Source organism: Rattus norvegicus, chromosome 16 (genome assembly GCF_036323735.1).
Source record: "Rattus norvegicus strain BN/NHsdMcwi chromosome 16, GRCr8, whole genome shotgun sequence".
NCBI lineage: Eukaryota > Metazoa > Chordata > Mammalia > Rodentia > Muridae > Rattus > Rattus norvegicus.
Window position 1 is genome coordinate 74,382,230 of NC_086034.1, and position 144,179 is coordinate 74,526,408.

Sequence of the window (144,179 nt, forward strand, 5' to 3'; positions counted from 1 at the left end):
ACATATACACACATACACACATGCACATATATGCTCATACACATATACACACACATGCACATATTTACACACACATGCACATATGCACATGCACATATACACACATATATGCACATATGTACATGAAAATATACACACCCATACATACACACTTGCACCTATACAAATGCACACATACACATGCACACACATGTACACACATGCAAATATACACATGCAAATATGCACACACATAAACACTCTTGCATACACATACACACATGCACATATACACATATACACACACAAACATACACAAACATACACACATGTACATATACACACATATATACACAGACACACATGCGCATATATATACATATACACACATACATACACATGTACACATACACACATATGCACACATATAAACATATACATACATACACACACATACACAGATACACACGCACACACACATATGCACATATAAATACATACACACAGACACAGAGACACACACACACACACACATACACATACACACAAGACAACAAAAGAGCAGGTATTCACCCATCATCCCCAAACATTCTGTTTTAGACCAAAACAGTTTGCAGTCCCCTCTGTGGGCAGAAGAGCTGATGTGCTGAAGCATGAGATTGTTATTCGGAGGGCACAGCTTTACAATTCATCTCTGAAACATCCCCACACGGCACTCCGTCCCTCAGCCACTCCTCCTGCTTCAGCAGCAGCAATCCTCTCAGAGGTATTACACCGCAGCACTCACGCCAGACCTGAAGCAATGTGTCACGAACGTAATACACTAGAATAGCTTTCCTACTGAAGAACAGCTAGGTAGAAGGCTTCCTGCTTTTACCGTGAGCATAATAAGTAAACGAAACAGATGACGAGTTAAAATTATGGAATTGGCATATTGATGAGAAGGATATATGAGCAAGTTTGGGGTGGGTGCAGTTTCCATGTGGAGAAACCCACCCTGAGATCACGTGAGAGTTTGATCCAGGCAGAAGTTCAAACCCAAGATAAAGTCTGGAGTGAACGGTAACCAAAGGAGAGCACACGCACAAAGTTTCCTTACAACCGGTAGGTGTAGGAACCTCTACATATTCACCCACATATACATGTGTGTATATGTGTATATGTGTATATATGTGTGTATACGTGCATGTGTATATATGTGTATACGAGCCTGTGTGTATGTTTGTCTGTATGTGTGTATATGTATGTGTGTATATGTGCATGTGTATATGTATAGGTGTAGCCTGTAGCAGGCACCTACCTAAGTGATTTGCATTGGGAAGCAGGATGCTGAGATGCTAACTGCAAATGAACAGGAATCATCAGCTGAGAGATACTGAATGGATCTCATTGGTGCCAGATTGGTAACCATGGAAGATGCACCTCCCCAACCTTATCTATATAAATGATCAAAACGAGTAGAAGATCATGATTGGGTGAATTCATGGGCTCTGCCAAGGAAATTGAGATGCTAAGAGTTGCTATAAAATATTAGTAATTTCCTAGTTCGTATGAAATTAATTTGAGCGTTGGATTGGCCACTACTGAGACACGAGGAAAAGAAGAAAAGAGCTGCGAGATTCCTATCTTGAGATGACAAGAGACAAAGTGGGGTGCAGCTTGAGTTGGGGCTGTTGCCAGGGAACCAGGACACAGCCATTAGGCGAGAAAATCAAATTAGCGAGTGCCACTAAAATGTTTAGTTACGCAACACAATCTAGGTAGAAGTGAAGAAAATGGACTGAAGGACTCAAGAGGTTTGAACAGATCAGCAACCTGGGCTCGGCTGTGTGGACAGGAGGGATGAACGGCTGGGTGGACAGTTTCAGTGAACCAGATGCTCGAAGCTTAGATCTGGGTTCTTGCATGACTCCTGGATGTTGAGTTCTGAGTGTGCTTGGAGGAAGCAGGGATGAGGGAGGGGTTGCAGGTTCAATGGTTTCTCTCACCTGTGGTAATCCTCAGAGAGGAAGTGAGGAGGGAGGGTACTCCCTAAGCACTAACATGGCTAACTTGGTCTCAGCACGTTCTCCTTTGAAAATTTACCATCTGTTTCCTGAATGTTCTAACTCTGTACTCCTAGGAAAGCTGAACATAAATGGTCCTGATATAAACTGCTAGAGTCAGGGAATTTAGGAGACGGGGACAAGAGGAATGTTTGCTATGAGAATTCTAGTCAGCAACTGCTCTTCAGAGTTCTAGGACCTTCCAGTAACCTAAGAGTGGATCAAAGAAAGTGGCCGCCATATTGACTGATACTTAGATGTCTACCCCCTCTTAGGCTGGAATCGTACTCACGAAATTACCTCTCTAACTTCTGCGTTTGTGGTCATTAATAAAAACGGGGTCTAGGGGCTGGGGATTTAGCTCAGTGATAGAGCGCTTACCTAGGAAGCGCAAGGCCCTGGGTTCGGTCCCCAGCTCCGAAAAAAAGAACCAAAAAAAAAAAAAACAAAACAAAAAAAAAAAAAAAACAGGGTCTAGGATGATAGTGTGGCCATTTTCAGGCAGCTAGCTAACTGTGAGGCTTCTGCACTGTTTTACTTTTTAAATTGTCTTCTGTTCTGTGGCAAGCAGAAGTGTGCTTTGCCCAGTAACACGCCACAACCTTTACCTTGAATATGAACATTGGTCCCAGGGGCACTTTCTAAACTATGTCTGGGGCTCAGAAAACCACACCCCAAATGCTGGTGTGTTGATGGCTAAGAGGACCAGGACTGCGATCTCTCAGATTCCTCTTCCCTGGTCTTTCTTCCCCTCCACCAACTGGAGATATACAGTCTAGTCTTATCTAGTGATGCCCAAACCACAAGAGACCCTACTTCATTGCTTGTCATCTCTCCCTGAAATCTCATTTTAGGTCTCAGGAAGTAAAGAAGTCTGAGTAGGGTTAACAAAGGGTTAATAATGTCTGTCTTCTGAGCTCATCCACATCCCAAAGAACATCATTTTACAAGCCGATTTCTCGATTTCTCTCTCCAGGTGCATTCTCCCTGCCCCACCCCCCCCCCCCGAGGTAAGATCTACAGGTACCCATTTCCTTGTCTCTTGTGAGTAAAGGTATTTAAGCTTTAGCACTCTAGCCTTCCTTTGAATTTCATATGTGCACATAGATCGCACCTCTCTGTTAATACAGTGGGTGTTCTGTATCTATCTTCTGTTTAGCCTGTTGATTTCAATGCTATCTCATTTCTAAAGCCCCACTCCTGCTGTATAGTAGCTCTGTGTTGGTGCAATTTTTAAAGCTATTTTATTGTGTTTTTGTACCTTCGACTTCCTTCCAACCCTTATTTCACCCCAATTCTTTACAACACTAGTAGGAAAGAAGGTTAAAGGGGAAAGGAGGGCTAGGCCTTTACAGTCTACTTCCTGCTGATAAGAAACATTGGGTTCCTGAGGGCAAGTTCTAAGTTTATAGTCAGAATGTTCAGAAAACCAGCAATCCAGCAATCCAGCAATCCAGCAATCCAGCAATCCAGCAATCCAGCAACCCAGCAATCCAACAATCCAGCAATCCAGCAACAACAAACACAACAACAAGCCAGCAGCAGTCTCGTGTTGGCAGCAGCAGGGGCAGCAGCAGAGGGAGTAGCAGCCACCCCAGCCCTTCTCAGAGTTCTCCCGTTTATACCTTTTCCAGGTCCCCAGAATGAAGCCATCTGCTTCTGGCAAATATCACACCCCTGTTAGTGCATGAGGCAAATCATAATCACCTTCTGTGAAGCAACCTCTTATCCCACACTTCCGATTAAAGCAAAAACGTAGTCACATAGCATAATTGGGCTTCTAAAGAAACCAAAATTCCCACTACAGTTGTACTCTCTCTTCAGTTCTAGAACAATTTCTTCTATAAGCTCATTCTCCCATTCTGCGAGTTTCATTCTTCAAACTCGAGACAAGATCTGGGAGGCGACTGGCCCTGTAGATTTGTAAGCTGTAGACTTTCAGGTCCCCTCACCCATTGGAAGTTACACAGTCTCTATTTATCAACCCATTTTTCCTGTATATTGAAATTATTTTGAAATATTACATTTTTTTCTACTTGAATATTTGGTAGCTGGCTTCGGAAGGCTGGGAGTTAAATTCAGATCCTTAGACATGCTAAAGGATGTGTGATTCAGCCATACACCCACTCAAAACTGATTGTTTTAATAAAAGTAAAGGCAGGGAAAGTTAAAAGATAGAGCAGAAGTTCCCTTTTGCAAGAATATAAGGAATGAGTCTTTTCTGTATTAGAGAAACTGTGAATCACAAGAGGAGAAGGATTTTAATGCATGGCTTCAATCTAGGAAACAACCTGATCCTTAATCTTTGAAATTTCCCCTGTTGTCTCCCTGTGACTGATACCTTAAATATCTTAAATTCCTTTCACTTTGGCTTCAGCTGGTGGTCTCTAAACCTGGATCTCAAGCTGCCTCTTTTAAATCTCTCTATTTTCTGTTCATCCTCTAGTGTCATAAGCAAGGATTGGGTATGAAGGGCACCCAACTGAGATTTCCAGGATCTTGTGTCTAGAAATGAATTAAATGCATATGGACAGTGAAAGAAACAAAGGAAGTGGGCTAGAGAAGTTAAGAAGCTGCCTGGTACTGTGCTGGACTGAATGGGCCTCTGCACAATACAGGCTTTTTCTACCAGTGTGCTGTTAATGTAAGCATTGGTGGGGAGGGCCCACGGTTCTGTCACATGTTAATCTAAATGCCCCCTCCCCTCCTACTCTCCTTCTGTATTGCGTATGTATGAGGTATCGTTCTTCTCTCTCTATTTTTTCCACTTTAATCTGTCGTTTGTTACAGAAGGTTCTGGTTAAGAATTCAGAGTAGACAGTAAATTATTTTTGCCTCCTACACAGATAATAAATGCTTAAGAAACATTTCCTGAGTTACATGCCAAATTATATTAACAATAGAGCTGACAATGAAGGCCTCTTTGCATCTACCAGGACACTCAGATGTTAGCATAACAGTTAATACACAAAACACAATTCTCAGTCCTTCCGTTATTGACACTGGGTATTGTTAGTGTACATGTGATTCTGCTGGCTTGACCTTGGGGACCTAGCAATTGCTTACTCTATCACCTGCCACTTCTAAGGCCAGGTGAGCCAGATGTGGACTGCTAGCCATACCAGCTCTCTCTCTCTCTCTCTCTCTCTCTCTCTCTCTCTCTCTTCCTCCCTCCCTTCCTCCTTCCCCCTTCTCTCTGTTTTTCCCAGCCCCTTTTTCCTCCTTTCTGTCATCCCCACCTCATGCTCTCAAGGTTCTATTCCTGTCTGTCTGCTTGCATGTCTACTCGTCTGCCTCAATCCCTCACTCCCCTCCCTTCTCCCAAATAAACCCTCTTACACGAACCAGATCTGTTGCATTATATTTCATAACAGGTATAGTTACTAGAAAACCAATACAGCAGAGATAGGACCTGGTTGGAAGGAAGTGAGATGCTTTTTTTAGGTACCATGACCCTGGAGATGGAAGGGTTAGCATACTCTAGGCAACTTGATGAGGAACTCAAGCATGTCTTTTTTGTAGGGAGGGAGAAAAAGATCAGGGGCAGGGTATGTGCCACACCACTAGATTTTCTCCCCTGGGGCTAGTTATGAGTAGTTACACCTCGCAGAAGTCTATGTGCTGTATTAGCCAGTGCAGAGGATTACAGAACAAGGATGGCATTGCTGACTTTGAGTGGTGGTGTAAAGCTCTGCTAACCTACAGTCTGTGTGGCTGGGATTGCATAGCTGCCCATCCCTTAGAGAGGCCTCCTGAACGTATTTTTATTTAATGTAGAGAGGGGGTAGGTGAGAGGACAAAGTCGTGCTTTGGCATGAAGCCCCACAATGGTAGGAAGGGTGAGGGCTTCTTAACGGAGAGGTCCCAGGATTGGATAAAGTCTTCAACCAAAGAGGACGATTCATGAATGCAGAATGGACTGTTTAGGTCTCTGTGCTGTTCTGTGTTATTCAAACTTAAGCTCTACTTTGTCCAGCTATTCCCAATACTCGGAGTACTCTGTGTTAGTTAATAAATAAGTGTTTCACTGAGACAAAGATAAAGCTTATTGCTGCTAGACTAGGTCCTGAGGAGGGAGGTTTCTCTTGTAAGGAATGGTCCATTTGTTTCTAACTTTGCTGGGAAGTATCAGCTGTCAGGGTTCATGATTCCATGAAGAATGATACCCTGGACTCAAATAGTATGTAAACGCAAAGGGTGTTTTATTCTGCACAAGTCCAGCACGCTGGGGTCTCCATTACCAAGATAAAGAAACAACCAAGTGAGTTTGCAGGCCTGATTTAAAGCACATTAGAGGATTCCAGCGTAGGTGACCTTTATCTTGCTCCATCTCTAGGAACATTTCATTACTGAGGTGTGGGGGCTGGAAACTGTTGCTGGGGAGGTCTAGAAACTGTTGCTAAGGAAACTGCTGCTGACCCATTGTCCTTGCCTCAGGCCAGGTGGTGGGGAAGCTTCTGATGGTAGGGTAGTTTCTGACTGGCTGCCTGAATCCTGAGTTTTTGGTTTTTTTTCTGGTAACTGACTTACCCGGACTTTCTTGGACTTGCCCAGTTCTTAGCGCTAGTCTCCTGAACTACCCATTTGAAGCCTATCATGGAGTCAGCCTGTCTCATAGATCAAGGAAGAGGTAGAATGTGGTTGATCTTTAATGTTGGTAAAACACCTCCGTGTGTGTCTGTGAGTGTGTTTCCATGGAAGATTGACATGTTGTAGGTCAGTGAACTGGCTGGGGAAGACCTCTGAACATAGGCAACATCATTCAGTAAAGTTCGGGCTCAGCTGAATGAAGGGGTGTGTGTGTGGGGGGGTGTTGGGGTGAGGTAAGGTGAGGTTCCTGTTTACATGTGCTGCAGGTTGGATCCAGGGCCTTGTCCATACCAGGTGAGTGCTGGTATATTTATAATACTGCTTTATTATTTTTTAACAGAGTTTTCAGTTCTCATCACATAGCCCAGGCTAGCGTTGAACTCATAACCCTCCTGTACAAGGATTGTAGGCATGTGCTACTGCTTCTATTCTTGGATTTTTCTACAATGGGAACATTTTTTTGTTGTTGCCACCATTCCTCACAGCAGACTCTAGATTCTCCAGCCTTTGAAAACGTATTTTCACCCCATTTTTCCAGTTGCCTTCCAACCTTCTGTCTTGGACTATCTCACACCCACCCCTTGTTAAAAGCTACTTGCTTTGGGGACTGAAAGACTAGTAGTTTCCTTGTCTCCCTAGGCTGCAGATGGCATTGTGGAAATATCCAGCCTCTGACCATGTGAACCATCAAACAAACCCTCTCTTATTATCACTTATGCATTCTTTAGGTTCTGTTCCTCTGAGTAACCCAACCAGTATATCTGTGTGAGTAACATTTACAGACCTTGGGTAGTAATCCTGAGAGGAAGGTAAAATTATTTCCTACATATTGTGGTCGGACAAAATAGTACATAGAGAAATTTGCCCTTGGCTCATAATTAGTAAATGAAAAATAGGGCTTTGAATTTTGTGACTTTTGGATCATGAAGAATTTGGGACTCCTGTTGCTGTGATGAACCACAATAGCCAAAAGCAACTTGGAGAGGAAAGAATTTTCTTCAGCTTACAGTTCCACAATCACAGTCCATCCCTGAGGAAAGTTAGAGCAAGAAAGTCAAGGCAGGGCCCGGAGTAGAGACCATGGAGGAACACTGTTTATTGGCTTGTTTGCCCACTTTCTTGTAGCACTTGGGGCTATCAGCCCAGGGGTGGCACTGCCCACAGTGACTGGACTCTCCCTTATCAGTTACCAACAAAAGCAAGGCTTGCGGCTGAGTCAGAATGGAGACTTCGGGAGCATCACGTAACAGTGGTAAGGGTTTTGTCATAGATTTGTGTGCTTTTTTATTTACATGCTACATCAGACTTCAGATATACATGCTTTCACCATATTACATCCTACAAACAGTCAGAATAGGATGAATCCAGCTATTCGGCCAAAGAGAAAAAAGAGATTGTGTGCTGTTAAAAAGTGCACTCCTTTCAGAAGTCGCCAGGTCACCTAATGGCAGGTGTAAAACAAACACACACCAAGGAAGGTGATAGAGACCATCCTAAATGCTGTGTCAAGATCTGGGTCCCCTGAATGAAGAGCTTTCGGGGATCATGGTAATCACGCATCCGTAAAACTAGAGTAGGATTCTTATAATTTGATATGTTTCCCCCGTGTAAATTTTGTCTAAATAGAACCCTCATGCCCTGGGGATTGTGGGTAGTCAAAGTACTAACTGGGATGCTGTGCGCTCAACTCAACATTTAATGGTGTCCAGTGAATAATTTGCACTTTAGAATGTGGTGCTAAAAATAGAGAAGGGGTTGGTGATCAGAGTCTTTGTGACACCACCTCATAGCTCTGTGCCTGAGCACATGCCAAAACACCGAGAAAGATGTCGTTTGAGTGACAATGGCAATCAATCTGGGACATCCTTGCACCTGGTATTCCCTGCTCTGTCTTTCTCCGTGCCCAGTGGAGGCTTGGGTTTTTCATGATGTCACCCACAGAGAGTCTCAGACAAGGCAAATGATCCATCCTGCTTAGCTGGCATTGGTAAGGATGGGCTAGCGAGAGGGAGAATTTCCCCGGACGCCATATCAAATCAATCTCAGAAACGTTTCATTGATCACGTCCAGCGCCAGGTGGAAATTACAAGCTGTTTCACACGAAGAAACCCTGCCTGTGGCCACAGGACCTGAAGGCCTCTAATTTATTTCTTCTAAGGAGGCTCTGGTGTCTCGTAAAGGCAGCATCAGCATGCTACAGAGGCCGGAAGTTTGATCTCGACTGTGCAGCGTCTGAAATTGCCAAGCTGAAGAACTAGATGGGAAGAATAATGATGGGCATGTAAGCCCGGAAGCACCCATGAAATGATGATGCCCCACCCCCTGCGGCTGGGATTCTAATGGCCAGATGGACACGAAGAACTTTACAGAATCCTATCGATTCCTTCAGTTACCTTGACACTCTCTCCTGTTAAAATGTCAGCACCAGGGTTTCATGGCATGGGAGTGAGGGAGCTATGCCTGTACTATGGGTGCGGGCTTCAAGCTTCTCATCACACATGGGAGCTCTCCCTGGGCACTGAGCGGCTGTTTGCCAAGCCATTCCCTCTTGGCTGCATCCTGTTCAGGAGCTCTGTGTGGACCGGCCTTGTGGACAAAGACTCGTGTGATGTATTTCATATGCAGTGGATCGCATTCTTGTTACTGCTGAAGTTTGACACAAACTTTCATTCTTCTTTAAAACACAAAAGAAGTTATTTTTATTTTAGAATGTATGTGTATAGAATGTAGTCGTAGAAATGTCATCGATTGAAAGAAGAAAAAGTAATGCTAAAAAATTCTCAGAAATGACTACTGTTGGTGTCTGGGAAATAGGTTTCCGAACATCTTCAGGAAGCTGTGCAAGGGGAGGCCGTTAGAGAGGGGAGGAGGAAGAAGGAAGTGGGGCAGAGGGAGGAAGAAGAGAGGTCACATCTCTCACTCGTACACTGGTTCCCTCTCATCTTTTCTTGCATCCCCTGTTTCAGCTGAGAGCTTGGCTCACTGTCCCATAAGTTCAAGCCCGTTGATTTGACGCCATTTTCACCTCTTGCCTCTTGTTAGCACGCCCATTCTCTGCAGTGCACCAGCTGCTCATGTTTTCTCTCTCTAACTTCCTGTCACTCAGAGGAGGATCCCATGTTCTCACACAGTCACTCCCACACCTTTTTCCAGCACCTGCACCACACTTTCCAATAAAGTTCCACGTCAGTTTTCATCCGATAACAATAGAATGTTCTATCACTTACTACTAACCCAGCTGAGGCATTAAGATTAAACTTTTATTTCTCATACTTTTACTCAAATGAGAGTGAATAATTCTCTTATTTTCCATAAATGTGGAAAAGTCAAACACAGACACATACATACACACACACACACATTTCTTACACACATATATACACAAATATACATATATCCCCCTAGAAATGTACACATGCACGCACCACACACATGTCCCCATACACATATACACACATACATCTCCTACATACACACACAGAGATACATATATCTCCTACACACATGCATATATTCCCTACACACATATCCCCTACACACATACACATACATCTCCTACACACACACACACATACACACACATTCCCATACACATACCAACATACATCCTCTACACACACATTCCCTATACACATATACACACACATGCACATACATGTTCTCACACATGCTCATACACACACACACACACACACAAGCACACACATCCCCATACACATACAAACATACATCCTCTACCCACACATTCCCTATACACATATACACACACATGCACACACATGCTCTCACACATGCTCAAACACACACACACACACACACACACACACACACACACACACACACACACTCTTCTAGGAAGAGGAAATCACCTGTTTCACAGAGCTTAGGTTTCTCGGAAAAGAAAACTCAGGGGAGTGTTAAATTGCCCTGTGTTACTGCAACACTTCTGGAAGGAATTATTTTCCTGATGTCTTCTCGGGTGTCAATTAGTGATGTCCAGGATGCCATGGTAGAGCAGAGCACTTCACATGGCAGCCAAGAAGCAGGGGTGGGAATAGAGGGAGGAAGCAGATCCCCTGTGACATACTTCCTCTAAGTCCCCACCCTTGACCTTTTATCACTCCCCTTAATGTCACCACATCATGGATGCAAGGGATTGAGCGACATCAGAGACCTCTGACCCAATTGCTTCTGCAGACTCCATCCAGTCTGGGCATATAGAGGCCACCCTCCCTCTTCCCCTAGGCATTTCATAACCCAGTCAGGTTGAGAATCACAGGGACAGGTACAAGATGTTGGAATCTAGCCTCGAGTGGTGATGCTGTGAATTTACTGGGATCAGGCAAGGCTGATGAGATCGTTCTCTCAGAAGCAGAGGCAAAGTGAGACTTGGTCACTACGGTGCTGTTTGATAAATGAGTGGCCCACTGCTTTCTTTTCTTTAATTGAAAAGCCATTTGTCAAAATGAAAATTTACTTCCACAGACAAATTGGCTTCCAGGGATTTCCTAAAGTAAACAGCAATGTTGTTTTGTCTATCTTTTCTCTTGCCTTTCAAGGGAGAAAGAACAGTTACAGAAGCAGAGGTCTCCATTTTTAGCCTTGGTAATTCAGCCACTAAGACAAGGGTCCTTTTTCTCCAGCCTCTCTCCTTCCCCACATGTCCTTTCTTGCAGACCTTCCTCCTTCCTGTCTGCTCTATCCCTTCCATTCCTCCTGAGAAGGTTTCACCCCGAGCCAGAATGCGGTCATTGCTCTCCAGCTCTTCCCCTCACTGCTTCCCCAGAGTGGAGCTTCTCTGGTTGCTTTGCGTCTTCTGCCGCTGGGTTTCCCTTGCAACCACTCTGTGTTCTGAAGAGAACACAGAATCCTGTTCCTTTCTTCTCCTCCCATTCTCCTCCTCCTCCCTTTCATCTCCCATCCTCTCCCAGGATTCAAAGGCGAGAGAGTGCTTCATCCCACCTCACCGGTTGACTGTTCTATCTGTTAGATCGGCTGGGATATAACCCTAAAGTGAAACTACATAAAGACGGTGTCTTCTGGAATTTGATAGGAGGTATATTACTTTGCTCCTGCCTTCAGCCTCTGCCTGGGAAATGGCAGTGTTTTCAAGCTTATAACTTTATAATGATTAGCTTCAAGGCAGTCTCTTCAGTCAATAATCTGAACACTAGCTGACCTCCCAGGTGACCATTCAATGATTAAAAATATTCCAGAGTTAATCATAGCCCAATTTAAAAAAAAAAAAAACAAGAACAGCCCCATTTTATTAGTAATAAACCCTGCTGCACTTCTGTGGCAGCCCTTTCCCGGTAGGCACAGCTAAGAATGAGGGGAGAAAGATGTAGACTCTCTGTTTACTCCTGGAAAAGCGCTCAAGGAAAGTGGCACAAACTCCATTCGTCATATTTTATTAATTTTATTTTTTGTTATGGCATCTTCATATGCACTGTAATGGTTCATTTCAGTGGTCAATTAATTTAATTGAGAGAAACAAACAAACAAATAAACACAAGAGTTTAAAGAGATAGACACTGGGCACATTTGTGAGAGAATGTTCAGAGAGGTTCAGTTGATCAGGGAAGGCCATGCTGGGTGTCTTGTGCTGGGACTGAGGAAAATCTACATGAACACCAGCATCCATTTCTCCCTTCTTAAACTAAGTTGAGGAAAGTAATGAATATTCATACACTGGCAGACACGCAGAAATACATAGACTCACATATACATATACATACACAGACTCTAGACACATGTATACACAGAGGGACACACATAGACACATAGACTCACATATACATATACATATACAGACTCTAGACACATGTATACACAGAGGGACACACATAGACACATATACATACATACATACAGGCAGACACAGACACATACATACATACTTACATACATATACACAGACACATACATACATACATACGTACATACATACTTAAAATGCAGAGAGACACATATAGACACACACATACATAATATATACATACACAGACACATATACTCCAGACACATATATACACAGAGGGACACACATAGACACATACATACATACATACATACATACATACATACATACACACAGACACAGACACAGACACATACATACATACATACATACATACATACATACATACATACATACATTCAGACTTAAAACACACTCTAGGATTTGTTCATTGAGCTGTCTCTGTCTTCTTTAAACTCCTTGGATTTTAAAGTGAAATGTATGATTGTTCTTTCAAAATTCTGTGGTGGGGTTCATGTAGGAAATTCTCCCCGATGGAGAATTTTTATAGAACACAAGATATGCATCGTGAGCCAAGCCTGGAGGTTGGGGATGACACAGGCAGGGCTAAGGCTCTGTGTGTGGGACTCAGGCTCTGTCTGAGGTCTGGGGTGAGCATAGGGGAGCTGGCGTCAGGAAGGTAGACTCTGCTGGCTGGGCTGCAGCACAGGATGTGTGACAGAGCTCATTCTGGGGAATGGATTACCCCTTTCTTTTAGAAAATACTTAACCGTCAACCGTCTGCTTTACTTTCCATGTTTTGTCTGCAAGCCTCCTAGGATGTGCATCAATAAATTTTGCTTGATTATTTTCTAGTAATACATTGCCCATTCATTTCATACAGTAAAACGAGGACTTCAGAAGGGAATGTCAAGTTTTGCTGTGGTCTTGCTGCAGTCAGTTTGGGCTTATTTCCCATGCTTCCCATCAGAGCCTGCAGCAGGAGATCTCAGGTCAACAGAGAGAAACAGGAAGAATCTTCCTCGGAGTCTGAGGGTGATTGACAAATTTCGTCTTTGTTTGTTTGTTTCCTCCTCTAAATTCAGCTAGACAGGAGTAAACCATTTACATTGGCTCCTTAGATGTGGGAATTTGTTTCGGGTACCATTAACCATAACACTTTCAGTAAGTAGGGAGCATCACAATAGAATTCTCCTCTTAACCTGTCTTTTCTGTCTTCAGGGTTTGGCTTTGTAACAAGAGGAATTTTTCCTCCTGGTGTCTGTCACCCTGCAGTGGTTGAGGGTGTGTGGGATAAAGTGGCTGCCAGTCTGATGTCCCTGGAAATGTGAAGTGTCTGTTGGAAAAGGCTCGTTTGTTTTCTTGGTCTGTCTTAAGGACAAACTTGATGATCCCAAGAGGGATTGCATATCCCCTTCTAGGAGCCCAGTTCATGCATTTATTTCTTTTACATCATGCATGAAGAAGTGCGCAAAAAATGAAATTTACTTCTAGGTGGAGACAAGGCCTCAACTCCTTCCTTAAAGATTAATCTACTGATTACTGACTGGGTAGGCCCCTGTTTTAGTTAGTGTTTTATTGCTGTGAACAGACACTATGATCAAGGCAACTCTCACAAGGACAACATTTAATTGGGGCTGGCTTATAGGTTCAGAGGTTCAGTCCCTTATCATCAAGGTGGCAACATGGCAGCATCTAGGCAGGCATGGTGCAGGCAGAGCTGAGAATTCTACATCTTCATCTAAAGCCTGGTAGTGGAAGACTGACTTCCAGGCAGCTAGGATGAGGGTGTTAAGCTCATACCCACAGTGACACACCTACTTTAACAAAGCCACACTTCCTAATATACCCACTCCCTGGGCCAAGCATATACAAACCACCACAGGAACCATCCCCAGAAGGTGGGTTCACTTTAAGGTAAATGTGCTTTTTCTTTCTGGAATTCCTCTGCCTTGTGTACTTCCTGTGAGCAACCTGGTGATTCCCCTGCATCTACCCCTGCATGTTCCTCAGAAAGATGTAATTATTTCCTTTTCTTTTTTTCCTGCATTTTACTTTTAGATGCTGGCCAGGGACTAAGTATTCTTTTAAACCTCAGGACTAATGCTTTGGCCTTTCTGAGCATCGTTTTAATCTTCCCATCCCTACAGTATGGCTGCCTGCTGCCAGGTGGTTGACCTCCATTCCACCTAATCTCATGCAGCATGACTTTTGCTCCTTCTCCTTTCCCCTCCTTCCTTCCAAGTACCCATGAGATTTACAGCTTGCCTGCCCTGAGGTTCTCCTTTCAAACTCTAATAAACTGTCCTCAAGCTGCTCCCAGAGTCCGGTTCTCTGTCCTTGAGTTTCTATTTGTGTCCTTCCTTAAATTCTTTTATTAATGAGACTAAGAACCCCAAGAGGGACTCTGATCTCCCAGGTATCATATAATGGCTCTGCTAGAACTGGCACCGGATCCCCAGCAATGCCTCCTTCAGGCTTCTTAATTCTTTAATTGGCAACTAGAAAGAGCTCACTCCTGCAACCCTAGGTAGTATCAGCTGGTTTTCAGTCACTTGCGGGTAGACCTGTGCTTGAAAATTTGGTTGCCTTTAAAAACAGTGACAAACTTAATTATTTTTTTAATGTAAACTAAATACTCAGAAAGAGGCTATACATTAAAACCTTTCTAGCACCAACTCTTTATTTTTGACATCCACAGAAACTACCTCCCTTCCCTTGCTTTCACATGCTAAGAAACAGGTCCTGGAAAGGAAGAAGCCTAATAATTTCTCAGAGCTCTCAAGGAGCCCAGCTAAAGGCAAACATTCTGACTGGACTTGTAGAGACGACCCATTTGCCCCCACTTACCTGTGAAAACCTCTCACTTCCCAACACCTCTGTTTCTATGGCATCCATTCCTCATATATTCTTCTTTGAAAAATGTAAACTGCCCCAAATTGTTTCCACTCGGACCTGAGAGTTCCATTTGCTGTGGTACCCCTTGCACCCTCTTTGTTCTTTGCTCCCCTACAAGATCCTATTCCCCAATGGAAGAAAACTACTAAAAAAAAGGGTTTTTGGCTATGTGTCAGGGTGCCCCGAGAACTCTTGAAGAAGAGAGAAAATGCACTTGAGATCCCTTTATAGAAGCTGCTATCCCCAGAAGACATGTAAGTCGTTGTACACATGATAAGCACCAGGAAACTAGAAACATTAAATACATGGGCATGTTTCAAAGCAAGATGTTAAAGCCATCCTCCTTCTGGAATGCTGGGAATGGATGTAGTTTACAAGCGGGCAATCCTTTCCTGTCTGGTGAACCAGGTACTGCCTACAGGCTCGCCCAGAACTTATCCCAGACCCTTCCACCCCCAAAACATTCCTCTTAGGTCATACAACTCATCCTTGTGAGAGATGTCATTTACATTTTACAACAGCCTAAGTGACTTCTATGTTATCTCAGGGCCACACCAAATCCGGACTCCCTTGGTGATTGTATTTTCCTTGGTCATCCTCCCTAGAACCTTCTGCTGTTTGTAAGTCAACAAGAACCCATCTTATGGACAAAGCTGCATGTGTTTTGTAAAGGTTTCAATGTAAATATGTCTCAAGCTTTCTTGTACTCACAGGACTGAGGTAATTGTAACCTGAACTTCCCCCCACCCCCCAAATTGTTCTACGCTTCAATATGGCAAAAATAAATGTGGCTGATGTCAGACTCTAGAAGTCTTAGCACACGCAGTACTGGTACCTAAAATCAAGCTGACCTGAGTTTTGCTCGTCTTTTCTCAGATTCTTTTCCAACCTTCAGGGGACTCTTAAATCTGAACCTCCGCTCTGTTGCACTGAGCTCGGGATATCTTTGCTTAGGACACTGAAGGTTAGTTTATGTTGTGGGATACTTGACCTTTGGATCTGCAAAAAAAAAACGAAGAACCACTGGCAAGAGCTGCAGTCTTTGAGGCAAGGGAGAGCACTTGCATTGGCTGTATTGCAAGAAACATAACCATGAGCTCTGTTGTGTTTCCTTGCATGTGTGCACAAAACAAGGTCTGCATTGCTGACAGGGTCAGAAAGGAACTGGCAGGAATTGGCTATTTGTCCCCAAATGAAGATGGGGGATGCATTGGGCAATCTTCTCTTGCTGTGGTAAGGCGCCATGGCTGATAGCAACTTAAGGAAGAGCGTTTTAGCTTGTGATTTCAGAGGGGAGTGGAGTCCATGCAGCAGAAGATGCACAACAGGGAGACGAAGAGCAAGATGCTTGCACATCACATTTTCATCCACCCATAGAAGGGAGAGAGCAAGCAGGGAGTGCAGGAAGACTGTGAACCATAGCGCCTTCTTCTAGTGATGGTTTCCTCCAGCAAGGCTGCACCTCCCAAAGGTTCCCTCACCAACTGGATCAGCTCCATCCATTGGCGATCAAGTGTTCAAACTCCTCCAAGGGGGCAGTCAAGCAGAGCTTGGAGCAATGGCTGAAGCCGTAGCTGGATGGAAGGTATGGACTGGATATGTGAAGGCTGATGGGACATTTGTCACTGTGCAGCATGGCTTATGTTGCTTTTGGTCATGGTCCCTTACCACAGCAAGGAAAGGTTGACCAAGGCTATTTCCTACCAGTTCTTTTCTGACCCTGTCCGAGATGTGGAACTTGTTTTGTCCACACATGCAAGGAAACAGGACAGACCTTACTGATCATTATGTGTGCTGTGTTACTGCTGAGGCAAATGTTCTCGTCTGTGTTACCACTTGGGTTATGAGTCTTCGGTTGTAGAATTGGTTCTCTCTCTGATCAAACAGTCAACTAGGAAAGTGTTTTGTAACTGTCCACACGCAGGACTAATTCCTTGCCTGACATGTTAACTTCAGTTTTGACGACACTGTGCTGCAAGCACATGCTCTAGGATCTCGGCTTTCTAAAATGGAATGAGGTCATTTCCTTACCTCTGGTCGGAAAGGAATGCTGGTTAGCTGCTCCATTATTCTGTGCCTTCCTCTTGCTGAGAAGAACACACTTCCGAAGCCGCCACCTGGTATGTTTCCTGGTAAAGATTTTCTAAAAAGGCTTATCCCAACCTCATACCTCTGCTCCCTCTTTTATATATACATCTCCCTTAATATTAATTATCTGCCTTAAATATCAGAGACCAGCAATAGCAATAGCACAAACCTTGCTGGAAAGGTCAAGAATGTGGTGGAAGAATCCATCCTTACTTGAAGATCTTGGATTAGCATCAGTAATTCCTTTCACCTGAACTTCTTGTTGTGTGAGGAGAAAACAACAAAGCAAAACAAAAACAAAAAGAGCCAAGCTTGTTTAAGCCTCTGTGAATACATTTTAGGTTACCTAAAATAATTCACATACAATTACTGGATCGCCTGGAGCTGGGATTAAGAGGGCATGCTTAGTACCTGCCAGCTCTGCCCAGGTTTCCTTTCACTATTAGGCATATCCCGAGAAGCAGGTATACAACAATGAAAGACTGCAGGGAATTTCCCTCCCAGAACAAGTCCAAGAAGGAAAGCCATGGCCCCAAGCTGACCCAGGATCAGCACACCCTGATTATACCATTATCTTACCGCCATATCTATTGTTAGCGTTTTGCTTCTCTCTTCAATGACTCTGGGATAGGCACAACACAATTTAACTGGAAACCATGAGGGGTGGCACCCAAAGGGATTTTCTTGCCAGTGACACCACCCAAAGGAGGAGACTACCAAAAACCCTGAGGTTCTACAGCTGCAAAGCAGATCTCATCCAAACCATGTCAGGGTCAGCCCTCTCTGTACCCTTGGGAGAGCGCTTTCACTTCACTCACAGAACATCTTAACACTGCATCTGTCTTGGCTGAATTATTCTTTCAAGAAGACAGCAACTAAGAAGAAGCTTTTGACCAGTATCCGTCATGTAAACATTATATCAAGAAACGCCACACAGGACAAAACTGGCAAACTCTGTTCTTTGTAGTTCATGCCCTGTATTTATTATTATTACTATTATTACTATTACTATTGTTATTGTCATCATCGTTGTTATTATAGCCCCCACACCTTGGGCCCTTTAGTCATTGTTGCTTGAGTATTAATCATATACACTTGAAGGTATATTTATTTGCCTTCTACCTGCATGATTTTGTGTAACAAACACAATGTTATGTTTAATTGTCCTTGATTCTTTCTCAGCTTTTCTTTCCTGAATTTCTCATTCAGATGGTGGGCTTTGCCTGCACCAAGGGGTTCAACTCGCTGGTACTCGGTGCCAGGAAATCAATACCTAACATTTTTGGTGATGGTCTAATGGCCAATCCTCACCTCTAGACTCAAGCTCTTCGAATGAAAGGGTTTGAGGGATGGCTTTGTGTTTGTGTTTGTTTGTTTGTTTTTTGTCCCCAAAGTCTTTTTTGCACGATTCCCAGTTCATGAATTTCACTTCACAGAGAGGACTCAAGTCCCCTAAGTGACTTCCATTCGTTGTTTCTTCCCATCAATTCTGCCTAGAAATTTCTCAATATCCTCACATCTCCGTGGGCTCCTTTGCTTGTATGGTTAATTACTAACAAGCACTAAGGACTAATCTCCTGTCTCTCCCCACACGCTGCACATTCTCATCTGACCAAATGCTTTGCTGATGGGGAAGAGGCATTCTCTGTCCCATTGGAGTTCTCTCCTCAGTGCTGCTTGAAGTCCCATGAAGTGGTCTTGGCGGGAAGGGGGTTCCGCTACTCCAATCACCTGGACTGCATCCATTCCATTAGCGCCTGGTGATTGCTGACTGGGAACTCGTCCTACTTTTGTGGTTGGTGGTGGGGAAAAAAAAATCTTGAGGCAGGAAATGCACACCCAGAAACAGATCCCCGATTTGTCCTTAAATAGCAGGGTGAGATATGCTGTACCTGAACCACTCTCTCCGGTACCCTGACCCAAGCAATCAGGAAGTGTCTCCTGACTTTCACAATGCTTGCTTCTTAGTGGGGATTTTGCCTCAGGTTCCTCCAGCATGACCTTAAGACTCAACTTATTCTGCAATCACTACTCCAAGGACTTTGTGAAGGAGAACTAGTAGACATCAAAACCCCTGCAAGCCTTTCTCCAGCAAAAGGTCAAGTCAGCACTGTGCTCCCATGGGATTCGCCCAGCCGCAAAGGATTCACATCACGGCAGCAGGCATCTTGATTCATGAAGAGACCATTCCATACTTCACGTGCTCATAAAGAAAGATGGACTTTCTACCACCTTTCTTAATTCAAGATTTATCTCATTGGAATGTAATCCCAGTGCCCCCTTTTCCTATTAACTCAAGAATTCCTGTTCGTAATCTGTGCTAATCTGCAGTCCAGGAGGAAAGGGTTTTCCCACACCGTGACAGTTGGATTCCTTACTTGGTGGTAACACAGGTAACATATGTTATGTGGATGCTAACACATTTACTCTCAAAATATTTTCCCACAGAATGTGACAGCATTTAAAAATATTTACAAGTGGTATACTCCTGCATTTTATAAATAATGATGTTCTCAGCCAATATTTTCTCATCTCCCTTACCCCATGGTTCATATTTCTCTGGAGCAGGCCATGAAATTTATCAAGATACGCTTTAGAGCAAATTATGCTCTCTGTAATTTATGTGAACATACATTTGAAGATAATCTTAAAACACTCTATTCAATTATATAAATCATGTTAATAAGTTCCTTTAAAATACCCTCTTGCTTTAGGCTGTGGAAGAAACACCCATCTCCCTTTCCTTATCCCATCCAAAAGGGTCACAGTGGACACACGCATATCAAGAGGCAGGCAAGTAAGAGGGATATCTAATACGTTTATTCAATCACACTTTTATATGTGACAGGAGTCCTTTGATCCAAGACCCGTAGGCCCAGGGTGATTGTTCATTTTTGTGCTAAGTGCTATAGTTTAGATATGCAATCTGCCCTTAATGTCCATGTGTTAAAGACTCAGTCACCAGCCTGTAACTCTGCTGGGAGGCAGCAGAGCTTTTAGGAGCTTGGGACCTACTAAGGTTAAATTAGGCCATTGTGGGTATGACATCACTATCATGCTATCTTCCTGTCTCTCTCTTTCCCAGTTGGGGCGGGGAAGTAACATCCTCTTCCATTCATTTTCCAGAGAGAGAGAGAGAGAGAGAGAGAGAGAGAGAGAGAGAGAGAGTTCTGCAGCAGCAGGGCCAAGCGGTCATGAATGGAACCCTCTGATCCAGTGAGCAAAGGTGAGCCTTTTCTCCTTGGCAGCTGGAAATCTCAGACAATTTTTTTTTTTTGCACAGCCACTGAAGGTTGACTGAATTCAGAAACAGGGAGCCAACTAGCTGTGTAGAAATGCAGTTGCACAAAGGGTGTGAGTTATTGGCCAAGTGGCCAGCAAGGAATCCCAGTGAGGCTACCCAGACTCCCCTTAGCCCCTCTTTGTGGTACTTCTTTCTGCTGGGTGGGGGTCAGGACCTGTCCTGGGATGAAACTCTTATAACCTGGTCTGCAAGCAATCGAGTGAAGTCAGAGAATGCCTATGGCTAGCAGTTCTCAGGTAGAAAGGAGACGTTTAAGGTAGTAGTATCTTTAGGCTGGCTTTGGGGGAAGGGGTTCCTGACTCCATTCTAATTTGCCTCAGGAGAGAACAGTGGGTGACAGAGGACAAAGATCAGAGTGACTCCTTGCCTCTCCAGCTGCTTCTGAGACCATTCCTTTGGAGTGTTGCTTTATAAACCCCAACAAGACGCACTTTGACACCAAGACTGTTATGAAATATAAAAGTGGCATAACGTGGCTCGAGTAAGGGAATATGTGGCGGACCCCTGGTGAGGTGTCCCCTGGGAAATCACACCATATGACATGCCTAATATAAAAGAAGGATTATTGTGGGAAGGGAGGGGAGTGGGGACCTGGAAAAGGCGTAGGGGCAGAAAAGGGTGGGGGGAGACAGGGAAGGACAGGAGGAGAGAAAGAAAGGCCAACTGGGAATAAGTGAGAACAGAGAAAGAAAGCGAGTAGAAGAAAAGGAAGAGGAGGAGGAAGAGGAGGGAGGAAGAAGAGGAGGAGGGAGGAGAAACAGGAGGAAGGAGGAGGAAGGAGGAGGAAGAGGGAGGAGGAAGAGGTAAAGGGAGGAGGAGGGGGAGGAAGGGAGAGGGGAAAGCAGAGGAAGGAGGAGAAAGGAGGAGGGAGAAGGAAGAGGAAGAGGGAGGAGGAGGGGAGGAGGAGGAAGAAGGGAGCTGGGGTAGTAAACAATCCTCTTTACACATGCACCTGACTCACACATGGCAGGCAGTGATTATGCAAGCTATTGCTAGGTAGCTGTTGGGCAGAACCTAGTGGAATTGTCTGTAAGCCAATAAGGACAATACTGACATATCTTGTAGAGTGGTCAGGCTGTCACTGGAAGATAGCCTAGAAATGTGAATGGGTTTTATAATCCATTCAAAAATCACACTGGAGATCCTTATTCTCCTTTCCAGAGTGCTCTGATAATGGCCACTAATGAAAATAAAAACAAACAAACATACAAACCAAACAAAACCAATCTGCAATTTGTTAGAAAGAGGAGTAGCAACAGAGAGCAGGCAACACCTCAGGTGCCATTTCTCCACTGATTGTACTGTCTTACCACCCAACTCTGTGCATCTTGCCCAGGAGGGTATCTGCATCTTGCCCAGGAGGGTACCTGCATCTTGCTCAGGGTATCTGTATTTTGCCCAGGTTACCTACTTCTTCTGCTTAGCCATCATTGTTCAACACAGTTTATCCCAAGTCCTATCTCCCCAAGATACAGTGCCTGTGAAACAAAACCCTCTCTCCCGTTCTGTCCTGAAAGCATTTTGTTGCAAAGAACCACAACTTCCCAAAGAGTCAAAATTCAGACTTGCCCCTTGTTTACCCATGGCCAGACACAGGCCCTTCAAATCACTATTCTTGGCCTCCTAAAAGCTAAGCGAAAACACTGGTCTTCACCGCAAGTCAAACACAATGTAAAGTTGGCTTCTCACAGGCCTGAGAAACTGGGTCACACTCAGCTTGAGCAGCCTTCATCAGAAAATCAGTAGACTTCAGACTGAATGTTCTTGGATCTCCTTGCCTGGCTAAAGATGTGTTCAGTAGTTTCTCACCTTTATTGTCTTCTCTGAAACAAAATCTGTCTCCCTGGCCTTTGAGTCTATTGTAGACCCCGGGTCACAGCATTTCCCCATTTCACTAGTCACCGTTGCCTGTCTTCCTCTCCCCTTGCAGCGGTACTTCGTCTCTCCTTATCAAGTCAATATTTGACATTAAAAGCATTTAACACATTTATTTGTATGTGTGCACGTGCACACATGCTGCAGTGTTGCTTACGACCCCAGTGCAGAGTCAGTCACACAGATTCAGGGAGTCAGGCAAGGGGCAAAAGCAGACTCGTTTACTGCAGGAACTGGGCAAACCTTTATACCTCCCATTCCAGCATTTCATTGGCTCTCAAGTAGCCAGATGTGGCACGGTCTCTTTTTCATTGGCTCGTTCCATCACCTGATCCAGCGTCAGCCGTCTTCAATCATGCTGGCAGAATCTAGGTTGGCTATCAAGGGTGCATGCACCAGCAGTGTGTCTGGGCCTGTTTGGCTAAGTTCCTCCTTCCCATCAGCACAAATGTGAAGGTCAGAGGACAACTTGAGGGAGGTGGTTCTCTCCTTCCAGCACGTGTGTCCTGGGGACACAACTCAAGTCGTCAAGGCTTGGCAGCAAGAACTTTTACTCAAGGAGACAGCTCACTAGCCCCATGCTTGAAAATATTTGGGGCCATGTATTATGACCCAGCTCAGAACACAGTACTCCAAATATGGCATTTAGGATGTTGAATGCTTGAAGCTGAAGGCACTTTTGAGAAGGCAGAAGCGAGACTTTCTCTGGCCTCCGACTGAGCGTGGAAGCAGATCATAATAAGTTCCTGTAGTGACCGTGCCCGCTGAGCTGAGAAAAGGAGAGGGTGTGGGAGGAATTCAAGTAGGGTCTGTGTTGAACTTTCTCTGTCCGTTGCTTTTACCTCAGCCCTCTTATCCCCCTCACCACCCACCAGGCATTTCCAGTCTGTGCCAAATTCGCTATTAAAACGCCCTGGCTTATTCCATTATTAGGCCAGCAAGACTCCGTTGTCAAGTGAAACTCACAACAAGGAGAGCTGTATGCTATGTCGACAAAGTGAGCTCCATCAGCGTAATCTACCGGGGCCCCAGGGGCCTCTGGGAGGATAAAGAGAAAACGTTCCATCGTTAATAATAGTTAGTGGGGTCCACTTTGTACGTGGACAGCACTGCTGGACGGGAGGCACTGAAGGAAGTGGGTGCACTCAGGTTCCTCACTTACTGTGAGGCGGCCAGTGCAGCCTGGTGCTCTAAAGTCTCCTCTAATACCTGTTCTGTACTGTAGGAGCACCAGGGTCTGTCTGGAGTTCACTCCAGCTATAGTTCTGGTGGAATGGAGGACAGCCACCGGATGGCACCAAACACTGCTCTGACAGGATGATTTGTGTGCTTTCCCACACACTGCCTGACTGACTGGAACCCAGTCACACCAGCCTGAGTTTTAAGGTTTGGAGTCTGCTCATCGTATAATATATACACACACACACACACACACACACACACACACACACACACACACACACACATATATATATATATATATATATATATATTTCAATACCTCCTTAATTAGAAATTAAAGTAAACATGAGCGGTGAATATATCCTCAAGGTTTGTATTCAGTAGAGATTCAGATATGAACTCATCAGATTATGTTTGGAAAAGGCAGGGTAAATCAGTGTATTTAGGGGCTCCCTAACTGAGCCAATATTTACAGAAATATTGACAAGTAGAAGCTAGAAGGAAGGAAAACCATTTAATGGTGAAAAACACCAATTAATGCTTCCTTCCCCCTCCCACTCTAGACCCCGAGATGAATTCTCTGTTGGGAATTTCATTATTTTAGAAGGATCTCAGATAAGACTTTCAGTTATGCAAATAGAATGCAAAGAAGATAGGAGAGAGAGAGAGAGAGAGAGAGAGAGAGAGAGAGAGAACCAGACATTGGAGAAATGGATTTGAAGCAGTGGCCTGTGTGAAGAATAACAATATAAAGACACCTTTGTCACTGTTCCTAAAGCTCTGTTCCTCTGAGCAATGCACAATGGAAAACATTTCACATTGCTACCAACTACACAAGCACACCTCTATATCAGAAAACAGTATTTTCCCATCACTCGGGGAGGTCTTTGATAAGTCCTGTTCTATGGGAATTGGTTAAAGATTGTCTGTGGCTATCTACCTCATTGAATTCCACTGAATTGCAATCTGCCCTTGAAAAACAAATTGCGATTGACAGTGGGATTTCACATGCACAGGAGGCTGGAGATTCACTGTCACTAAACTTTAACCAATGGTGTTGGTCCAGGTCCTATCTCTAGGATGTCCTATGGAGCATCTTAGTTGGGGAAGCCAGAGTCTTGGTATCTAATAACTGCCTTAAGCAAGAACCTCTCAAATCCCCACAGATCTCTCTCAGATCTTTGATCTGCTGTCCTCTCCACTTGCTTCTGGTCTGTAAATTACCACCTTTCCCTATTGTCTTCATTACAGAGTCCATTACGAGTCCTGCAATCACCTTGGATTCACATTTGCTTTTAACCGCTTTGCTGTTCAGTATTTGTTTGTTGGCGGTGTTTGTTCAGGTAGCTTTGGGGGCAGGAAGAGAGGTTAGGGAGGGGAATAAGGCTGACTATGACCTAGAAAGTGCAACTATGCAAAGAAAACCTTCACCTCCTACTGTTTGTCACTGAAAATTTTGGGGAGCCCCTTGGTGGTCATAATATGATAGAGAAGTTAGGGTCCTGTCTTGGGATTTTTAGTCTCAATAAAACCATTCAATGGACTCAAAGGGAAGCTTGAAGACATTGGACAGAGTTTAAAGAAAAATCCCAGGGCTGGCAAGCAATAAATCTTGACAGGAGGATGAAAGGGGAGCAGAGAACTAGAAAAAAACATGTCCTTTGGGTCATTACTGAGGTCATGGAAGTGACAAACAGTCATATGGCAGGAAGGGGAGCCTTTGAGAAAGAGTAAGGAAGCCCAGAGTACCAGAATAAATTATCCTTAGGTTCTAGTAGAAGTCAAAACAAAAACAGAAGAGAAGAAAAAGGTAAGCAGACCCAACCAAAACTCAGAAACGGTATGGAATGACTGCACCAGAAGGAAGGGGTTCTGGGAAGGACAAATACATTATCCAATTAAGGGGCTAATTAGCCCTCCATTCTCTTTAGGGTTATGGGGAACCCATCTTCCAAGGGGTGGTCCCTCAGTCAGGCCTTGACCTATCTAACTGGAATGTCAGTTCTCTACCCAGGCAAGAGATTTCATTCTCTTGATCGGAAGGAAATTGCTTTTCTTTAATGGGCTTGGTTGCTATGGTGACACTCTGACACACCATGCAAAGGGTATCAATCTAGGTCTACCACTGAGCCGGATCTGACTTCCGTGCAGTGTGATTATCCTGAAGCAAGTTTTTCAGAGGAAAATGTTTATTCTTGAGGTAGTGAAGCTTGAGAGGACAGAAGAGTAGATCTCAAATCTCCCTGTTGATAGGCTTAGGGATGTTTCTGTGAGAAGGAGAGGGGTGGTCTACAGTAGGGGAGTGATTATGAGTGAGGAAACACTCAATAATTGGTGGTCTGTGCATTTGTGAGCAATTTTTGGGGCCCCATGCAGTATGTATCCAGGGAACAGCAGCATTAGCAGGACCTGAGGATAGAGCCTGAATGTCTAATGGCAAGCTGACCTATCAGACACTGGTGTGAGTCTCACTCAAAGGGGCATTGGCTCTAAATGCATTTGAGCTACTCCTGAACTACTCAGAACATCATCAGAACAGTTACCTGCCCGTCACAGGTGCCAGTCATAAAGCACAGCTCAAAGTGTGTGGGTGTGTTGATCAGGTATAGCCACCAAAAGACGGTGACAGACGCAAACAATTAACAGGAAAAGAAGGTAGATTTTATTCAGATTTCCCTCAGATTTGTGATATTCGACCTGGAATACATTGCCAGAGTAATTAGAAACAACCCAATGATGGCTGACTGATTTCTTCTGATTAAATTGTGCCTCTGGATGCTAATGTGAGAGCCTTGGTGGGAAGGACAGAAACAGCACCAAGAAGGGGACATAGGCACTAAAGGGCTTGACAGGGAACCAGGGCAATCTGCTACCAACACACAGCGATGAAGAGGCAAGAATGTGAGTCCCCAGAGTGAGTGCGACCCTGTGCTCTGTGAAAACAGCTTCCTCTAGAAGCACTTGAAACTTATTAGTGGCTACGCTTTTCTTCTCACCCTCTTGACCTTCCCAAAAAGACTTCTCAGACCTGGCAGGGTGGTTATGCTTACGCATGAGGAAATGGTCACAAGAGTCTCTCACATGCTTGCAATGGAGCCACAGAACCTTTCAGAGGGCTGAGTTGCTGATGCAAGCCAGCAGTACCAATGGCATTTAATGTCCTGCAGAAGGTACTGCAACAGGGGCAGGCGCTAGAGGGGCACAAGAGGCGTCGTCCTCAGCAGGAAACTCTCAACTGCAGCTGGGATGTGGCTTTCTGTGCTGAAAATCAGAGGTCTACATGTGTGGTCTGTCCGGTACATTTTAACTATTGCATTTGCATTTACTAGCTGGTGAAAAGCCCATAGCGTTTCGGTTCTCTTTGTCTTGATGCCAGACAAACACCTTTTCAGTGTCCAGATGAACAACACCAAAGACCCATTCACTTCTCAGGAAATAGAAGTAGACTGCCGTGGGTATCTTGTGATAGAAGGACAGAAAAAGCTTGTGGGTGACATCAGATCACCTACATCAGATCAGATCAGAGTGGTGAGCATCAGATGAGGACAAATCTGAACAGCATGTCGATTCCACTGGCTGGTAATGCTACTTACTGTATGCATCACTACCACAGTGAGCTCCCATTCAGTGCTGCTGGCTAAAGGTGGCACACAACCATAACAGAATGCCCTATGTTTTAGCTCTCAATGCTGATTTTGAAACTAGAACTAGATATCTACCAAGCAAGTTTTGAGCTTAAGTATTTGCAGCTTCAATTCTCAATGGATTACTAATTGATCACAAGGGGAAAGACTTCAAGGATCTTCTCTATTCGAAATTCTAAAACACAATATAAGGGTGAAGAGAAGATATAACATCTATCTTGAAGCTCCTTGAAGCTATCCTTTTTTTTTTGTAGCAATGTGATCTATTTTTTCTCAAACTAATTCTCTGAGGAAGACTAAATAATAGATTTCAATCCTCAAGATAATATTACGTGTTTGAAGACACATAGAAAAGAATTTCTAGCGTAAAATAAAATCATAGAGCCAAGGAAGGAAGTAGAGAATTGTTTTGACAACAATTGGTCTCTCCTCTAGAGGATGCCATGCACTGTGGGGAAGAGGGGGAGAAATAGAAACTTAGGGGTAGAACCTCAAGGGCCATTCACACAGGGGTGGGAATTGAGCCAAGCTGGTGAAGTAAGCATAAATTTAATATAAGCCAGCACCCACCCGCAAAGGGACTTCTTGGGGAGATGTCTTTATTTCAATTACTCTGTAACAAGGGGAATGTTCTTTGAGAAGTTGAAAATGAAATTTTTTCTGCAGTTTTGAAGCCAAAATCTTATCATTTGAGTGGGAATAAAAGGCAAACAAACAAAACCTTTAGACCAGTAATTCTCAAACCCCAACACCTACTTGTGCCAAATACTTTAGATATTGAATCTAAATTGGAAACAAATAGCTCTCTTGTCACACTTGTCACAAGCTTCCTTCTCTCAGAGCTCGACCATTGAAGAAACCTCAAAAACCATATAATGAAATACACAAGGAAATGTAAACTCACGAGCAAAAATAACCAAAAACAAATTCAACAACAGATCTATCAACACTTCTTGTATTATAGTGATCAGACCACTGTAAGTATAGATTATTAAAATAGACTACATTACACAGAAAGGAGAAAGAGACTAATTAGTAGTATCTGCCAAGCAGGGACAATGAGGCAACAGCACACCAATAAAATTGCCAAGCGGAAACTCAGGAAATGAAGATTAGATTGCAATTTTCAAAATACAATAACTTAATAGATGGATTTAATAAATGAACTGGAAAATAACTCAGAGGAAACTGTACATAAAGCAGGATAGAGACACAAACAGAAAGAAACATGGAAGAGAAGATAAGACAACTAAGAGCAAAGGAGAATGCATGTGTGTGTATGTATGTGTGTGTGTGTGAGAATGTGTGTGCATGTGTACATGTGCGTATTTGTGTGTACATGTGTACATGTATGTGTGTGTATTTGTATGTATGTGTACATGTTGGTAAGTGTGTGTGCATATATATGTGTGTGTAAGTATATGTGGGTACAGTGTACATGTGTGTATGAGTATATGTGTGTGCATATGTGTGTAAGTATATGTGTATGCCTGTATGAGTGTGCATGTTTATGTGTGTATATGTTTGCATATGTACCCATGTGAGTATATGTGTATGCTTATGTATGCATGTGCATGTGTGTGTATGTATGTTTATATACACATGTAATTGCCTTTCTGAAGACATACAGTTATTGAGTGAAGATGATGGAAGAGAATTCCCCATGTACAACGAAAACTATTCACAAATCCCACAGAGCTGAGGATCACAAGTGTGAGGCTGGAGTGGGTTACATAGTGAAATCCTTTCAAAAGGAAGGGGGGGTAGGAGGAGGAAATGAGTATCTAATATCTATATTTTAAATTCTACATCTAAAGACACTTTGGTAAAAGTACAAAACAACAAAAAAGGGAGAATTTCATTTTGTGTATTTGTGCATGTGGCATTTGTGCTTATATGTATGGGGGCATATTTGTTTGTATGAGTCCAAGTGTGTGTGTGTGTGTGTGTGTGTGTGTATGATTCACTGTTGACACCTGATGTCTTTCTTGATTACTCTCTACCTTAAACATTGAGGAAAGTTTCCTCACTAAACCCATGTGAACAAAGGTAAAGGTAGAGGAAGGGATAGAGGAATGTATGAGCAGGAACCACCCACAGGTCATATAGAGGGACATAGGACAAACTAACCCAGGTGGACCCTGGATCTCAGGTTTCTGGGTTAAGATATTTTGTTATGGAGACCTTCTTAAACTTCTATATACACTTTCAGTTTATTTATGCAATACCATAGTTTTTAAAAGATTTTTTTCTACCAATTTTACAAGCAGCAGACAAAACTGGTAAGTAGTTTGGTGTGTGCCAGGGGCCAGACCCTATGGGGGTTTTCTTTCTTGTCAGTTCTTATTGAGACAACGGTGGGAGAAAACTTTGTCTTACGAGATGCAGGGGGTAAGACTTTGTCTTACGAGACATTTAAGGTTGCTGTATAATAATAAAAAGTTTACTTATCTAAGTCTGTGTTACTATGCTACTGTAGCTGACCTGCCTACTGGGATTCCCTGAGGCTAGAAACTGTAGTCTCTGGCACTTAGCACCTCATCCTAAAACAGCAGGCGATTTAGTAAAAGATTAATTGCTAGAACCTTTTCCCTTTTGTCCAGATGCCTTTTGCTTGTGGGGCTAGAGGGAAGTTTAGAGCAATAAAGTTCTGTTGGACCAGGAAAAGAGAATATTACTTACAGAAGGAACAACTTTTACATGAGCAAATGTGCATAAACTCAGGAAAGATCAGATACAGATTCATACATGCGCATTTATACATTTCCATTCACAACAGTTGGGCTAAGCTTCCATGCATCCTCACAATTACATATGTGCACACACACATACATACATATGCATATGGAGCAAAAGACCAAGCACCAGTGCAGAAAGAATTCACTCATTCTGGATGAAACATGAGCTCCAATCTTTATTGCATAGAGAAAGAAAAAGCTTCTACCCCTTTAATGCTAAATGAATTAAACCCAAGTTTGTAAGAAGACAGCTTTGTTCCTTAAGTAAGACTAAGCCTGCCTTGTTATTAAGAAAGGACCTGCTCTGTCCCATGGTAAGGAGAAAACTGCCTGCTCCTTCTGCCCTCTCCAGTTTCTTCTTTTTTCTCTTTTCCTCTATATTCTCCTTCTAATCTTGCTGTCTCCTGTTCTGGTGTCACAATAATGTTCTTACTCTCAATGTTTTTTCTCCTAATGCTATGCCTATCTTTTAAATGCTTTCTAAGTTTAATTCTGTCCAAACGATGTTCTGTCTAAAGACTCCTCAGCTTTGTTTTTCTCAGCTCAGTTTTGACTCTTCTCTTGGTCTTCAGAACTTAAACAAATTTCAGAATACATGATCACATGTTAAAAAGTTCATCACAAATTCACACAAAAATCAAATCACAAATTGAAATAGAAGTTTACAACAGAGACTATTACATGCATATACATTAGGAGTAATTATCTAGTTAAACATCCATCACCTGTCATAGCTCCACAGGCTTACTGAAGGTTTAAAATCATAACTAAGTTATTAGTGAAGTTCTGTATAGATAAACCCAGTCAATATTTTGTCTTCTGTCCTAGCACCTATAATAAATTGTTAGTTCCCTTTTTATGATCTTTGGTTAATTGTTTTACAACCTCTTGGAATGTGCTCGAGTAGGAGAAAGTCTGGTTACCATCTAAGAGCAATTAACTGGTGACACTTGGGAGACCGACAGAGTTCTCATTGCCATTTTGACTATCAGAAAAGGACCTAATAGCCGTCCCACTATAAAAGAGCTTAATAATCACTGATATAATTTTAGAAATTCTTATAGAATAATCATTAAGACTTAAGAAGTTATCTATTTGTCCATATAGCATTGCTACAAGACAGCACATCTTCATATATCTGCAGAGATCTGCTCCAAACGGGTGGGTTATTACTTAGTGATCATTATATATGTTTAATAATAACAGGAAAAGCCTATTAATAGCAGGAATCTTTCCTAAAATGAATTCTCCTAGGGCCTTGCCGAATAAGAGTGAACCTGTTGCAGATTATACAATAATCTGAAGCAGAGCATCTCAGGAAGATCACCTGCTAGTTATTCGTTTGTTCCATTATGGCTCCTGACAGGTGTGCTCTTTGAAATGACTTTTCTAGATAAAAGCATACTTACCAGCAAGTGTGAGGTGTCTTTGCTTTCACAGACAAGGTCCCTGTAATCTGTTCCTATTGCAGCACGTTGCTCACAAAGATGTCCTCTGTTAAGGCTGACTTACTGCATGTTTCCCCTATCTCTTGTTGGTCTGAACTGGAGTGGAGTGGCTATGGCATTTGGGGGAGCTGGTAGTGACAGATCTGTCAGTGATACATTCATCTTGGGCTTATTGGAGCTCTCTTTAGTTTTCAGTCACTTCTGAGAATAATGAAGCTATTGTGAGCCACCTGGAGCTATAGTTTGAGTCGTGACACAAAAATGCCCAGCACGGAAGATGTGGAGGTATAAAAGAAAAAAAGTATGCAAGACTGAACTCAGCTATGCTGTGGCAATACCCCCAAATCCTTTTCTACATAGCGTTGTAAGTTGTGGGTTCTGTTTGTTCAATTCCTAGGTGAAAGGAAACTTGTAGGCAAAGAACACATTCATAAACAACTTGCACATATATTTGCAGGCCTACATAGTCTTCATGAGTAGAAAGTGAGGTTTGAATCTCTAGAAAGCTAGGGACAGGAATTACGTTTCTAAGAGCTTGCATAAGAAAGTAGTGTTCTAGAAGCTTTCCAATTTGAAAACCACCCTAAACACTGACATTACTCACTCATTATGCAAGCTAAGAAGCAAAAGAAATAGTCTTACCTTGGCAACCATTTAAAAAGTGATATATAAAAAACTGTGATGCTATAGGAGAAATTGGTAGTTTCTAGATTGGTGTGGAATGAATTGTTTTCAAAAAATCTTGCACATGGCATGTGCTGCTGCTACTCTAATGATGGAGGTGTTTTGATCATTTAACCCAAAAGCCTACGACTGCTCAATATAGTGACTCCCTCTCTGTTGTGTGACACAATGCTTCCTGCGGAGACAAAACACACACATATTCTCACTCCAGACAAGGATCATATGGCAGGTCATTGTACATATACCACCAAAGTTCCACTTGGTAAACCAATGAGTTTCCTTGGAATTACTTGCAGGAGTATGGGTAATGGGTAGCTTACAGGCACAGAAATGATTCAAAGACACATGGGAACCTAGACTGCACTGCACAGCCTGTAGGAAGCTCAATAGGTTAGAAAACATCCTTTCCAGAAGGCTCAGTTGGTCTAAGCCTCTTCCGGGAAGCTCAACTGGTTTCTGCTTCTTCCCAGCAGTTGGTCTTGTCTCTTGAGTCTTTGCTGCAGCTTGGTTCATCTGACAGTGACTCTCAGCAGTTTCTATTGCTTACTCTGGCAGTAAGGGATCTAGTAAATTTGGTCAGTTTCAGGGACTTCCTGAAGCTATTATGACTTGTTTGCCCTCCTGCTTAATCAGCTTCCCTGCAGAATGGAATGTTTTAATCTCAGAGGAAACTTACAGAATGCCTCTCAAAAAAGTAAAAGACTGTCATGTGAAGAGTCAATAAAAAATTATATGGTCCAAGTTATGCCACCCTCTTAGTAAAATAACAAAAGAAGAAGAAGAAGAAGAAGAAGAAGAAGAAGAAGAAGAAGAAGAAGAAGAAGAAGAAGAAGAAGAAGAAGAAGAAGAAGAAATGGAGAAGGGAGAGGAAAAAGAGGAGGAGGAAGATGAACTGAAACCAGGTATACAGCATTTAGATGAGGCCGGAGGCTGTGACAGGGGGATTACCACAAGTTCAAAGACATTTCATGCTAGCCTGAGGCTCTCTTAAGAGCAGAAACAAACAAAATCAAGAGTCAGCATATAGGTAGGTCAAGCCATTAACTGCTGTGCTCTGCCAGCAATTCTTAAATACCACTATATAATATGGTACGTTGTTGCTATAATTCACAACTTGTTTCAAAACCAAAAGCTGTACAACAGATTTTGCATTCACAATGCAGTCTTTTATTTTGTTTGAGACAGTGTCTCACCATGTAGTCCAGGTTGTCCTCAAGCAGTGTTCCTCTTACCTCAGGCTGGAACTCATAATGCAGCTCCTAGATTATATAACTTCTGGCTCCATCACAACCTGGACCTTTCCTCATCTAAACGTTACGCTGTACTTGTCTGCTGATTTTTACTTTGCCAACAGCTCAGCCAGTTCCTGCGGACGTCCTACTTTTGCAAAGTAATCGGATTTGTGAAGTTGCTGCTATTGGCTGACTAGCCCTCTGGTTTGCAGTGCACCTCCTGTGGAGAGCACCATGCTTCACAGGCTTCATCCCAAGGATGACCCCAGAGCAGCCCTGAGTTCTCCCCAAGTTCAGGGTGTCCCCTCGCAAAACTTGCTGTAGTTCACTGTCTCCTTCAATCTGATGTTTGAACACTCATCTTTTCCTTCTGTTTTCCTCATTTTTCCAAATATTTCACTCTCCCAACAAGACATGTTATTTGATGACATTAATCCCTAAATTCTAGTTAAAAATATAGAAGCTGAAACAGGAGAAGTAGTTTCAGTTCAGAATTGCCAGCCAAACAGTTTATAATCTTTTTAATCTTTTTTTAATTTTTTTTCACACTTGAACTATTTCCATGGAAGAGAAATATTCTATTAGCTTTTCCCACTTGACAATAACGGAAGATTCAGGTTCATTTGCTAATGGTGTTCCTCTGCTATAAACAGATGTTTAATCAAGCTGTCAAGAGCCTGGCATTTACATTCCTTTATTGTTTTCTAAGCACTTTGTGCTTGAAGGCTGTGCTAGGTCCTGCACTGATGTGTTTTCTTTTACTATAATAAAATACTTGAGGCCGCATCCTTATAATGAAAGGGGGTTATGTTTAACTCATGGTACTGGAGGTTCAAAGGTGTGGTACTGTCTTCAGGTCACTTTCTAAGGGCAGAAAGCAGGAGTTTGTGAAAAGGGAGAAACTGGGGTCCCAAACAGTCTGGGGTCCCATAATTCCTTCTGAAGGGACCTAAAAATCTCCCTGATAGGCTGTGCTTCTTAACAGTTCTGCTCTCAAGACTAAATTTGCAAATATAAACCTTTGGGGGACTAACCTCATCCAAACTGTACCAAGTTCTGTGAGCATTGAAAAGATCTTGGCAGCCTTCATGCTCAAAGTAAGTACTACACAAGTAAGTGCTACACAAACACACACACATTCACTAACTTACACTCATGCTTTAACACATTCACACACACTAACATACAGTCTCACACATACACATACACACTAACACATACTCACACATGCATACACACTTACACATACTCTCACATACACGCAGACACCCATTCATACACACACACACTCTCACACACAGTCACACACACTCACGCTCTCACACACACACATACAGACACATACATGCACACACACACACACACACACACGCACATACATGAAGCAGTTAAACATAGTAGCATGTAGTGTTCATGCTATTAGGAAGGGCACAGCATTACCAATCAGAATCTCAATATAAATAAGGTTGGGTTAATTAACTAGAAAGTATTTAAAAAATAAACTTGTCCAAGTGAGATAACACTAATGAAGTATTTTTATATCAATGAAATAGTGACAACTCAATTCACCTTCTGACCTGCCAGGATGGATTTTCCTATGCTCCACTGTTCCTTAGCCTGTTGTCCTTCTTCTGAAGCACATGCTAAACTCAAAAGAGACATAACTCACTGCAGGGCAGCCTTTTTCCCAGTGGACTGGGTGCTGCATGGTACCTGGTTCATCTTTACATCTGGCCCCTGTGTGAAGTCAAAGAGCAAAGGATATGTGCATGAAAAACCCAACTTTGACTCACAAGTGACTGCAATTTACCATAAAATGAATCTAGAATTCCAAGTTCTGGCTGCTGTGATGGAGACATCCAAGAGTAGGCCTGGCACTACAAATACATCAGTTAGTTCTCTTAAGGGATGGAATGTCCCTCCTCCTTCCTTTGACTCCACCTGCCTCTGCATACTCTTTACTGCGATGGACATGACTATCTGTCCTTACAGCATCATGGGGGAGAAGAGAAGCTACTTGTCTGCAGATCTCAGGTAGAAAGGAGCCAAGAGGCCTTTATTATGTTTGGCTGAAGAGAAAGTTGAGGGACCAGGGGGAAGGCATGCAGAATCACACTGAGATTATGTTGCAGGGACAGGCAGACCTGAGGCTGGACAGTGGTTAAGAAATTTGCTGCTTCACTGCGGGGGTCAGAGTTCAAATCTAAGCATTCATGTTACAAGCCAGACACCCTGCAAACACCTATAATTCTAGCTCTAAGGGGTCTTACCTGTTTTCCTGGTCTGCACATCTGCATAGGCATGCACAGTCCCCAACACGTGTGCATATACACTCACACAGACACATACACTCACATGAATCTATAAAACGAGCCTTAAAAAATTGAAAATAGATGTCACAATAAGACATCTTAATGAAGGAAAAACTGAGGATCAGCCCAAAGAAGGGAGGGGTTGTTCGGGGTCTTGTAGGGGGTGTGACAGGGGAGTCCTGATTTTCTGAAGAGTTGTAGGAAGTATTCTTCCTCGACCCGGTTCATATTGTTTCTGTCGGGAAAAACATTGTCTTTCAAAGGTGAAGAATTTGTAAAAGTCAGGAGAATTCAAAATTTTGATTGGAAGGCTATTTCATTCTTTTGATGTTCTGGAAGGGTCCGGTTTGAACAAATGTGTTGCAATATGGCAGCCATGGTATAGAGAAGTACCTTTAGTGTTAACCAACCCCGGAGGACCACACCGAAGGGTTCCCCGCTCTTGACCACAGATCCACTCTCTAATATCTTCTGTGGAATAGAGGGGATTTGATAAAGATTTTTGCTGTCTTACATGAAGGTTCAATTTAATTACGCTAAGCTGATTGAGAAGCCAGGTTTCTTAAGCTTGAATTCAGAGCCACTTTAAAATGGTACCACGGTCTCCAAGAGCTGTCTGAACCCCCATAGCCCCAGGTAAAGGCAGTGCAATGACAGAGACCTCCATGTATAAGAAGACTGGGATAAAATCATGCATCACTCCATATGAAGACTTTCAGGAATGCCACACCGAAGCAAGTTTAAATAAACATCAGGGATAGGCCAAACTTCCTTGCTTTGGGGTTTGCAAAAAGAAAATTTTGGGAGAATTACTGTGAAGATTACTGTGTAGGCCTGTGCCAAAGGTCAGTTTTATGGACTGCTGGGGATCATGTATCCAAACTCAACAAACAGAGTTTGTCTGCAGCCCCACATTTGGTGTATTTAAGTCGGATATAAGTATTGTTTGAAAGTCCCTCTAAATATATAGCTCTATGCTCTTAAGGCAAATGCAGTTTTTTTCATATTAAAACTGTGTGTTTGTTTACACATAGATCTCGTATGGAGTTAATTAAGGGAGCAGATATCTCTAGCCCATTCCTCAGAGAACTGGCTACAGCGTGCTCATCTTAGTTCGTTAATTTGTTTATTGTTTGATTAATTCACTCATGCATTTATTGATTCAGTCGGTCCAGCATTTATAATTAAAGAGTCATGTCTCAATCTCTGAACCATAAAAAGATGGTTATGTAAGCCTATAAAAGCATAGGCTTCAGAATGCTACCCAAGACTGCGTTTTTATGAGACTGAAGCATATGATTTAATTTTTGCCGATTTGAAGGAAATGCTATTATGCAACGTGAGGCCGTTTGGAGCGCCACACATTAAAAAAAAAATGTTTCTTTTTCTTTGACTTGCTATGAAGCCCGGTCTGACTGTGAACTTAAGACCATCCTTCTGTCTCAGTTTTCCTAGTTCTAGGATAACAGATAGGAGCCACCATGCCAAGACGGCAAAACCGTTTCTAATATATATCCATTTTTCTAGCTACAGGGAGACTCATTGAGCTTCAATATAGAATAATAAGATTTAGCTTTCTAGGGCGCAGTATAGTAGACTTTGCTAAACTCATATGTCTTCTTATTTATCTCTTTGTAGTGGGGAATCTAATCCCAGCTTAGATGTAAGCTATTAGGCCAGTGGCTCTCAACCTTCCTCATGCTGAGACCCCTTAATATAGTTCCTCATGTTGTGGTGACCCCCCCAAATGTAAAATTATTGTTGTTGATACTTCATATCTGTAATTTTTGCTTCTGTTATGAATTATAATGTAGATGTCAGATATGCAGGATATCTGATATGTGACTCTTGTGAAAGGGTTATTAGACACCCCCTACAACACACACATGCACACACACACAAACACACACACATATACACACATACATACATATGTACACACACACAAACACACACACATATACACACATACACACACACACGTACACACCCACAAACACACACATATACACACATACACACACATGTACACACACACAAACACACATACATATACACACACAAACACACATATACACACATACACACACACGTACACACCCACAAACACACACATATATACACACATACACACACATGTACACACACACAAACACACACACGTATCCACACACATATACACACACACAAACACACACACATATACACACACAAACACACATATACACACACACACATAAACACACACACACACACACACACACACACACACACACACACAAAGGGGTCATGAGCCACAACTGGAGAACCACTATATTAGGCTACTTAGAAATTTAAAGTAAATTTAAAGAAATTTAAAATGGAAGTTGAATTTAAAGCCATCAGTGAATTTCCACATGTAAGTTGGGTTTTTAGTTTAGTTTAGTTATTCACCTAAAAGCACATTTTATGCCACATAGTGATTAGTTTGGGTTTATTGTGTGACCATGGCGGCTGGCACAGATTTACCACAAACATACAGAACTCTCTCACTGCCTTCAGTGTTTCTTCTGGCCCCATGTGTAGGTAACCAAAGACTCCCAGACACCGCCCAGGAGAATACTGACCCACTTCCTTTCCCATTGTTTTGAGTTTAGAGTGCGACTTAAATAGAATCATTAAGTTAACTCTCTCTCTCTCTCTCTCTCTCTCTCTCTCTCTCTCTCTCTCTCTCTCCCCAGTCCTGGAGTCTTAATACAGCATTGGGCATTTGAGACTCATCTGCATGTAATCTAGACTTATTCTTAGATGTGTATAGCTTTTAGTATTTAACTGTAGGGATACACCACAATCAATTTATCTTCTGCTGGATGACAGATTGGGTTATTTTCAATTTGACTGTAGATCTGCTAGGAAAAAAGAACTGTGTATGCTTTTTTTCTTTCTTGCTTTCTTTCTCTCTCTTCCCTTCCTCTTTCCCTCCCCCCTCTTCCTTTCTTCCTTCCTCTCTCTCTCTCTCTCTCTCTCTCTCTCTCTCTCTCTCTCTCTCTCTCTCTCTCTCTCTTTCTTTCTTGAGATTCACCTTTATGAAACATCGGCAAGGTGCTTTCCAAAGTGGCTGCGTCCACTTCACGCTCCCTCTAACAATAGTGGATCTTCACGTGCTTTGTGTCCTTGTAGACGCTTCCTATTACCAGGGCCTTTCCTTGATTGACACCAGGTTGTGGGACTCTGTGGCTGAAATTTGCATTTTTGAAATGAACAGCAGTGCTCCTTTACAGCCATTTTCGGTGAAAAGCTTGCACAGGTTCGTTGCCCATTTTTATTGGCTTCCTCCTCCTTACTGCTAAGCTGTGAACGTTCTCCATGTGTGTTTGGGGTATCCGTCTTTTGTTGGATGTCTTCCGTAGTGAAATTAAAACAAAAATTTCCCTTCTGCAGGCAGGCAGAACTTGCGACAAGATCTCACTGTACAGCCCAGGCAAGCTCTGAATTCATAGCTTCCACACCTCAAGATCTGCAGTGATACGAATGCAGAGTACTGAGATGCCAAGCTTTAAGGCACATCTGTGTCTACTGCAGTCCAGGTTGCCTCTCCATTTTCTTTTGTACTCCATGATCTCTATCCTTCATCGAAAACACCAGCCATACCCATAGGAGCAGATTTACCTCTGATGAGGTCTTCACTTCAGCTGTTTTGTTTGGGTCTGTAGCCCCATTTTGAGTTATTTCTTAAAGTTGTGCTGGGTAACAGTCAAAGTCATTTTGGGTTTGGATATCCAACTGTGTCAGGATGCAATTTTCAAAAGACAAATCTCTCTCTTCTGAATTGCTTTGCTATCTTTGTAAAAAAAAAAATCAATGGGCCCATGTGTGGGTGTGCCTCTAGATTCTTTATTCTTTCATATTGATCTTTATGTCTATTTCTTGGCTGTAATGCATTGTCTTGACTACAGCTATAAAATAAGTCAGCTAGTGTGAGACTTGAAGCTCTCTGGTTTTTTTTTCTTTCTTAGAATTATTTTGATTTTTTTTAGTTCATGGGATTTCCATGTAAATTTTAGGAACAGTTTAAGAGAAAAAGCCTAATGGAGTTTGGGAGTTGCATAGAATATGTAAGAAAATCAATTATGATGAACATGATTCTTGTGATCTCAACGCAGCTTGAGTCCTGGAACTGAGCCTGCATTTCTTCCATAGGAGCTATGTGGCTTTTAACGAGTCCTGTAAAAATTTTATTAAATTTATCTTTATTTCATAGTATTGTACAATGTTCAATTTTTAAATGTTACTGAGAGTATGTAGAAATGAAGTTGAGTTTTGCACCTTATCTTAGTGTTTTGAAATCTTGAACTAACAACTAAAATGGGTTTTGCAAATTGAGTTCAAGATTATAAAAATTAATAATAATGATATAGTGGGTCACACCTGTGATCCCTGAATTCAGGAGGTTTGGGGTAGGAAGAGCTGAAATCCAAGACCAACCTCAGCTACCCAGGAAGTTTGAGGTTAGCCTGGGCTACATAAGACTTTGTCTCAATTAATCAAGTAAGCAAAAACAAACAAACAAACAAAAACCAAAAAAAACCCCAAAACATCAACAACAAAACAAAAACAAAAACAAAAACCAAACCAAAATAAAAAAAACAAACCAAAAATAAAATCAAATAAACCTGATAAAATAGGATTTACTTCAGAGGTGTTAGGTTAGTGAACACTTGAACATCAATTGAAATAATTTACAGTATATTAGTGGGCTAACAGAGGAACCACATGCTCAGATCAGTACAAGCAGACACAACATTTGACAAATTTCACAGGTAGTTTCAGTTTAAGGACCACACAGAAACACATAGCCATAGCATGGGTTTAGGAATGTTTGCAGGCCTCACAAAGGTAAGCTCTGAAAAGTCTGCAGACATAGTCCATGCATAATACTGAAAGATTATGTGCTCTCCCACATCAGACACCAGGTGAGGATGTCCTTTAATACAATGTCAAACTTTACCAATGCTATGAGGCAAGGAAAAGAAAAGATAGACAAATATAGAGGGAAAGAAGAAATTATTTTTACCCACAAAACGTAACTATCTCCACAAAAATCACAAGGACAATAAACCTACAGTAAAATGGTTTTAGTCCTTAGTTCAGCATTTATGAGTGATGGTACTTTATAGCGCCATAAATTAGGAATATATTGAAAATACACATGTTTTAAGTTTTCTATATCCACACTAAAAAAACTAAAAGGAACGTGGCAATGTTAATTCTAGCAGTATATTTTAATATAAAGATTAAGGTTGTAATTCTATAATCAAAAGAAGATATTAATGAAATACTTTGAATACAATTTTTTTTTACCAGCAGAGATCTTGAAATCTGGTGTGTCTATACTATTTTGAACTTGCAACATATTTTAATTTGAACTGGTCATATTTCAAATTCAAAAGAGGCCTCTGTGGCTGTTGGCAGCCTTATGTAAATACAGTGTGCCATTTTCTTCCCCTCAATAACTTTGTTGCAGGGTAATACATGCCTTATAAAGGAGTTAGTGTTTTATTCCTATGTCGTCTATAAGAATCTACATAGAATTGGTTTCATTTCATCCTTAGATGCTTTATAAAGTTTGTCAGGTAAAGCCATCTTGGCCTGAAGTTTTCTTTGTTAAAAGGCATTTAACTATAAATTTGATTAAACAAGCAAACAAAATTTCTCCAGTTGTATGTTTCTTCCCTAATAAACCTGGTAAGAGTTTTAAGGAACATGTCTGTTCTATGTTTCATGTTTACTCTTTGTAAGGTTTCTGTGGATATCCTGGAGTGTTTGTTGGACCTGTGGTGATGCCTCCTCTTTCATCGATAGAACTGATAGGTTCTCTTGTTCTGATGTGGGTGCTTCTTCCTTAGTTTTCTTTCTTTAAATAGACTTTGCTTTATAGAGTAGTTGGAAGTTCACAGAAAAAAAAAACAAAAGATGAGGGGGAAGTGCAGAGATTTCACACATGGACTCCACACCTGGACACAGATCCTGTGGTTATCAGTATGTTGCACATAAGTAGGTATCTATCAGAAAATGTAAACATACATTAACACATCTTATTGCCCCAAGTCTATGATTCATAATGGGCTTCACTGTTGGTTTTGCACCTTTTATATATTTTGAAAATTTTATGTCTACCTTTGTGGCTTTGTTCAGTGTGATTCACTATGCCAGAAATCCACTGTATTCTGCTTATTCCTCCTTCTCAATGCCTAGCCACTGCTGCCTGTTCGTTTTCTTCATAGTTTGACTTTTCTCGATGCCTGATGGTAGGACCAGTTAGACAGATTCACTTTACACTGACTTCCTTCACTAGGGATTAAACTTTTTTTTGCATATCTTTTTATGGCTTGATTGCTCATTTCTTTTTAGTAGGGGGCAGCATCTCACTGTCTATACCCATTTATTTACCCTTCACCTCCCGAAGGTCATCTTAGTTAATTTCACATTTTGTGATCATGAATAAAGCTATTCTACACATTTTCTTGGAAGATTTTTGCATGGTTGTGAGCCTTCTATTCCCTTGGGTAAATCCTAAGGAGTATGATCCGTGGTACACATGTTAAGACAGTATGCTGAGTTTTGTGAGACGCTACCAAGCTCTTTTGTTCCCATGAGGGATGATTGAGGTTCTGTGACTCCCTACCTGCAATCACTGGGGTCAGTGTTTAATGGACTTTGGTCATTCTGATAGGTGTGCAGGCCTGTGTTGTTTTCTGGTTCTCACACAGACTGTTAGGAGGTACACTATGCAAAGCGCTGTGTGGCATGCTGACCTTACTCCTTCCTCAAATGTTTCCTATAACCACTGTTGCTACCACCTGGCTCTCCTGCTTCCTTTCTGGGTTATTAGCTATGGGCTTATTAGATATAAACCTGCTCAGATTTCCTAACTCTTCCTGAGTAAGGTTTGCAGTTTAGGTCTTTAATGAATTTATTTCATCTGGGTTATCCAACTTGTAGACATGATGGCCCACTAATACTGATGACTCTCTTTTAATTTAAAAATTCCCTTTGAGTCTTTTTTTCTCTCTTTTAGCCTGAGTAGAGGCTCATCAATTGTTCTTTATAAAATTGGTTTTATTGTTATTGTTCTAAATTGCTTATTGCTTTTAATTTCATTGATTTCTCTTTTTTTTTTACTTCTTCCCTCTTTCCTTCCTCCAAACTCTCCCACATACAATTTCCCCCCCTCAATTTAATGGTCTCTGTTTCTTTAATTGTTTTATATAGAATTGAATATTTATATATTTATAAACATAAATACAAACTGTTCAGTTCCTATGGTTATTTGTAGGTATATGATTTCAGGACTGATACCATGGCTTGGATAATCAATTAAGGGGCTTTTCCCTGGGGAAGATCTCAATATTTGTTAGTTTCCTGTAGTTCTTTGTCTTAGGGGTATAAGATTTAGGCCTTATGGGATTTCCCCCTTCTGTGTTAGCGTTCTTCTTGTTTACGTCTTGTTCAGGAAGTCATGTTGAGGAGAGTCCATGGGTATGGCTTCCCTGCCACTTCTAGGAGATGTAACCTCACAATAGACTTCCAGCTCTTCTGGGTTTGACAATTGTTTCATTTCCTCTTCCTGATTTTCCCCAAGCCTTAGCTCTTGGAGTTGTGCTGTTGATGTGTAAGTTGGGGCTGAGCACCACACAATCATGCTGTCTCTGCATTTTGAGTAGTTGTGGTTTTCTGTATTGGTCTTCATCTATTGCAAAGAGAAGCTTCTTTGGTGAAGGGTGGGAACTACAGCTTTCTGTTGATGTCTTAGTTACTGTTTTAATACTGTGAAGAGACACCATGACCAAGGCATCTTATAAAAGGAAACATTTAGTTGAGGGTTTGCTTATCATGGCAGGTAGAGTAACCATCATAGCAGGTAGTGTGGTGGCAGGCAAATATGGTACGTGAGTAGCAATTGAGAGCTTACACCTTGATTGGTGGGCAGGATGGGGGGGGGGAGGGGAGGAGAGAGAGGGAGAGAGAGACAGAGAGACAGAGAGAGAGACAGAGACAGACAGAGACAAAGACAGAGAAAAGAGATATAGAGACAGACAAGAAACTGAGCCTGGTGTGAGAGTTTAAAATCTAAAAGCTTACCCTAGTGACATACCTCCAATAAGGTCATACCTCCTAATCTTCCTAAACAGCCCACCAAACTGAGAAGAAAAACCTTCAAACATATGAGCTTCTGGGGCCATTTTTATTTAAACCACCACAGTCTGGTAAATATTAAGGTAAATATTTAAAATGTAGTCAGGAAATATACTGTCTAGCAAAGTGGTGGTAGTAGGTTATTTATCCTCTAAGATCCATGACTTCACTAGTCCAGGATAGTTGGCTAGGTTTCCAGTACCAGGTATGATTTCATTCTTGTTGAGCAGACCTTAAGTCCAACTAGACAGTTGTTGGTTACTGCCAAGGTATGCATGCCACTACTGCACCTGGTTCACTGGCATCATAGCTTCCTTGGAAGCTTTCATGGTATCTTCTAGAACTATAAAATCTAGTCCTGGGTAAGAGGCTAACAGGTCAGGTCTGGCTCAGATCCTCTTGGTCTTGTGTCTAAAGTGCATGGTGTCCTGAGAATCGGGACTGACCTCCTACTCCTGGGAGGCAAGCAAGGGCAACAGCAATAATATAACTTTTTGGGAATCTCTTAGATAACACTACCAACATCTCAAAAAGTGGGTGCATCTCATGCCTGGTGTTGTGGGTTTTTGCATTGTCATCCTAGGTGGGAAAATTCCATTTAAACTACATATGTACACACATTTATACATAGATGTACTTGTTTATAAAAATTGTAGGCAAGTAAATAATAATATTATTCCTTATGAATGTTTTACTTACTGTTTTTAATTTCATTGACTTATACTGCAATTTGCATTATTTATTCTGCTTAATTTAACATGGTATCCTTTTTCTTAAGATGGCGATGATTATGGCTAAGTTTCACTCTTCTTTACCAACATATACATTTAAAGTACCCTAGGCATGGATTTCATTGAGCCACCCAGCACATTTTGCTAAACTGTAATTTCATCTTTGTTCACTGAAAATATTTCATAATTTCTTCAGCCCACACATTATTTATAGGCCTATTGCTTAGTCTCCTAGTACTTCAGGATTCCCAGATCCCCAACTCAAATGGGATTTGGTTGTCATCTGAGAGCAAAGACACTAATTTTCATTCTTTGGCTTTGATGTGCATTGTGACCCCTTCTGGTCTGTTTGGGAAATGTTATGTGAACCCGAGGGGTACACACTCTTTTGCCTTAGGTGAAGTGCAATATAAATGATCATTACTCCCTCTCGCTGGTACTCTTTCACTATACTAGGTTTTTATTGATCTTCTCTTTGCTAAGTCTGTCCGTTAGTGAGGAGAGTTGAGGTTTGGAATAATAGTGTCATCTCATTCCACCCAATCATATGTGTCTTCTTGGAGGATGCAGTTCATTCTCTCTCTCTCTCTCTCTCTCTCTCTCTCTCTCTCTCTCTCTCTCTCTCCTCCTCCTCCTCCTCCCTCTCTCTCCCTCTTTCTCTCCCTCCCTCTGTGTGTGTGTGCGTGTATGTGTGTGTGTGTGTGTGTGTGTGTGTGAACATGTGTCATCCATTGGAGTCCGTTGCTGAAGTCAGGGACAACCCGTGGGAGTCAGGTTCCCTCCTCCTTCTCTCAGGTGAGTTGCAGGGATCCCAATGCAAACTGCTGCTGCCACTTTTCCCTGTTGATCCACCTCTCTGCCTCACACCCCTTCATCAGTATGTAAGGCTTCTCTGGCCCCTTGATACTTTATTTGCTTTGAAGCCAGCTTTGTTTGAAATTAATGCAGCTACCCACGGTTTCTCCTCACTCTAGTTAGTATGGCATGCCTTTCTCTGTTCATTTCCTCAATCTTTATGTATGTATCCTTAGCTGTAAACTTGACTTATGATGGGCAGCACATAGTTTATTTTTAACCTGCAAACAGGTTCTGTTTTTAAGATGTGGCACTTAGATTACTAACACCGAAGTGTCCCTTCACTGAGTGTGAGGCCTGCCGTTTGTTGTTTGTTTTGATATCTTTGCCCTTTTTCCTATTTTAAATTTTGTTGCCATTCGCTCACTACTTTTCTATCATGATTTACAGATGCCAGTTTTATGATTCTATTTTCTCCCCTCTGTTGGCCTATTAATTACACTTCACTGCCACTTTAAGAAAAAATTTGTGCCTGGATTTTTTTCACCCACACGCGTCTCTGTGCACCATTTCCATGCCTGGTAGCCAGGGAAGCCAGACAGGAACATGGTATCTGACACCTTCGCCACCACCAATCCCAACCACACAGAATTAGAATTGGTTGTAAGCTACCATGCGGATGTTGGGAATTGAACCGGGTCCTCTAGAATAGCAGTCAGGTTTTTAACTGTTGGGCCATCTCTCCAGCCTTACAGGGTCCCCTCTGAATAGCTGTCCTAGCATTCAATACACACTTACAACTAGTGTCAGTCCACCGGCATTATTACTGTACTGTGTTAGGGCAATTCCTACAAAGTATTGAAACTACTGTTACTCTCTTCTCTCTGGCCTGTCTTCATTACTGTTCACATCACTTTACGCACAAGCAAATGCCCATGCGCCAGTGTCCGGATTCGGATGCTTGGCTGGCATCATTAGAAAGACTGAGAACAAGAAAAGCAGAACCTGTCCTTTTACCCTCTCCCTTTTTGATGTACCACAGAGTCCCTGGCTTGTATCACTTTTTTTTCTCTTAAAGAACTTCTTTAAATGTGTCCATAAAGGTGACCAACTGCCACAATTTCTCATTCGAGAAAATTGTTCTCTCCCTGTTGAATTTTTCAGGGTGCAGAGCTCCAGGTTGGTGAGATTTTGCGCTATAGGCAGTTAAACTATCGTCTCCCACTGCATTCTTGCCCATGAGATTTCTGAGAGATTGGATGTGTTCCTGTGTTTGCTTCGCCGCAGGATGCTGCTGCTTTCTTTGGATTTACATTAGAACTTTTCAATGTCTTTGACTTTCTGTCATTTGACTGTGACGTGCTTGTGTGTCAGACTTTTAAAAATGTTTTTCTTTTCTCCGTACATCTGTAGTAGATGTAGGCTGTTACCAGCACTAATTTGGGAGGTGGTGGTGGTGGGGTTCTCAGTCATTGTTATTTCTTCTGCTTCTCTCTCTTCTCCTTCACTGTTTATCTATTAAAGCTCTCCTTCACTTCTCGAAATCCTTCTCCACCCCTCCCAATCTTACCTAGAAAAAGATAGTTCTTTTAAAACAATGATTTCTTTCCTATCACTGGCTTTGCCCTTCCTTTGCTCCTTCCTCTCTTCCTAATCTGTGATTGACTAAGGTGGGAGTCTCGAGTAGGCTTTGAAAGCTTGGTCTGTACTGACATAAATGTCTCAAGGTATACATTTTATTTAAGTACCACTTTGGTTGGAGCCCTGCTCTGATGCGGATGACACGGGGCTTTTGTGCTTATTCGAGTCAGCGTTCTTTTAGCCTGTAAGCTTCTCCCCGACACAGATGTTCTTTTTAGGAGCATATTGCTTTGTTTTCAAATGCTTGGCAATTCTGAAGAGTTCTTTCTGTTATCGATTTCCAGTGGAATTCTGCTATGCTCAGAGAACATGCTGTGTGTGCTTTCAGTTTTTACTGATTTATTAAGAGTCATTTCAAGGAACAGAAAATTTTCCACCCTAATGATCGTCCTGTGCCCAACGCCACACTTGTTGGGAGGATGTAGACTGGTCTGGGAAAGCCATGACTGGTCATTTTGGTCAGTTGGTGTTCACGGTGCCTGGGTGGTCTTTACTCTGACGAATTCTTGTCTGTGTTTCAGATCTGTTATTGGTAGTGGCACATAGAGTCTTCTGGCCATAATTGTAAGTTCATTCACTTTTTTGCTTTTCAATTCTACTTTTGCTTCTTTTAAGTTGTTTTCAGTTCGGCAACATTGATAATGGTTGATAATTGATAATGGTAAGATCTGTTGGTGAACTGAACCCTTTGTCAAAAGTGCTATAAAATTCACAAATGTTTAAACTGCTTCTTAGATGAAACTAATTATATGCTGACCCTCCCTAAGCCTGACTTTTTTTTCTAGATTATTTTCATATAAGCCACAGCGGGTAAACTCATTGATTTTGAAAGCACTTTTTTTTTTTTTAGAATTGCTAAAAGTTTAGTCCACTAACATATTTAAAGTACACAGCTTAAGAGTTATAGATGTCACAATTCAAACGTATAGAGCAGAGCTAGGAAATACCCCAGCTATGGTATCACTCTAGTCCTGTGCCTCCCATCATGCCTTACCGTCATCTCCATTTTCAGAAGTCTGTTTCCTTATTCCTCTATCATATAAGAACTGTGTTAGTCTCAGTTGCCAAGACTAACTGATGTCTCACTAACGGTATAACACACAGTAAGGGGCTGGTGGTTTGTTCAGTACAGCACAGGTTCAGCCTGAAGGGAGCTCTGAGTTCAGTGCACAGCATTGCACAGCAAATGCTCACCCCGTGTGAGTAGCAGAGGGCTTTCTGCTTCCATATGGGGTCTTCTTGGGATCACTGAGTTTCACGTCATGATGTAACAGTCATCCCAGTTTTGCTCTTATAGCGATATTGAAAGTCTTCCCTCGTGGAATTCTGCCTCTCAGTCATGGGCAAAACAGATGACTGGTGGGAGCCCCAAAAGCTTCACGTTATGAACCCAAAGTCCATTGGAACTGGACAAATGATTATTGCCTGTATTCCCAAATTCACCAGCATGATTTTAGATCGAGCATGTAAGCATTAAAAATTTAAGATGTAGATGAAGGATGATTGTAGATTTCATCTTGCTGTCCTGTGGAATCTTGATTTTTGGCTGTACAAACAGCATTTTAATGACTTTGTTTGTTTGACTTTTTATTCACGGGAAGTAGAAAAGGCAACATTGAACCTTAAAATGCAGTTTCTCTTTGGCATTATGCCCTCCTGGTCAAAAGTGAGTGCCAGATTAAGGAGTCCGTTATGTGTCTGAAAATTGCCGTGAGTTTCCATTATGGGGTAACCACTTCTAAGAAAAACTAGGCTGCATTTTTTGAGGGAACAATTTGATTAAATAAGCCGTTTCCTTTGACAGTGTTTATTTTTAACCTCACTTTCCTGTCTATAAACTCCAGTTTCAATGGCTTCCTCTGATTTTTAGCAATGGGTGTTTTGATATTGCAAAAGGATATTATGCAAATATAAATCACATTGGATTAGAATATTTCTTAAGAAGCAGACGCAATGTTCTCACTGGCACGATCCATCTAAATGACTCTAATTATCCTTTTCTATATAGCATTCCGAGAAAAAAAAATCAGGCTGCAGGAGGGGGGGCAATCAGCTACACTGTGTTGAGGAATAGGTAGTTAATTCAATTCATGGAGGACAAAGTGCTTAATTACTTCATAGGACCAACTTTCTTGGTTTTCTTTTTACTTGAGATGCGTGAGGGGAATACAAAGATGACTTATGAAGCTTCGTCTGTGCCCTTCACATAGCTAACAGACTCACCCCAAGATGACTCCAGCATGTGGAAAAGATACAAGATCGTGGGTGAGAATTGTGTGCATACACCAAGGCCAGAGACTGACCTTGGTTGTCATTCCCCAGAGCCATCACCTGTTTCTAGGGGAATGCAGGCAGCTCCTTCTGCGTATGCTGCAAACACTACCAACTAGCATGAACGAACGATGAACTCACATACCGTTTTCTATTTCTTATAGTTTTTAAATCAAACGATCAAAGATAAATAATGCCCCCATTTCAAAACGTTTAGGAGGGGCACCTGGAATGTATCTAACAGGCCCTAATTTCTATGTGAATAAGAAATTTAAGGAGAATAATTGGAAATTAAGGCAAAATGAGGCATGGAGATACTATTTCTTCTTCCTTCCCCTTCTTTTTTTGGAGATTATAATAGGGAAAAAAATTTACTCCTTTCCTTTCTTCCCTCCAAACTCTCTAATAAACCCCTCCCTGTTTTCTTTCAACTTTTTTTCACAAATTTTATTATATTCACATAAACTCACATGTATATATATATAATAATATGTATAGTTATCTATTCATATATATAAGCTAGCTTTTATATGTTTAAAGACATATTCCTATATAGAACATATATTTACATATGAATATATATATTCCTATACATTTATACATATAGTGTATAGCAATATAGAATGACTATATAGAAAATAGCAATATAAAATAAATACATTACATACAAATATATAGGAATAGAATATATCTTATTTATATATTATATATTTATATGTAAAATATATAAGTATATATTATTTATTTAAATAATATATATAATTTGGCATATAATATATGTTTATATATAAATGTATTTTATATATAAAAATATATAATCCTATATACTTTTATATATTCCTATATATTTCCTATATATAGTCATTCTATATACTATATTTTTTTAATTTATTACAATATATATTCATATACATTTGTATATAATTAATATATAAGAAACATATAATAAGTATATTTCTATATTTAAATATTAATAATATTATATATTATAATAATCTTTATTACATTATATTATGCTATATTACATTATAATATTATATATCATATAGTACCTTAATATTAATATTAACATTAATGTCGATATTAATATTTCATAGCACATGGTATGTGTAATCATAACATATGTAATATGTAAGATAATATATTGTTAATGCATAGTATAATAATACAATATTATATCACATATAAATATACATTTACTCATTTATTGTATATCATATTTAATATTATATTACATATGAAGATATATTGTATATATTACATATAGTCATGTATGTACATATATGCACATACATATAAATTTTATATATGTGATTTATATATAATATATGACTTATATACATACACACACACACACACAAACACATATATATGTTCCTGAATATAACTTGCTCAGTTTATATAATCTTAGATATACATATGCTTTCAGGGCTGACAATTTGGTGTTGAATAACAGGTGTGCTCTTGCATTAGGAAGACTGTTTCTTCCACTCAGTTTCTATAGCTGCCTGTAGATCTTGAGTAGGTTGAAGTCTTCCCCCCATCTACTTAGGCCTGTCTGTTAATGCTGTCCTTGTTCAGCTCACATTCAGGCAGTCATATTGGTGAGACTTTATGGGTGTAGCTTCTGATCCATAAGGAAACATAATTTTATAGATCCTCTGGCTCTTAGAAAAACCATTCCAAACCTTCTTACACAATGACTTCTGAGGCTTAGCTATAAGAACTGGGTTGTACATATAGCCATTGGGACTGTGCTTCATAACTGCATTTTGACGAGTAGCAGTTTTCTTTAGTGGTTTCTGTCTCTTGCAAACAGAAGTTTCCTTGATGAGGGTGGGTATTACACTTATGTGTGGGCATAAGGACAAACACTTAGAACGTAGTCAGGGATTGTGCTGGTTCAGTTAAATAGTGGTTGTAGATTCTTCACTGGCATTGAATAGTCAAATAGGTTTCTAAAACTAGGGATGGTTTCCTGGCTCTTACATTCACTTGGACAACTCTTGTTTACCACTATGTTTGTGCTTCACTCTTCTACCTGTAGAGTTGTGGTGCCAGGCTGATATTTGTTGTGGTTCAAAGGTGTCATAGCTGGATACAACTGTTGAGTGCCTGCCTCCTGTTTTCGGAAGATTGCATGACAACTTCTGGTACCGTGGAATCTAGTCTGCAGGGAAGGGCTGTTCAGTTTTGTTCTTGCTCAGGAATCGTTGGGTCCCCTGTCTGGAGTGCAATCCTTAGCAATTGGGACTTATTTTCCATCTCAGGGGTAGGGGAGTGATACCGAATAGGAATAGGATGTAAGTTTTGGGAGTGTCTCAGTCAGCCCTGACCAACAAGTGAAAAGAGGTGTTCTCATGTGCGGTATTAAGGACTTTGTTAGGCAGTCATTTGCTCTTGAAGAGAGAATTGTCAGCTCAGAGGAGAAAAATTCATTTGATCTAGAGATTGATATCTATACAGAGAATTACATGCATTTACAAGTTGTTTTAGATAGTTAATAGTATGGTTGTTTGTGATTTTTTTAGGACACCCTTATCCTCCTTTTATCCTCCTCCCTCCTTTTCCTGCATTTCTCCCCTCCCTCTTCTCTTGTCCCCTGCCATTTCCTTCTGTAATTATCCCCATTGCCTCTATTCTGGTAATGGTTCTCCCTTCCTTTCCTGGTTTCTATAGTGACTCCATCTCACATCTAAAGGTTTGGAGGTAGGAGCCTCTGATGACCAGAAGATGCAATGGTTGTCTTTCTGGGTCTAGGTTACCTCACTCAATATGATTTTTTTTTCTAGTTCTACCCGTTTACCTGAAAAGTTAATGATTTCATTTTTCCCTTTGCAGGGAAGAGTACTCCATAGTTTCTGTGTACTATATTTTTGCCATCCATTCTTTGGTTGAATGGTGTTTAGAATGTTCCCATTTCTGGCTGTTGATAACAGAACAGCATTGAACATGGCTGAGGAAGTGTCTGTGAAGTAGGGTATAGAGTCCTTTGGACATATGCTAAGCGGTGGTATGAGAATGTCCCTGGAGGTATCACACAGGGAAGCAAACAACACAGAGGTGAGAATGACATAGATAGGCTTCACCAACTTGGAGCAGACTTTGGGGAGTCTAATAACAGGTGGTTTATTCCCAATGTTCTTAAGGCCAGTTTAATTTGGAAAGAAAAGTTTCCCCATGTGACTGGAGTAGGATGAAATCTCAAACCTTGTTTTACATTGGCATTTCCCTAATTGCTAGGTACGATGAACATTTGTTGAGATATTTCCTAGCCATTTTCTGCCTTTTGAGAACTCTCTGTCCAAGTCTCAGGCCAAATCTTTGGTTGGGTATTTTTTTTTAACTTTCTTTTTTGAATTCTTTATATATATTGGATATTAGTCCTCTGACAGATACATGAATGGGAAAGATTCTCTCCCACTGAGTGAGCTTCTTCTTCACCTTGATGATTGTTTCCATAAGCAGATGCTCTACAGTTTCATGAAATACTATTTGTCAATTGTTGGCCTTGATTCTTGGGCCAGTGGAGTCCTATTCAAAAAGTTCCTTCCTACACCAATCTCATAGATGGTATTGCTTATATTATATTTTAGAAGTTTCAGATTTTATGGTTAAGTTGTTGATCCATTTGGAGTTGGTTTTGGAGCAAAGTGATAGATAGGGTTCTCATTTGATTCTTCGGCATGTGGGCATCCAGTGCTCCTTAAGCATTAACAGGACACTGTTTCATTTTATGACCAGATTAATCTTACCGTTGAGACAATTTTTTTGTTTATGGGCTGTTTTATAGGATTTTAAACAGCCTTAGCATTATCCTTGATATCTCATATGAAGTTATTGTACCTTATACAGAAGACAAATGCATCACAGATTCCTCGCTCATGCATCTTTAATCGGCCCTTTTACAAAACATTTGCAGGACGTTCAATGTGGCAAAGACTTCAGAGTCAGTGATCCAAGTGGCTGTAGCCATCCCCCTGCCATGAGCATCTTATGCATCCTAACCTGGGTCAGGAGCTGTCCCGTCTGCTCCATTCCTCATCTCCCTGGCTCTTCCTTAAGTGCACTGCTTTACATGCACGGTTGCTTCTTATGGATTTATTTATAGCCACATAACATCCTTGAGTCATTTCCGTTAAGTAGTAGCTATAAAAAATAAGTTGTACTGAATTGCTTCAATAAGCCTCAGCTACCTTGTGATGAAGAGAACTTTTGTCTCCATAAGTTGGTCAAATTAATGACTTAAAAATCAGTTGAGTGTGTGTTACGTTGTAAGTTATACTGCTCCTTAAATTTTATTTAGAGTGAATCAAGGAAGCCCAAGGTAAGGTTGCCTACTTGCTGGGAATGTAAAGTTTACTCTGCAAATTACTTGGTTTGTGCCTCAGAAATAAATTTTATTTCTTTAACTCTTACTCTAAAGAGTAGAATATGTTTTTTTTTGGGGGGGGGGAGGGCTGTTTCGAAAACCTGTTCAAATATAGATTAAGGTAAGCAACCGTGAGCTAGGTATGTAATTCGGTGTTTAATTACTGTGTGCTTGGTCCCAGCACACAGAAAGGCAATAAAATGAAGTTGTGTAACCAAATGTCACAGTTACTGTGGGAGAGATATAAGTAAATGCATTCATCCTCACAGAAAGGAGAGAGGAGACAGTAACTATCACAAGCAAAGGGTGCAATGTAGGGTTTACTCTCTGGTATGATAGCTAGTAACCATACATGGCTACGAGCTTTTGAAATATGAATGAATTTAATTAAGACCTACCATGGCATGAAATACAATCAACTTTGAAGCTGTATGAAGAATAAAGATTAAATGTAATATCAATATCATTGGATGGTTTTGTTGAACACTTTTGAATACTTTTTATATGGCTGCTAGAAACCACATCACCTGCACGGCTAATATCCTGTCAGTACCGTACAGTGCTAGTGTGGGCTGAAGGATGATGTCATCGATGCCTGGGATGCAGGGAGGAAAGCCTTATTTCTCAAGACATTTTGCTGCTTTGGAAACATACCCAAGCAATTGGTGAGACGTGGCTTCTCGTGGGGTCCTTCTTATTCTGTAATGGTAATCCTATAATTGGTATTTATAGCTGAGCAAACAGATTGCTAAGGGACTAAAGGACAGTGGAAGAATTTTGAAGGACAGCAGTGGGAGGATGCTTACTGTGTTCAACCCTGTGCAGGACTCCTTACAATCTTACACAGTTCCTGGGGTTGGTGTGAACTTCACTAGCCCTTTGACTTTAGGTGTGGCCATGCGATCAGCTTTGACTAATAAAATGTGGAGGCTTTAAAAGGTGTTACCTGTGTCTCATCTCTATCGACTTTGCAGTAGCATGAGATGAACAGGTAATATCTACTAAACTGCCTAGTTTTATGTTACCTTGTCACAAGCTAAAGTCACTGGGGAAGAGGAAGCCTTCAATGAAAAACAAATGCCTCCTTAAGATCTGGCCATAAACAAGACTATAGGACATTTTCTTAATTAGTGGTTGATGTGGGTGGGCCCAACAGGCAGTCAGTGGGACCACCCTGAGGCTAGTGATCCTGGGTGCTATATGAAAGCAGGCTGGGCTAGCTATAAGGACCAAGGCAATAAATAGGACCGATCTACCTAGGCCTCTGCCTCTAGATTTCTGCTTTGCTGTCTGGTCCTGACTTCCATCAGTGATGGGCAGTGATGTGGAAGCATAAAACAAATTAACCTCTTCCTCCCCAATTTGTTCTTGCTCCTGGTGTTTAATCACCTCAATAGAAACCCTAACCAAGACATCTGCCCTTCTAGCCTATGGAACACTAGGAACCAATGCCAGCTCAGCTGTTTCTTGTCGTAGCTCACCAGTAGACTCTGAGTAGGAGGGGGTGGGGCTTGCAGTGTAGCATCTGCAGTATCCTTTCGGCCATATCTGACAATGCATGGACACGTCACGATCCCTTTTCCAACCATTCTCGAAAGACAGCAATGCTAGCCCCACCTCACATGAGATCCTAACTCTAAATCCAGGCTGTACTGTCACCAAAAAGAAGATTTGCTGTTGTTAAGCATGTGATAAGTATGGGAGTGTCAATTATCACACCACAGCAAACGTAGAATTTTGTATTTGCTCTATTTTGTCAGTCGTGGATTCTCTTCAATCGGACAGTGGATTTATGGAAAGGGATTATTGCCTGATACATTTGTGTTCATGGCAATGTTGAGTTGAAACCTGAAGCACCCAAATTGCTAGAAAAAAATAAGTAGTTAGTAGCCTACAAGATATAGATGCACAAAGGACTCTAAACACACACACACACACACACACACACACACACATACACACACAAACTACACGTGGTATGCACTCACTGATAAGTGGATATTAGCCCAAAAGCTTGGATTACTCAAGATACGATTGACAGACTACATGAAGCTCAAGAAGAAGGATGACCAAAGTGCAGATGCTTCAGTCCTTCTTAGAAGGGGAACAAAAATATTCATGGGAGAGGATACGGAGACAAAGTGTGGAGCAGAAACTGAAGGAGTGGTCATTCAGAGCCTGCCCCACCTGGGGATCTAGCCCATATACATCCAGCCGCCAAAGCCAGACAATATTGCTGATGCCAAGAAGTGCATGCTGACAGGAGCCTGATATAGCTGTCTCCTGAGAGGCTGTGCCAGAGCATGACAAATACCGAGGCAAATGCTCACAGCCAACCATTGAACTGAGAACGGGGTCCCAATTGGAGGAGTTAGAGAAAGGATTGAAGGAGCTGAAGGGGTTTGCAGCCCCATGAGAACAACAATACCAATCAACTAGAACTCCCAGGGACTAAACCACCATCTAAAGCATACATGGTCAGAGCCATGGCTCCAGTTGCATATGTAGCAGAGGATGGCCTTGTTGGGCACCAAAGGGTGGAGAAGCCCTTGGTCCTGCCAAGGCTGGACCCCCCAGTGTAGGGGAATGTCAGAGCAGGGAGTTAGGAAGGAGTGGGTAGTTGGGAGGGGGGAAAGGGGATAACATTTGAAATGTAAATAAAAAAATCCAAAAAAAAAAATAGGACTTCAGTTGCCCAGAATTTAAGGACAAACAGTTGACAGGTAGAAACTCAAAAGGAAATTACTTCTTTGCAGCAAATGAAACAATCAGTTAGTGAGGGAGAAGCCCACAGAATGGAAAAGGATTTTGCTGGCTACACGTTTTGATAGAAGATTAATATCCAGACTGTATAACTAACTCAGAAAACAAAGAAGAAAATAAATGAGTCCATTAAAAGTGGGCTATGAATAAAGACTTTTTAAAAGAAGAAATAAAAACTTCTCAATGTAATCTCCATATGTTCATCACACTTAGCAAGGAGGGAAATGCAAATTAAAAGTACTCTGAGATTTCCTTTCACCCCAATCATAATGGCTAAGAAAAACAACTGTTGACAGATGCTTGTAAAGATGGAGGAGGGGAATCCTGTTAACTCACAGGAAAGGTGTGAAGAGGTTAATATGATAACATTTTATCAAGGAATATGTGGACAGGTTATATAACGTGACTGAGGTCATTCTTACCCCTTGATTGCCAGGCCCAAGCTATATGACCTGTGCTAATGCCCCTTGCTTGATAGCTTTAACCTCTGCTGTCCCCTTTTGGTACAGTCAAGGCATTTTGCACTATAAAAAAGAATATCGAGAAATTGTTACAAGCCTGGCCACAGAGTTCTCAGGAAGCTGACTCTGAACTAAAAATGCTGAACAAAGGAAGGAGTTAGTCACATGACAAACAAGACTGCCAGTGGCAGTCACACAGCACTTCAGTGTTAATTTTGCCTGTGGAACACCAAAATCTTTAAAGCAAAGAGTTGTTTAAATTTGTTGACTGTTTTCTGATTTTTCAAGTATAGAATATTTCATGGGAGCATCTATCAAAATGAAAGAAACAGGTTATGAACCTGAGTTTATGGCCATGCTAATTTCATGTATGTTTTCACACCAGGCATAGTTTATTAAATGTTTTTATTTGCCATACAAAATGCTAGGTTTATTAAGGCACACGCTTGTTTCTGTTGATCTGTCCCCTTTTGCCTCCCTCTTGTCTCCATTCATCACACCCTCCCACTCCTACTGGTCTCCTCTCTGTTTCCACAGATAACTTCCATGTCTCCCCTCCTCCCTCAGCTGCCCTTTGTCCTCTCTGTTGACCTGTCTAGTTTCATAGCCAACACATGCATCCATCAAAAGCTAGCACTCATCTATGAGAACATGGTTTTATCTTTCAGAGTTTGGATCATCTAACATAGTTTAATAATTTTCAGTCATTCCTTTTCTTGAAAACATAATTTTTTTTTTGCAGCTGATTGAAATGCCATTCATCTCCTGATGAACATTTCGTTTCATCTCATTCCTTTGCTATTATGAATGCTGAGGTAATAAATGTGGGTCAGCAAGTATCTCTCGTATAAGATAAGAAGTCCTTTGGGTACATGCCCAGGCATGGTAGAGCTGGGTCACATGTTAGTATTAATTTAAATAGTTGAAGAAACCTCCAAATTGATTTTCTTAATGGCTTTACTGCACTATACCCCAGCCATCAGCAAATAAGTTTTACTTTTCCCCTGCATCCTCACCAAGCTGCAGCTTCTCCTCTTCCTCCTCCTCCTCTTCCTCTTCTTCTTCCTCCTTCTCCTCCTCCTCCTCCTCCTCTTCCTCCTCCTCCTCCTCCTCCTCCTCCTCCTTGTCAATTTTCTTGGTGATAGCCATCCCTCCTGGGGTGAGATGGAATCTCAGAGTAGTTCCATCTCATCTCATCTACTTCTCTTTTGAGCATGACAGCAAACCCTGAGAGACACTTCCTGGTCCTCCTTCTTGGGTCTCTGTCTTGTGCTCTCTACTTCCCGCTATGGACTCTGCTTGGCCCTGTGTTTGTCAAGTAGGCCTGCCAGCTAAAGTCAATCAGGCTTTTTAAATTTTGCAACTGTTTGATTTCCTGTGTGTCATTGAAGAAGAGAGTGATGAGGTATGGGATTCTTGATTAGGGGGGTTTTACTAATTCCCTTTCCATACCTTAAGCATGTCACGTCTCCTTCACAGGACACACAGACTGTTAATCTTCCAGAGCATGCGATATTTGTACCCATGCATTTCAGCCATCTTGTCTTGTTGAAGAAAAAGCATTGAGGTAAAGATGAGACAGGCAGATAAAAGGGTTACTGATAACAAAGTGTGTAAGCCTTTGTGAAGGAACTTCAGAAGCCATGGTCCATTCATTTCGAGTGGCATGTGGGTATTTATTCAAAAGTTCTCCTGCCATAAATAACTTTTAAGATTCAAAGTTCTAACCCTGAGTCAGCATCAGATAAAGAAGACTGTATTATCAAGGTTTATTTCCTTTGAAGCTTAAACTTATTCTGTTTAAGGGCATCCAGTTGGAGTCTGCACAGCCAGAGAATACTTGTGATATTTTTCCCCCTTAACCAGAGCCATAGCAGACATCAGAAATCAACCATGGCATCTTCCCATCAAAATCTTATTTAGTTCTAGAACCCTTCTCTGAACACATCCCATTTCCTTAAGTGCTTATTTCAAAAGTGAAGACTCCTCTGGCCTCACCCCACCCCAAGCCTCTCTGTTGCTTCCCCTACAAGAGGGAGGTTGCCACCCATTTTACTCCCAGGTTCCTCCCTCCTCATCACAGAAGTAGCCAGGAGTCGAAGGGAGGGGATTGGTGTTTGCAATCAGACAGCCTCGTTGTGTTTTCACATCAAGCCAAGTGATTTCTGTTCACCTTTGAAATGAGGGAAATAAAATAGAAAGAGAGAGAAAGAGGGAAGGAAGCAGCAAGCAGATGGTTTGACTTGGGTGTGTGGTTTCACACAGGAGTGTTGATTCCTTTTTCCCAGAAAGGCTCAGAGAAGAGAGTTGACAGGTTCTGTAGCTCCTAACACGGTGCATGCCCTTGGGCATCTATCTACTGCCACTGTGACATAGGTGACTGATAGCTCCATACTTTCAAATCTGCCCTGATTGCAAGTGGATGGGGTGGAGGAATGGAGCAGAAGACCGCAGATACTCGGGCATCCTCAGGAGGGCTTGGCCTTTTGACTGGAGGAAGAGGAAGTAAGTGCCATGGGGAGTGAAGAATTTGCACTCCAGCATTTGTAGCTTGGTAGAAGTATGGTCACAGTGGGGACCACACAAGAGCAGACTGGGATAAGAGGAGTTAAACAGTATCCTTGTTCACCCACCACCCCCATACAAGAACAGTATCCTTCCTGATTTTGAAGTCCCCCATCCTTTGATTTCTACTTTGTGGACTGCAACAACTGTACCATATATCTGAAACCTTCAGTTTCAGGTCCTAAAGGTCCCAAACATTCCTGGAACAAAGTCCGTACAGCAGATATTTTATCTTAGCTAAAGATAGACCTAAATCATCCACCCATATTTCAGATGTGGATAACAAGGCTATGGCATCCAACAATTTGTGCCACGTCACATGTCACAAGGTGAGTTGGCAGTTGGCCTGAGAGCCTGTCTCCTGGGGACTCTTTCTCTTGGCCACAGGAAGTACAGAACAGTGTGAGTGACTATTTGCTTGGTCCTAGCCTACCCCACCCCAAGCCCACAGTGACCTGGGTTGGCACCGAGAGTGCAGCAGAGAACTGATTCGCAGTGTTCTGCCAAGTGTTGCATCTTGGTTGAGAAGGGCAGGGAGAAGACACTATCAGGTGTCCCTTTGTTGCAAATTCTCTGAGGACTGACTATATTCTTTGTGCTTTTCCATATCGTCAGAGTCATAGTGAGTGCCTAAGTGTTCTACAATTAAAGTCTGAAAATCCCTTACTGGCCTACCTAGTGGGAACACTTAGGACTATGGAAATCTAGATCTTTCTCTTTGTGACCTTGGATTATAATCTATTTTATAGAAGTAGAGGCTAATATATTTAAAGGGAATCACCTTTCCCCCACCTTGAAATGGAAGCGTAAATCCCGCTGGCGCTCCTGTTTCTTTGTAATAATGGCTTGACACACTGTCCCTTAAGCAGCCCAACACTAGGAAGCCTGCTTGAAGACAGCCCCGAGAAGAGAGGCTGCAACTGAACAATTACCTGCACATAATTGTCTGGAATTTGTTTCCGAAGGGAATTAACTCTAGCTGTGGGTGGGAATCTGTAACCAAAGGTGTGGGGAGCAGTTATGTCTCCTATCTGGGTCCCTGATGGTACCCCCGGGGACAATCAAAGACAGATAGAACCAGAAAAGCACTCAGATGAGCAAACTGCAGGAGGGAGGCAGAATCTGGACTGTGGAGGACTGAGCAGAGCCTAGATTCTTTATGGTAGTGACAAGTGGCATTCACAGTGGTAGTGACAACTGTCCACAGACACTTCAGCGTCTGCAATGGGGAAGAGATAGTGGTACCGGATGAATGGGGAGAGGTGACCTTGAGACTTTGACGGCTTTACCGAGGCGTGTTTGAAACCGAAGCTCTAGATAGCTATGTATTTTAATCTGCATGAGGTGGTTTGTCAGACCTGCCATTCAGTCTGGTGAGATATGCTGAGTACGGTGGAGAATTAGGGGTGCTGAGTCATCAAGCAAAGCCGCTATGAGAAAGTGAAATCGGAATTAAGGAGCAGGCTCGTACAAGATGTCCAGACCTCATGTGGCATGGTAGCATCCTGTCCTCCTTGAGATGTATGCATGGGACACTGCGACAGAGAAGTACTTGTCCTGGAGTTGTCTTTTCTCCCGGGGAGAGTATCCCAGGTGACTCAGTATCCAACAGCTCCTCCTTCCTGCTCTGTGTGCTGATGCGATGTCTGAGGAGGAAGCCAACTTTCTCTGTGCAGAGAAGAGGGACTCTACAGGTAAAGCAAGAAGTGCAAAGTGAGCTTGAACCTAGCAGTCTGTTATCACCTACAAACAGTCTGCCTCCGGACTTTCTGAAAGGGCAAAACCATGGGTCCCCTTTTGCTTAAGACAGGGTGGTTAGCAGGGATGTTTCTACCCAGGCAAATGAAATACCCACTAAGATAAAAAAAAAACAGGAGCCAGACATAGAACGCAGCAAGATAAGGAAAAGCATAGTTGTTTCATGAGATCCCCTTGCTGATTCCTTCTAGGCCTGCAGAAGTTTGCCTGATGTTTCACCAACTTAGATGTCCCTGCTCCCTTTAGGAACCTACCACCAGAGAGAAGGGAATATGGAAGTGATTGCTGGGGGCTGGGACTTGTATGCTTTCTTCTAACTGTAGCTAGTATCTGGCCAGAGAAAAGCATCTCTCTCCTTCCTTATCCCTTCAGAAGAGCCTCTGAAAGCCTCCAGTAGCAGCTAAGGATGATTAACAGTCCTTAGCAGACCCGAAGAGAGGCTCTTGTGCAGTAAGGCTAGAGGTCCCCAGGGGGAAAAGATCTTATGGAAATACACATACAATATCTCCTGGGAACAATGATATGGTGAATATGGGGTTAATGGAAACCACACAAAGCATACCATAATGCCTTAATGCCATTATGCCCATCCCTTTGACCTCAAATAGAACAGCCCTGAGGACAGCCAGGCTCTAAGTTGAAAGGCAGAAGCTTTTGTTCTCTCTGATAGGCTGTATTCCACCTAGGGGGTGACTTATGATAGCTCTGATTTTTAATCTTAAATGAGTGAGTTTATTAAGCATGTAGCAAGCGAAATAAAAACGCACTTCAACTAGCAGACATATAGTGAAACTCATCAAATCAGGTGTATACCGCGTGCAACAGAAAAGAGAAGGGCCCCTGCAGAAACATATGGTTTCCGGCTAGGGTTTTGTTTCCATGGAAGAGCTGCTGGGTCTGCGTCCTCGGGGGGGAAAACATCCTTAGCATGCTATAACCAATAGTCACCTCTATCGGAAATGGTTTGTCTGTTTTCAAGGACACAATGTTATGAAGATCCTTGGCCTTTTTCTATTCTCCATCCTTCCACAAGAAGGAGATAGCCTACTTCCTGCAAGACAAGGAATAGTATATAAGAGTTTCCTTTTGTCCATATCCTTGTTAGACGGGCACCCCTCCCCCCATTTGTCACAAACCTGTGACTCCCTCTTTCCTCAAATCTCTAAGCTCCATGACTTAAATGAAACCATTGAGTGCATTTTCTTCTGTACTATCCATTGCCAACTGAGTGCATTCTCTGTTCAGATCCTTGGAAAAGTAGAAGGAGCAAGGAAACATCTCAGTGACATTCACTGAAGTCCTATAGTGAACCAGGAGCCGTGAGAAGAACTGTATCGAACCATGCCATGTGTGGTGAAGATGTGTTCTCAGTGGGCAAGGGGTTGACCTGAGTGGGGAAGACTGGAGAGGGGAGGAAGAAGAAAGAAAAGTAGGATTAGGTAGAAAGCAGAAGTGGCACGGAAGTATTTGCATCAGTCTATGTCCGCCAGAGACGATGGGCGAGGACTATGGGGTGGGGGCATAAGCAGCTGTTGAATAGCAACCCATGCGTGTTGGGATAGAAATCGTGGCTCGAGTCCTGACAAACCACACCAGGCCAACACACGGAGGAGTTTTATTGGGACAACGGAAATGAGGGGAGGAGGGAGAAGAGGAAGGGGGCAGAAAGGGTCTGCCTTTTATTTGAAATGTGATGTAACTGCTCCCAAGTGAAGGTGGGAGCTGAACCAAAGGTAGACTGGGAATGTATGGCTGTTGCTGTGGCAACAGATGCGCAGGTGACGTCGCTGCTGGATGCCAGAGCAGTTTCAGGACAGCAACAATGCAGATGAATGTTAATGGACATAGTCTCGGTCCCTTTGAAAAGGAACTCAATTCAGCAGTAAAATGAGAAGGAAAGAAAGAAAGGAGGCAGGGGTGCTGAGACATGGGAGGAAGAGGAAAAGAAGGGGGGAGGAGAGATAGGAAATTAAGGAAGTACTGAACAGTACGCAAGTGTTGGCATTTCCCATTTTACCATGGAGGTAGTTACGACTAGAACCCAGGTACCTGTTGGATCTGCAAGCAAAAGACGCATGCGCACCAACAAAGGAAAGCATGACCACAGTCCCCACGCCCTCACCCAAAAGGCAGTGCGCATGCTGGCGAGCATATTCAGGCGAGCATACTCAGGCGATAACTAGTCACCAAGGAGAAATCTGAGCTGGGGCAAGCCCTGCACTGCCAAGGGCCTGAAAAATATCCTGATTGAGGTCTTTACTCTGTCTTCACACTATCCCCCCCCCCCTTAGCAAAAGTAATTTCGGAATTTCCTCACTAACACTCCTCCAAGAGCCGTAATATTACCATAGGCAAATGGCTGTGGAAGGAAAATGAGAGAAAGGGAGGAGGGGGAGGGGGGGAGGAAACCGGAGATCTAATCTGCCAAACAGAACTCAGTGTGGAAAGCCCTGGGAGCGCAGTCGTCAGCAGTCTAGGGTGTAGCTGGGGATAAACAATCATGGTGATAAGGCTTTTATCAATATTGCCTCTGTGGAGCCTGAAGCCTTTGGCGCGGAGAATGTCTTTTGAGATGTATCACCTTGGGCTGAGGCTGAGTCTTTGTTGAAGCTGTCATCCCTGTGCCTACAAAAGCTCCTGTTTTTGTCTTTCGCAGCTCAGCCGGGGAACTGGCAAATCTCAAGGTGTTTTCGCACACTTCCCCTTCTGAAGTTTAAAACCTGCAGGTCTATTGTGTATCATGAGGAAATAGTGCCTGTGAAATCACGCAGTGTTTGGTCTTTGTTCTCTGCACAGAGCCTCTCTTCAAGAGGGAGGGGAGGAAAACAAGAGACTCCCATGTTTTCCAACACTTCTGCCCCTCTTATTTGTTCTTTAGTACCTTCGTCAAACTGTGTTGTCTATATCCTGCGTCTTATACGAAAGACAGTCGTGTAGAGCAGTGGGTCATGGCCCCTTGGGGACAAATGACCCTTTTACAGACCCTTCGCCCAAGACCATGGAGAACAAGTAGAGATTTACCTTAATAATTCATAATAGTAGCAAAAGTACAGTTAGGAAGGAGCAATGAAGTCAGTTTTATGGTGGGGGGTCATCACCACATGAGGAACTGTGGTAAAATGGTTGCAGCATTAAGAAGGGTGAGAATCACCGATAACAAGGCCAAATGTGCAAGTGACTTAAGGAGAAGCGAGTCTACAGGAAGGATTCGCTAGGGGCTTTCCCAAGGCTCTCTGGGAACTTACGGAAAGGTGGACCTTATTTTAGCAGCATCCTCTGGCATCTTCCTGCAGAAGAAACAGGAGCTCTGTTTTTATGACAGAAGTTGAAGCTTTGCACAGCAGTCGATAGAAAACATCGGATATCAATTACACAGCTGGAACTGCCAACTCGATCAGAGTTTATGACTCGCCTGCGGGGTCTTCTTAATAAATCCACAGAGTCGGGAGTGCCGCCTGCTTTATGTCGGATGCTTTATCCTTTATGTAGAAACCAGTAACTAAAGGGGACAGCCACCTTTCAGTGACTCACATGTCTAAATTCTCCAAAAATAGAAGACAAAGACTCAGACCGACAGGTCTTCATTAGGTCTGAAAAGAATTGCTCCCTGTGTCCAGGACGTACACACCTATTTCCTTTTTACTGGGGGACAGGTCCATTGGTCCCTGATGCCCTCTCCTGTTTGTCTCTGACTGTCTTTGGCACAGGCAGGATCCTTCTGAGGAAATCTCCTTTAAGGCTTTTACTTGCAAATTAGGGGGTTATGAAAACACTTTCCCACCTTGGAATCTTTATAGAGAGTAAGCTGACCCATAAAAAGAGTTTAGAAGCCACGGACCAGATAGAACTCATCAAAAGTCAGCAGTGGATGGTCAGCCTAAGTCTGTCATGTCTAGAGTGACCTTGATAAAAAATAGTCAGCAAAGGCTTGTGGTACCCTGAAGCCACTTGTCCTGACTTTGTTAGTGACTTCACACTAACAAAGGTTGTAAGTAAGCCCTTATTTCTGGGGTACTTTTAGATGGGGTGCAAAGCCACCAGGGTGCAACTCATTTCTTGTCCAAGAGATTCCTTTCTGGAGCCATGCGGGGACACCCTTGGCACTGTACTGTACTGTCAATAGCCTGCCCTTGCCCAGCTCTGTGGTGGCTGGCACAGCCTGGCTTAGAGACCTAAGCTGCCTCCTACAGGGACTCTCCTTTTGCTTGCAAATCTTAACCGGATTGTTCCTGGACCTGATTGTCTCAGCATTTTGATGTGTTGAGTCTCTACCGTTTGAGAGTCAATAAGGGGGATCTCTGAAGCCTCTCCATGCTGTTCGGGATCTGCCAGCTTTGTCTAACTTCTGGAAGCGTGTAAGCCTTCCTTTCTGAATCCCAAGACACCCAGGAGTCAGCAACTCATTAGGATCTTCCGGTCGATGTCTGTGGGCTGTTGGATTTAGAGATGGGATAACTGAGTCCCAGGGAGAGTTGTAGATGCTCAAGGCTTTCTGGTTCCTAGAGCAGGCAGAGAAGTGAATGGTGAGTCCTCCCACCCTGCTCTCCTGCCGGTGAAATAGAAGACCCACTCCCACTCATTCCTTTGCTGTGTGCTCTTTTGTGCCTGCTTCTTCCTTTCTACCTTTTCTAAGAGAATAGCATACAAATAAATATGGTACAGCCTCGTGAGATTTTCATTTGTGGAGATCAAGGGGGAGAATGGTAGGCTATCTCAGTGATGGAAACCATCTACTATCAAAATGTTTGGAGAAGCCAGGCATGTTTTCTCTGTAGTACATAGAAGCATGCTTTTATTTCTCATTCGACCAGAAGCACAATCAATTAAAGTCTTTCTTGGAGATAGGCTGCCTGCTCACATGTTATAAGGCGGGGCTTGTGGCTCTCCTGTCTACGTGTACATTCAACTCCCATAAGCACTGAGGCAAATAGTACCCTATAGACAACGGCTGTGTTCTTCACTGCTTTCACTTGCCGGGTATTTGTTATTTGCTCATGCCATCATTCAGGTTTCTTAATATAGAAGCATCCCATACCCCATCCCCATCACCCCCCCCCCCCACATACACACATCTTCCTTATGGTAAATCTAATTAAACTGCCGTGGCTTTTCTGAGTTGGCAGTACCTCTTTGCGGGCTCTCCGGCAATCCCAGGAGGAATCAGCAGCCTCTAACAGAAAAAGGTTTCGTAATTCGTCTTTCTTTTTAGCAGTAAATATTTGCTAGTTTTGAAAGCCGGCAGAGATAACACATTCCCCCTTGCATGGAGAGAAGAAGGTACTGAGGAAACTTTCCTGTATGTAGTGGAGTTTGATGGAGAACGGGAGGCAGTGCTTGGCTATGGATCAAGCACTCAGCCTGTGTCTCTGAGACACATGTGTCTACAGACTTCCCACATATCCACGGACTCTTATGACCCTGACACTGCCTCTGCCTTCTGATAATGGTAGGTTCATCTCAGACCCTGCTTAGTGCCATTTGTCTGTGTTTTCTTAACTGATGCCATTCTTTGGTTTTTAATCTATATCTATGGTCAGGACTCAGTTTGAAGCAAACAGGTTACTTTGGAAAAATATTGGTTATATCTGGTGCTTTCCTTTCTGCAAGTTTCCATGACTAGTGGCCTCTTTCAGGTCAATTATTTCAGAGCTCTCTTCAAACCTCTCATTGTCATTAGATCGACCACTTCTATTAAGCAGTCAGTTCCTTTCCTTGCATTATTAAAATTACATTCTGGGCTTCTCATTGCTATTCGGCAAGTTACTGTATTGAGAGAAATAAAGGTAACTCAGTCCCAAGTCAGTCCATTAGCAAGACTTAAGGAGGAGACTCACACATGGGTCTTCTGGGTTTTTAGTCTTATAGTCAAGAAACATTTGTTTTGCAAATGAAGAACAAACTCTCTAGGAAGGGTTAACCTTAAACACAATTCTCCATTTATTTGTTCTTTCTTTTTCTAGCTTTTTGAGACAGGGTCTCTCTCTCTATAGTCTTAGCTGTCCTGGAACTCACTAGGTAAACAAGGCTGGCCTTGAATTTAGAGATCCACTGGCCTCTGCCTCCTGGGTGCTCGAATTAAAGATGTGTGCCACCTTGTTCAGCCATGACTCTCAATTTATAAGGCTTGTAGTTCTACTCCATAAGAGAGAGCCTCAATGCTGGGCTCTCCGGGTATCCATGTACTTTGACCAAAATGTTCAAAATCCTTCAAAGACATGAAGAAATGCATGCTTTATTATTGATTAGCTAATGTATCTGAGAACTAGCTGTATACCTAAGGTTGGTGAAAACAGAGGGAAACATTTCCTTTCCTGAACACCAATGTTCTTTGCTGGCTATTAACCCAGATACACAGGGCATAATCTCCCAAGAGTTACATCAAGGCAATAGCTCGCCTAAGTTGGTAACTTGTCAGCTGAAGGATAATGGCAGTCAGACAGGCATAATCAAAGAGCAATTAAATGTATCTTGTGAAAAAAAAAATCAAACTCCTCTACAAATCATGGCTATATCGAATTACTTCCTTGGAAACCTGCATTAGCCAGTCAGCAGAAGCCAGGAGCCTTCCTTCCCAGCCGCAATCTGCTTGTCTTCTGTCTGTCAGCGTCTGATTTCACAGGTTTCATAATTCATTTAGCAGCTGCAATTGTTGTCAAAATGTTTGGGTTTCAAATGTAAATATTTCAGCTATTGTTTATCTCCAAATACAATAAGGTACTGTACTGAGAGAGCATCTAAGCGCTTCTCATTAGCTAGAGAGGAACCCACCAGAGGGCCAGACCCTTCCTAGACTCCAGGCTCGGTGGACACAGCGCACCTGAAAAGCTTGAGTGCTAATGGAAAAGCAAGGACTTCTGTCTCCCTGCAATAGATGACTCGGCCTAACCTCAGCCATGCCCTGGATCACTGGCACTCATTCCGAATGAGAAGCACAGTGCCTTTCTTAAAAGCCGTTGAAGCCATCATTATTCCAGTTTCTGTAAGAGAACATGACCCTGAGAAGCATAAACAAACAAAGGCATGATAGCTTCCCATTGGTCTTGCCTTCCCATTATCCTCCTCATCGAGGCCTTGGCACTTGTCTGATAATGTGCTGTGCCCCAAGAAGCTGCATCAGTGGACCAAGGAAGCTGTGTCAGTACCAAGTATTCACGGGCTGTCCTGCCCCAGCATCCTCTCCTCTTCATACAAAGCCATGCCTGAAGGAGTCCATCAGGTCTGTCTGAGAAGCTTGTTTTCGAAAAGAATCCAGGGTGACCGATAATGAAAGTGTATTAGCTACAATGAATATTTTAATATCAAAAGCAGCAGGCAGGAGGGAGAAAGGCAGATCTATGTAGGCTAACAGAGTCACTGTACCTGAACATTAGATGTCATCATAAGCTCTCTAAAGGGAGAGTGAGGACTCAAAATGTCACTTTCAACATTTACCATGTAACTGCCTTTTAAAGAGATTTAACTTTTCTTTACGTGTGTGTGTGTGTTTTCTGTCTGATATGCAAACAGGTGTGCCACATGTATATTCATGAAGACCAGAAAGGGCGCTGGATCCCTTGAAACTGAACCTACAGAATATTGTCAGTGCTGGGACTTAAACCTAGGTCCTCTGTAAGAGCACCAAGAGCTCGTAGTCACTGAGCCACCTCTCCAGCCTCTGTAATCGCTCTGTTCTGTTGTTGCTGCTCTGCGTACGTAATCTAGAGTCTTGCTCATGTTAGGAAAGAGATCTTCCTCTACACCACCCTAGAGTTTGGCTTGCTTTTTGTTTTTGTTTATTGAGACAAGTTCTCATGATCTAGCCCAGGCTGGCCTTAAACTCAGAGTATAACTAAGACTAGTCCATGACTTGTAATCCTCCTGCCTCCTACTCCCAAGTGCTCCCCTTAGGACTTACATTCACTCCACTGGACTCACCAGACAATAATTTTTTAATAGAATAAAAACATAGTTGTCTCACTTTTTATACATCTTTTGGAGGGCTGGGGAGATAGTTCAGCAGTTAAGAGCAGTTGTTGCTCTGACAGGGGACCCAGGTTATTTGTAGCAAAGATGGGGTACTTCCTAAGCATCCTCCACTTTAGTTCTAGTACCCTTGGCACCCTCTTACCACCTCAGCGGGCAATGGCGGGTATGTAGTGTGCATACATACGTGCAAGCAAGCAAAACACTCGTACACATAAAACACTGCAGCTTTAAAAGAATCTTGGGGGGCGGGCATTGAGAATTTCATATGTACACGTGAGTTTTGAAATAAACCCAGTTCTCTAACCCCTCCTTTGCAATACTGTGATGGCTATTCTTGGTTGTCAACTTGACTCTATCTGGAATTGACTAAAACCCCAAACTGGCTAGGCATACCTGTGGGAATTTTTGTTTAATTAAACAGTTGGAAGCTGGAAGATCTGCTTCTAATCTGGATCTGTTTGGTGAGAAGGTACACCTCTGACTTTGGCCACATCTTCTGCTGGCAGCAAATATTAAGGACCTGGAAGAAGGCAGGCTTCTTATTTTACCTGCTTGCCCTCCCTCTTATTGGCAAGACCGTACCTTCACTGGCCTTGCAGCCTACTTCTTCAGGATTCTGGCAGAGACTAAAGACCAACCTCGTCTACTGGATTCTTGGACCTTCTACTGGTAGACGGCCATCACTGGGCTAGCTGGACCACAGCCTGTAAGCCTATACCCCCTACCACTTTTCCCTCCTGGCTTTCTGTACTTCAGTTTTAAACCTACTGGGTTTACGTGGTATAGCCTGTCTAGGCATAGTGTAGGACAACCCACTGGGGCACAGTGACGAAGGAAGCTGATTCTCTTGCTGGTAGCAGCTATTAAATGCTAAGCACTCCTCAGTTGGGCTCTTTTTTCTTGCGCTCTCTCTCTCTCTCTCTCTCTCTCTCTCTCTCTCTCTCTCTCTCTCCCCCCCCCCCTCTTTCGAGCTTTGTTTCCTTCGACTCTCCCTCCTTCCCTCCCTTTCCCCCTCCTCTCTTTTTCTTTCCTTCCTTCTATTTGTAGGGAGGATAGTTTATTTTTCCAGACTTGACAAAACTGTTTATTCTTTTCTCTTCCCTGTTCAATTTCAATCCCTAGCCTTGTGGAGCCTTACATTATTCCACTCACAGAATTTGTAAAATTCCATATCCCTTCTCCTTTCTCTCCCTCTCTAAACCTATGAGACCATGACAAATGAATTTTGAAAGAAAGCAGTTGCCAATGAGTTCAGAAGCGGCCCTCCTGAGGAGTGAGTTGGGTATCATGTGAGGCTGAAGAGGACAGAGCACTGTTCCCCAGCAGAGGCTTTGGAGGGCTTTTCTTAGAAAGATCACTAAGCCCATGGGCTCAGGAGAGCCAGGAAAAGTCTCTCCATAGAATGCGCACCCAGACTGTTTCAGATGCTCTTTAATGCAACATAAGAAAACTGGAGAGCAGAGTCAAAGGATCTCTGCTCAGGAGAAGCTGCAGTGGGGCTTGTGACTGGAACCAATATTATTCTTACTCACTGCTCCAAAGTCACAGAGACATAGACGATTCTGGATATAGCAGTGAGGGAAATCTGGGGCCCAGCGTTTTGGGTATCAGGATGCATTATCTAGGGATTGGGTATTGGGATGCATTGTCTAGGAAACATTCCTGAACTCTGGCTCTCAAGCATTTAATTTATAGGAGTACCCACTTTTTTTTAATATTATTGAGCACTTTGAAAAGGTTTTGCATACACATTTCTCTGTCCACCGATATTTACCATATTAGAAATGAGAACTGAGAACTTCAAAGCTTGTGCTTTACTAATTCTCTTTATATGACAATAATACATTAATTACATGTAAAATGGTCATGACAAATGACAGCTTCGATGGTGAGGAGTAAGCACAGCTTTAGGACTCTGTTACTTCAGTGTTAACAGAGGACCCCAGGTAGCCTCATTTCTTCTGCATCCAGTCTGGTAAGTTGGATTGTTTTGAGTAAAGAAAATTCAGCCTGACACTAACAATATAATAGTAAAGAGAGACCCGTATAGTAGTTTTGAAGATATTTTTGGATTTTCCTCTTTCCTGCCATTATACCTGAAACTTGGTGTTAGAATTACAAAAGTAAGCCGCTGACTGCCCATGGGGGTATACATGTGGAACCCCAGCCCTGAGGATGTGGAGGCAGAAAGGCCGGGGTGAGCTACATAGTAAAAACCTACCTCAGCACAAAATAGAATACAAATAAGTTGCCTGCTGGTTGTGGGCTTGTCCGATGAGAGTTACAAAACGTTTGAGATTGTCAACTTTAAAAAGGGAGAAGGGATTTTTATTCACAGTGTTGGTGTTTTTAGACCGTGCTCAGTTGGCCTTTGTGTTTGGGTCTCTGGCCAGGCTGCAAGTGCATCATGATAGGGGTTTGTGATGAAGAAACTCAGTGTCTCCATGACTGAAGAGGGGAAAAGAAGGAGGAGGAAGAGGAGAAATAGGAGGGAAAGGAGGAAGAGGAGGAGGAAGAAAAAGGAAGGAAGGAAATAAAGAAATGAAAGGAGTGTGAACCCACAGTCCCAATTAGGGATGCACCCCAGTAACCTTACTTCCCTTACTCCCTAAGAGGTTCCTCTCAGTACCCCACAGACTGAGAACAAAGGCTTTGAGGGCAGCCTCTGGGAGACATTCCAATCTCTATTCTGGCTACTCTTAGTTGGTCTCTCATGATTATTCTTCTGCTTCCAGGCAGTGAATACTGAGAAGGCAGAGAGCACGAGAAAGCCACAGCAGCTGCCATCAGGATCTTAGCCCCAGGACATCCAGTGCATAGCCTATAGGAAAGAGGGCAGTGATATCATTCATCAGATAGCAGTGGATGTCAAGCAAATAGGAACCAACACATTCTAAGGCCCTGCTTCAAACCTGTCCCCTCAGGTCCATTGCAAGCTGTCAGGATCTGGTTTGGCCAGGAGGGGTCCCTGGATTTTCACAGCCTCTGTCTTTTGCTCTCAAACGACCCTTCTGCTTCTTTTAAGAGAGACTGTTTCCTAAGACAGGAGTAAGCCTATTTGACTGTGGTCGCTGAAACTGATACTTGAGCATGCATTCGAGGTTCATGAGGACCTCTCAGTGTGCTGGAGCCTCTTGGAAGAGTTTACAACCCTGGGAAGGAGGGGAGATGCTGTAAACACAATACTGGCTTCAGGTGTCAGGAGGACCAAGGCTTGTTGTGCCTCAGGCTCACTCTGGTTATCGGTAAAGCAGGCTGGCTTCCTGTCTAAGATTCTAAATATCCGCACTCTGCATTATGCTTTTGCTTCCAGGGGAAGTAATATTTACCCCAGCTCTTCCCGTGCTGGGGGAACTATTTAAAACCTGTCTCCACAGGTCTGGAGCAAGGCTCAGCAGCTAAGGGGCTTGCTGCCAAGCCTGACTACCTGAATTACATATCCACAGAACCACCTGAGCTGTATATCCATGGAGCCCACAAGGTGGAAAAGGAGGACTGACCTCCACTAGCAGTTCTCTGACCCCTCTGCATGACAGATACAAACATAATACCGCAAAACCCAATAACTGGTCTTCAGTAGCTTTCATAGGCATGGCATGGCGCTCCCCTAAGCAAAACCCAAGCATCTGAGGGAAGAAAACCCATCCTTTGTGAAGAAGCCCTGGGGTTTTCCTCTGCAGTGAGGAGATACAGGGCAAACTTGTGTTTCTTCCAGATGGCTCAGGCCCCAGGGATGCATTTTTGGTCTCTGCCTCTGTCAAGTTCTGTATTTTGCGGTTAATGGCCCAGAAGGGGGTAGCGGATGAGGTACTAGCTCAAGCATGGTGATAAATCCTGCTGATGCATCTTTTCTGGGACGAGTGTGTGGCTGACGTCTTCCAATTCCAGGCATGCCCGCTACCTGTGCCGCACACCCCCCACTGGGAGCTAGCTGCAAGCACAGTTCTGAGGCACCTTAATGAGAAGAGCACAACTGTGGGCAGCCATACTGTGAGCATCTGCGAACTGTGGCGTTTAATTGAGCTGCAGCTAATGTTTACTTTGTGTGGAAAGAGTACAGATTAATGGCTATTTGATTGTCCTTAGATGGTTTCCTGTTATTTTTTTTCTCCTTGTGATGTTTGGGCGGTAGTTACAATTACATAAAGCTGCAAGGGCAGACATATAATCATGCAAGAACCTCAGAAAGCAGCATTTCGGTGTAGATATTCTTACAGCACCCCAGGACTACGTAGCATAACACTTAGAGCCAGGTAAAAACACATTTACTCAATAAAGAACCCTCCCCTTCATGCAGCAAACAATAGTTTTCCAGTAACCTGGTAAATTCTCAAGTGGCATCAACTCTACTTTTCAAAATAGATTATCTTATTCATATTTATTTTTACATTTAATTTTTACTGTGTGTGCATGTGTGTGTGTGTGTGTGTGTGTGTGTGTGTGTGTGTGTGTGTGTACTTCATGCAGAGTAGGCAAAGCATTTTAACATTGAGATATGTCTCTAGGCCTGTACATTATTTTAAAAGACAGGAGTCCTGCTAGGTTGCCTAGACAGGCCTCACACTCTTCCTACTTTAACCTCTAGAATGGTACACACAGAGGTATAGCCTCAATGTGGTGCTACCCTGTCAAATATGTTCACCAGAAACAGTCTGACTGAACTAGAACTGTGGAAAACGCAATGCTGTAAAAACTCTTCCGAACCAGACCACAAAGCCTAGGGAGCATTCTGAAAACACAAAAGAAGATCATCTCTAAAATTATTATTATTTTTAAATCAATCTCACCAAGCAAGCTATGATCCTTGCATGCTATAATACCTGTTGACCTGATAAAATCATGTCCATGGAGGCCATAATGGCATGAACCTTATATAAGTAACTAACACTTTCTGATTGGATCTAAGGCCGACTCCATGAGTGGAAACTGTAGCTGGCACTGTTAGTGGGGCCAGGAACCTGTGGCCAGACATGTTAGACATCCTAGGAGAGAACTTACTATTATTCTTCTGCTAAATTTAGGATATAGTATTAAGAGGACTCCTAGTGAATAGTAAATCCCAACAGATTAATGCACCTGTCAACCCTCATCAAAGAAACTTCTTGAAGTAGATGGCAATTGACACAGATGCCCTTAACTGATCAATATACAGAGAATGAAGGGACTATGGAAGTCTGGACCACAAGTAGGACTTACATATCATGGCTCTCCCTCCAAAAGCTCAAGGGTCTTTGAGGGTCGAAGAGGATAAGAGTTGGAGGTGGTGGATAATACCACAGAAATAATGCTGATGTGGAAATTTCTGGTTTCTTTGGAAACTCAGTGATGTCATATGATCTTTGGCTGGGGCAGACAGGTGAAAGAATGTCTTTCTGAAGCAGACACAGGTAAAAGAATGTTTTGCTATCCCATACCCATGAAATAATGTTGAAGCACACAGAGGTGAGAGGACAAGGGATGTTTAGAAAGATTATAAATCACCTTGTCCTTCCTTGTTAGTCTTTGCTGACTGACATTGGTTCGCCTTGCATCGTGTTGCTGATCTTTGCTTGTCATGGCTTTGTAGAGAGTAACTCACCAAAGAACATCTTGTGATAATCCAGCAGCTTCTTGTGGGTTCCACAATCTCTGGCTCATTGGCAGAGCCTCAAGGTTTCTTCTGGATGCAACTGCTGTTGCTGAAATATGAGTGGTGATTGCCTAGTGCAGCTTCTGATTCGTGTTGGTGTTTTGCTAGAGGACTGGTCTGCTGACAACAAAGATTGGAATAGCCCCCAAAGAACTATTTCTAAGCAGGTGCACTTCACCCGTTTCCTATTAACCTTTCTTTTCCATTCCTCTGGTAAGCGATGGGCTAGAAGGGAGGTTAAAGCATTTAAGAACCCTGATTAAAGTAAGTTGTAAAAAACTAAGTCTATACAGTGTTCTTTGATTATAACAGGGCAGTGGCATATATAAACTCACAGCGATTGTGAACAGTATGCACAAGACCTACACAAGCTCAAACAAACAAACAAATAAACAAATCTGTAAATGCTGGAGAGGCACACAATTATTACCTCTAAGTAAGGACCTATTGGCTTGTGATAGCTGATGAGAGAGGAAAAGTCAGTACTCTTTAGTGATGTGATCTCTGGTAGGCTGGCCACATTTCAGGGAGAGCAGAGCATATAGCAACACAGATTGGACTCTATGGAAAACAATGAAGGAAGAAAACAAGCCAAGATTTGTGGGTTAGGGAAATGGGTGTGGAGAAGGTGGACATGGGATTTAGGGGAGGTGGCTGAATATCATCAAACTACACCTACAGAATTCTCAGAGAACTAATAGACATCCATAAAAAAGAAAAAATTCTCAACAAACATGAAAATTAATTATTCAATATTATTTACTTCCCCCTCTATTTTTCCCGAATGTTGTTTCCTATGTTTTTAGGTCTTTGGCAAATATTTTGGGTCTGAGAGCCAAGAGACAGTTGCCTTAACCTGTGGAGTCTTAAATTTGAAGCTGGTGGGGGAGTCTGGTGTCTCTTTAGATTCCTGCTCCTATGAAATTTGTTCATCAGCCTCAATGACTGCATCAACTAAAGATTCCCACATCTAAGGCTCAGGGATCCTTGTGGAAAAGGGGCAGGAAGACTGTCAGAGCCAGAGGATCCAGGAGTTTGCTATGAGGTTTTATTAGAAGCTACGTGATTAAGTCTCGCCAACATGGCCCCCAAATATTAGCGGAACAAAGATGATATTGATGAATATGTCAAGCTGGATGGGAAAAAGCCCATGATGTCTCAGTCCTGTAGAAGAACTACAGGTATCTCAGGCAGAGTTCTCTAGAGCAACGGAACATATAAAATCAATCTGACTGTCTCTCTATCGTCCCTTATTTCATCCCTCTATATTGATAAATTTTATATGAATTATAACACTCACACTTAGTAGTCAAAGCATTCTGACACTGAGAAGGAGAGAAGCAGCTCCTTCTCTAAGAACCACTTCTGGAAAGAACATTGGAAGAGGTACATAGAGATATAAGCAAACCATCTGGTCAGGAATGTGTCCATCCAGCATATCTGCAGAAGGCATCAACATCTTCCTTTTTAAATGTTATGAGCTTCTAGGGTTTGAATTAAGGTTACGTGAGGATTCAATGAATTTGCGACTTGGGTATGGGAACACCCAACGTTGATATTTCTCAAGAAGGGAATTTGGAATGGCAACAATTGTGAGGGGGAACACAGAAATGCCCGCAACCTTCCTCAACTTTTAGAGAATAGTTAGGGTAAATGATGTTTCCCACACCCCAGATGCTTTTATGCAGACAAATGATATTGCTGTGCTTTATATAGCCTTAAGCATGCAGGCCTGAGAGGTAGGCTCCTCTGCTGAAGTTATCATCATAAAAATGAGGCTTGTTGTGCAAATTGCACTCAAGTGTTCTGCTGCCTCGAGTCCCCTGGTTCCTGCTTCAGTTCTTCCAGCATTAATCAGGAGAGGCGGCTTGGCCATCCTCCCACAGCTGTGCCAAGTGTGGGACACTCACAGGATGGAGATACCCCCAGAGAATGCCAGGGGTGTAAGTAACCCAGAAAATCTTATCTAGGATATCCTCCGAGATACCAGGGATACAAATTTGGGACAAAATGAAACTAAGCAGGAAGATTATTTACGTTTACTGCTTGCTATGTATGCTCTGTAGGTCAGGAGTATGCTCATCTAAGCACGATTTTAAGATATTGCAGAAATATATAAAGAAGCCCTGCTATTCCCTCCCTCCCCTGGGTACCCTGAGAGATCAGGAATGGCAGGAGATGCTGAGAGCCTTTTGTAAGGTGCAAGGGGGAGTCTTATCCATAAAAAGCCTCTTCTCTTTGTGATCCTTTCATCTTGGGGTTCAGCAATTGTAAAGATTCCTGCCCTGTTAGGACAAGGGAGAACTATGGGACAGAGAGCTCCTTCAGAATGGAAACAAGAAGTTATTTAGGAGACTTAAGTTTCTGGATCCTCTTGTTCCCAGTGTCCTGGCTCTCTTGATGGTTCAGAAGATGGAGGTCTCTGCTAACCATCTCTCTCTATCTCTACAAGTTGGTAGTTCTGCCTTAACCCAGGGGATTTGGTTAGTTCATACAGAAGGAAATCTTAAGGCATTTCTAAACAGCACCCCGGTTTTAGCCCCAAGGCATATCTTTACCCAGAGTTGATAATATTTCTGAGTGAGGAGTGCATGGAAAATATGAGCCTATTCTCTAAAAGATACTCAGGGACTTAAACAAACACTTCTTCTTATAGAACTACATCTCTATGGGTTACATAGGAGAGGGATAGCTGACATAACAGCTAAGAACTACAGATATTAGTATTAGAGCCCCAAGCATCCAAACCAGGGGGACCGCCATTGTGATTGTGAAAGATGTCGAACAGTATCTCATAACTGTTCTTGTTGAGTGTTTCCTTGACGACAGTAGTCAGATAAGTGCAAACGATATAGGCCAGGTACTTGTTCGTATCCCAAATGTTCTTTTAATAAAAGATAATCTAGTGCCTAATAGCTCATGGCTGGGATAAGCTGGTTAAGAACGTTTAAAACCTGAATAGAAATTCCTGTCTACTCTGGACTTGACATGAAGGGACTATTTCTTGATCTGCTCTCAGAAAGATATTGTTAGAAATGCTAGACTTTGACTATGCTTAACAAATGCACATGTGGGTGGGCTGGTCCCTTTTCTGCTGGAACCATACCTTTTGGGTTGACCCAATTTTTTGCATTTATGTGCCATTGAGCCCCTCCCTATTGCCCGACATCCTATTGGATTACGCATGGAAATGTTGAGGCCTCCTCGATGGCTGGGATAACCATTCACATTACGTCTGTCCTTACTACAGTTATGGTGGCTGCTTTTCTTCTGCCTGTACCAGGCCTTATTGTAGACCATCAGCAGGGAACTACAAAACTGGCCTGGGCTCTTAATAAAGTGACTAATCTTATAGCTCAGATGTTAGGAGAATTTAAATAAGACACCGAGAGAAGTTAAAACAACTTTATTATAAAATTGGGTGTCACTAGATTATCTTTTATTAAAAGAACATTTGGGATACAAACAACTACCTGGCCTATATTGTTTGAACTTAACTGACTACTGTCGTCAAGAAAATACTCAACAAGAACAGTTATGAGATACTGTTCAACATCTTTCACAATCACAATGGCAGTCCCCCTGGTTTGGATGCTTGGGGCTCTAATAGTAATAGCTGTAGTTCTTAGCTGCTTCTCTGTTCTTCCTACCTGGGTCAAGCATTCCGTGGCCAGATGCATTACTCCTATACACAATTATGTGCTTTGGGGGATATTGAAAAATTAACAGGGAGATACGTTGGGTTTGAATTAAGCTTATACAAAGCCATGATGAATTTGTGACACAGGCATGGTAACAACCAATGTTGACAATTGTCATGAAGGAAATTCGGAATGCCAACAGCTGTGAGAGAAGGAACACAGAAATGCTAGCACCTTCCTCAACTTCTAGAGACCTGTTAGAGCAGGTGACGTTCCCATACCACAGATGGCTTTCTAGATAACATTGCTGTGCTTTCTATAACCTTGAATATCCTGGTCTGTGAGGAAGATGTCTCAAAGGAGCTGTAATAATCAAAATGAGCCTTGAGGTGCAAGTTGTACTCAACTGCCCCAGTCTTGAGTCCCTTGGCTTACCCCTTCAGTTTTCTCTTGGCATTAATCAGGAGACAAGTTGGTCAAGCTCTCATTAGCAATGGCCTCCATTCATAAATGTGGTGGCCCAAAATGTGCTACCCTCCTCCCGTCATTCAGCACCTTTTCTAGGTATTTGCTGCTGTCAAACAGCATAAACAGCAGATTTAGGATGAGGCCACGATGTCCCCACTTATCATATCTCGGAGGACACTCAAACAAAATGCAAACACAATGCAGCAATAAAGGCAGGAAAATGGGAGGAGCAAAGCCCGTTGCTCTAAGCATACCATTTATCTTTTGTTCTAGGTAATTGTTTTCTTAGAGGGACCTGGAAGAAACGGGCTGAAGAAGACACATGTGATTGAAATTAGCTGCTATCTTCTGGATGCCGCTGGATTGCACACGAGATAATGAATTAAATGAAGTAGAAAGCATGGCCTGAACTGGAAATGTGCTTTCTGCCTAATGTAATTAATCTCTATTGAAACAGCTAAGCCATTTAATTTGTGTTGCATGAATAATGAAATGAAAGGGGCTCGTGCGAATTAACTTCTTAACCGGCAGAGAAGATGCAACTGCCACGCGGGACGGATGGGGATTTCCCCATGAACTTCTTAGATCTCTGGCCATTACAGTGCCTTCTACTGTTGGCTTACTTCTTCAGTTTTCTAGTCCATGACTTTGGAAAGTCACCTTCACGAGGACGTTTAGGACTTTTCAAGGCTCTGTGCACAGCCCAGAAAGCTGCTAGCCACAGCACCCTTCCCTGCAGATGCCTTCCTCTCACTAGTCAGAAATGACGGAGTAGAGGATTTTCCATTCATATTTATTTACTGGAGCAATGTCTTCGAGACTACCACGCTCCTTAGTGCTGCTGTGACAAACTGGTCTCAGAAGAAGGTGTGCCAGGAAACCCAAGCCTCCTTATTAGCCATAGAAAAACATCAAAATACACCTTTTATATTTCTTTAGCATCTAACAAAGCTCCACTAACATTTATAACTGTGGTTTTTGCCATGGAAAAAGGTTTCTGATGAATGCCAAAAGAGCTTGTTTGCTGGGACCCTGAGCAAGCAGTTCCCCGCAAACTACCCTCTCCCTCACCTACTTTCATACTCCAGGTTCCTCTCTTGCCACACCCCAAGTCCAAATAGTTAGACAGAGAGGTAGGAGGATGAGGAGTTGAGTAATATTTCTAAAAGACAGTCAAGGGTCCTCTGGGACAGCCCAGTTCTAAACTCATATTTCGAAAGTTCCTAAAAGGGTTGGTTGTCTGTTGAGAAGACACTGAGTTTGAAAAATGAGTGTAACCTACATAGGCACGTGCCCTTTTATATAACCTTCCTTGTCTCTATCATCTATCTCTGGTCTCATCTTTTCCTCCTGCCATCGCCAGAACAAATGTTCTCACTGCTGAGTCAGTGAACAGGGTTAGTGAAATAGACTCTGAAGATGGGAGACACGGAGGATGGACTCAAAAAGAAAACAGGGAAGAGGGCAGATTGGACGTTTCTATGCACGAGCACATTAGAGCTCAGTAGTCCAAGTCCTTGAGTAATGAAAGCCAAATAGTAAAGACAGCTTGGAACCGTGCAGCCTGCCATCTTTATAATAAGGACCTTTATAATAACTCCTCTGCCCTCCTGGCCTAACAATACTTTCAGTATGTTGGCCATTAGAAATAGCAAAGCAGAGTGGCCATTTTAGTATCGCAAAGGTTGAGAAAACTCTTTTTTCATTTTCTTAGGGTGTCGTCATCTTCATCACTAACGGTTTCAGAGATAAGAAGTCACATTCTTCAGCCTCAGAATATACATCCTAGGAGATTGCAGTGCACTTTTTTCTTTTCTTTTCTTTCTTTTTAATAAGAAAGTATTGTAAGGAATCATGCTGCCTGTCCTGTCAGGTCCACTTCCTCATTAAGTCATCTGATACTCCCTAGCTAGCTTCTGAACAGAACCAAACAGAAATATTTTTAGCCAATCTAAGGTTCTCCTTAATCAAAAGTGAGGCGCCAACTGATACTCAGATTGATTAATAGGGAAGAAGAGCTTAGAGAGAAATGAAAAGATCTCTTGAATTTTAGTACCTGTCTGGTATTTGGCTAAGGATTGCTGGGTCTTGGGAACATGTTCCTCATCAGAAAATAGTTTAGGATTTTGAACATATTGGAACAAACTTTGTTCATCATTAAGCATAGGGTTGGTTGGAGAGATTTTGTACAAGATATCACAGTCTCTGGGCATTTTCCACTGCCTGTCTCTCTGTCTGTCTCTGTCTCTGTCTGTCTGTCTGTCTGTCTGTCTGTCTGTCTGTCTATGTGTCTGTGTCTCTTTGTCTCTCTCTGTCTTGGTTTCTGTTTCCCTGTCATTGTCTGTCTGTCTGTCTCTCTTTGTCTCTGTTTCTGTCTCCCTGTCTCTGTCTATCTGTGTCTCTGTTTGTCTGTCTGTCTGTCTCTCTCTCTGTCTCTATTTCTGTCAGTTTCTCTCTGTATGTTTCTGTCTCATTCTCCCTCTCTGTGTCTCTGTTTCTGTCTCCCTGTCTCTGTCTCTGTGTCTCTCTGTCTCTGCTGCCTCTCTCTGTGTCTGTCTCTATTACAGAAGGATACACTTGGGAAGCTGTGATGGTACTCAGCATGGTGGTTGATTGGTACTCACATAGTCCCTGGCTTGTCCTGTGTGCTTCTTACCAGTGGGCATTTGAGTGAATCTCCCAAGCCAAGTAAGTCTTCAGTCACAGTCAAATCTTGGGATGACTGTAGCCATAGCTGACATCCTGACCCAGATGCCAGGCAACCACCAGCTCTTTCTAATTTGATGCACACAAACTGTGAAATTCTACAAGCCTGCTAAGTGAAGTTGTTGGATAATTAACAAAAACACAAAAAGTTTTATGTAAGATCCTATAAAATTAATAGGACATAAATTTTTCTTTAAATGAATGAAGCATTACAAGGAATTTTATTTGCTTAGAGAATTAAAAAAATTTGGAACATTACCTTGATTTCATTGTCTTTATTGATTGGTGTATGAGTATGTATATGCATTGGAACATGGGCATGTGGTGGTCAAAGGACAACTTTCAAGCCTTCTTCCTCTCTGTCATGTAGGTCCTTCGCACTGTGATCCTAGGCCAGTGGCATTTCAGAGTTTCCTTCTGGAGAACAGAATCGGAGTTTCCATGTCTTGCATGAATGCATTCATTCACCTACATTTCTGCTTTTGCATTATGAAATCAGATGATAGGTGTCAGATTGAAAAAGCAATAACGCTCTCAAGTTCTCTTGGAAACACAAAGGTGGACCCTAGGTACAAGTCTATCATTTGGCTCAGTTCGGAAGCTTGAGAAAATCCAGGTCTCAGCCGGGTCTGTTGGAAGGCCGCGGGAAAGATGCTACCGAGAAGCTGTCCCTGAAGACCTGACAGAACTGCAGACCCACGCCATGTTGGTTCACTCACGGTATAGCAGGATGCCTCAGCTCTGTTTCGTCCTCTGTGTATGCCTAATGACCAGGACACAGGCCTCCCTCAAGCAACCCCAGGAGGAAGCATGCACAGCAATGTCTCATGATCTCCTCTTCGATGTGACCAACTCTCACTTCTGCAACATGCAATTACAGTGCCTCTCAACCTTCCTGATGCTAAGACTCTGTAATTCAGTTTCTCATGTGGCGCCCCCAACCATAAAATTATCTTTGTCGCTACGTCACTGCTATAATTTTGCTCCTGTTTTGAATAGGAACGTAAATATCTGATGTGAGGGATATTTGACATGTGAGCCACAAGTTCTGCCCTACTGGTTCTACGTTGCAGAGTGCAATGTAGAAGGACATGTATATACACTCTGTGTGCCCAGTGACCCCAAGGGACAGTAGCATCCATTCTCGTTGCCATCCAAGTTTCTGCTGTATAAATGTAAATATTCTTGATTCAGTTACACACACACACACACACACACACACACACACATACAAGGACCTTTCACATGTTAGACACATACACACACACACTATACACACACACACACACATACAAGGACCTTTCACATGTTAGACACATACACACACACACACACACACACACACGGACCATTCACATGTTAGATACACACACACAGGGACCTTTCACATGTTAGATACACACACACACACACACAGGGACCTTTCACATGTTAGATACACACACAACAGGGACCTTTCATATCTTAGATACACACACACACACACACACACACACACACACACACAGGGACCTTTCACATCTTAGATACACACACACACACACACACACACACACACACAGGGACCTTTCACATCTTAGATACACACACACAAGGACCTTTCACATGTTAGATATGTACACACACACACACACACACACACACACACACACACACAGAGGAACCTTTCACATGTTAGATGAATGCTCTACCACTGAGCTGCATGCCAGATTCAGCTCAATTTTTACCATTAACTTATTTTTGAAAGTTCATGTATTTAGAAATCTGGGCCCTGAGTTTGTGGCAGGGGCACTGTGGGTGTGTACAGTCTACACACCCTCTCCCTGCACTTACAGGTAGCTTCTCAATGAGTTATTAGCACACTTATTTTAATCCATGTTGTTTAGAAAATGTTCCAAATTCAGGGTAAGCTATAGAGTTTTGTATAGAAGCATTTTATACATATTCCAAACTCTGTAAAAACCTCATATCAGTCTTCAATGGTTTGATTGACATTACAAAACACCCCTTACCCAGAAGTATTTACTTATTTTCAAAGTGCCTTGGAAAAACTAGGATCCTTTATTTGAAACTGTCTATGTGATCAGTCTTACAGTTTCAGTCAGACTCTGTTGACTGCTAACCGTAGCTCATCCAAGTACAAGATAAGAAAAGATCGCTTGGACGTGGAAGGATATGCACCACCCCCTTTACAATTCTGAGCAATTCCACTGAACTCCATGCTGTTAAACAGGACACAGCAATGTCTGTTTCCGTAATACATTGACATGTGAGTGTCAGTGACTTGGATGTAGGCACACATTTTCCGTTGTTTGATACTTAGAAGATGACTTAACTCCTCCAACTCCAGCTGTGTGGCAGGCGAGAGCTACTTTTCAGTGCAGTTTTAAATCTAACGAAGACTTTTAGTAATGTCACTAGTGCACGCCTACTGTCTCGCAGGGGTTAAACGGTAGCCTGGTTGTTATTTATGTAACACAATCCCCGAATATTTTCCTGTATGTTAAGTTCTAGATGGAAAACTATTTGAAATGCACTTCAGGGAATTTTTCTCTGGTGAATTCCGTGCTAGCTTTTATTTAAAAAAAAATAACAGTTATTCTGAGGTGGAATGATGGCCTTTAAATGACTCACGGGGTCTGCCAAGTGAGGTGGAACTCACCTGTGCAAGGGATGGCTGCCTGTGGTCCTCGTGAGAGAGAAAGAAGAAATGCCCTGGCCTCCCACTCTGTGTCTTTGGATCTGGCTTAGAGCCAGACGCAATAACCATGAATTTCTGCTTAGATACAAGTGCAGTGTTTACAAGGTCAGACGCATAGCACAGCACTTTGACATTATGTAACACAACTTTTGTTGTGTTAATGGCCTCATTCTTATGCTGATAACATTTCTGTTGCTGGTGGCAGAGGGATGCCTTTAAATTAATAGAAAGGGCATCTGTAAATTCTAATTTACTACAGCCCGATCAGTCCAATGCATGTGTTGCTCTCAACATAAATTTAACCATGGCTGTTGGATTCCACTGGCTGAGTAGATAATTAGGAAGCAGCCATTGCCTTACTCTGACATGGGATACATATGCATTCTGTTTTTAGCCATACTTATTCTGACAGCTCAAAGAGTAAATTTATGTACAATTTTCCTAGCAGCAAGTGCAGGGATGCTCTGTAGCGGGAACAAAGGACACTGGTGCCTTTCTAGTTTTACTGCTCCCTTCAACCAATGGGAAGTTGCCGTGAAGAAGAGATATAGTTTCATCCAAGGCTATGCAGATCCTGAGAATGAACTTGGTGATGGACCCACAACGTCTTGAGCATTATTTCACATCCATGCAGGGAGAAATGACGTGACATTCTACACGAGAGATCTCTGTGGGTTTGACTTCCTTTTCCATCCACAGTTTCTTTTGATTCAGACACATCAGAAGAGGGTGTCCATTGGATATCATTACTGATGCTTTCTGGGAATTGAACTCAGGACCTCTGGAAGAGCAGCCAGTACTCTTAACTGCTGAGCCATCTCTCCATCCCCAATTTATTTATTTGTTTGTTTGTTTATTTCGATGCCTTCTAGGCCAAGTCCAGATCTCATAGGTAGTTCATCAAGATGAATTATTTCCAGCACCTCTTCTCTTCACCCCAATCCTAAAAGTACCCTGGCTGACTTCATCCATTCCATTCCATTGCATAAGTCCCTCCCTCCTAGACAATATGTGTCACTGGTGAGCATCTAGAGTGACCGATAAAGAAGCTGAGACTGACACACTCCCTGTGGACTCCTAAAAATGAGCCATTCCCCATAAAACTACTCTGTGACTCTTAGGCCTTTCCCATGAAGCCTCTTCAAGTTTTTTTCCAACAAGCTTCCTGTTCCACCATGACCATTAAGTTCTTGGTTTTTAAAAATTGAAGAAGAGGAGGAAGAGCAGCAGAAGGAGGAAGAGGAGCAGGAGGAGGAGGAAGAGGAAGAGGAGCAGGAGGAAGAGGAAGAGGAAGACAGCAGAAGGAGGAAGAGGAGGGGGAGGAGGAGGAGGAGGAAGAGGAGCAGGAGGAAGAGGAAGAGGAAGACAGCAGAAGGAGGAAGAGGAGGGGGAGGAGGAGGAGGAGGAAGAGGAAGAAGAGGAGGGGGAAGAGGAGAAAGAGGAAGAGCAGCAGGAAGAGGAAGAGGAGCAGGAGGAGGAAGATTTAGGTCTTTGAGAACCAGCTCAAGCCCCAAGTCAGAAGGACTGAATTCAACATGTTCACCCCAGGTGATGATTAGGCAGATCAAAATGTATGACCCATACTCTTGCTGTGGACCGGCCACCTGCCTCCTGTGTCATTTCACCATTTGTCACATGGTAAGTGGACAGCATATTTTATGCATTGTGCTGTTGGTTTATAAGTGCGGTGACACTAATTTCTCACTTTCCTCTTTGTCCTGCTGTGACCAGCACTTACCGACTAGACCAGTGTTCAGCGTGTTAATTGACACCACAGCGAGACAGGGAGTCCCGCACATTCTTCCCAGATAAATATTTTTTTCTCAGAAGAGCAGAAAGAAACAGGAAGTTGCCAGACCTGACTACAAGTTCATAAGAACCCATAAAAGACTATTGCGTCCCTGTCTTCCTCAGATGTGTCCCCTTCTCTTCTAATCTACTCATGGCTTACTACAAATCTGTGTTCTTGTATTCCCCGGCCTCAGCATAGTTGTCAGCCTTGGCTGTGGATATTTGAGGTTTAGAGAAGGGTATGTGGCTCTGGGCTAAGTCTATCAGTGAGGAGCCATCTACATCCGAGTATCCAGAAAGGTGTGGGATTCAGAACCAGTGAAACGCAAGAGGGCATTGGCTGGGCCTTTGGAATGGAAGCCTTCTACACAGGAAGGAGAAAGCAGGTAATTGTGGTGGTCATCTTGGACAACTGACCTCACCAGAAGGCTTAGAACTACGGAAGGCAGAGTGGAGGTGAAGAGAAACTGAGTCCCAAATGGCCTTCATGGATGACAAGACATTCCTGGGGAAGTTGTTGGCTTTTGTGGCAGTTACATGGTATTGATTACTTGTGTCACTTCCGTCTGTCTACTCTGTTACATGTGACCAAGCATCCTGAGCATCACAGGCAATGACCATGTGGCTCTTCTCTACTGCCATGGCTTCAAGGCCTACTATGGTATGCCATATAATTAGACAATTAATGGATAATTTTGAGTGAATTAATAAGTTTGACCTGTATCCTCTCATTTTCCTAATTGATTAAATAAGACACACTCAGAAAATAGAGTGATATGAAATAGTACATATGATGTCATTCCTGTGCTACCATTTGGGGATACAGAGGCTTTTTAATAGGGAAGATGAAAGCCAGAATTGCTGGCACCATGAAACAATCCAGGAAGAGTTGGGGGTCCATTCTCAAAAATGTTACCCTGGAGTGAGACCAAAGCATCTCACAGTAACTACAGCACAAGGCACGCTGTGCGTGGTCAGCGATGGTCAGTCTCAGGGCTTCCCTCCTTTTCCTATACCACAGTTGATGTCAGCATTGGAGAATATCAAGTGCTCACCCCGACTCCCGACACCAAGTCTCAAGCTCCTCGTAAGGTCATTGGATGGGACAATCCAATATGAACATTTGCCTGTTTGATGTGCACAGCGCTTTTTTTTTTTTTTTCAGAGCTGAGGCCCCGAGCCCAGGGCCTTGCACTTTCTAGGCAAGCGCTCTACCACTGAGCTAAATCCTCAACCCCATGCACAGCACTTTTTTCCTTCCTTTAAACTTTAGCTGGAGCTGGTTTGCAGTTCCGCGAGTGCCACGTGACCATGCCAGCAGCCGACTCTCCAAGAGGGTGTGCAGCCGACTCTTGAGGGTTGCGTCTCTTGACAAGGGGCCTGCTCTCATGAGAACCATCAGCACATCTGTTCATATTCACCCTGAACTCACTGGGACAGATTTAGTTCACCAACTCCCCTGCCCTCATGCTGTCTGCCCCAGATTTCCCTTCAGCAGTTCCTTTAAGAAGCAGAGAATTTGTCCTGGTCAAGCTCTTTCCTGCCAGGTAAGTTTCTCTCAACCCGTGACTAAGCACCCCAGGCTCACCTGCAGGTGCTCCTCAGATGCAGAGGTGAAGATAAAGACCTTAACAGCCTCAGCTTTGCACCCTGCCCTGCAGCAGGCTTGGATCAAGTGAAGTGCTGCTAGCCTGGATAGTGCCCCTCATGCCTTCCTGGGAGCAGATCCACTGTTTAGAAGCAGGTCCTTGTCTCCACATGAATCTCTGTGTATAATGTATATAATGCCATGTAGTAATCAGGAACATTAGTGGGCATTCCATTCCAGTGGGTGATAACCAGGACCTGATCCTTTCCTTTGCATTGAGAGCCAACTTAGAACTGGGCTTCTAATCTGTGTGATAGCAAGAGCAAGGGACAAAGATAGGCAAGGGATGGAAGAAAGGACCCATTGGCAGAAGGGAGGAAGAGAGGGAAGGAAAGAGAAAAAGAAAGGAGGGGGGAAGGCAGGAAGCTTGTAGGGCATCTGGAACCTTCCTCTTTGGCCTGTTACATTCCCTTTCAACTGTAATTTCAGTATCTTTTAGCCCAGGCTTACTACCAGGCTACCTCCCTGGGCTCAGGCTGGGGCATAGACTGTTATCACTGCAGCTAAAGGCAAACTAATCTCCATTTTGCAGGACTGTGCTGCAAGGGAGAGTCTTAGCCTTCTTGAACACCTTCTGATCTGTAGCTTTCCCCTCCAGTCCTCATCAACTCGTCCTGCTTCCTAGATATCTACTTTGGAGCTGTCTTCTCTGTCCTCAGGTGCTTCACTGAGAGTCCCAGTGTAGTGTTTCCCAGGGTGTCCTCCATCTTGGCCTATGTCATTGTGTGAATGCCCTAGGAGCTCTGCATGCACAGGCTATGGTTTTCATGAGATCTGCTGCCAATCTTTATTGTAGTTTTATGTAGAGATTAAGTCTTCAAGCCAGAACTTGGCCAGTGTGCTGGATAATTTTATGTCAACTTGACACACATTAGAGTGATCTGAGAGGTAGGAGCCTCAGATGAGAAAATGTCTCCAGTTGATCCAGCTGTAAGGCATTTTCTGAATTAATGATCAGTGAGGTAGGACCCAGCCCATTGTGGGTGATGCCATTCCTGGACTGGTAGTCCTGGGGTCTATAAGAAAGTACGCTGAACAAGCCTTGATGAGCAAGGCAGTAAGTAGCACCCATGGCCTCTGCATTAGTTTCTGCCTCTAGGTTCCTGCCCTGCTAGAATTCCTGCCCTGACTTCCTTCAGTGGTGGTCTATGATGTGAAAGTGTAAGTTGCATAAATCCTTTCCTTCCACCTTGCTTTCTTGCTACCTTCCCACCTTAGTTGTGGTGTTTCATTGCAACAGTAGAAACCATGACTAAGACAGCTGGAACCCTGTCTCACAGATCATTAAATCTGCCCTTTCTTCTTTCAGAAATGGGCTAGATCTTTGTTGTCCACCCCTAAACAGAACCTATCCATACAGGCTATTGAGAAGAGCCTAAACCAGGAAATTGTCTCATTGACCACCAGGGCCTGCATTAAACTCTAGCTGGATCTCTTTTATCTGGTTGGTTTCACTCTCCAGGCTCTGACTCTCCCTGACAGGAAGGAAACCTGGATCCTGGAGGTTGCTGGAGAGCTGGGAGCCAAGCCTGCCCTGGCATGGTCTCATGTGTCCACTTCTTATAAGTTGACCTGTCAGCCTATACCCCTGTTTAATTCAGTCCTTAGATACTATCCTCAAAGGGAAAAGGAATCAAAAAGGAAGAAGTCAGAGAAAAAACATTAAGTCAATGTGATGGTTTGTAAATGCTTGACCCAGTGAATGACACTATTAGAAGGTGTGGCTCTATTGGAGTGGGTGTGGCTTTGTTGGAGTAGGTGTGTCACTGTGGGTATAGGCTTTACTGTCCTCACCCTAGCTGCCTAAAAGACAATCTTCTCCTAGTGGCCTTCAGATGAAGATGTAGAACTCTCAGCTCCTCCTGCACTGTGCCTGCTTGCATGCTGCCATGCTCCTGCCTTGATGATACTGGTCTCAACCTCTGAACCTGCAAGATAGGTCCTTATAAGAGTTGCCTTGGTCATGGTGTCTGTTCTCAGCAGTAAAACTCTAAGACTATCAATCAAAAGTAGATGCACCTGGCAAGTAAATTCAGTAAGCGCCGTCCAATTAAGAAAAATGAGAATCTACAAATAGAACAATTAAAATATAGACCTATGCAGAGAGCATTTACAAACATGTATACATGTAATCACATAGTTTTACATTTAGACGTATTTTTGAATATTCATAATCTCTGTATTAATCTGTTTCTAATGAAATCTTTGGAAAAATTAAACATCCATACATGTACATATAGGTAGCAATAATGGAACTTAGGGTTAGTTTAAGAAAATATGAAGTTGGAAAGGGAATAGGAGATATGTTAGAAAATGATGACCAAGACACACACACACACACACACACACACACACACACACACACACACACACACACTATCTATATCTATATATATCTATACACCCAGACATATATATATACATATATACATATATATATATACATATGTATATCATCTGATGCATGGGAAGAAATTAGAGAACAACATTATAAAAGATATTTCAACTGCATATAAAAGGCATGTTGTGTCCTAGCTTCATTCCTGCTGCTGTGACAAAGTACCCCAACCAAAAGCATCTTAGGGAGAAAGAGCTCTACATTAGTTTACACTTCCAGTCTACAGGCCATCATTGTGGGAAAAGTTGGAGCAGGAACTTCAGAACAGCTCATCCTATCACATCTACAGTCAAGAGCAGAGAAAGGGCCGGAGAGATGGTTCAGTGGTTAAGAGCACTGACTGCTTTTCCAAAGGTCCTGAGTTCAATTCCCAGCAACCACAGGGTGGCTCACAACCATCTGTAATGGGATCTGATGCCCTCTTCTGATGGATCTGAGGATGGCTACAGTGTACCCATATAAATAAAACAAATAAATCTTTAAAAGAAAAGAGCAGAGAAAAACAAATATGTGCTCACCTACCTCACTTGGTTGTGTGCAGCATGATTTCTCCACTCTTATACAGTTCAGTACCCCTGCATAGGGAATGGTACTGCCCACAGTGAACTGGGCCCTCTGCCATCAATTTAATTAAGATAAGGGACCAACGTAGTGCAGTCTGTCACTGAGACTCTCTTCTTGGGTGATTATAGGTTGGGCCAGAGTGATAATTAAAACCAGTCGTCACAGGCTGAGTTGTAGCCTGGAACATGCTGGGTTCTAACCCTGGCACTGCAGAAGTAAACAAACACACAAGGAAGCTGACCAACAAACAAACGTGATGAGGGAATCATTTCTAGGGGAGATGGCAGTGGGCTTTTGAGAAGTCATTTTGAATGTTTAAGAGTAGACAGTTGTAGTGCTCCTTAAGATGACTCCAAAGGACTCCAAATGAGAGGAAGGTACTCATCAAATTATTCAGTGGGAGAAAGATGTATCCCGGAATGACATACTCTGTCAAGTCAGACTTATCCAAGAGCACCCAAGTAATTAAATACTAGAAGACATGTGGGCATCTGTTATTGGTAGATTAAACAAAGCATTCATTGAGGGAGTTTAGATTTCATTCTAGTTTTTTTTTTCTTTTATAAATTAGTATACTAGAAGTAAAGGACTCCACCATTAAAATTAGAAACCAGTCATTAGACATTAGCAAACACCACATCGTCCAATGCTAAGCCTCATGTTTCCCAATCGGGCCCAGAGAAAAATTCCTTTCACAGCTTTGAGGGATTTCAGTCACAAAAATCTGAATCAAACCACACTACGTTGAAAGGCAAAGCAAAGTTATCAGGTTTTGCGCAGCCTGCCAGGCTTTTGTGTACTCGGTGACGACTACGCTGGTGAAGAAACTTCCAGAACTTCCAGAGGATAGTGTGGCGGTGGCAATGACCCCAAAGCCCCCACAAGCATTCAGAGGCGCACAGGGACGTGCAAGCGTAAGGCTGAACCGCTTGTGAGGCCTCAGGGTCGAATCTGCCACACGTTTGGCTCATTACGGGGTTCTAATTCTTCTTGACGCAAATACTTGTCTTTTAATTTAAACTTTGGTAATTTCTCTTAAGTAAAATGCCTTCGTTTTAAAATCTAAAAAAATGAATGCTTTTTATGTGTTTCTAAAAATGGGAGCAAAAGCCCAATCCGGGTGAGAAGAAAGAGCGGAGGGACGGGATTTGGAATGGAACGCTAACGTCAGTTAGGCAGGTTAGCTCAACACTCTTGTGAGCTCTTTTCTCTAACGGTTCGGGCAGCCAAGTGTTCCTGGACCTTGAGCAGCTTGGTCTTCATGTGGGTCCTGAATAGCTAGAACCGGGGTATCCCAAAAAGCTGTTGCCTGTCTGTGGGATAGGTTCTTCTAGCTGCGCTGTCTTGTCTGGTCTCAGTGGGAGAGGAAGTGATTTGCAGAAACTTGAAGTGTCAGGGTTGGGGCGATACCTGGGGCGGGGCACCTGCTCAAAGGAGAAGGGGAGAGGAGTGAGAGAGAGATTGTGGGAGGAGGTGACCAGGACAGGAGCAGTGATCAGGATGTAAAGTGAATAAGTGAAACATAAAATTAAATTTTAAAAGTCCATTGTGGAGAAATGAGAAAGCTGCCGCTCCCCAGCCACAGAGCTTGGCAGGAATCTCCAGTCCTGCTGCCCCAGGAGCAGCTGGGGACCTGTGCTGTCCTGGACAATTGGGGTAGGAAAGCCAGGCAGTCACGTGAGTGGTGTTACAGGGTTTGAGAATAGCTGGGAGATGCAGAACCGGTGCTGGAGACCAACAGTGAGCAGAGGGAGCTGTGCAGAGAACCTTAGGTCCTGGGTGGTGGCATCTGAGTCCTGATTGACAGTTTCTGCATTTCAGACCTCACCGGTTCAGATTGACATCTGTGTGTAACCCTGGCCTTTTAAAGCGTTTTGGTGGTGGTGGCAGCAGCGGAGGTGGTTTTTTGTTTTGTGTGTTTGGTTGTTTGTATTTCATGGTGTCCTATTTGTACATGAACTGCAGAAACAGCAGCAGACACTGCTCTAGGATTTATGGTCGTTATATCATCGTCACCATCGAAACGAAACCTCCAAATCTGACACAACAGTTACATATTTAGAAATCAAGGAGAACGCATGATTTTGAACCCCTTTATCTTCTTTTGAGCTATAAACACCCTCTCTAAAGCATAATTAAAAAATGACTGACACTATCTTTAGCCCTTTGGGTGATGGAAGGGATATAATTCACTCAGAAAAAAATAGTATTCTCATGAATTATAAAACTAAAGTGGCAATTTGCAAAAAAAATTAAAAATTAAACAAATTATTTCCCTTTCCAATTTAAAAAAACAGTATAGGTTCTTTTGTTGTTGATGTTGTTGTAGTTGTTGTTGTTGTCTTGGAGACAGGGTTTCTCTACATAACAGTCCTGGCCTGGAACTAGGATGGCTTTGAACTCACAGAAACCCACTTACTTCTGCCTCTCAAGTGCTGGGATTAAAGGCATGTGCCACCATACCTGGCCTCAGTATGGGTTCTTTAGGTAGACATAGTAGCAAAAGAGGTTTATTCATTTCATATATATACACATATATATGTGTGTATATATATATATATATATATATATATATATATATATATATATAAATTTTTGGAAATTTGATCTTAATTAATCAGGTAGCCAGATATTCCAGTTGACCTGCAAAATGCAGGTTACTTGAAGTCACAGCTCCCTCATTGAAGTCTTTTTAACCAACAACTGTAAGCAGCTATGTATCTGTTTCTAGTGGGCAGACACCACTCAGCACTTCCCTTTGAAGTATTTGAACTCCACTTCCTGGTACACAGGCTAAACACACTTGTTCCTAGCCAAGGCCTCCACTAGCACGGCTGTATGTATCCTGTGGACCACACTGTTTTAACCAGCCTGCTTTCTCCTTCTTGGTGGTATTCTCTGTCTCTCTCTGTCTCTCTGTCTCTCTGTCTCTCTGTCTCTCTCTGTCTCTGTCTGTCTGTCTGTCTGTCTGTCTGTCTGTCTGTCTGTCTCTCTCTCTCTCGTTGGTTCTAGATAGTAAATCAAAGGCCCTCTACATGCTCACCCGATGAGCCACACAGCCTTGCCAACACCTCCTGTGTGTTCCGGTCACAGTTTTGCCTCCTGTGTGCTGTCCCAGGGTTTCTCAAGCATGGTCTGAAGATTTTTAGAATACTTACTCTTCCACAAATACCCGAGAGGGAAAACCTATTTTTATAATTGAACCAAGACCATATTTGCTTTCTCTGTGTTCACAGCGCTAATGCCTGTTGTAAATCAAGGCAGTGAACCCAAACCATACCACAGATTTCCACTCTCCTGTAGCAAAACCATTGCTGTGTCTGCACTGAGTGAAATTTTGGATAGAATAGGAGAGATTATCAATTTTAAAGAGTTTTTGCACTAAGCATGCTTCGTTTTATTATTATGTGTGAGAAAATAGAAAGTACACAAGAGGTCCTTCAGCTGCTCTCTAGGAAGTGTGAGGTGTGTTGAGATGCACTAGTCTGCCTTCACGGTTACACTGGAAACCGTTAGTCTCCCTTCTGGCGCATCTTTCCTATTCTGCTGCCTTTTGTAACATCAGTCACCTGGAAATGCTAGTCATTTGAAAGATATTGGCTCACAGAGTATTCAACTTTCCCTAGAGCGTCCACAATTATCTGAGAAGGGGTCTGTGTACAGCCTAGCATTCCTTGAGCATAGCGGCTTGAACAATGGACTACCCTGGATGGATGCTGAAGCAGACATTAGTATCCAGGTTTCTTCTAATGAGAAACAAACAAAACACATGTGTATCTCAGGGTCCTCACTAAGGTTTGAGGTGTTGCTATGGATACAATGTGGTCAAATCCTGTTCTATCCGGAAGCCTTTGTTTCCTTCCAGTACATGATGATCACTTCTGGTCTTGTCTAACACCATGCTTCCCAATTTCATCATGCATGCAGAAAGCCTAGGGAAAAGGGCTAAACAAAGATATGGAGGTAGTGTGTGTGGTACATGTGTATGTGCATGTGTGTGCATGTGTATGTGCATGCATGCATGTGCATACATATGTGTGTATGTGCATGTGTGATGTATGTGTGTTTGAATGCATACATATGTATGTGCATCTACATGCATGTGTTTGTGTACATATGTGTGTACATGTGTGTGGTACATGTGTGTACCTGTACACATATATGTATTCCTGATTTTCTAGCAGGCCTCCTGAAGATGGCACATCAGGTCTGATGCACCTCTCCTCAAGGAGCAGCACTCCAGCTCTCACATAATCGTGATGACATGATTTAGCCTTTGCAGCCCTGTGACGTTTTATTATACCATTTCTGTTATTACTAGTCATGCCATCATCACTGTTGTCAGGGTTTATTATTGCTTAGCTTTCTTATGTGTATGAATGTTTTACCTAGGGCAGAATCCAAACATCACCTTTTGAACACTTTGTCCAGTAATCTAATCAGAATTTACAATGGTTACCATATATCATCACATTTATAATACATAGTGTGTGTGTGTGTGTGTGTGTGTGTGTGTGTGTGTGTGTGTGTGTACCATGAGTGTGCCTATGCCTACAGAGGTCAGAAATGAGTGTTGAATCCCTGGGAGTGGAGTTGACAGTTGTGAACTACCATGTGGGTGCTAGGAACCAAACCTGGTCCTTTCAGTACTATGAAGTGTTCTTCATTGCCAAGGCAATTTCAACCCCCTGCAATCATGAATATAGCTCATCCATATGTCATTGTGTCAGTCAGACACTAGGCTAAGAATGAATTTTATGTGTAGCATTTTATTCAGCACTGACAGCACTCCTATGGGGGAAGGTCCCACGAGGTAGGAAGTACAGCTGAGAGACTGAAGATGGTCAAATCTAATCCCAGAAGCCCAAAGCCATATCTATGTGAACTTATTTTTGTTTGTTTGCTTGGAGTTTGGGGGAGAGGGGAGAGTCCAAGGCATCATTCAGGCTAGCCAAGCCATTTCATCATCAAGCTATATACCAATTATTAATTTTGTGTGTGTGTGTGTGTTTTTCTTTTGACAGACTCCGACTTTGTAGCTCAAGCTGACTTCAAACTCATGACCTTCCCTTCACAGTCTCCCAAATACTGGAATTACAAACATTCCACCAGCCCATATAGTTATTATAGTGTGTGTCCATTTGTATCTTCATGGTCTTACTGTTAAGATTATGCATTCCTTACCATGTGAAAGTAACATTACCTACTTCATTGGCTTTGTGGGGCAGAACCCATGCATAGTCTTTTCTATACTATGTAATCTAATCAGAGATTACAATTGTTATCACGTATCATGTTTATTTGTAATACTATATATATACATATATATATATCTATATATATACATATATATCTATATATATACATATATATATCTATATATACATATATATATACATATATATATAAAGAGTCAACATGAATGTTCACATAGCCCTGAAATCCCACCGTGCTGTGCAGTTAATTTTTAATATTAAATGCTGAGCTTGCATCTGGGGCAATGAGATTTTACACTTTTCTTCAGCTTCTTTAAGTCAAAATATACTGTTCATTCCATCTTTTAAGTATGTTTCAGAGGCCTCAAGACTGTTATATATTATAACATATATATGTATATAATTATCTCTATACATGTATGTACATATATCATAAATTATACATATACATTTACACTTACATATACACATACATATATATTACAATGACACACATATACACATGTGTTTGTGTGTGTGTTTGTGTGTGTGTGTGTGTGTGTGTGTGTGTGTCTATCATGGAATTGCACAGAAGACCAGATCAGTTGTTCTGAATGTAGAGAAGCCTCAATTCTAGCAGTACAGTGCTTGGAAGGTGCACATAGTTCTAGAGAAACCAGTCCCCCTTTGTCTATCAGCCTACAGAAACAATGAACCCCAGAGAATTGGTTTCTTCAGGAATCTCATGTTAGTAGAAGGAGTAGGCTGAATTCTGATCCAGGCAGTGGAACTTGTCATATCCAGATAAGATGACATACTACATCAGATCAAGAGACTGGAGCCAAAACAGGGATAGGCCAATGATGGACAAGACCATACCCTTACATGAACGTTATGCATACTTCTTGAGATGGTTTGCATATGCTTGTCCCAGGAATTGACACTATTTGGAGGCATGGCCTTACTGGAGAAAGTGTGTCACTGTGGGTGTGGGCTTTAAGACCCTCATCCTAGCTGCCTAGAAGTCAGTCTTCTCCTAGCAGCCTTCAGATGAAGATGTAGGACTCTCAGCTCTTCCTGCACCATACCTGCCTGCTTGCTGCTATGTTCCCTCCTTCATGATAATGAACTGAATCTCTGAACCTGTGAGCCAGCCCCAATTAAATGTTGTCCTTATAAGAGTTGCCTTGGTCATGGTGTCTGTTCACATCAGTTAAACCCTAACTAAGACACCTCCTGACCAATGTTTAAACATAAACTTTATGTTGGTATCCTGAAGATAGAGTAGGGAGGAGAAGGTTCTAGGACCACTTAGTTCCTTTTTTACTGTGGCCCCATTAAATGAGTGGTCCTCCCTCTGCTTTTCACTACTACCTATCCATTCGATTGGCACAGTGAGGATGGGTGAGTAGCTGAGCCCAGTCTGTCAGCGCTGTCAGACACTTACAATAACAACTCCAATAAAGGTAACCCGGGATGATGAGCCAATGCAAACCCTTCCTCTCCTAATTGCCTTTTTGTTGTGGTGTTTTCTTATAGCAACAGAAAGGTAATAAAGACAGGGTCATTTGCAAGAATGAGGATACCTTATGAGTGGTGATGCCACAGAGAAAAATGTCTTTCCCTACAATGACCCATTAACTGTGAGTAAATCCTTGAGGAGAGGTGGGAATTCCATAGCAGAATGTCGGGGAGCCCAATCCCATATAGGCCACCACAACTTTTGTCAGTTCAAGAGTGTGATCAGTGGCTGGCCATGTCAGTTCCCACAGTCTGCACTTCACATCCCTATCCGCCTTCAGTGGGCTCGAACCTTATTTATGCCCCAATTTATGTGATGTTTCTTGAGATCTCTGTATGTGCATATGTGTAGTAGCGAGGGGGGACACCGGTGATATAGATCAGTGGTTCTCAACCTTCCTAATATAAACCCTTTACTATAATTCCTCATGTTGCGGTTAACACTAACCATGAAGTATTCCATTGCTGCTTCATAACTGTAATTTTGATTCTGTTATGAATCATAATGTAAATATCTATTATGCATTAAAACTTATATATGTCCCCAAAAGGGGTCATGACCTACAGGTTGAGAACAGCTGATATAGATGTTATTAGTCCTATTAATGCTAGAAGATGCTCAGGTGTGATGGGGACATCATAACATTGTTTTCTTAGAGGAGTTCTTTCCTTCTTTCTTTCTTTCTTTCTTTCTTTCTTTCTTTCTTTCTTTCTTCCTTCCTTCCTTCCTTCTTTCCTTCCTTCCTTCCTTCCACTTTTGTTTTGTTTGTTTGTTTCTTGAAACAGGGTTTCTCTATGTAACAAGGCCACATCTGTCCTGGACTCACTCTGTAGACCAGTCTGGCCTCAAACTCAGAGAGAATCACTTTCCTCTGCCTCCCGAGTGCTGGAATTAAAGGCGTGTGCCCTATGCCTGGCCTAGAAGAGTTTCTTAATAGCCAGGTGGAGGTCTCTGCTGAGGACGTAAACAAGCCTACACGTCTGTTGCAGGTTTTTCTTTGAGACAGATGAACCGGGAAAGCAGAGAGAAAACTGGCAACAAGGAGATGTGTTTAGATAAAGGTTAAATGGATGGGAAGACAGTGGGAAACACAAGATGAACAGGAGCACTTCAAAGCTGATCGATCACCTTGGAAAGTTACCTGCTCCTATTCTTTACTTCAGACCATAATTCAAGTGTTTTACCAGAAAGAGAAGCTTTTCCTGATGGCTGAGGGTCGGGTTTCACCTTTCTCGTGAAAGCCCTATCAGGAAGGCCAAGTACAGTCTCTAAGAGGAAGCGAGTGGCAGCAATTAACATTTGCATAGACTTCTAAACATTGATTGGGCATCTTTGTTCACATTAAACTCTTTTATCCTCTCTACAGCCCAGTGAGGAAGATGTTAGACTCTCACCCTTATAACGATACCAAGGCTCAGAGCACTCTGTTACTTGTTCAAGGTCATTAGTCTCTTAAGCAGATAGACCAACACAACTATATTCTATGATCCTTCTACTCCTGTAGGTTGATGGAGATGCTACCCACGGGCCCAGAGCCTCTGGGAATGAGAACACTTTGATTTATCTCTGAATGTCCATGTAAACGGTGAGCCGGCTTTTACTCAACACAGCGTAATTCCTCTTCCCCCACAAAGTTCACTCCAATTATCTGAATTGGTAGAGGCTGTTTTCCATACTCTGCCCATCTTTGCCATAAAATTGAGTGCAGCTCTTATATGTTCATGTTTGCTGTGTGATTAGCGTATTCATGGAGAACCAGTGAAAACCCCATTGCCTGTTGGTTTTAGACTTAATTCTAGTGGGTGAATGTGTGTGTGTCAGCTTTGTACCAGGGTAGACAGAGATTAGATTCAAAAGTAGATGCAACACTCGTGCACACTCTTACCCTGGCATCTGACCAATCGCTTTCCCTTCCTATCTTACTATTGTTTTTAGGTACAAAAGGAGGAAGTTGGCTGAGATGATTCCTGATGTTACAACTCCCAAGAATCTCTGGGTGCCACCATCTTGCTTTTATAACCATGCTAGCTACGGCATTAGTGTAGGCATCCAAGAAACAACGCAAAGGAGGGCTTTTCCAACATCATCCTTAGGTCCCTCTCTCTTTGACCCAGGCCATTGATGCTTTTATCATATATAAAGTTATGTGCAACTGTAAACTGAAGTCCTTTTCTGCATTTCTAACTCAGTCCCCCTTCTAAAGGCATCTCTCTTAGGAGTCATCATTTCACATAGCATGAAAATGAAAGGTCAGGGGCACGCATTACATATCTTTCCACAGTCACCACGGCCCTTAGGAACTCACAAGTGTTGGAAACAATGATGAATAATCTCAGTGTTGTCAAAGAAGTGAACACAGCTCCTCAGGAAATTACCTCTACAAAAGGGTGTGTGGGGACAATTTGGCAAAGATAGATTCTGTCTTTTATCCTTGATGTAAGTGGTGACTCCATTTTCACCCCGTTGGTGGGAGTGTGACTTTACACTTTGACATGATTGTCCAATTCCTGTATGCAAAGTAGAAGTTTCTGGAAATGCTATGCCCTGCTGTGCTGGCTACCTTTGATAACAAACAAAGGACAATGTTTCCCATGTAGTGGTGTATCAAGAATCTCCCTGCAGAGTCACGTAAGGGTCAGGAAATGTCTCCATGTGTGTGGAATTTGGCAAAATCTCAGGGTCTATGTGTTGCAAATTGAGTTGCATTTTTTTTTGTCCCTTTTCCATGTCTCCTTGATCCAAATGGATAACATTTAGAAAGTGTTTATCCTGTGCCCAGCATTTGGCATATATTATCTCTAATCCTTATAAACTCCATGCAAGATGTAGTGAGTCCTGTGTTACTAACAACAGAATTTGATGCAGAAGGAAATGTCTAGCTGGCTTTAGAAGCTGGAACTGTCTTCAGGACAGCTTAATTCCAAACCATATGGTCTTCCTAATATATCATGCTGTTTCAGTGTCCTGGCCATTTTCTGTCTGTAATTAACATCTCTGAGGCCAAGACAACTCATCTCCAAGATTAGAAAAGCCACTAGCAAATGCCTTTTCCCTGGAACCAAAATGTCTCTGCTTTGGTCATTGCCCAAAGCTCCTCGCTGCTCTCCCTCATGTGAGGATGCTAAGCTAATCCTGGGCAAGCTCTTTAGGATCTTTCAGAATGATCCCCACAGGTTGGCATCATCATTGGTCCATTCATAAAGCATTTGGAATACTGGGTGGTATCCAGAAATAGCAGGAATTACCTAGGTGGCTTCTATTCACTTCTGTTGTTTCATCTCAAGTGTACACATATGTACACACCCATCCACATATGCATGGACACAAATGCACATCATATGTATACATACATACATACATACATACATACATACACATACACATATGCAAACATACACACTGGCTTATTTCTACCCAGTTTCTGATTTTAAGCAGTAATATACTCTAAAAAAATGACTAAACTGACATCATTGCTTTGTTCTTTGGGGGAAAGCATAACTAAGGCTGTGTGAGCTTTACTGCTTAGATATAGAGGACCACTGGGAGGTAGGTCTCTGGAGTCAGCATTAAGATCTCTTTTTCAAGACACCATGGAAGCTAGAAGGCACATAAGCAGAAGATGAATAATTTTCGGTTCTTCCCTAGTCCTGTTGAACCATCAGCTAACACAGATAGAAGATACCACCACAGGGCAGAGTCTGACTAAAGATGATGGTTAATCTAAGTCCTTGCTCATGCCCGAACAGCATGGTTTGCTGTCAGCCAGACCAGTTAGAAACCCAAACAGCACAAGGCAACCATCCTGCTGGCTAGAGACAGGCATCCCGCTGACATGGAAACACTGGGAGGCAGTTACATTTTTATCTCATCCGAAAACAAACTTCCAAAAGCTACAGAGTCAAAAACGTATTGAACCACAGAGCAAAGAATGTGGGACACTGGTTGAGACAGCATCCCTCTTCTGCTGTTAAAAAAAATTTAAAGTTAACGGGAAAATGGAGGAGAAGGAGTGAACACAGTTGGGCTGAGCTTAAAAGGTAAACATTCTATGTCCTCTGAGAAGTAGAGAAGTGGACCACTGTGAGGATCAGCTTCAATTAATAACCTAACAACTTTGATTCACCTGCATGGGCTTGTCCTGTGTGTGTGTGTGTGTGTGTGTGTGTGTGTGTGTGTGTGTGTGTGTGTGTGTGTATGGGGGGCTTGCCTTAGCAGTCTTGATGGATGTAGGGAGACCCACTCTAACTGTAAACAGCACCTTCTGGTAGTGGTCCAGATAAAAGGGCTTGGACGAAGAAAAAGGGTCTTGTTGTTTCTTTGCTTCCAATTTACCTCCACTCCCACTGGCAAGTTCCACCGCTCTGTTTCTGCCTCGGCTGATCCAATCTCTGATATTAGAAGCAGATTCTTTGGGCTCCCAATGGGAGCTGAAGACCCTGATGATTCTGCCACTGATATTGGAATCTGCTTCTTCAGCCTTCACAGATGGCCTGAAGGCCAGCAGCTCTCCAGAAATCTTTCAGGCTTCCTGGGTCAAATTGGAATCGCTGAGGCACATGGCCCCCATAGACTGAACAGCGACGCGTTCTTGGCTTCTCTGTTATGAGACAGACATTGTTAGACCACCCCAACCATATTGTATAGGCCAGGCTAAGAGATCCTCTTTTAAGATATAAACATTCAATTGTTTGTGTTCCACTAGAGAACCCTGACTAATACAGGAACTGGGACTCTAGCTGTGATTTATTAAACCCAACTGTGGTGTGTAAGCCTATTGGGATTACTTCATTAGAATGTGGAAGCAATTGGTATATTCGGTTGGAAAAGTCACTGGATGCTGGAAGCAGAGCTTGATGGGATATTTAAGTGGGAGCTTAGAGGTTAAGACTTCCAAGAGACAGTGAACAGTTGAGGTTTGGCCTGCAGGGCTTTACGTAAGAACATTTCTATATCAGAGGTGAGGGCTATTCATGTGAAGAGTTTACCAAGAATCGCTGTGTGCTGGGGCTGAAGAAGCAGTCGTAATTGTCAGAGACATGAGTGCTGCTGAAGTGAATCCTGTGCTTCCTTGGGGCCGTAGGGATGTTTTACCTTAGTGTCAGCACAAAGGGGCTAATTCGATGATGGTTCTGGGGGCTGGGCTACATCTTGAGCAGAATATGGCAAGGTAAGCATCATCCATGTGGTACTAGTTGTGTGGTGCTAAAGATGCAGAACTGAGGGGGTCATGGAACACAGCTGAGGCCAGGGACAGTGGTACATGGTTGGGATTCCTTTAAAGACATCCTGAGAGGGCACTGGTTAACGGGAAGTCTTGGTTGCAGTGGAGCCTCCAGGACATTAGAGATGTCAGGGCCATACAATTTCTGTCAAGGAGAGCTGCGTGTGGAGAATGGAGCCTAAGCCAAAGGGAAGAGCCCTGTGTGCTCAGGTGGCAGTGGGGGTTGGGGGTGGGCTCCCTTTGGAGTCAAGATTACACAATGGGCCCAGATGTTGGGCATGGGAGGAACAGAATTCAACATCTGGCTTTGGTTTTGTTTTGATGAGACAGATAGTACCTAGTGATGCATGATTCTTCTCTTTTGAAATAAGAATGTTACTTCATGCCATTATATGTTGGAAGCATACAGATTGTTTTCATCTCACAGCTCACACTTATGTGGGTTTGGGCTTTCAGAATATTTGGATTTTCAAAGAATGTTATCCAAGGCTAATGCATAGATTTTTCTGCCTTGTCGTAATCTGATTTGCTTATCAACGTTTTCTCAAAGGGTTTAATTCATGATTTCCTTTCTTCTGCTATTGGACAAAGTCATGCAACTAGAACTATGTTGAAATATGGAATTTGGGACGAGCTAAATCCTTGTTCCTGGGACATGATCATAACAAAACTTTATCTTTTCTGATGGCTGAAAAAAATTCCTTTGTGCATGTGCTTTTTTTCTCATCTACTCCTCTACCTTTGGACACATGAGCTGGTTGTACAACTTAGCTCTTGTGAACGGCGTCGCATTAAACATTGATGTGAAGCATCTCTGTGCTTTGCTGACTTGGGGGTCCTTCAGGCAAGAGCCTGGGAGAGGCACGCACAGATGAGTCACACGGAGGATCTACTTTTAGATCAGAAGAAGCCTCCAGATTGACTCCTGCAGTGTTTCAAGTAGCTTTTTCTTCCTGAATGATTGAACCAACCCTCTCAAGGCTTAACTCCTTTTTGATTTGTCCTTCCATCTCACTGGGGTCGATAATTCCTCTGCCTTGACCAGTTTGGTCTCATACCCCTGAGCAGCTGTCTTGTTGGGGAAAAACAAAAGGATTTGACTTTATCAATGGGGCCCCTTCCAAATGTATGGTTGGTTGATTTTTTTTCCACAATTTTCCTCATCATTTCTAGTCGGCTTCCTACTACATCGTCTATAATAGAATGCTCAACTATGTACTCTTTTCCTCATAGTTACAAATTAGATAGCATCTTTCCATGCACAAGAAATCCTACAAAGTCAACAACTGTGAGTTACACTCTTAGTGGTTCTAGGTACAACTACAGGTGTCAAGAGTGACATGAAACAATATTGATGGTCTCTCTCGTATTCTAGGGGTGAACAAAAGCCATCCTGGAATGGAGACCTGTAAAGAGCTCTCCCGGGTCTCAGAGCAAGCCTAGATAAGAGTCCCTAATGCTGTGCCCAGGTTGTCTGTCAGGGAGCTGGGAGCTGAGCACAGGTTCTGAAACTCTGAAGGAGGGGACCATTTTACAGTATGTTAAGTATTGGCCAGCTACTTCTCAAAGGAGAGAGGGAGGAGGGAGGAAGGAAGGAAAGGAAGAGAGGGAGACAGTGAGAAAGGGAAAGGAGGAATAGAAGATGGTGGGATAGAAGCTGGTGATGAGACATTTCTTTAACCCCTGCAATCAGGGATTGATCTCAGTTCATCAGGCTTGGTGTCTAGTAGTATCTTTACCGATTGGGTCATCTTGTCAGTCCTCAGAAGGGTTTCAAAGAGAAAACTCTTAAAACATACTAGGGGTCTCTCCTTCAGTCTTAGAAATAAGCTGCTTTTATTCAGGGTCCAAATTCTATGTGCTACACTAAGAATTTAGCTCAGTGTAGAAGTCCTGGCTTAGACAGATAGACACACACACACACACACACACACAGAGAGAGAGAGGGGGGGGGAGGGAGAGGGAAAGGGAGAGGGAAAGGGAGGAGAGGGAGAGGGAGAGGGAGAGGGAGAGGGAGAGGGAGAGGGAGAGGGAGAGGGAGAGGGAGAGGGAGAGGGAGAGGGAGAGGGAGAGGGAGAGGGAGAGGGAGAGGGAGAGGGAGAGGGAGAGGGAGAGGGAGATTATGTGCTAGGGTAACTATTGCAGAGCCCTGAGCCTGGTAGATGATGGTGGAATTATTACTTGTACTTAGTAGCTTCTTGAGAAAAGTCACATTCTTGGAATTGGACTGTAAAGCTGTCAAAGTATAACAAATACAACCCTAGGAATAACAAGATGACCCTAAAGGTCCAATAGTGGCACTTAGATGTTGGGGGAAACGAACAACTGTCTAATTGGAATTCTGGTCTGCTCAACAGGAAAGAAATAGCCTGATTCTGTTGTAAACCTAGTCAACTTCCTGTGGCTGGTGAAGTCAGGAATCCAAGAGTAGAAAGGACCAATGCTACATTCCTAAACCAACATAGTCCTTGTGTTGTTAATACCCTTGTAGCCACAATAAGTGTAGCTCTCATTCCTTATTTCCTCATCAAAGAACCTTCACTTTGCAGCAGATGGAGACAATTACAGGAATCTACAACTGTTCAAAAATCAGAAAACAACCGCGGGGTTATCAGCCAGGATTGACACATCTACAACACAATGCTTACAATCTAAGGTTCAGGAAACATCATTGATTGGGCGTGGGGGGAGTTAGAAAAACCGTAAGAGCCAGAGGGCAGGGTGTCAGCTGTAAGATAGTGTCTTCTACCCAGAACAGGGAGCTGCACCAACGAGATCTCAGGACAAGATGGGGACTGCATTGCGTGTTTTTAGAGATGCCCTTTGGTAGCAAAGTCACCTTTGCAGTGTTACTTCTGCTGATTTAGGAGTACAGAAGGGCTTTCTTCCGTCTAGAGTTTCATCACTACCTTTTCTCAGTGTGTAAAATTTCCATTCTAGAGGTCTTTCATACCCTTTGCTTTCCTAGATATGTTTTGTAAGCTGCTATGGGTGGCTATGTTTTTCCTGGTTTCTTTTGTAACATTTTCATTGTTGATATATATAATGCTTCTGGATTTTTGTAGCTTGATTTCACATCCTGAAACCTTATTAAAAGTGTTTTTTTTGTTTGTTTGTTTTTGGTTTTTTTTGGGGGGGGAGCCCATGAGGTCTTGAGGTATAGAATCATGATGTCTACAGATAGAGGAGGTTTAAGCCTCTTTCTTTCCTAGCTTTATGTCTTTCTATCTTTTTCTCGTCCTAACCACTGTCGCTGAGACCTCCAGCTATACTGGATATCAGCAAAAGGAGAGTGCCCTCTTGCCTCCTTTCAGACCTTTAAAGAAACCCTCTTAGTTTTCCTCTATGTGCTGTACTTTTCCTCTCGGGGTTGCCATGGTTGCATCTCAGATGTTCTGGCAAGCTCTCAATGTCTCCAGTGGTAAAATTTTCACTTAGGAATTTTAATATTTTATCCCTGGTTTCCTCCAACGACTCACTGTTCATCCAAGAGAGTATTGCCCAGGCTCCAAGCATGTCTTTCCATCCCTTGGGATTGACTTCCAGATTTACTCCACAACAATCTAATAAGATGCAGGAAATAGGTTTCAATTTGTTTCTCGTGTGTCTTGTTTTGTAGCCTGTGATAAATTTTAGGGATGGATTCCATATGCTTCTCGGAAGAATGTGTATCCCTGTTGGGTGGAATTGTTTTTGCAGATATCTATTAAATAAAGCAGACCTGCCTGCTAATTCAACTCTCAAGTTTCTTGGCTGATTTTTGGTTTGGAAGATTAACTGAATACTGAAGTGAGTTACTGAAATGTTCCACTAATACTATATCGAGTAATGGAAGACTTCCAATTATATTGTATCAGGACCTTTATGGTCTTTATGTCTGTCAGTTTTTGTGAAACTGGGTGCCATAATATTCAGTGTGTACATATACATATACATATATACACACACTATACATACACATATACATACACATACGTATACACATCCACATATATATCATATACATATATACATATATACACACATCAGATACACATACATATATATATATATCATATACATATGTGTGTATAAACTTATTTAATTATTACCATCAATAATAAGTAGCAGCCGCTATTTCCTCTGACAAGTTTTTCCTTGAAGTCCACACCAGATCTCAGATAGAGCAAATTTGCTGTCTAAGTGGCTCAGTGGTTTGATTTCTAGGCTTTGACTCAATTTGTTTTTGACATTTTCCCTAGCTACATGGGTTTCTCATAGAGAATAGATTAGTTTGATATTGTATTTATGGTTTTCTTCTATTTTTTTAAAGGTTGCCATTCTTTGGCACATGGGTGTAACGTGTTTTGTTCATTTTCACTGTCCCTTATCTTTCTCCCACTCCTGTTAAATTCTTTTCCTTTCCCCAGAGGCTGCCTCCTGTCATATCTTCTATTCTGTTTTTTTTCTTGTGACCCTAGGATTTAATTAGATTTTTTTCTTTGTACAACAGAAGTTGGGGATTGTTTACTGGAGCATGGGTGATTTACCAATGGCTACATAATTGTTGCATTGATTTGAACATTCTTCATGACAAAGTGATTTTTATTGAAAACATGTAACTAAAGAAAAAAGAGTTTGAATGAAGGTACCCCACACGGGTGAATATTACTGACACCAGAAGCCATCTTGAAAATCAAGACCATAGTGTTAAGTATGGGTTACCTCCTTAAGAGATACTGACTTTCAGTCTTCAGCAATCATTAACTGCCAACAACTTCTCAAGGATGGGTAGGAGGCAACTCATGAGCTTCTCCTCTGGCCACAATCAAGGCCCCATCTCGTGCAGGTAAACTCAGCTACTATGAGTTCTTGTTTGCAATGGCTATGCCCCATCCAGAAGACAGGGTTTCATAGTATTTCTACAGCTCCACTGAGTACCCCTAGCTCTGTTATGATGTCTCTCTGAGACTCAGAGAGGCCAAGCACTCAACAGTCTCTTGTTCTGTAAAGTTGGACAGTTATGAGCCTGCATTAATCAGACCCACTACACGGATAATCTTCTCCGACCAAGGCCAATATTAGAAGTAACCAATGAGCATGAACATAACCATTTATAAGGTTCGACACCATATATATTTAGCAATAAATAGAAGTTGGTCTTCCTTGGCTTTTATGACATCATAAGCCATAGTTTTTTGAACAGGTTTTTTGCTAGGCGTGGGTTCCCTCTCATCGAGAAGGCCTCAAACTCCAGCTAAAAGCAGTTGGTGTCTCTACAATGGTACTACCACCATTGCACCAGTAGGCACAGCTTGCCTGGAAAGTTGATGTCATAGTTTGCACAGATCACAGCTATTTTTAAGTGTTTTTCTATGATCACCTGCACTGTAGTTTCCTGCACCATGAGATAGTCCATAGGGAGGAAACTTCTAACCCAGCTCCAGTTTGATTTCTCTATTCCCTGCAAGACAGCATGTGACATCTTCAGCAATAGGCTCTTACCACTTAATTATTCTAGATAACAAAGAGCAACGGCAGTAGCCTAGATGATATAGGGGACCCTCTGAGGGTTCCTTGATCAACAGCTCATAAGGTGGTAACTCATACCTAACACAAGTCTTGATTTTTAAATCAATGGCTTCTGGGGTCAGTATTATTCACCCATGCCGGGTACCTTCATTCAAACCCTTTTCTTTGGTTATCTGTTTTAATTGGTTTACAAAAGAGAAGGTTTCCGTATGACTCTTAAACAACCCTTTGTCTTTCTTTCTTTTTTAAATAAAAATCACTTTGATGTAAAAAAAACTTTCAAAAACAAAATAAAACCCGGCACACAGCTATAGTAACAGCAATTCAAACAAGCACTTTCCCAGACCTCAGGTATATACATCTCAATAAACTTCTACATAGTTAAAACATCCATTCTAAAGCTCTAGGGTTTACACTAGAATTTTACACTTTCACTATCAATTAATTTTTAATAAAAATTTGTGTATACACACACACACACACACACACACACACACACACACACACACACACACAAGAAAATCCATGACAGAATTAAATCTAGTAAAACAATTATCTTTATATCCTCTTCTCAGGACCCATGTGTCCTATACCAGTGTTCTGTCTTTTCTCTTTACCCAAATATTATCTTTTCTTGTTCACCTTTCTGTATATTACACTATATTCACAGATAATTTTACATATATATGTAAAATATATTATACTTACATATATCTAATATATGGGGCTACATTAATTAACCGTTTGTTTGCCTGCTTGTTTTGAGACAAGTTCTCACTATGTAGCCTTGGCTCACCTAGAACTCATAGAGATCTGCCTGCTTCTGCCTCCCTGGTAGGGATTGAAAGTGTGCACCACCATGCCCAGCTACATATGACTACCTTAGCTACCTTTCTATTGCCATGATAAGATATCACGATCAAAGCAACTTACAGAAGAAAACGTTTATCTGGGATTTATCATTTCAAGTGACTGGATTTCAAGATCATCCTAGAGGGGAGTGTGGTGGGAAGCAGGCAGGTATGGCGCTGGAACAGTAGCTGAGAGCTACACATCTTAATCAGCAAACACAAAGCAAAGAGCAGGGAATGGCTCTAGAAACCTCAAAGCTCATCCCCAAGGACACATACACACCTTTTCCAGCAAGACCACACCTCCCGGTCCTTTCTAAACAGTTTCACCAAATGGTGACCAAGTATTCAAATACATGAACCTATCAGGGCCATCCTCATACAAATCACCACAATGACTTTTTAACAAACCTTTAATTTTGGTTAATCTTTCCCTCTACCTCCATCCCCTACCTTCTCATGCCCATCCCCCATCACCACGCTCACCTTCTATAGTCCCCTTTCTACTTTTATAGTACATGGATTCTGCTACTCCATAGTGGACATTTCATTTAAACCAACCAGGCCGGACCCTTTAATTGGTGAGTGAAGGCCATTGGCATTCAAGCTTCTTCTGCCTGGTTGACTGTTAGTTCTTTTCTTCCTTTTCTGCTGATGTTAGGCATTTGCTCATTTGCTGTATTGAACATAATCAATTCCTTTACAGGTTTCCCTCTATTCATTGGCTCCTATCACAAAATTTCTTCTTTCCTGTGTCCTTGTAGGTGAAACCCTCTTCCTTTTTCCTCAGTATATAGTATTCCTGTCAGAATTTTCTGCAATGCTCTCTTGTGCTTGCTATGAAATATTATATCTTCATCGGTTCATTAGATAAGTTTGTTGGGTTGACAATAATTTACTTTTAGGGTTTGAAATGTATACAGTGTTTTATTCCGAGGATACCCTTGATACTTTGAAGTTACTGCCTTTGTATTTAACTCAGCATTTTCCCTAGAGCTTTGAGTGTTGATTTTGTTTTTTGTTTGTTTGTTTTCCTGTTCATTTATTTTTTTTATTTGGGGGATTTCTTTTATTTTGCTCTTTGATACCTTGACTATGAAAATATTGTAGAGAGGTTCTCCAATGGCCCTCATTTGGAATTCTAAATGCTTCCTGTTATTTGAATGTCTGTTTCTCACCCTAGGTTTGGACAAAGCTCAGCCACAATTTCACTGGATAGGTAGATTGTTTAAACTGTTTTATTTCATCATCCCCTCCAACTCCTTGGAATTTTAGGTTTGTTCTTTTTAATATGCCCCAGACTTCTTGAAAGTTTGGATAATGTTCCCTAGACTTTCTTTCCTTTTCACATGCTTGTGCTTCTTATTTGTGTGAACCTTGGCCACCTCCCTGAGACTAGCTCTTGTACTTGGTCCTGTCCCCTGATAGGACCACTTCTTGCTGGTTTTTCTCCCCATCAATTAATTCTTCCATTTCTAGACTTTCCATTTGGTTGTTGTTTTTTTTTTTTCCATTTCTTCATTGCCTTAGTAAAAAAATCCCTACAAGTTATTGATTCCTCGTTTCTGCCTTTTATGTAATCGTTGATCATTTTAAAGAGTAAGATTCTTAAGGCCTTTCCTGGCACCAAAACTACGCCATCTTGTTTCACAGTACTGAGCGGTTGTCAGCTTGTGGGGTAGTGAAATGCTGTCTGACATTTTCTCAGTGCCCTTGTGTGTTATGTGTCTGTTGGAGTACAGTGCCGCTCTTCACCCACTGTGTCTGCCCATTGTTAGATTCTCTGTAGGAATTCTCCTGGTTGATTGTCTTTACTTGGGTTTGTGCTGGGGAGGGAGTCCATGGGAGTGACAACCCCAATGATTTTCCAGAAGTCCCCATATCAGCTGCATATTATGTTTGAGAAAAGAGAGGCGTAAGAGTTTCAAAAGGATATGCTTTGGTATATACAGTATTCTTCCACTGCAGTCTCTTTTAAGGCTTGCAGACATGGATTCTGGGGTCCTGGTTGGGGAGAATGTGTTCATGCTTTGTTTGTTCATTTGGGGAGCTAGTGATATTAGTATTTAAGATGAGAGGTTATGGTGGTAAGAGAAGACAGAGCAAAAGTCAATAGGAAAGTTTATGGATTCAAGGTATGAGAGGCAGTATGGAAAATATTGAATATTGTGCTTGAGTAAATACAGAAAGATGTAAGAGCCCTATCTAAGAGGGAATGTTTTAACATAATCAACTGACATTTTAAAGTAAAAACTGTAGATCCTAGTGGAATGTAACTTTCTTGAATTTCAAAAGACACATGCGATTAGAAATAAATTGAAATGTAACATTCAAGATTTAAAAAGCATTTAAACACGAGTAATAAAACAAAGCAAAGGGTGTTGTGTTCTCATGTGTTTGGTGCTGTGCTCTAGGTCTGCCTGTTTGGTGTCATGTTCTAGGTCTGCCTGTTTGGTGTCATGTTCTAGGTCTGCCTGTTTGGTGTCATGTTCTAGGTCTGCCTGTTTGGTGTCATGTTCTAGGTCTGCAGGTTTGGTGTCATGTTCTAGGTCTGCAGGTTTGGTGTCATGTCCTAGGTCTGCAGGTTTGGTGTCATGTCCTAGGTCTGCCTGTTTGGTGTCATGTTCTAGGTCTGCCTGTTTGGTGTCATGTTCTAGGTCCGCCTGTTTGGTGTCATGTTCTAGGTCTGCAGGTTTGGTGTCATGTTCTAGGTCTGCCTGTTTGATGTCATGTTCTAGGTCTGCTTGTTTGGTGTCATGTTCTAGGTCTGCCTGTTTGGTGTCATGTTCTAGGTCTGCCTGTTTGGTGTCATGTTCTAGGTCTGCCTGTTTGGTGTCATGTTCTAGGTCCGCCTGTTTGGTGTCATGTTCTAGGTCCGCCTGTTTGGTGTCATGTCCTAGGTCTGCGTGCTGGGTACTGCGTTTTCAGCCTGCATGCTTCTCTTCACATTGAGGACTCTGCTCTAATGTTTTCATCAGGATACAGCTCTAAGCTCCTTCATGATCTTCTTAGGATCTGCATATGTATTCCCTGCCACAGCGGAGACTCTCCACACTTCTGCTTTTACCCCAACAGCCCCTGCAACTCTGATCTGACACTCTGTACTACATACAATCTACATGCCTCCAGTCTGGATTCCAGCAGATCTCTTCAGCACAGAGGAGAGGTAAAGGCATCGGGATGCTGTGTGGTCCCAAGCCTGGAATCCCTATCCTTTTCCTAGATTGTCCCTGCAGGTGGGGAGTTACCTTCTTTTGCCTGGGATTTCAGGCAGGCTGATTCAGACTCTTCCAAGCTTTTGAGCTTTTTCCTGCAGTCTGATTCCTTAGTCACAAGGACAGATCATCACTCCTCCAGGTAATGGAAGGGGAGAGGCATTATGGGCTGAGTAAATTTCCAGACTTCAGATTTAGTTGACCTCTTCTAGCTCTTGTCTAAGTTTTATTGAGACCCAATTTTTCCTGTCAGTATCTGTGTTTAGCCTTCAAGTTTGGGTTTTGAGCAGCAAAACTTGCCGATCTACAGCTCATCAGGGTAGAGGGATAGATGCTCTACAACTGTGTGTGTGTGTGTGTGTGTGTGTGTGTGTGTGTGCGTGTGCAAAAGTGTGCTTTCCTTTCGTAACAGAAAAGCCAGTGTATACATCTGTTCCTCCCAGCTCCTGGGTTCAATTCAGCAACACAAAAAGAGATTATAGAGTTTTCATACATAGTAGAAGTAAAGTTAGGAAATGTAACTGCTATTACTGTAGGATGCTGGATGAAATGTTCACAGTAAGCATAAGGAAAGTCTCTGAAGGATATACACAAGAGAAAATGAGGAAGGACTCAAAACATCCAAGTCAATTAAATGCAGTGAAACAGGAGACAAGAAACAAGGGCATCTCCACACAGCAGAGAACGAACAGTAAACCCGTGCAGTCCCTTTTCAACTGCAGTCGTTGCTCCTCAATCCATATGTTGTCTACAATATCTCAGCTTTGTGTACATAGATACGAGGAGTAGAAGTGAAAAATGAAACTGAGTTTGTAAAAACAGTAACCAGAGTCTTGTGCCTGCCCTGAAACAGTAAAGGAGACAAAGAAGTCCCCTGCAAACTCACAGAGGGCCCAGGTAAGCAAGGGGATAGAAAATTTACACCTCTGACCCCAGTCCAAATGTAGGAAGTAAAAATAGAACACAAAAGGTAAAGGACCATTCTATAATGCAGTTGAAAGTTCTAGAACCCTAGTCCCGATAACATACTCGACTATCGGAAAATCAACTAACTGCCGGATTAGCCAGTGTTTGAGTCTGCAGCACACTGCCTGTTGATCACTGGGGCCCTCGGAGCAGTGTCAGAGAAGAGCACTTGGTCCCACCTGAAGGCGCGTTCTTCACATAGAAGCCTCAGACCTTCTTACATGTTTGGAAGTCTCTCGTGAGGCTTCCTTCCACCCAAGACTTCTCACAACACAGATCTGAAGCCTTTTCCCAAATGAGTTTGGGATGAGAGGTGCTGGGGTGGTTGTGTAAATGCCTGTGGAGGCCTCAGCAGGATGAAGTCCTGGTAAATACAGAGCCTTCAAATGTGACTGGAGGACCTTAGTTCCTTGTTGCTTTCGTGGTAGGTACTTGTTTTTAAATAGCCTCCCCAATTGTTTTGTTCTGATTTTATAGGATGTCTCTCTATGTAGCCCTGGCTATTCTGGAACTTGCCATGTAGACCAGGCTGACTTTGAACTCACAGAAATCTGGCCTCATGTATGGTGCAAGTGTTGAAATTAAAGGCATACAATACTGTGCATAGTTTCAAAGCTCTTCCAATTCTGAACATGACAGAAGTTCATTTTCCCCCCTACCACCCACAGTACTTTCTACATTTTTATTTAATTTTATTGATCATTAATCATTCTCTACCTTCCACTACAAATTTCAGCCTTTCATTTTCCCCTCTTAGTAATTATGCTACCTATCCTTATATAGTTAAATTTGCTTTAAAAAAAAAAGGCAGTTTCTCTCTAAATAAACACTGAAAAAAACTAATAAAATATATAACATTAACTGGGTGTTTTGAGATGTTCTTTATGTTTGTAGTTTTACAAACACACACACACATGCATGCACATACACACATGTGCATTCATGCATGCATACACACACACACACACACACACACACACACACACACACACACACACACAAAACTCCAGATAAGCACTATTGGTGTTCCACTTTTCAGATGAGGCAAAAATCTAACACATGGGCAAGTTCACATGACAGGAGTCATTTGGAATCCACTCCAAGGCATGCTGTTACATGGTCATAACTTGAACTCCCAGGCTGCTATGCATACTATATACATACATATAAATGTCTCTTTAACAGGCAATAATGTATGCCAGCGGTTCTTAACCTGGCAGGAAGGACTTGCAGACTTTTACTATTTGGGTTTCTGTAACAGATGAGACACTGAGTGACACACAGGGCAGACATTCAGTTCACATAGCCCTGCAGGCTGGAAGCCCATGATCATAGTAACGAAAGAGGTTCCACTCACAGGCTTCTTCCGTAGGTGACCACCACTGCAGCGTGTGTTCCCATGGCCACTTCTTTGTGTGGGCAGAGTGGCGTAAACTCTGGTACTTCTCTTCTAAGGGCTCTAATCTAGTCTGGGACCCCACCCCCATTATTTTACCCCTGGCTAGAATTTCAAGCTATGAATTTTAAGAGGATGCAATCAGTCAGCCCATAACCCTTGCAATAAATGTGAAGACTTACTTTATTATTCATTATGTGTATGTGTGCATGTAATCTCTCTGTCCTCTCTCTCTCTCTCTCTCTCTCTCTCTCTCTCTCTCTCTGTGTATGTGTGTGTGTGTGTGTGTGTGTTTGTGTTTGCTGTAAAGGCTAGAAAAGGATATTATATTCCCTTAAACTGGTGTTACAGGTGGCACTGAGCCATCCACTGTGGACTCTGGGAGCCAGACTGGGCCTCTGGAAGAGCAATGAATGATCTGTCCTTGACTTCAAAGCCATCTCTCCATCTCCAAGGTACAATACTTTTAAACCTGATTCTTTAACCTAGTTCTGCTTTATAAACAAAGAATAATCAAGAAATCATTTTAAATCTTGAATCTCCCAAACTCCTAACAGGACTATTATAGATTGGTTTGAATGTGGCTTTACTCTTGGGCTCCATGAATTATCAAACTTACTTTCTTATGTTTCTGTTATAACCCCCCCCCAACACACACACACACACACACACACACACACACACACACACACACACACGCACGCACTTTATAAGGCACTAGTTAGTTTTTTTTCTCTGTGCTTCTGATTCCTCAATCTGAATTTTTTTCCTCTCAGTTTATCTAGATCTACTGTTCTTAGAGACACAACACCAGCTTTCTTCATCCATGAAGACGATCGTCAGAGTGTGGATCTTGAATGTGCCCCAAGAGCCAGTGTACCCCTGGAGCAGTTCGGAGGTGGTGGGACCTTTAAAAGGGGTGGCTTAGTGGGAGGTTTTAGGTGATTGGGGCTCCACCACGGATGTCGAGACTCCAGTCTCTTGCTTGTTTTTCCGTTTCCTTTCCAGTTAGCAGGTGAGTGGTGTCTTCTCACCTTGAGCTCCTATCCTGCTATATTGTCCTATCCCAAGACTAAAGCAACAGAACCAGTCCTGCCCTGAGCTCACCAGAACCATGAGAGAAAATGAGCCTTTCGTCTTCCCAAGCTAAATCAGCAGGAGACATCTGATCAACCCAGTCGTGTCCATATCTTAATCCCCATAAAGAACACAGCACTTTCTTATTTTATATTATTTTCTACATGCTTACTGGCTAATGTTTTGCACTGACATTTAAAATATTAGCCATTTGTTTGTGCTTTTGTCATGAAAGCCTTCATTCAGGCTCTAGTTAAGTCTCTCACCCCCAATCCCCGTTTAAGATAGAGCTCAGTGGTAGAGGCTTGCCCATCATAGTCGAGCTCCTGGGTTCTATACCCTGTATAAGAAACAAAACCTCCAAACGAAACAAAACAAGAACAACAAATACATAAAAGTAACCCTGGAATGGAGAAACTACACTTTCTTCTCTTTCGAACGATGCCCAGCAGGCCCACAGAAACAGCCACATTCACTGTATGGGAAAATACCTGATGGAATTTTGAGGGAAGTGTAGAGAGCTTACAGGAATACTTAGAAGCTCCATTGCAAACTGTGCAAAACTAAGACACAAGGAAAGCACCACACAGACACATCTCACTGATGCGTGGCCCACGTGGCAGACTTCCACGTATGTTTTCTGTTGACACAGCCAGATGACAGAAGGCTAAACGAGATCAGTACCATTTCTTGAGAGAAAACTGGCTCCCTGTAAGGACAAAAGGTGAGCAGGAGATAAAAATGGAAGTCTGTGTTCTGTCAACACAGCCACAGTGTAGCAGAGCAGGTGTCTACCAAGAGGCATGTCTGGGAAAGCCAAGGACAAAACAGTGACAGTGTAGAGATGCCATCTAGGTCTCCAAGGAGAAGGACACTCAGGATGGAGGGTCTGCACGGGCTGGCTTTGCCCGTTTCCTTTCAGCCTTGTCTAACTGGGTACTGGCCCAAGACTCTGCTGACATTCCAGGAGCGGTCACCATCCTCCCATCTTGTCACTTTACTCTAGATCTAACCTTACTTTCTGCTTCACCAAAGAAATACATACAGAGAAAAAAGCTTGCACGGTCAGCTCCTTCCACCCGCTAAGGACTTCACGGTCAGTCACTGCTCCCGTTCCAGGCTCATCTAGAAGCATCCAGATATTTGCAGAGTTCTATCCTGACAGCACAGTCCCCAGCCCCCCTTCTCTCCCTCCTCCCTGACATCCAGTGCCAAACTACACAGAGCATTCCATTCTGTTTGTTCCGTCTTCCCCTCTTATCGCATCACCCACCAGTCGCCATCTGTCTCATGACACCAGTACTTTTCCTGCGATAACCAACAGGCCTGAGGTTCATTAAGCAGCTCTTTTGTTCCCAAGTCGTGCGGATGCTGGAAATGGCTATGGAGTCGGCCATCTTAGGGTACCAGGTCTAGTTTCTCTACCTGACAGCCCTTTACTTTCTTCAACTTGCTTAAGTTGAAATCTCACTTTCCTCCAAGGTACAGTGACTGTAAGACCCCTTCTGCAGAGGATTGTCGCGATTATTGGGTTAGGAAAGGACACTGTTCAGCATAGTCTATCTGGCTCGTCGCCGTTTATCCAGGGCTCCCTGCGGTTGGTCTCTTAGCAGTCTTTGCTCCTGGGTGGGCCTTCCTCCTTCGGGCCGGCCTGTTTGCTCTCAGCCTCCTACGTAGCTGATCACCTTAGCAATGCTACGGAGCTCCATCCCCAAGCAGTCTGAACAAAGTGAGAAAAGTAGAATCCAGTCAGCGTGAGTGCACTGAGGAAGATAGTCCTCCATGTTACCTCTTACAGCCCTTTCTCCCCACATCTCATCGAGCTTTTGCTTAAGAAATATTGCTAACTGCGTGTGACCTGTAGGGGTGCCTGCCTATTCCTACAAGTTTTATGATATGAAAAAAAAATGATTTATTTTTAGCACTTTAAAACCAGCCTCTGGAATTGAAAGGCGACACATTCTGACCTCTGTTCGCCTCTTTTGTTTTTGCAAGTCATGGAAAATTTCTACCGTAGCAGCCAGCCCTTTCGGGCATTGTGCAGATGGAGTTTTGATATTCCAGTCCTAACCTGGGTGAGGTGTGTGGGTGATGCATGTACAAGCCGAGCAAAAGTGGCTCTTGCCTCTCTCTCACCCTTAGCTTTCCTCAGCGGAAGCCACGAAACTTCCGTGTTGCCCACCGGAAGCCCACATTTTGGGTGTCAGCCTTCTTCCAAGCTACCCAAACACGTGAGCTGCTTTCAGTGGATGGAGCAGGGCAGACACAGGCCAGTGGGGCACACCCAGGGCACAAGCTTCTGCTAGCCACGCTAAATTTAATGCTGGCCCCACACTTTGATACATCTCTGATTTTCTTTTCTCCCTGCAGTCTCTGAAAAGGACGTGATCAACAAACTCTGGGGCAATATGTACAGTTTGTGTCAGAGTCGCACTCACTTGGCTTTTACAAGTTGCCTCCAAGGTATTTTGTCTACTTCAGGATTTCCCCAAATACGACGCATTCCAAGCAGTTAGGGCAATTTATTCTTTTAAGCATGTGAGACTATCAGGGTGCTAGGAAAAGTAATTCTGGACGGAAATCATGAGGCATGTATCTCCTCTGACATGAGTCATGCCATCGGAACTTCACACATACCTGTGGCTCTGAAGATCTTCAGTTAATTAGTAATCAAGAGGGAGGTGTTAATAGAAGGACTCATGCAGCTCTACGAATGCTGATTAAGAAGCTGACGTATACCTAGTAAGTTAGAGTCTGGAAACAGCATAGAGGCAGCTGTGTAAAAGTCAACAGACAATTAGAAGATGAAACAGCACGTGGTTTGTTTTTGAAAACATATTTTTATATATTTTTAAAAGATCTGGTATTATTTAATGGATACAAGTGGGGTTTTGGGGGGGCGGGGGCGGGGGTGGGGGCTGTATGTGCATGCAGTATCCACACATCCCAGAAGAGGGCACCAGATCCCTTGGAACTGGAGCTATAGGCAATTGTAAGGAGACCGGGGGCTGGAAACTGAACCCAGGTCCTCTTCAAGAGCAGCCACGGATCTTAACCACTAAGCCACCCTTCTGGGCCTTGAAAATGCATTCTTAACCCCAAGTCAGTCATTTTCTCTTGCTTTCTCCTGCTTTCTCCTCTCCTTCCCCGAGAAGAAACAGCCAGGGAGGCCAATTTATTTGTCTGGATGAGTGGCGATCCAGTGTCATTCAGGACAAAAGGAAACATCTCAGAGCACATGGGATTTCTCAGAATTGCACACAAGGCCAAACATTATTTATGATCACAAAATTCTGGGAGACCAGTGAGCTAGCACAGCATGGAAAGGTGCTTGATGTCAAGCGAGACCCCAAGTTTAGGATGCACACGGGAAGAGAGAACTGACTCACAGAAGCCAGGCTAAGGCCTCCACGTGCTCACCATGACATGCATACCTAATAGATAAACACAACACACTTTAAAAATTCTTCTGGGGCGAGTTAAAAATTGGGCCTCAGCTAGAACACATGAAATAATTCATAATTAACTGTCAATATGATCACTTCAGTTCAGCACATGGTACCACAACAAATTCAGTCAGTATTTGAAAACATATTTTATTTTCTGTGTTTAGGTGATTTGCCTGCATACACGTATGTCTCTGTACTGTGTGTGTGCTGGGCGAGTATGCAGACCAGAAGAGGATGTCAGATGGTTGTGAGCCACTGTGTCGGTGCCTAGAAATGGACCTAACACCTCTGGAAGATCATCTAATGCTTTTAACCACTGAGGTATCTCTCCATCCCCTAGTCAGTTCACAGAGCTATATAATAACCACTTCTTTTTTATTTATATAAATTTATTTAAGGTTTATTTATTTTATGTATACGAGTACACTGTAGCTGTCTTCAGACACACCAGAAGAGGGCATCGGCTCTCATTACAGATGGTTGTGAGCCACCATGCGGTTGCTGGGAATTGAACTCAGGACCTCTGGAAGAGCAGTCAGTGCTCTTAACCGCTGATCCATCTCTCTAGCCCTAATAACCACTTCTTATCCTTATCCAGCAACTAACCAGGTAGCACGGAGCCCCCGTACAGCATTGGCAGACATGTTCTATGAGTGCAAGAGGGGAAAGAGGGTGAAGGGCACAGTGAAATGTGGCGCGTGCACGTGATATAGCCATTGCACTCATGAATTCACAGCCAACCAATCAGACAAAATCCTGGCATCGATTGGATAAATGACCCCAAGGACCCGCCCCTTACTGACCTGCTATTGGTAATAGCTACTGGGGGAGGGAGAATTATCTTTCTTTCAGGTTGACATCCATGCACATATTGGACAGCAAGAAGAGAACAGTGGGTTATCAGAAGAAGGCAAAGTTGGAAACAGAATATGTTGAGGAGATGTGGGGGGAGTTGGAGGGGGATATAAGAGTTGGGTGTGGTCATATTTCCCTGGACACATGTGTTAAGCTCTCTTAACAAGAAAGAAAAAGTTATTTCCTAAGAAAAATATTGCACACACACACACACACACACACACACACACACACACACAGAGAGAGAGAGAGAGAGAGAGAGAGAGAGAGAGAGAGAGAGAGAGAGAGAGCAAGCAACAAATTGTATGGATGTGAAAGAATGATGGATTGGCCAACGGCGGTTGAGTTAGGAAAGGGTACTGCCGCTCATCTCTGCATGGGAAGTTTGCTTCTCCGGTTAGAATCGTAGCGAAAGTACAAATAACCTGTCAGTGCTGTATGGGAGACAAAGTGAATCCAGACGAAGCTCAGTAAATGCTGTTATTGATTACTGAGCCCGAAAACGTGCGCATTCATACAACGGAAGTGAACACTTATAATTAAGTAATAAGTTTCATATATTAGTTAAGAAGAGAGCAAGGTAAAGGAAACCCTTGTTTCCTAAAGTGAAACAGCATACCCATAAGGGCAGAATGGGGTAGAACTATCAGTCCAGCTTAGGGACGGAGCTTAGGGTAAGTGGGAAGTGGATAGGCAGAGGGAGGGTGTGTCCAGAGGACGGAGGGTGTGTCCAGAGGGTGAAGGGTGTGGCTACAGGACGGAGGGTGTGTCCAGAGGACGGAGGGTGTGTCCAGAGGATGGAGGGTGTGGCCATAGGACAGAGGGTGTGTCCAGAGGACGGAGGGTGTGTCCAGAGGATGGAGGGTGTGGCCATAGGACAGAGGGTGTGTCCAGAGGACGGAGGGTGTGTCCAGAGGATGGAGGGTGTGTCCAGAGGGTGAAGGGTGTGGCTACAGGACGGAGGGTGTGTCCAGAGGATGGAGGGTGTGTCCAGAGGACGGAGGGTGTGTCCAGAGGACGGAGGGTGTGTCCACAGGATGGAGGGTGTGTCCAGAGGACGGAGGGTGTGTCCACAGGATGGAGGGTGTGGCCACAGGACGGAGGGTGTGGCCACAGGACGGAGGGTGTGGCCACAGGACAGAAGGTGTAACTCAAATGTAAAGATGTGTAGGAATCCACAGATAGGATAGTAAACAAAGCAGCTGTAAACACGTTACATTTGGAACAAACCTGACTTCCTGTTGAATACGTAACCAAATGAGCTTCGTTCACTGAATTGCTTCAAGGACCGGGAGACCTGACTGGACCAACCCAAGGAAGGAAAGGAATATTTGGACTTAAAATTTCAGAGGGTTCAGTCCGTGGTCATTTGGTCCCACAAGCTACAGCAGGAGTGTGTGGTGGAGGAGGGCAGTTCACTTTGAGAAAGTGAAAAAGTCATGATACGGGACCAGTGAGCAGCTCCAGCGACCTACGTCCTTCAGCTCTACCTTATTGCAAAGGTAATAGAATAGGAGCGCCAGCCCGAGACCTGTGGAGACACAGCAGCCTGTGTGGGAAAGCATGGTTGCTAGATTTGTAGTGTATAGCAACTCAATAATTTAGATATGGGCAATGCAAATGCAAGTCCCTAAAAAGTTTAAAAATATTTTAATGTGAGCCAATGTTGCGTCCTTAAGTACATCCAGATAGTCTCAAATATAATACAATCAAGCCTACTAAGATATAAGCTAGAGCAACTTAATTTATTTTTTTTTTCTTTTCTTTTTTTTTCGGGGCTGGGGACCGAACCCAGGGCTTTGCGCTTGCTAGGCAAGTGCTCTACCACTGAGCTAAATCCCCAACCCCAATTTATTAATAACCTTCTAGTATGTTTGCAGGCAGTGGCTTAACAAAGAGATTATCTCTGATGTCAACAATCAACAGAAAAATGTGACACTTAAGATTGATGAGGGAATCTGGAAAAATGATAATACCCCAAGGATTTTGATGGGGAATAAAGGGATCTGGGGTGCTCGTATAAAATAGAGCAAATACCATGAAAATGTATATATTTATTTTTATGTATTTGATACCTGCCAGTGGCCAACGACACTGTCATTAAGATCCAGAACAAATTAAAATCAAACATATGCTCACCCTCATTGTCTGATCTGTAGCTCATAATTACATGGATAACAATGGAATGAAAAAAATGTATAGGGAAAAACACCCCACACCGCCACCATTCCTATCCCTGATGCCTACTGAGCATAGGTTGAGCAAAGAATTCATCAGAATGACAGCTTCTCTTCTGCATCTCGGGACCTGAAAATACCTCCTGCTGTTTCCTAAGCAGGCACCAAGGCTGGTCAGTCTTGGACAGAACATGCACAAGTCTACCATGAAAATATGGCGATGTCTGAGCCTTCCTGAATTATCCACACACTCTCTGGTTTTCTGGGTTTGGAGGAATGAGCCTTTTGACCCAGCCTTGCCAGCGTCATCTCCTGGCCACTTGTGTGCACACAAAGACATTCCTGTGCTTTGCGCATGTGCTAAACCCCTCCCAAACTAGTCCCTCTGCTGGTGCAAGGTTCATGGAGAAATCAGTCTGGATGTGGAGTTGCAGTTGCATGAGGGCTAGAGGCACTCCAGGTACTTAGCAAAGGGGTATGACCAACTTGAAAGCCACAAAAAATCTGCCCATGTGTCCCCCAACCCCCCACCCTGTGCTCTCCAGGGCAGAGGCACCGGCTCTGAAGTGTCAGGTGCTCATGGAGCAGTTCTGAGCGTTACAGATACTCTTCTAAGCCTAGATGAAAGATTGTCACCATTTCTGCATTTATTGCGTGCTTCCCAAGCCATGGGCAATTTCTGTTTTGCAATGAAAAAACTCCAGGCAGACACTTGCCGACTGTCTAGTATCTCAGTGCTGTATCTACACTGGGCAGTTGAGGAATAACTGAGACAGCAGCGTATGTAGCCTTCAAAGGAAAGTGGCCATTAAACAGGCCATTAAAAAGGCGATGAAAGGCTTATATCGGGGCACCTTGAGGACATATCGCAGGGTGCTGTGAAAGTCTCAGCGTACAAAGAGGGCCTGGCTGTGCATATGAATCTTAAGCTGAGAGATGAGAAGTACTTGGCTGAGAGAAAGGAAACGGGCAGGAATAATAGTGTGTAGCAGCAGGGACATCGGTTGAGAGCAGAAAGGATGGGGAATGCTATAAAATCCCAGAGTTACCAGAATACTGTCCGTGCGGTTATAAATAAGCCTTCTAACTCTCGCTGTGCTTCTCAGGATACTAACCCATATCGGCACCATAGAAGGGGTTCATTTGTCCTCTGGCTGCTGCCTGGTTTGGCAAACAGGGAAGGAGGTTTGGCATATTCCAGAAAGAAGGCAGTATGAGGGAGAAACTGTTGGTCTCCTTTCTCTCCCCCATTCTGTGTGTCTCAGGCTCATTGTCAAAAATGACAGATTGTTCAGAGTGGTGCTTTCTACCCACTTCTTGGCCTTCTTGGTTCTTATTGGTCACTGTCTGTGGAGCCTAAGGCATGCTCTGTCATCCCCCACCCTGACCCCCAACACACACACTTTTCTTTATCAGCCCTTGGGGATACTGGTGGACACTCCATTGTTGCAGGATGTTCATTGGTTCAATGACTGCATTTGACTGCGCAGTCTGCTTCCCTGTTAGGAGGCTGACCCACAAGGACTCTAAAACTGGATTCTAATTCAGAACAGCCGTGACTCTGTAAAACTAAACAAGATCAGTTCAACTCCTTTTCATGATCATGTGATCACGGGATCATGTGACACATTCCAGGCCCATAACAGGCAGCCAAATGCTGGAGAGGCAATAGGAGATTTCTAGAAGCTTCCTTAAATGGAAAGGGGTGGTGGGGGGTGGGGTGGAGGTGGGGTGGGGTGGGGGGAGGATCGCAGAAGTGGTGTCTCAGCAGTTAAGAGCATTTGTTCCTCTTCTGGAAGACTCAGGTTTAAATTCCAGCACCTACAAGGTGGCTCACAACTGGGTGTAGCTTCAGGCCCAGATGATCTGATGACATCTTCTGGCTTCCCCAGAAGTATATGCGTGTGTGTGTGTGTGTGTGTGTGTGTGTGTGTGTGTGTGTGTGTGTGTAAACCTGATGCATGAAGGCAAAATACTCATACACAGATAATAAGGTCAAGCAAAACTCTATTTTTAAGGCAACAAACTGGGCATGGTTGTACATACTTGGAATCCCACTGATTTGGGAGAATGCGGCAGAGTCTGTTTAACTTCTATATTATCTATATTTTCTTTTGTCTGCTGAGCTTGAGAAAGGGTTTCCTATAGTCCAGGTTGTCTTTAAAGTCATTATGTGGCTGAAAAAGACCATGGCCTCTTGGTCTTCTTGCCTCATTTCTTGGATGCTAAATGACACATGTATGCTACCACACCTGGTCCCGCTTGTTAGATCTTTGTCTTCTTCCTTCTAGAACAGTGGAGACCATTTTTTTCCTTCTAGGACACCATTGTCCACATTTTCAGCAGGAGAATGAAAGTCATAATCATGTATAGGGGACCAGCAAACTAAGGAGCCTGACAGTCTTAAAGCGCTTGAGTATCCTGTGTTAGCTCTGGACCTCCACTCTCTGACCACTTGTCACTTAAGAAGACACATTCGGATGAGTCACTGCAGATGGTGCTCACCACATCCCAGATCCGACAGTCTTAATGCAACGAATCCGTGAGTTCAAGGTCAGCCTAGGCCATATAGTTACTGTGAGGTCATCTTGTACTAGTGATACCCTTGTCAAAAAGGTCATTTGATGATTCGAAATGTCTCCGTGGTTCAATAGCCTAGAAGGATAGAGCAGGGTGTCCAGAAGGTGGTACAGGTTTGGAATCAGCATCCAATATGGGGTACATTTTCCTCGTAACTGTGACTCATGGGTCCAGGAATCCAGGGCTGGAAATGGGAATAGTTCCTCTCACTCTCATCCATAGTGACGCACTGGGACATTTTGCCTCTTCTGGCCTAGTTTGTGTCCCAGACTGTGAGCACTGCTGCCAAGAGATGTAGCAAACACATCAATAAATTGGGAGGTCAGACTTCCCCTTGGCCACTTGGGGCTTCTGATGCCCTCACAGGTCAACAGGCTAATGGGAATAAAAGGTGTTGAAAGCAGCATTCTAGGGTAAATTGGAATGCTTCTCCACAGGAGAGGTATGGGAGATTATGTCTGGAGTAAGGGGCATCCTTAGAGCATCCCTAGGTACCATTGTGTCCTGAGATTAACATCAATGGGAAACTGCAACAATCCAATCCAGGCAGAGTGAAAAGGAGCACAGACTCTTCAGGGATGAAGGTGTGGGTCACTCATCCAGAGAAAGAACCGAGATCTATTGGGTTCTGGTCTTGCTTTGGTCTAGTGTTTCTCTACCTAAGAGTTTCCTCTGGTCCTGCACACTTTATGGTACTCATTTACTAATCTGTTTTCCTCCGTAATAATAGCTCCCCTTTAGATCTGTGATTTCTAGTTTTTAATGATCTTTCTCTCTGCTTCCCTACTTCCAGATTCCTGGATCTTCTCCCATCAAGAAATTGGACCACTTAGGGGACCAGAAGGGAGGATGCCATATTTCTACTGTTTTCCACAGTCCTGAGTTTAATCACTTCTCTTCGAGTTGTGTCTTCTCATCAACACTGAGCATAAATTGGCTATCCTTATGCCAGAATCGTTATGAGATTTGAAGTCAAATAAAAAATGTTTCTCTGCTCCGAAGAAACAACCCACAGCCTGCATAATAATGTAATGATTATTGTCGGAATCTTGGAGGGGCAGAGCTAGAACTCTGGCTGGGAGCCAGGACACCTGGACGGTCATGTGTCTGGAGAAGCGGGTTAACCTCTCTGGCACCTCAGGGTTCCCACCAGCTATGGTGTACGATGATTAACTCTGTGGCCTCACAGGGTCTTGGGGATGTCACCCTCTCAACTAAGACTGGCTCATGGGCATCATAGTTTTATTTTTTTTCAGGTTGAGATTTTAACTAATGTCGTCATCTGAAATATGAGGGCCACAGATGAATTAGCGCAGAGACAACTTTCTTACAGAACAATAAGGAATCTGGGTACATTCTGCAATGCAGCTGAATTTCCCCCCCAAGGAGCTAGGGGGGAAGGCACTTTTTCCTTTTGTTGGAATCTGGCTTTCTCTCTCTTACACTTGGCACTTTCTCTGGCCAACTGAAGTCACAGGTAATTAACCTCCATCTACTAAGTCACTGAGGTCCTGCACCATTCCCTTAAGAATTAATTTTAGAAATGAATCTCCAGCTCACTTTTCCTAAAAGCAAGAAGTGAGCTCTTGCAAGCGCACAAGGAAACATATGGGTCTGTCTTTCTGCCCTCATCTCTCTGCCTGTCCCTCTCTGTAACTCTCTGTCTCTGTGTCTCTATCTGTCATCTCTGTGTTTCTATGTTTGTCTCTGTGTCTGTGTCTGTCTCCCATCCCCCAAACACACATACACACAGACATATACACATACACCCAAATATAAACACACACACACATACACAAACACACATGCACACACAGACACACAGACACACACACACACACATACACAAACACACATGCACACACAGACACACACACACACACACACACACACACACACACACACACACCCCTAGCCTGTGTATGCCATCACAGCACCATGGTCACAGCATCATGGTTTGTTAAGATGCAGTATGGAATGACGCTGCATCTGAGTGCAGAATGCTGCAACCCTGCCTCACAAGGTTAAATTCCACCTCTGCCTTTCTCCCTGCATGAAGGCTGGCCGAGTCACCCCACTTTCTCCTGCCTCTGTCTTCCCTTGTGAAAGTGGAAAGGGTAAGGCACAGGGGCGGCGTGGCTCAAATCCTGAGAAAGCAGCCGGAGCTCTGTGACCTAAGAGAGCTGGTGGTCTGTGGCCAACGCTTGACAGCAGCTCCCCACTGCTGTCTATGAAAGCAATGGCCATCCTGGTTTCATGAGTGGAAGAGCTGAGAATCAGACCAATTAAGCAATTTCCTGAAGTTTACATCACCACAGTTGGCAAAGCAGGTTCTCAGTCAGAACTACCTGAAAAACCATTTTATTGTTGGATCCGTAATAAATGGCTTCTTAGCAGTTTCCTTGCATGGCCGCCATCAATACAAGAAGGAGTAAAGAAATTGCAGTAGATATGCACAATGAATAATCCCCGGCCTTTAAAAGGTAGTACGTTTTGTCATTTCTAAATGGGATAATAGCTAAGGGAGATAAGCCGTGTACATAAACATAAATGCTGCATATTCCCACTGATGAGTCTAAAAACCACTAAACTCATAAATGCAGAAAGCAGGAAGCTATTCACCAGAGTGGTATTCAAAGGCCTCAAAGCATCAGTTGGACAGGGAAGTTCAACTTAATGTTTTTTTTCTTTTTAAAAAAAATTCTTCTGTCATATAATACATCCTGACAGTTTTCCCTTTTGCCACTCCTCCAAATTTTAATTTTTCCCCCTTTTAAAGACCAGTTACATATCAAAGTCTATCTTCTTGAGCTAGTTCTTTTATTGCTTGAGAATTTTGTATGTGCACACAATGTAGTTTGCTCAAGTTCACTCCATCCCCTTGCTCCAAGTCCTTCCCCATTATTCCATCATCAACCCTTCCCAACTTCATGAAGTCTCTCCCCGAGCCCCCCCCATTAAGTCCGTTCATTGCTTCCCTGCGTTGTCAGGGTGCAGGGCCATCTCTCGGGAGCAAAATCCTTGAAGAAACGGACTCTCGCTTTCCTGGCAGCTGGCAGTTCCCAGTAGCTCCTTATCTAGGTATGAGCAGGACTTCGGCAAGCACCACCCTGGATTTTGTTTGGCTTGATCTTGAACACGTCTTACGTAGGCTGCCACAACAACTCTGAGATATGCCATCCCTTCCCTTGGTGTTCTTAAGACACCATTTCATTGTAGTCATCCATAGCTTCCGGCCCTTACTGCAATCTCTTCCACGATGATTCCTGAGTGTTGGGAGTAGTGTAGGTATCACATTTAAGGTTGAACATCCCACAGTATTTCTTACTCTTTGCATGGGGACCAGTCGTGTAGTAGCTGCCATCTACTGAAAAAAAATATAAAGCTTCTCTGATGAGGTTGGAAGGGGCACTAATCTGTGGGTTTACAGATAAAGCATTAGGGGTGTAGTTAATGTTACTGACATAAACGATCTGTCAACTATGCCAAAGGAACTAATGTGTTAACCAACGATTCGAGGAATAAATTCCCATGTTGAGCAGAACCCTTTAGTAGTTTATTTCTCATTCACTTTATCTGATCTGTGGTCATCATCTCTCTGGCTGTTCAGGGTCCCGGTGGCTTCCTTCTTCCAGTTCAGATACTGTTTGCATGTGATTTCTGAGGAGGAGTATGTGGAGGAAAGTACGAGAAGAGCATCACACGAGAGGCATTGGTATATCACACCGCTCCTCATCACATGCAATGTCTTCTATCCTATCACAGGATCACACGAGGCAAGGCAGTAACCCAAGGAGTGTGCTCTAGCTATGTCACTACAGAAAGAGAAAACAGGGATGGTAGCCTCTGCCACAGGGGATTGGCTGCCAGTGTTTTTATCCTGAAGGCTGGAATACTCTGTAACCACGGAGACCCAGTGTGTTTGACATGAGGAGTCGTTGAAATGATGGGAAAGGATACTCAACCATTCTTGTCTATGAAGAGATGATGAAGACTCTGAAGTGGCTATTTCCTCAGGAACGTGTTTGGCCTCGGCATTAACGTGCTACCAAGACCATTTCTTTTTGCCAGTTTATAACACTAAAAAAGTTACTACGTGGACATTCCTTAAAATCCTATAATCCATCATCAACAACAGTATTAAGCGTTAACTCCCACTCTTAAATTGAATTTTACTGCTCTCCATTAACAGCTCACTAGAGAGAGATGACAAATAATTTCATGGCTCAAGAGCAGCAGACGGATGAGTTCAGCAAAAAGAGGGTCAAGCAGCATCAGGGGGCGGTGGAGAGGACGTGCGTCTTCAAAATAAGGACAATTGCTCCCATTTTCCCACAAGTGTGGAACCCAGTATCACCAAGGGTTATTAGCATTTCTTTTCTCTTCAGGAAGAGCCCACCTTCTCCTAGTTTCTGGGCACATTACATTTGTCTTACAGCAGAGGTGACCAGACCCTTTGGGAACCTGAAAACTCAAATAATTTGCTTCAAGAATGTGAACAGATTTCTTGTTCTCTCTTAAGGGGAAGATGTACCACAATGCCTAATCTAACCTTTTCCCTTCCCTTCAGGGTTTTCTTTTCTTTTTAGAAAGAAGAACGGGCCATTAGTCTCAGTCTGTTGGAAAGATGTGTAAATGTACTCCGGGTTTGGCTTCCTCCCACAGTGTTACTTGTTAATGCAGGGAACAGCCCCCAGGACATTGTCCGCAATCAGCATAGCCTCCTCTACATTAGCCACAGAGCAAAGGGGGGCAGGGTGATTGTCTTATGCAACCTCTGTCTAGAGACCTCTAAGTTAAGAAGCTGGAAACCCCGTGGAGAGTTGTTTAGGGATAGGGCAGGGACATTCTCTCCGCACTCCCATTTCTTGACTTCCAAACTCAAAGACACAAGAAAAGCTAATCCCTGGTTCTAATTTTATAGCAATAGAAAGGAAAGAGACTTGGAGTCCTGCTATTCTTGGACCAACATTGGAGAGAGCTTCAATGGAGCCCAGAGCTTGCTATGCCCTCCATTCTTTCCAGGGTACAGGAAACATTTGAGGCTGCTGAACCACATTTCTTTAATGCTCTATTCACCCTGAGAAGAGCCAGTGCTCTGTTAACTTAACCCAGAGAACCCAAGACGCAGCCCCAGCAGAAACCTATCAGGCACACTCGCTACGCATGTTTCTCTCAGAGACAAAATCATCTCAGAGACCAGATTCATAAACTTGCAGGATCTGGGAGTATGAATGTCCCTGTACTAATAGGATATAATACCGAAGACATTCTTCCAGAGAGATCATCCCTGTCCTCATTGTTTCTGACACATGCTTTCTTCCATCTATATTCCAGCTTGGCAGGCCACATGGCTGACCTGGGTCTCTGCTACCTGTGTACCTGCTTTCCCATCAGAAGGTTTGCCTTTGCTGGTCACGAGCTTTCAGTTGTTCCCAAAAGCTTTCCTGGCTAACATCAGAAGACTCCTGGTTCTGACAGTATTGGCCCATCTTCTCTACCCATGACTAACGAGGGTGACAGGGTTATCCCCAACTCTCCGAGATTTGGGCCATTTGTCTTCTCTCTTACTGAGTTGCAAATGCCTTGTAGATACTATAAATATATGCCCTTTATTATGTGTATATAATTTGAAAATAATTTCTTTCGTTTTTTGGTATCTGAAAAATTTTCCTTGTAGAGGTCTTTCATGTCCTTAATTAGGTTTATTACTAAGATATTTTATATATTTTTAATTTCTAATTTCTTTCTCAGTAAGTTTATTTTATATATATGTGAAATGAACAGCACACATATGCATATATCTAAAAACACACACATGCATGCATACAAACACATACACAAATATACAAACACTTGCACACATATATACACATACATACACACATATACACACATACACAAAAACATATGCACACATGTGTGTGCATGTACACACACACACATGCACAATTTGGGGGGAGGAGTTATTTATTTTGAACTACAAAGGACTTGGAAAAACCTCAAAACTTCAGAGACAAAAATGCAAACCTGTAATTATCACAGAATCTTACTTTCAAAATATGTTATAAAGACACAGTAATGGGTCAGCATGTGGCTAGCATAAATTAATCACTTTTCTTACAAACAACTGATTTTTCTAGAACGCTATCAAAAATTTATATTGCAGAAAAGCTAATATCTCCAATAAACAATGCCACACACCAGATATCCGTGTACAGAAGAAGGAACCAGACCCCAGATAGAATGATGAAACAGACGATAAATGGGAGACAGCATTTGCAAGTATATACTCGATGAAGAGTTAGTACCTGAAACAACTCAAACAACTCATCAGACTAAAAGTCTAATTAAAATTGCACAAAAGTCATGCGCTGACATTTATTTCGTTTATGGTTATCTATTGTGCATGCAAATGCATGCGCGTGGGGGCAAAGGCACCACAATGCATACTTGGGCATTAGTGGAAAGTGTGGAGGAGTTGGCTTTCCCCTTCCACCCTGTGGGTCCTATGGCTGGAACCCAGGTCATCAAGCTTGGCGGGCAAGCATGTTTCCCCACCGAGCTAGCTCACCGGCTCAGCACTCCTTAAAAGAAGGCCTGCTACGTGGCCAAGAGGTACATGAACAGAATTAACATCACTAATTATTAGGGAAATGCAGATGAAGACTGCCAGTGAAATATTATTTTACCCTGGTCAGAATGATAGCTATAAAAGGAAGACAAAAAAATAATAATTTTGATGAAAACGTGGGAGAATGGAGACCTTTGCACACTGTTGGGGAAGTGTAATTAGCACAGCCATTGTAAAGGACCACGTAGAAGTTCCTTAGGGAGTGAAAATAGAACTACTGTATTAGCCAGCATCCAGCTAGTGATTATACATTCCAAAGAAATACAGTCATTACACTGAAAGGATACTAGAATTTGGGTAGCAGGTGGCCAAATGTGATTGGACAGGGGCTCAGCTGTAATGTTCACGGCACAGGAGGGAAACTGTAACCTCAAACAGCTTATTATTTATTTCAATGTGACTTCAGGGGGAATGGTTTGAAAGTTCTCAGGAAGGAGCTGTAAATGCCAATTTCTTTGATTTAATCATTGCATATTCATAGATGGATCATAATACAGTACCAATGAAAATGCAAAGATGTCAATTAAAAAGGAATGACCTTTCCCTGCATACTGTAACAGGAACAGATTTTTTTATAATTTATTTTTATGTTATGTGCATGAGTGTTCTGCCTACATGTGTGTAGGTGGGAGGATATCAGATCCCCTGAAACTGGAGTGACAGACAATTGTGAGCTGCCATGTGGGTGCTGGGAATTGAAGCCAAGTCTTCTAGAAGAGCAGTCAGTGCTCCTAACCACTGAGCCATCTCTCCAGCCCTAGTTTCAGTTACATCAGATAGCCACTGTAGGTAGTAAATTCATAGAAATGTGGCCCAGAGTGATAGCTTCTGGGCCCTGGAAAGAAATTGAAGACAGGCTGCTGGAGTGTGGGGCTTTATTTAATACTAATGGAGGACTCTACACCTAGAAAGAGTTAGTCACGCCACACAGCAAACGCACTCTGTGCCCGTGTTGAAGGAAAGACTTTGAAACTGTAGCTTTTGTGTTGGGTGGATCTTAATCTCAATTTAAAAGTCATCTGGACGTGTTTGCAGTCTCCTGGGCTTCCATTCAGCCGGCAGCTCTTCCCTCTGCCCCAACTCCACCCCACCCCAAAGGGGAGAAATGCATCGGACTTAGAGACTTAACTTTTGTCTCTCACTTGCACAGCATTGGCCCACACTGGCCTGGTCAACGAACTACGGCACACTCAGATCAGGGCAGTTCTGCAGTTCCACTGACAGCCAATGGATTCCATGCTGATACGTAGCCAAGAATAACCGGGGTAGGCAGAATGTTTCAAAATAGAAACACCACACACTTGCAAGTGGGCACAGAGCAGAACATGGCAGAGCCCCAGGAAGATAGCAGATGGGTGGTTTTAGACACAGCTGCTGTCCCTGGGCAAAGGAGACACTCCAGCCGTCATAGAGATGGGACAATGGGCGTTTGTTTGTCAGGGAACATGTAGCAAGGGCTTGGGGAAGGTACATAGTCACCTCTCTGTCTAGGCTCCAAAGAAAGATGACAGCATAAGTTTGGACATGGGGACATGAGAATCTTAAACTGGTAAAGCACACAGCCTTGGGATGGGGTGTTACCCTGTGGCATTCCAAGAACAGAGGTGAGCATGGCACTCAAGAAGGGCTGACGCCACGTCAGGATCTGAGAGAAGACAGTCTCCATGATGAGAAATTGCTGCATTTCTCCCCCGGCCTCAGTGGAGCAAAGAGATTGATTCAGTCACTTTCCTTCAGTCTTACAGGACTCCATACTTCCTCCCCACCTACATGGCCACACACATGAGGAAGGAGGGCTGTACTTGGCCCTTCTCTCCACTGGCCTTGGCTGAAATGCATCTTACCTCATCTGGTCTTTGGTACCTTGCCAAGTCTGTTTGGACCTCCATGAACTGTGATTCATTTGAAATCACGTCAGTCTTAGCCTTGTGAATCAAACATATATTCTAGGGCTTTCTGTTCTGTTGCTCTGGAAGGCTTCGGGTTACTCTTTCAGTTTCGGCAGAACAAACACGTGTTGTTTACTTTATCCCAGGCACCGGGATAACAGCTTCAAAAGCACAGAGTCATATTAATACATGAATAATACAAGTGATTCAACTGTCTTTATCTCCCACAACATCAGAGGTTTTAGAAATTAGCATGATGAATATTAAATATGAGTTCTCATTAGATGAAATGACTGGAATTAAAACGTGAGACACGATGGTACGACCACAGGGGGTGGGGGTGGGGGATAATCTCACTTCTGGTTGAACATCTGATCATCTGTAACACTTTCTCTAGGGATGGCACTTGAGTGTTGATCTTGGATGATTAATGGCTGTCCACATCCTGGCCAGCAGAGTCCAATATCTCTACTCTGGAATAACACTTCTACTGGTAAAAGCCATATCACAGAACACTGTTTACCAGTCTTCAAGCTCATTCTGTACAGGGCTGGGTGATGGACTTTAAATAAAGCAGAAGGCTTGAACCTGTCATCTCACAGTGGAAGATATGTTGGCTACTTTATGCCGATTTGTCAACAGACGTTTGTTGAATTAATGCTTGACTATGGAGAACTACATGCGGGATTTCTCTTTATCGTTACCTCATAGCAAGATTGCAGGGTTATTGCTGATTCTTGCTCATCAATTTTAGTTGGAGATTCTTATCTATCACGGGGGGACGTCTTCATGGCATTTGTGACTGCCTTTCTCTACAATTGTGAGATTATCTGGATTTCAGCACTGTTTAGATAAATGCTCATTGTTCCCTGAAGGATCTTCCATGTAGAACATTTCTTTGTCCATAACTTTGTGTCTTTCTTGGGATTGACTGACATCATTTCTTCTCCAGTAGTCTATCAGGTTTTATGGTCTGAGCAAACATCATGGCCATCTTACCTGTGGTAGCCAGATTCGAAGATGCTCCCGTGTTTCCTGTCTCTTGGGAGTAGTAGTAATGACAGCCTGTGTGGTCCTCTTCCCTACAGCACCAGGGTTGTTTTATGATATATTGAAGCCTAACAAAGTAAGGCATGCCTTTGCCAAGATTAAATATCAAAAGAAAGTCATACCTGTTTGGGTTGCATTTGGTCTCCCTTCTATGGCTAGGTGATGTAGCCATTGAGAAGACAATAAATTGCCCGTAAACAAGTTTAGGGTGCTCTTGACTCCTAGAAGATGGGAATATCTTCCTGTGTGTGGTGATATCTTTGTACTTCTAGCATTTGGGAGGCTGAGACAATAGGATTAATAATTCAAGACTAGATTCTGTCAAGTCCCTCCCTGCCTGCCCACTTACCTAGAGGCTACTCCCAACCTACACCCATCCCATCTGCCTAGCTAGACTTTACACATCCTGTGACATAGTCTAGCTGAGTAGGTCTATCTGATGACATTCTCCTCCATGCACCCTCCTTAAACCAGCAAATCTAGCCTGGATCCCATATCCAGTGACCCAGACAAGTTTCATCATCCCAGTTTATATTATCTCTAGTTGTCTAGGTTTCTGCTAGGACCCTCTCCTTGCTTTCCCACAACCTAAAAGCTCCTCCCAAGCCATGCCTACTCCCTCTGCCCAACCAGACCCTGCCCATTCTTTGCTGGGGTCTAACCAGGTGGGTCTGCCTGACTCTGTCTCCCGTACCACCTCCATAACTTCCATATGTAACCCCATACTCCAGACACAGAGCAGAACTTACACACTATATGCCACCCAAGATGTCTGTGTCTACCTGGCTGCATATTCAATTTTTAGGCTCAACTAGACCCACCCATCCCTACCTGCTCTGTATATCAGACGTATACTAACCAAAAAACTCCTCATGCCCAGATCTTATTGCAAAAACACAAATATGAAAGATCAAGGCAGTTTCTCCCTGCCTTCTCCCCGACCTGCCTCCAATTCATCAGTCCTATAGAAATGTTCGCCAATAAGCATAACCTAGATGAACCCAAGAACATAGAATTTAATAATAAAAATTTTATTAAAAAATTCAAGGAATGGAAGAAAGACACAGACAGTTCAATGAACTTCAAGAAAACAAATGTCTGAGCCATGCCCAAGAAAGCACAAATGTAAAAGTGATAGAAATCCTAAAGACAATAGAGGATTTGGAAACAGAATTCAATAAAGAGAGAGAAACATTGAAGAAGATCCAAACCAAAATGAAATGGAATTGAAAAATCCAATAACCCAGCTAGGAAACTCAAGGGAAATCCTTCCATGTAGAATGACTCAAACTTAAGACATAATGTCCGGGACAGAAGATACAGGAGAGAGAGTCTAAACAAAATGAGCAAGGATAGTGAAAAAATAAACACACAAAAAGGAACTCATCGGAGGCATGAGAACAGTGTGAAAAGACCACTTTTGATGTGGAATTCTGTATTACAAAAACTGAATCCCTGGCCAATGGCCCAGATGAGCTCTTCACCAAGATCAAAGAAGAAGTCTTTTCCAAACTAAGGGAAGTCACTCATGTTGATACAAGCACACAGAATGCCAAACAGACAAAACAGAAAGTCACAACACATCACAGATAAAACACTAAGTGTACAGAAGAAGAAAGTGTATTGCTAGCTGCAAGAGGAAAAAAAAAAACATAGCTCACATACAAAAGAAAACCCATCACAACAATAGCTAGTTTCCCCAGAGACATTTTGAAAGCCAGACGAGCCTGGAGTGATAAATTCCAAGTTCTAAAGGGCCAGGAAGACCAACCTTAACTTTTGTACCCAGCAAAATTGGCTGCCATATTTGAAGGAGGAAGAATAACTTTCCATCATCTAAACAGCTTTAAAAAATTAGATCCAGCATACCATTCCTAAAGAAAATATAGGAAGTAATATTTTAAGTTGAAGGAAACAGTGAGTGAAGCCGCTCTTCCTAAGAGGCATTTTAAAAAAACTACAAATCCATAGTTACTAAAACATGAAATGCCACTGAGAACAAACGCATCATCAAAACTTAGCAAAGAAATTGCTACAATCAGTGCATACCTCCTGATGATAACTTTAAATATTAATGGTTTCAATTCTTCAACGAAAAGATATAGCCTAGACGACTGTATTAAAAACCAAAATCTTTCTATCTGTTTTCAACCAAAACGGCATCTTAACTTTAAGACAGGCAGGTTAGAGAGAAAGGAGGAACACAACTGATTGAGTCAAACGGAACCAGGAAGCAAGCATGATTCGCTATCCTCGTGTCTGACAAAATAAACTTCCAACTAAAACTAATCAGAAGAGATAAAGAGAGTCACTTCAGTCTAATCAAAGGAACAATTAACCAAGATAATGTCCCAATCCTAAATATATATACACCAAACTCTGGTGCATTGAATTTCATAAAATGTGTACTACTGGAATTAAAGAGATGGACCAATACCAACCCATTAATAGTAGGCAAATCCAGCACCCTGCTTATTCAATAAACAGGTCATCTGGACACAAACTAATCTCAGAGAAATGTCAGAATTGAATGACATCATATATTAAGTGAACTTCACAGACATTTATAGAATGTCCCACCCAAATACCAGATGTATACATCCTACTTAGGAGCAAATGGAAGCTTTTCTAGACTATACCACATTCTGAGGCACAAAACAAATGTAATCAAGTTCAGGAAGATTTATATAACTCTGCGTATTCTATCTGACCTAATACAATGAAACTTAAAACTGACAAGAAACAAATCTCTAGGAAGTACACACACATGAAGATTGAAAAACTGATTGCTGCATGACAGACGGATCAAAAAAAATCAAGAGAGAGATAAATCAATACCTCAAAAATAAATGAAGGTGAAAGAACAGCATGATAAGAAACGTCTGGGACTCATTGAGAGCAGTCCTAGGAGGAAAATATGTAACACTAAAGACCTCCATTTAGAAAACCAAGGCAAAAACCATATCCAAACCCACTAGACAGCAGGCAAAAATAAAAACCAGAGATGAAATTAATAAAATAGAATCAAAGAAAACAACAGGAAGAGTCAACAAATCTGAGTCTTCTTTCGAGAAGATGAACGGGGTCAACAGAGTCTTGGTTCAACCAAGCTAAAGAAAGAGGAGACCTCTGTTAACAGAATCAGAGGTGAACAGAGAAGTATTACAACTGACACCAAAGAATTATTGTAGAACAATATGTTGTTGGTGGTGGTGGTGGTTGCTTTTTTTTTAAAGACCCTCTAGTTTACGAAATTGGAAAGCATGGAGAAATTTCTTCATTCAATCAAACCACCAAGATTAAATCAAGAAGAGATCAATGACCTAAAGCAGACCCATAACAAATGATATTAAGACAGTAATAGAAATATTCCTATCTGTGTGTGTGTGTGTGTGTGTGTGTGTGTATGTGTGTTCAGAGCCAGACAGAGTCACAGGACCCAAAAAGGATCCACATATGTAGAAGGGACATCCCAAAATAATTTTATGAAGCCAGTGTCATGCTAACTCATAAGTGAGGTAAAGATAAAACAACAACAACAACAACAACAACAAAAACAACAACAGGCCTACAGAAGCATTTGCTTGGCTAACACAGATTCTAGTGTGCTCAGTAGCACACCTGCAAGTAGCACAGCATGCACACATACATCCAAACCATCATCCAACCACAGTCAAGATGCCTTTACTCTGGAGGGACAGGGGTGATTAAACACACACAAGCCAATACATATAATAAACCACGTAAATGGACTTTAAAGACAAAAATTATATGATTATCATCTCAATAGATGCTGTCAGCATGAGAAATGGTATTCCTCAGGGAATTGACCCCCATTTGGTTATCTAGTATCAAATTGTCATCTCTGAGATCATCTGCATACAGACTACATAGACTGAGCATGTTGTATTTATGAATACACGCATATATATGTACATATACTTCTAATCAATATATATTATATAAACAAAGACAAAGCAGCCATGAATTTGAGAGAGATCAGGGTATAGGGGAGGTACATTGGCAGGGTTGGAAGAAAGAAAGGGGAAAAATAATGTAATGAATTTACAAGTTGTAAATTAAAATTATTTAAGAAGTTCAAACCTACAGAGTAAGAGCCTGTTCCAGAAAACAAAAGTAATTACTCCTTTAAATAAAAGTACCTTCTTGTCCCTGGGAATCGGATACCAAAGGATCCCATTGAGGAGCAAACATTGATGCCAGACTGCCTGCCATTGTGAAGAAGAGAGATGGCGGCCATTGCTTTGAGCAGCCGTTCTTGTCGTTTAGCAAATTCAGGAACAGCAGCAACAACAACAAAAATAAGCCTACAGAAACATTTGCTACCAATTTCAGTGTGCCCAAAAGTAGAGTGTTGGATGGGAGTCCCAGAAAGAGCTCAGGTGTGTGAGGTGAGAGTTGAAACATTAAGTTCTTGGGATAAGAAACCACCGCTTGGATTTGATGGGGTGTAGCCTGGCTGGGATGGGGTCCAGCTTTAGCTCTGGCCCCTAGTTGGGCGATGTTAGGAAAGTCATACACTCTCAAACTTGGCTTTATTACCTGAAACATTACTGCAATAATCTATGCCTCACGTGTTTTCTAGAGAATAAAATGAGTCAAACTATGTGAACGTGTTCAGTAAACTGTGGGGCGCTGAGGGACTGTGAAGGATTTCTGGTACGTACCCATGGCGGTTCGAAAACCCCAAATGTAAATTCACAAATTAAAAAGTCATTATGTGCTAAAAATATTGTTCCAAATCTAATTAAATTAGAACAATGGTTCATTTGTCAGTTTGGATGCTAAGTATCCAAATAGCTAGGCTGCTGAATTGAATGTAACTAATGAACGGGAATGGGCCACAATAATGGCTGGTTATGCAGAAAATGAAGCTACCTGTGTATTAGTGAAGTCTTAATATCCTTATTCAGAATTTCTCCTTCGAAAGACTGGAAATTGGTGCTTTCAACTTTCATAGTACCTAGCTTGCTTCAGCCTCCTTTAAATGACATTATTAAAATGTATATGAGCTTTGTATTTGCATTGTACAATACAGTTTTCACAGTGCTTTTAGTGCTCGATTATTCTAAAACATGGGTCTAGCTTGACACTCTTGTCCATTGTGCATGCCATGAGTGGAGAAAGTCAGCTAAGCATGCACGACATTCTCAAGTTCCAGCACGACTGTGTGCTGGTGATTGAGCTGCGGCACAAGTTTCACATTTCTCAAGTTCCCACTACTGTTACCCCCAGGGGCTGTGGAGTACATGGAAGGGCAGCCTTGATGGTTGGCTCTCTCTGCCCCACCCTGGCATCCCAATAGTACAGCCATCTTCCCTCTCGGCAGTCTGCCTAAGGCACCACCTCATCTTGCTCTAGGGAGAGATTCCCTCCAACCCTTGCCTTGTTACAGCTGGGATGCCTTTCCAAATTGCTTTATTTCTCCCCACTGACAGGAGAGAAAGCTTCGAGCATATGGTCTATAGTATAGCCTGTATTCTAAAGGGTCTTGTGTGGAAAAGCATTTTAGCTCAGACCTGGAAGGAGCAGTGACTCTGCTTGTACTAGAGATAGGAGCAAGAACTTGCCACATCAAAATGGGGCAGCATTAGTAACTTCAATGATGACCTTTATTTCCTAAAGGAACTCATAATTATAAAAGAGGAGAGTTTCCTGTCAAGTATTTTCATTATTTAGTGTTTATTTTAGAGTTTGGGCATACTGTTTAGATAAATTTTCTAAGACCCACCCCTACTTCCCTATCATGTCAGAAACAACGATGCAGAGAGATGAGAGGAACCTGCAGCTCAGGCCTTTCCTCAGAGCCACTAAGGCCTAGGAATCCACACTGAGTTTCCTCACATCATTGCAGAGGGGTCCATGTCCCCATCGGGAGTACAGTTGGGGGAGAAAATGGCAAGGACCCTCCTCTCTCCCACTTCTTTCTGCTGCTGCTTTTGCTGCTTAAAATAGAAAATAAATATAGCTTCAGTGATCCTATACACTCTTCACAATAGAGATCAGCCCGGGGGTGGCACTGCGGATCTGCATGGAGCATGTCTGGCTGAGAGGAGAAGGTGCTGTTGGAAGCATTCGTTTCTGGCAAACAGTTTAAGTTTGACAGGGAACGTGGGCCAGGGAATCCGTGAATGGATTCATATGAGGGGTTTAAAGCAAAACAGAAGTAATGACTCTGGAGGATCGAGCTTTCCAGAGTGTTCTGTGGGACAATGAGGGGTTTAAGAGACACCATATGAACATGTGTGCAGAAGCACACACACTGCACACACACACACACAAACACACATACACACACACACATACACACACACTTACATAACTCTATGAATAGACCAATAGCCCCAGATTTAAAAATGAAACTGAATGTAGAAAAGAGAAAAAGAATCTTATAGTTTTGAGTATCTATGCAGTGGCACTGCAAAATACCAGCGATCCCACCCTCTGACATATGTCAGAACTTTTACTGAAGCACTGTTTTAAAACAGCAGAAATATAGATACAACCTATGACTCCATCAGAGTATGATAAGGAACATTCCGTATGTATTATGTAACAATATTCTATTCCCAAATACAATGAAACCTTGCCATTTGTAAGGATGTAAAATTACCTAGGGGGAGGAATTATCATGAATAAAATGAGACAGAATTACCACGTGGGCTGGTTGGTTTCTGTTAACTTGACACCAGCCAGGAGTCACCCGAGAAGAGGAAATCTTAATTGAGAAGATGACTCCATGAAATTGACTTGTAGGCAAATATGTGAAGTGTTCAGCCCACTGGGTTGATGCCAGCCTTGGATAGGTGATCCTGGGATGTATAATACAGCAGTCTGAGGAATCCAAGAGGACCAAGCCACTAAGCAGCACCCCTCCATGGCCTCTGCTTTACTTCCTGCCTCCAGGTTCTTGCTTTGGGTTCCTGCTCTAACTTCTCTCAGTGGTAGAGTATTTCCCAAGAGTTGTGAGTTAATATAAGCCCGTTCCTTTCAAGTTTCTTTTGGACATGGCGTTTTATCACAGCATTAGAAACCTGCCTAAGAGGCCCAATGTTCTCACTCAGATACAGAGGCTGAAAGAAATGGGTCTTAGGTACTGATTGTGCAATAGTCATTCGCAGAGAACGCCATGACTGGAGTGAGGGAGCTGGAGAGTGGCTGGTAAAAATCACTGCTAGATGAGAGAAATGAGCTAGCATCTGTCTCACATTATGGGCTAAAGGATTGATAATGACATAATCATTATAGACTTTAACATAAGTTTAACATAAGGTACTTCACAGGTTCCGTGCTTAAACAATACCAACAAATGCTCTTGACCAAATATTTGCATAACTGGGGTTCAGGCTATTCTTGCTTCTCCATGACTCTTGGATTACATTTCGACTCGGGCAGGTTGCAGGTGAATGCCAGAAATAGGTGTAAGACCATATCTTCACATAATTATGGATGCTGTGTTAGTCATATATGTCTTAGTCCATTTCCAGTAGCCAGGAACAGAATGCTGCAGGCTTGGTAACTTAGGATGAATAAAATTTTACTTGGTGCACATCCCTAGAGACCAGCCAGCATAAGGGCAAGCTTTCTTCTGGGGACTGGTTTCATAACCACTCATCACAGGGGACAGAGCAGAGAGCAAAGAGACTGTATTACTTTGTAGCAACCTGATCTCAGTGACAATGACCTTAGTTCATTCATGTACACTCTCTGTGTAGACTTTCCGTCAAGACTCACTTCTTACTATTGCTATGGTGGTAGTTGACTATTTTTGAAAAGGCAAAGCCTTTGAGCCAAATATTGTAGATGGATGTTCCGGATCCTTCATGACCTTTGCCCCCTTGCGTAGATGTCCAGGATGACTCTCAATGTCTGGCTCCTTGAGACAGGAAAGTACTTTCTCAAGCAGCCCTGAACTTTTCTCCAGGGATCAAACCCATCCTGTAGCTACTTTTTTTCTTACAGCAAGGTCATGTGGCCCATGTAAGAGTGCAGTTTATGCTTTTGCTCTTTATCCTGTGGTCTTCAGCATTTTAACTTAGTTGCTCTAATCCCAGGGCACGGCTTCTTTATGATTTCAAGATGAAGTTGCTGTCCAGGCCATGTGTCTCATTCTTCACAAGCCCGTGATAGACTTCGACTCCTCTGTCTCAAGGTGAGCCCAGTGCACACTTTGAAGGAGAACGTGCTCAAATCTACATACAAAACCAAATTATTTTCTCCCAAGGAAAACTAATTCTAGCTTCCTCACAGATTAACCTAACAATGGCCTGAGAGATGATCCATTCTGTACTGCCCAACTTTAGAACTTGCCAGAGATGTTTTATGTGCAGACAAGTCTTCTAGCAGTCACTCTCCTTGAAGAAGACTGACTCCATGGCATTCTGGCAAGGACTTGGTGAAGCAACAGGCCCAGTATGGATGGGATGGCCATGATACACTCTGAGGCCAAGCTCAGGCACTCTTGAGTATCCCTTTCCTCAGGCTAAGGACATGAGGACACTGGTTGAGCTTGTAAAGCAAAGAAGCAGATGAGCTTGTTTGACGACTTTCGAAAGGGCAAAGCCTTTGAACCAATATTGCAGATGCACATTCTGGCCCCTCCATGACCTTTGCACTCTATCATTTGATGTCCAAAAAGACTCTCAATGTCTGGCTCTCAGTGTAAAAGATACATTTTAATTACTGTAAGAAATGTTCAAGATCATCGCCTTATAAAGAAAAAAGGCTCAGTTTAGAGCTTCAGTCCTCTAAAGGGTTCAGAGGTTAGCCCATGCTTTGGGGTTGTGCAAGAGGTGGTTGATGAAAGCAGGTGGCACACACTGGAGAAAAACCTCTCATCTCATGGCCAGGAAGAAAAGGAACCATGAGGAGAGAGTCTGGATATACTAATCCCTTCAAGGTCGATCACACCTTCAGTGATTCAAAGACTTTCCACCTCCCAGTCTACCAGATTGGGGGCCATACCTTGAACCTGTAGAACTTTGACAGAGACATGCAAGATCTAAACCATGGCAGACCTCAAGTCTGAAACCAGCCAGGTTTGTGAGGAAAGATCAGCAACCATTTCCACCTTGATCTGTCAAACCTTCTTCATGGTCTTAGAGTGACAAGGGAAAATCAATGTGAGTGGGCAGTAAAAAGTTAGAAGTGGAGGCAAAAGTGTTGTTTATGCTGCTACATAGTCTTATATTATAGTTTAGTGAAATCCACAGCTACATTCTCTCTTCTGTGTCATTTTCTATATAGGGTATGAGTCAAAATACGTACACACACACACACACACACACACACACACACACACACACACACACACATACACACACACTCACTCACCAAGAAGATAGCTGTGACTCCAGTTACAAATGTACTGTGAGCTTTTTTCTCCCCTGTGCATGACTATGTATTTTAAACCCCTCCAGTGAGCTATGTTTGGCTTTAAAAAGCTGGTGCTCCAAAAATAAGGCTTAGGCTGACTCACGAGTCCTGGGCCCAGAAAAGAGGTGGTTGAGAAAGGGGGTGGTTGAACACAGTGGGGTGCCTGACCCAGGCCTGACAGTTTAGGGCCACAAGCTGGATCCAGGTTTGATACAGTTCTGTTGAAACACAGACTTGTCCATCATTTATGGACTCCCTAAGATGGCTTTTTTGTGGCAGCAATCCTGACTGTGTTTAGCCTAAAGCCCTGAAGTTTTACTTGTAACCCTTAGAGTTTGATTATATTTCTTTGCCTTTTCCTGACATAGGAAT

At 42.7% G+C, this 144,179-nt stretch overlaps 1 long non-coding RNA gene across 6 annotated transcripts; it reads left to right on the forward strand.

The window, feature by feature from the left end:
- The first annotated feature begins 6,427 nt into the window (after window positions 1-6,427).
- Window positions 6,428-79,413, forward strand: LOC108348419 (uncharacterized). Of its 6 annotated transcripts, none has more exons than XR_001841666.3 (5): window positions 6,428-6,654; window positions 7,801-7,866; window positions 20,076-20,158; window positions 20,490-20,587; window positions 79,289-79,413. It is a non-coding gene; the product is annotated as an uncharacterized LOC108348419 (long non-coding RNA). The 6 variants fall into 6 exon arrangements; XR_010058471.1 differs by lacking the exon at window positions 79,289-79,413 and adding an exon at window positions 20,986-21,140 and having other exon boundaries at window positions 6,430-6,654; XR_010058473.1 differs by lacking the exons at window positions 6,428-6,654; window positions 7,801-7,866; window positions 79,289-79,413 and adding exons at window positions 10,617-11,670; window positions 13,259-16,858; window positions 20,986-21,140.
- The last annotated feature ends 64,766 nt before the right edge of the window (window positions 79,414-144,179 follow it).